Source organism: Myotis myotis, unplaced genomic scaffold (genome assembly GCF_014108235.1).
Source record: "Myotis myotis isolate mMyoMyo1 unplaced genomic scaffold, mMyoMyo1.p scaffold_m19_p_1, whole genome shotgun sequence".
NCBI classification, from domain to species: domain Eukaryota; kingdom Metazoa; phylum Chordata; class Mammalia; order Chiroptera; family Vespertilionidae; genus Myotis; species Myotis myotis.
In genome coordinates, this window is record NW_023416313.1 from 58,644,899 (window position 1) to 58,789,077 (window position 144,179).

General features: G+C 41.2%; 3 protein-coding genes, 1 long non-coding RNA gene and 1 other non-coding gene across 9 annotated transcripts; 1 reads left to right on the top strand and 4 right to left on the bottom strand.

Annotated features, from left to right (window-relative positions):
• Nucleotides 1-11,187: 11,187 nt before the first annotated feature.
• Nucleotides 11,188-15,066, bottom strand: LOC118662191. Its single transcript, XR_004969637.1, has 4 exons — nucleotides 14,994-15,066; nucleotides 13,568-13,600; nucleotides 13,196-13,273; nucleotides 11,188-11,227 (listed from the first exon to the last, which is right to left on the bottom strand). It is a non-coding gene; the product is annotated as an uncharacterized LOC118662191 (long non-coding RNA).
• On the bottom strand, nucleotides 11,554-11,688 carry LOC118662001. Its single transcript, XR_004969566.1, has one exon. It is a non-coding gene; the product is annotated as a small nucleolar RNA SNORA29 (small nucleolar RNA).
• A 3,530-nt stretch (nucleotides 15,067-18,596) lies between the features above and the next one.
• SPARCL1 (SPARC like 1) lies at nucleotides 18,597-77,817 on the bottom strand. Of its 5 annotated transcripts, XM_036339229.1 has the most exons (13): nucleotides 68,894-69,252; nucleotides 49,386-49,625; nucleotides 44,797-44,858; nucleotides 37,019-37,083; nucleotides 32,372-32,548; nucleotides 31,054-31,992; nucleotides 29,639-29,711; nucleotides 28,274-28,392; nucleotides 27,688-27,808; nucleotides 26,012-26,148; nucleotides 24,061-24,209; nucleotides 23,321-23,469; nucleotides 18,597-19,018 (listed from the first exon to the last, which is right to left on the bottom strand). In XM_036339229.1, the coding sequence occupies exons 2-13, from the start codon at nucleotides 49,430-49,432 to the stop codon at nucleotides 18,990-18,992; spliced, it is 2,067 nt and encodes a 688-aa protein (XP_036195122.1). In that variant the 5' UTR covers nucleotides 49,433-49,625; nucleotides 68,894-69,252; the 3' UTR covers nucleotides 18,597-18,989. The 5 variants fall into 5 exon arrangements, with proteins under 5 accessions (XP_036195122.1, XP_036195143.1, XP_036195161.1 ...); XM_036339250.1 differs by lacking the exon at nucleotides 49,386-49,625; XM_036339268.1 differs by lacking the exon at nucleotides 44,797-44,858.
• A 39,078-nt stretch (nucleotides 77,818-116,895) lies between these two features.
• On the top strand, nucleotides 116,896-121,691 carry LOC118657361 (dentin sialophosphoprotein). Its single transcript, XM_036311283.1, has 4 exons — nucleotides 116,896-116,946; nucleotides 117,963-118,049; nucleotides 118,173-119,144; nucleotides 119,847-121,691. Exons 1-4 carry the CDS (start codon nucleotides 116,896-116,898, stop codon nucleotides 121,689-121,691), a joined length of 2,955 nt encoding a protein of 984 aa, XP_036167176.1.
• A 12,088-nt stretch (nucleotides 121,692-133,779) lies between these two features.
• LOC118650637 (F-box only protein 31-like) lies at nucleotides 133,780-135,183 on the bottom strand. The gene is given in 2 exon segments (XM_036299342.1): nucleotides 133,780-134,618; nucleotides 134,826-135,183. Coding segments are annotated over 2 exon segments (1,197 nt in total).
• Nucleotides 135,184-144,179: the final 8,996 nt, after the last annotated feature.

Genomic DNA, 144,179 nt, shown 5'->3' on the forward strand with positions numbered 1-144,179 from the left:
CAGATGGGCATTTGACGAAAAGGAGGTTTGGGGGTAGAGACATGGTTGTTGTCTTTTCTTTAGACCATCATTTGCTTAATCTAGTTCCCTTAATATAAATTTATGTTGCTATGGAAAAAGCTCCTAGATTTATTGAATTTCAAGTCCCGCCTGCGGTTGCCTTGGCAGGGCCAGACCAAACGATTTTTGCAGGCCTTATGTGGCCTGTGGGCCTGATCCCCTCCGTCCCCCGCCCCCCTCCCTGCACACCCTCCTGCTGCTTAAGACATTTGAAAACAGTATTAGGCTTACTCTGTAGCTAGAGGACAGAACTAGGGCTCAGGTAAATCACACAGTTTGGGATTCTCTCCCCCCACCCCCCTGCCCAATTTAGTGTAAAAACTCCTTTGGTGGTAAAACTGGACTGATCTGACTGGCAGGAAGCTTTTTCTCCTCGAGTGTGACTGTCAGTTTTGCTGAGAAACATTAGAATGTTTGGTTTCCAGATGCTTGCCTTGAACCCCCCTGGAAGAGTTACAAGGTTTATGTACAGTATTAACTTTCTAAAATCTGTAAAATTTGGGGTCAGTACTTTTGTTAGGTTAGGCATATTAAGGCTTGAAATAGGCTTTTGAGGGACTCACTGTTAATATAATTCCCAGAGAAAAGGAGAAGAGATGGTGTTTGGGATGCTCTTGTGCCTGAAAAGGATGACATTCTTATTGATGAGGGATAGGATGACCTGCTCCCAGCATGAAAGAGTCTGATCTACTTTTACTGTTTGGCAGGAAGGAATTGCTTCTTTCTGGCACCATATAGAATTCTCTAAAATTGAAATGGCTTACAAAAGCTTTTGAGAAGGTTTGAGCAATTTTCTCAAGAATGGCATTTACTTATGTTTAATAGTGTTTTTTTAGATTTTTTTTTTTTTTTTTTTTTTAGAGAAGAGAGGAAGGTAGAGAGAAATATTGATGTGAGAGCAAAACATCAATCAGCAGCCTCCTGCATGTCTCCCACTGGGGATAGAGCCTGCAACCCGCCCTGAACCCTGACCGGAATCGAACTGGCAACTTTTTAGTGCACCGGATGTCACCCACCCAACTGAGCCAAACCAGCCAGGCTGTTAAACAGTTTTGATACATTTAAACTGACATTAGTAAAGATACTAGTTTATATTAATACTTTATTTAAAGAATTACTAAAGCACATGGTCTACAGATAAATTTTTTGTGGCACTTCGGAGTTTTCACTGGAAAATTTCAAAGTTTGCGAAAAGATTAAACTGCTATTATAAATTATAGATTGGATCTAAGTAGATAATCTTCTGATAACTGAGTATCCAGCACCATCTATAGTAGAGAAAGACAGGATTAAAATTTTAGTTTAAGACATTTCTGAAGGAGTATCTACTACTATATCACTAGGCAATATTGGTTGTGTATTTTTCTTTTTTAAATTTTAGATATAAGGAATATTTTTGTTTTTTAGAGACATTTAAATACATAGTAATAATAGATGCCATTGATTGAATCTACACTATATCACTTAATCCTCATAGCAGTACTGTGAAGTTAGGTAGTAGTATTCCCATTTCACAGATGAAAATGGTATTTAAAAAGAGTGCCCTAGGTTTATTCACTAAGGAATAGAACTAGGTTTGAATCCTGGTCTGCCTAGTTCAAAACTTACTCTCCGTCTACCACATTCCCAACTAAGGTTAGGAAGCTTTTATGATTTGTTTAAGTATACAGTTTGGACTTCATCTATTACTTAGCAGTAATGTTACCCATATGTAATACAGTATGGTTTGTGACTTAAAATTAAAGGCCATATCTGATTTGACTAGCATTGTTGAAATGGTTTGTGTAATTTGGCCCAAAGGCAATTTATTTAATAATATCTTAATCTAAGGATTGTTAGTGTTTGTCTTGCCAGCAGGTATTTTTGAGATTAGAAAGCATTTTAAATTCAAATGGAAGCATATGCTAAACTTACATAAGAGCATAACTATCTAAAAATCTAAATATTTGGTAGCTAAAGAGGGCACTTGAAAATTCGAACCATGTTTAGAGGCTAAATGCTACTTTGTCTTACTGTATAAGGGCTTAAGTGATTGGTATCTGTGAAGTTTAACAAACTGATTTTAAAATACATACTTTGAAGAAATCATTAGTATTAATTTGATTTTGTTTACATCTACTTCTATTATACTAGAGGCCGGTGCACGAAATTTATGCAAGGAGGTGGGTTCCCTCAGCCCAGCCTGCACCCTCTCCAATTGGGGACCCCTTGGGGGATGGCCGACTGCTGGTTTAGGCCCGATCCTTGTGGCCCGATCCTTAAACCAGCAGTCGGACATCCCTCTCGCAGTCTAGGACCACTGGCTCCTAACCGCTCACCTGCCTGCCTGCCTGATTGTCCCTAAACCCTCTAAACCCTCTGCCTGCCTGCCTGATCACCCCTAACTGCCCCCCTGCCTGCCTGATTGCCCCTAAACCCTCTGCCTGCCTGCCTGATCACCCCGAACTGCTCCCATGCTGACCTGATTGCCCCTAACTTATCTCCCTGCCAGCCTAGTTGCCGCTAACTGCCCTCCCTGCTGGCCTGGTCGCCCCCAACAGCCCTCCCCTGCCAGTCTGATCTTGCCCCCAATGGCCCTCCCCTGCTGGCTTGGTTGCCCCCAACAGCCCTCCCCTGCTGGCCTGGTCACCCCCAACGGCCCTCCCCTGCCGGCCTGGTCACCCCCAACGGCCCTCCCCTGCCGACCCAATCGCCCCTAACTGCCCTCCCCTACTGGTCTGATGGCCCCTAACTACCTCTGCCTCGGCCCCCACCACCATGACTTTGTCCGGAAGGAAGTTGGACATCTGGAAGATGGCCAGTTGACCCAGTCTAATTAGCATATTACCCTTTTATTAATATAGATTATATAGGATAGGATTGCAAAAATGCCAGGGTGGGGGGCCTTTTTCATCAGGAGGAGATGCTGTTGGCAGACAAAAATACATAATCCCTATATCTGGACTGATAGCCAACCATATGCACTATACTGCCAAACCGGTCATTAAAAAATTGAACCGCTTTCTTACACCTTACACCAAACAGCTGTTGCCCTTAAAACCCCTCCTCAGCCCCCACCTTATGGTCTTCTTTCACAGTTCACCCAGATTAGGTTCTGATTGGTCAGTTTCTATGCCAGTCAGCATCAAAATCTCTGCCTCCTAGGCAGCCTTTGGCTCTTCTGGGAAAGCCAGAGTGGCCCTGCTGACAGCTGTCTCTCTCTCCAGGCCTCTCTCTGGGCCTGATCCACAGCCTCTGCAGCACCTGCTGATCAGGCCCTGCCTCTCTCTCTCTCTGGGCCTCGCCAGCAGCTGTAGCGGTTGGTGATCAGGACTTGCCTCTCTCTGGGCCTGATCCGCAGCTGCCACACCTGCCTCACCCCGCCCACCCTTTCCCTCCTCTTCCCTCGCCCCCCCATCACCCCACCTGCCTGCCTGCCACCAGCCTTGTGGGCCACAGAGGAGGGACTGAGAAGTGCTCCATGCACTTCCTGGTGACCCGTCATCTGTCTGGTTGTTTAGGTTGTGACAGCCCTAGGCTATTATTAGTATAGATCAGTGGTTGGCAAACCACAGCTCTCGAGCCACATGCGGCTCTTTGGCCCCTTGAGTGTGGCTCTTCCACAAAATACCATGTGCGGGCGCGCACGTATAGTGCGATTGAAACTTCGTGGCCCATGCGCAGAAGTCGGTTTTCGGCCTGGGCGAGCCTGTTTTGAAGAAGTGGCGTTAGAAGAAGTGGGGGTACGTTCGCTGAGGTCGACCCCTCAGATTGAGGACGTTTTTAGCAAAGGCCAGTTTAGGAGTACCCTAATCTAATATAAAAAAAGAGAAACATGCAAATTGACCACACCTCCGCTATGCCCCAAGCCATGCCCACCAGCCAATCAGAGCGACTATATGCAAATAAACCCAACCAAGATGGTGGCCAGCAACCATGGAGCTGGAGCAAGCAGGAGGCTTGGTTGCCCCGGCAATGGAGGAAGTCAAGCTTCCCGATTGCCCCGGCCGGCTGTAGCCTCCAAAAAAGGCAACAAAGTTTCAATTATAGAAGATAAATAAATCTCAGATACCTGCTTCCAGCCAGCCTCCACTGGGAGCTTGGGTGGCTGGGGGCCATGGCCAGCCTTCAAACAGCCATCAGCCCCTCACCCAGGATGGCCACACCCTCATGGGGTGAGGGTCTCTGCTGGGGGGCTTGGCCAGCCTGCAAACAGCCATCAGCCCCTCACTCAGACTGGCCAGGCACCCCAGCAGGACCCCCCCACCCTGAAAGGGGTGTGGCCAGTTTGAAAACGGCCCTCAGCCCCTCACCCAGGCTGACCAGGCACCCCAGTGGGGACCCCCACCTGAAGGGGCTGTGGCCAGCCTGAAAACAGCCATCAGCCCCTCACCCAGGCTGGCCAGGCACCCCAGGGGGGTCCCCACCCTGAAGGGGCTGTGGCCAGCCTGAAAACAGCCATTAGCCCTCACCCAGGCTGGCCAGGCACCCCAGGGGGGCCCCCATCCTGAACGGGCTGTGGCCAGCCTGCAAACAGCCATCAGCCCCTCACTCAGACTGGCCAGGCACCCCAGCAGGACCCCCCACCCTGAAAGGGGTGTGGCCAGTTTGAAAACGGTCCTCAGCCCCTCACTCAGACTGGCCAGGCACCCCAGCAGGGACCCCCACCCTGAAGGAGGTGTGGCCAGTCTGAAAATGGCCCTCAGCCCCTCACCCAGGCTGGCCAGGAACCCTAGTGGGACCCCCCACCCTGATCCTGGACACCCTTCAGGGCAAACCAGTTGGCCCCCACCCATGCACCAGTCCTCTATCCTATATAATAACAGGGTAATATGCAAATTGACCCTAACAGCAGAATGACTGGGAATGACTGGTCATTATGACACACACTGACCAGGGGGCAGACGCTCGATGCAGGAGCTGCCCTCTGGTGGTCAGTGTGCTCCCACAGGGGGAGCTCTGCTCAGCCACAAGCCAGGCTGGCAGTTGCCAGTACAGTGGTGGTGGTTGGAGCCTCTCCCGCCTCCTCAGCAGTGCTAAGGATGTCCAACTGCAGCTTAGGCCTGCACCCCGCTGGCAAGTGGACATCCCCCAAGGGCTCCTGGGCTGCCAAAGGGATGTCTGACTGACAGCTTAGGCCCACTCCCCCAGAGAGTGGGCCTAAGCCAGCAGGTGGGCATCCCCTGAGGGGTCCCAGACTGCGAGAGGGCACAGGCTGGGCTGAGGGACCCACCGAGTGCACAAATTTTTGTGCATCAGGCCTTCAGTTAAGTTAATAACAATGTAACCTACCTATATAGTTTAAGTTTAAGAAATTTGGCCCTCAAAAGAAATTTCAATCATTGTACTGTTGATATTTGGCTCTGTTGACTAATGAGTTTGCCGACCACTGGTATAGATTATTAACTTACCAATACATACACAATCTGAAGCTATTAAACTCTTAAAATAAAAATACTGAAAATGTATAATAATGCTAGAAAGGAGATTCACTAACCTTACAGAACTTGTGGCATAGTAGTGAGAGAATTATTACTGAAAAAATAAATGATACAGATTATAGTTATTATATGAAGGTAGTTTTTGCCATAATTTCTTCTCCTCTACCCACATCTCCCATATTAGGGTTATTTATTGCTGATGGATTAGCATTGGTATAATCTTGTATATTAGGAGGTAGAGAATAATGTGATTCTGTTATACTGATACATTGAATCCTCAATTGTCTTTTTTGCAACACAGACTTAATTCCTCCCACTCGGCTCCTGATGGCCTGATAAGAATATTAAAAGTGGTAGGAACCTTAGCCAGTTTGGCTCAGGGAATAGAATGTTAAAAGTGGTAGGAGCCTTAGCCAGTTTGGCTCAGGGGGTAGTACGTCGGCCTGCTCAAGGACACGGACCTTGGTTGCATTGATCTCCAGTCCTGGTTAGGCCCATGAAGGAGGCAACCAATCCATGTGTCTCTCTCACATTGATGTTTCTCTCTCTCTGTCTCTCCCCCTGCCTTCCACTCTCTTTAAAAATCAATAGAAAAATATCCTCAGGTGAGGATTAACAACACCAAAAAAGTGGTAGGAAACACTAAATAAGCACTCTAGGGCAGTGAAACTTGTTAGAAGTAAAACGGGTGAAATCCAATTCCTTTCTTAAGATTGGAATTGAGAGTATTTTGATTTGTAGGATTCTCTCTAGGTAGCTTAAAATAAGCATACTGTATATAATTTTAATTGACATTAATTCAGATATTTAAAAAAGGGATACACCTTTTTGGTCTATGTTTTTTGTATATATTTTAAATGAAAGCAAACTTGGGTGAGACTCAAAGTAGAGTCTCAAGGTTTGCAGCCTTTCCACCAAGCGAGCTGATGCTTGTGTGTTAAGGAGAGGTGCTGCCTTGCCATCAGGCATTCTGAGGTTTGGTAATTTCACAGCAGGCTTTGCTTACTGCTGACATGATTGTCCACAAGACAACAATAAGCTTGAGGTAAAATTTACTGATTGAAATTTCTTAACCTAATATTGCATATATTTCTGTAAAAGGAAGTTTTGTTAAGTACCATGGGCATTATGAAAAGAATACCTTTTAGTCCTGCAGAAATTATGATCTAAAGATCTTGGAGAAATTGAATTTATAATTCATGAGCTCCAATTTGAGTAAATCAGTTGTGTGTTTCTGCCATATGTTTTTACGGTTCTTAAGAATATGCTTACCTTTTCTGAGGTTAAATGTCACTTACTTTTATCAGTATAATCATAGAAATGAAGCCTTACCCCAAGTAACCCCTAAAAATAAAAAAAATTTAAAAATATTATCTTAAATGTATTAAGTAGATTTTTAGTTTATAAAAGCTTAAAAATTAATATGAACTTACCAGGAGTTGGTTCAAAATAGAACTGATTAACTGTGAGAGAAGAAAAATCAATGATCAGTGCTATCATGGATTTATTTTAACTTAGTACATACATAAGTTAAAATATTTTCTACATGAAAATGTTTTTAATGAAAAATTAATTCCTTTTTACTGCTTAGTTTTTTATTTGCATGATGTAAGATTTTTAAATGAGAATGCAATATCTAGATTCAAATTATCTTAATTCTGTCAATTATAATAAAAAAGTGGAGAAATTGGTAAAAAAAAAAAAAGTCACTTGTAATACCAGCAATAGTTTAACATCTTGGCTATTTAGTGACTTGCTTGTTTCACTTAATACTGTTGGTATTAAGAGATGATAATAAACAGAAAAAAAAAACCCGAACAAAAATAAATTCCCTTACTTCACAGAACTATTTTCCTATAACTGCCTTGTAACTGTATTCACTATATCTAAAAGATAGAAAATTGATGTGAATGGTTAATAAACTCACTGTGTACACTTCCATACAAGTGCTTACTTATATTACGCAAATTCCCCATGTGAATGATACTGGAACTGACATTTTAGGACAACTATGAGTACTTTGCACTGAGGGTTTGCTTACACAACCAGTTTCACTGGAAAAGTATTGCTTTGTAGCGTCCACGTGGTCGCTCTGTTTTAGCAGTCTGGCAGCTTGCTCAAAGACCGTTGACCTTTTGACCAGCAAGGCAAAGCTCTCTATTTGTAGAGCTGCCAGGTTCAGCACTGTCTTGACTTGTTCGTGACCTGAGTATCGTTTGTTCTTTTAGGATGCTTTTTCCTGCTCCCTGACTTAAGTAGGATCACTGGGAGAAGAAAAAAGTATGACCATGAAGATACAGCAGTTTCTATAAATTATTCTGTCAGGATTCTTTCCAGGATGGGTTGTGGCCAACAGTGCTTTTAAAAAAATTCAGCCGAAACCGGTTTGGCTTGGTGGATAGAGTGTCGGCCTGCGGACTAAGGGGTCCCAGGTTCGATTCCGGTCAAGGGCATGTACCTGGGTTGTGGGCACATCCCCATAGGGAGATGTGCAGGAGGCGGCTGATCGATGTTTCTCTCTCATCGATGTTTCTAACTATCTCTCTCCCTTCCTCTCTGTAAAAAAATCAATAAAATATATTTTTAAAAAAAGGTCAGAAAAACAAAATATAAGTAGATGTTAAGAGTTCAGATCTACTAGTAGGTAAACTGAATGAGTCATGTGTCTGAGGAGTCAATATTTTCACTGGAGGGGACCTTGGAGCCAAATATATACATTTACCTAAGGTCATGTAGATAATTTAATTGTAACAATGAGATTAAAATTTAGACTTTCAAATCACAGGCCAGTGCTCTTTTAGCCATGTTTTGATAGAAAGATGAACTTGCTAATTTTTGTAATTACCAATAATTAGTCACTGAAGGTAGTTTCTTAAAACATTTTTAGTTAGAGATATTTTCCTTTTGGAGTTAGACAATAATGCTGCTTAAACAGAATGGATTATGGGAAGAGCACTTAGGTATTTGAACTCAAAAGACTTAGGTTCTTTTTTAGTTGGGCTCAGAGCTACCTGCTTGACCTTAACATTTCTGGGACACTTCAATGTTCTTCAAGATGGTAGACTTTAAATAGTCTATATTGAAGGATCCTGAAAATTTTATCTTGTAATTTTGGCCTAACTTTCTGACATTATTACAAAATACTGCATGTCCCTGATTCTATGGTACCATGATTATAAAATGCACCATTTAGTTAATGAGAGCATTTTGAAGAAAAAGGAGATTCTAGATGAAATCTAGTATCTGCTGTGGTATGTGCCTTGATTTCAGAAAATGTTTAAGTGTGAAAAGTATTTTTTAGACCAGGACATAGAATTTTTAAATATCTTTTGTAACTCCACGTATTTATCCTGTGTTTCTGTAAACCAAGATTCTGAATAACTTATTGTATCAATAAAAGGCCTCCTTAAAAAAGTTGAATGATGTGCAATTCAGTAAAAAATTATCTGTTGGGAGTTAGACTTGATAATCTTTAATGTATTAATGTTTATGCTAATGCTTTGTTAGGAGAAATAATCAAGTCTGTTTCACCTCCTCTAAAGCAACTTATTCTGTAACTATTTAGTCTCATGACTCTTCACTTTCACCCTCATCAATAAGAGGTGAGGTTGTTTTGTTGATTTATAGTTTGGATTAATTGAGTAAATGAATGTAGAACTGTTTGCAGGCATTGAGATTTTTTTTTTGTTTTTGAATTTAATAGCCATGCTTTATTTAGTTTCCAAATGAATTGGAATAATAAAGATAGTAATATTCATGATGAAGTGGCTCATCATATGTAGGGTATTGAATGTATAAAACCTATACATTCTATATATATAATGTGTGTGTGTGTGTGTGTGTGTGTGTGTGTGTGTGTGTGTGTATATATAAAACCCTAATATGCAAATAGACCGAATGGCGGGACAACCAAACAACTGGTCGCTATGACGTGCGCTGACCACCAGGGGGTGCACACGGAACATGGCGGGCGTCAGCCACGGTAGGATGGTGGAGCAGGTGAGTGGGGAACCAGACCACGGTGGGGTCTGGTTGCTGTCATTGGGGTGAGCCTCTGGTGGTTACTGAAAATTCTTTGCCCCCACACACCACGGTCCCGCTGGGCGCTAGCACCTGCTGCCAGCCGGGCCCCGCTCGCACCCACTGCTGGCGCCAGAACCGCTGCTCGCATCCATTGTGAGCACACTGAGGGCTTATCCACCTCCCCCTGCTCCTGAGGGGCTATCGGGGCAGCAGCCACCGCTTGCACCTGCTGATGGTGCTGGCCCCAATTGCTTCGTGCCATCAGTGGGTGTGAGTGCTGCCGGTGCTGTCAGCGCATGGGAGTGGCAATGGGAGCAGGGCTGCCTGCAGACAGGGGACCAGGGGCTGCAGTGGGAGAGGCTGGGCGGGGGCGTGGAGGATGGGCCAAGACCCACCCCTGTGCCCACTGCAGCCTCATGGCTCACAGTTCCTTGCAAGGTGCATGAATTCGTGCACTGGACCCCTAGTATTTTTATAAACTTTATGGATTAACAGGCTAGAGTATATTTACCGCTATTATGTCATTAGGTGTCAGGACCTAAAATAAAGAAAACAATCAAATAATCAAGGAGGTGTAATTCAGCATTTTATCTATCTTTTTTATGTTACACATTTTATATTAGCTTGATTAAATGGAAACATGCTTTTTAGAATTCTTAGCATTACTAAAATTATGGCATTGAAATTTATTATTTGCTAATATTTTAAGTAAATCCCTACAGCCAACTCCCCCATTTTCTTTTGTGAGCTCCAGATGTAGTAGGGACTTTTAGGGAAGATCATTAAACTTATGCTTACTGGGTTGGAAAAAGGCTATATTTTGGGATTACTTCTTTATGAGAAAAAACTTTAATGTCATTTCCTATAATTTTAGGAAAGATTATTGTTATGTACATAACTTACTTTTTGGTTTGTGACTGAGTCAATCTTGTCATTTGTAATTATTCCTCATTCAATACAATCCCTTCAGAAGTAAAATTTAAATCAGCAGTTCTCAACTTGTGGGTCACGACCCCTTTGGGGGTTGAACAACCTTTTCATAGGGGTCGCCTAAGACCATTGGAAAACACATATATAATTACATAGTGTTTTTGTGATTAATCACTATGCTTTAATTATGTTCAATTTGTAACAATGAAATTGGGGGTCACCACAACATGAGGAACTGTATTAAAGGGTTGCAACATTAGGAAGGTTGAGAACCACTGCTCTATATAATCAAGAAAATTTCATAGCCAAAACCGGTTTGGCTCAGTGGATAGAGCGTCGGCCTGCGGACTGAAAGGTCCCAGGTTCGATTCCGGTCAAGGGCATGTACCTGGGTTGTGGGCACATCCCCAGTAGGAGATGTGCAGGAGGCAGCTGATCGATGTTTCTCTCTCATCGATGTTTCTAACTCTCTATTTCTCTCTCCTTTCCTCTCTGTAAAAAATCAATAAAATATATTTAAAAAAAAAAAAAAAAAAGAAAATTTCAGGTCTTAGGTAGTTCAGTTTTCAAAAGTATGCGAGATTTGTACATTAAAGGACTCGAGTCAAACAAAGTATCAATAACTAATGAACCCTGTAAGAGAATAATAACCATTAATTCTTATGTCAAATTCTCTGATTAAATTGAAATAATTTTCAAGTTTTGTTTTGTATTCATTTAAATACTTTTTAAAAGGGAACTTTAAGTATAATTACCTGATTTGGATTATATGGAAAAGGAAGAGGAATTGGAATCTACCAAAAAAATAAAAAAAATAAATGAGTTGCGAATAGAATAAAATGTGAACGTTTTGCTTTGGCTTTTTTTCTCACTTATGCATTCATTTTCTCATCCATCCAGTCATCCATCCATCCAGTAATTATGGAGCAGTTATGTGCTGTCAGAGAGCCCACCTTCTAATTCGTGGAGGTTAGATTCCAAACCTTCATAATTTTTTTCTTTCAGGAGGTATGCTTATTTTGCTTAATTAGTCAAACCTAAAGCCCAGGAATCTGTTCTACATGTTGATAATTCTTGCAAATCTATCAGTTTCTCTACATTCATTCTTTGCCTGATATTTTTTTTCCTGTTCAGCCATTTCATATAGGAAGAGGACACAAATAAATCTTCCCTCTTCAGATCATGGCAATTTTAATTACCCCATAAGCACAGCCACTAAGATCTATTATTAGGAGAAAACGTGGCAAAGGGGAAACTTTGCCTGATAGTTAATACTACTCTGCCACCTAGTGGAAGGAAGAGTTTCCATTTCAAATACCAGTGATTTTTTTCCATATAGATTTACACTTAATTTTATAATAGAGATGATATAGACATATCTCTATAATTTTATATAGAGATTCCTATATTCTAATTATAAACCAAGACTTTAGAATTTTGTATTAATTTAAAACAAATCTTACTGAATGTCAGACCAGAAAGGGGAACAATGCACCTAGATTTGACTAGAATAAAAATAATTAGCAATTAATTAAAATGTAAGTACTTAGAAATTTAGTGGCTAAGATTCAGTTAGGACATGTGAAAATGTTTAAAAAGAATGTTCCAGTGCGGACTGTAACTTTGGTGACAAATTTCCAAAAGCCTACTTGAAGTTGAGAAGTAAACCATTTGAAATTAAATACCAGCAAAGGGAAGGTGTTTGTTATATTTAGATATAAAAACAAATTTACACAGAATCGTATTTATGTTTTAAGCACATTTTTAGGTGATAAACAAGACGTTAAGCAAGATGCTATCTTAAAATGTGTGTGAACTTCCCAAAACATCACTGCTTAAATACTGTCCGAATTTAACGTTTCCAACCTGTGCTGCAGCCCCACTGTACTGGTCATTCTTCCCCCAAATTGCAAGGTCCTTCTTAGGTCTGTCCCAAGCACTGTGGTTCCCTCTCCCTCACCCGCTTCTCGTCCTGGCTCAGATGCCATCTCCCTGTGAGTGAAGTCTTTGATCCACAGCCGAAGTCAGCTTTGCATTTGCATCTAGACGCACTTATCAAATCACAGTGTCTTGTTTTTCATTTATGAATTTCTCTTCCTCATCAGACTGTGAACTTATACTCTTCTGTATTTCCAGCCCTCACTATAGACCCCATTAGATAATAGACACTCAGTAAATATTAACCGAATGAATGCTGTTGGCGTCAATAAAAGTATTACATAGAGAATAAAGGCAGTTATATTATGTATTTAGCATTGTTCCGACCTTTATTAAAAAGTGTTATAAGAACTCAGATATTAAAAAGATGAGAGGGGGTCCAATAAGAAGAACAAACCAATTATATTGTTTGACCTGTGAGAAAAACTTAGGAAGAGCTGGGGGGGCGGGGGGGGGGGGCAGGGAAATTTGTAGAGAAAAGAAAGCAACAAGGTGATTAAGAAAAAAAAAAAAAAAGAATGGGTCTTATAGAAAGAGGGTAGTATTCTCTTCATGGAGAGTAACTAGCCTCATCATAGTTTAAGTAACTCAGTATAAATACTTTCTTGATGGCAAGAGGAGGAGACACTGAAGATTTAGGGGGAAGTTTGCTAGTCCCTTGTCACACTCCACCACAAGCTATGTGGGGAGGGGAGTGTGAGTAGCTGATGCCTGGCAACCTTGTAAAGCTTCACATTTCTCTATTAAAATTTGGAAATTTTTATCATCATCATCCAACTAATAAGTATTCTTCACAATTTGAGATTTCCCAAACCCATACTTACTGGGGGAAGTTGGGGAGGTGGGAAAAATGGGATCTGAGGAAAAAATGGTAGTCCTGGGGGTGGGTAAAAGCTAAATCTCTGTAAGAAGAAACACGATGTCAGTGATTGCAGACAATTGCAAACTTATTTTATTTTTTTAAACTTTTTTTTTATTGTTTAAAATATTACAACGAGTAGTACGTTTGTCTCCTTTTTTCCCCCCTTGACCTTCCCCCAGCCTCCCCTACCCCGCGGTGTCTTGTGTCCATTGGTTATGCTTATATGCATGCATACAAGTCCTTTGGTTGATCTCCTACCCCCACACCCCCCACCCCCAATTGCAAACTTTTAAAATGATGAACATGCCCTTTGAAAATACAACTAGAAGTTTACCTGATCACTGGAACTGCCTCCAGATTGTTCGAGCTTGTAAAACAATAACAGCAACGAGGTGAAACAACATATGTGGCAAAACATTACTCATTACAAAGAGGTTTTATTCTAGCTGAGGGCAGGTAACAAGCTGCTACTGAGCATGATGCTCATCAGTAATGTAGCTTCACCTCTGAAATAAAACACGGCTGAGTGTCTAATAAGGAAAAGTTGAATTAATTCTGCCCAGCGATCAGAATGGAAATAAGTTTCTTCAGATTAATTAATACTACATGCCTCTTTTTCTTTGAATCAACAATGTTCTCAGCATCTGGAAGTTAAAAGTGAAGGAAGTATGGAAGTAGAAGTTCAGATTTGGTATCCCCAAAAACAAATTTTGAAAGCTCCCTCACTTCTCCGAAAACCCCTCTGTTAAAAAAAATGTGCAGGGAAGAGGGTTTCTTGCCTACTTGGTGTCCTACGTATTCAGACTATAACAGACACAGGTTAGACTCATAGATCTCACTTGGATAGATGTAGAAAGCACGGCTATAGTCAACCTGAGACAGTTTAGGGTAAGGGTATCCTACACAATACAAGCGTGGTATGCGAATTGTCCCCTGGACAGGGAGGTCGTCAGGGGTTTGACCAGGGGGCGGGGCCAGCCGGGGAAGGGAGGGAGGCCCCAGCTGGCAGCGGACAGCCACTAGGGACACTACCAGTGCATGAATTTTGTGCACTGGGCCTTTTGTTATAAATGAAACTCAATTCAAACTGTGTAATTAAGACCTAGGTCACGCCCTAGCCAGTTTGGCTCAGTGGATAGAGTGTCAGCCTGTGGACCAAAGAGTCCCGCATTCGATTCCAGTCAAGGTCATGTACTTCGGTTGCAGGCTCCTCCCTGGCCCAGGCCCTGGTCAGGGCTTGTGCAGGAGGCAACCAATCGATGTATGCCTCTCACATCGCTATTTCTCTCTCCGTCTTTTCCTCTCTCTTCCACTTTCTCTAAAAATCAATGGAAAGATATCCTCGAGTGAGGATTAAAAAAAAAAAAAAAAAAGACCTAGGTCACTGCAGAATATTTGTTCTGTCTTGCTAAGTTTATTTAAGAGTTTCCTGTGCTCCAATTAGGACTCTTCAGTGCTCCTGCATTTTTATCATTCTCTGCAGGTCCTGAGGTCGCTCTTATAACTCACTTTACAGACTGGGAAGCCACGGGTTTCTTCCTCGCTCAAGGTCATGCACTTAGCAAATGGCACCATGCAGCTGGGATTCGTATTGGGAAGACCCTTGCGCTGAGGGAAAAACGGGACGTGTCTGGGTCTACAGCATTGCTGGACTCCACGATCCTCTTTTGTGAAATGAGAACATTTAGGAAATGCTTTCTAGCCCAGAAATACTGTCTCTAGAACGGAAGTGGAGTGGACAACCGGCGGGGAGTACTCACAGGGATGGGCAGAGCAGTGGCAGTGCTCAAAAGGCCAGCCAGGATAAGAAATTCCATTCTGAGGGAGGAGTCTGGAATGAAAGGGTTAGGACAGTGGTCGGCAAACCTCAGCTCGCGAGCCACATGCGGCTCTGTGGCCCCTTGAGTGTGGCTCTTCCACAAAATACCACGTGCGGGCGATTGAAACTTCATGGCCCATGTGCAGAAGTCGGTTTTCAGCCTGGGCGAGTCTATTTTGAAGAAGTGGCGTTAGAAGAAGTGGGGGTACTTCGCTGAGGTCGACCCCTCAGATTGAGGACGTTTTTAGCAAAGGCCAGCTTAGGAGTACCCTAATTAAGTTAATAAGAATGTACCTACCTATATAGTTTAAGTTTAAAAAATTTGGCTCTCAAAAGAAATTTCAATCGTTGTACTGTTGATATTTGGCTCTGTTGACTAATGAGTTTGCCGACCATTGGTTTAGGAGATCATTATCAGGCTTTTCTTTTTTCTTTTGCCTACCTCCTATTCCCATTGTAATAGACTGTTTAGTGAGAGGAGTTGAAATCGTGGTCAGGCTAACTTCTGTCTCTAGATTCAGGCTCTGTAAGCCTAGACTGTGCTTTAAAATGCATTGAATGCCTTTAGATGAGACACACATTCTCTGGTTCATAGCATTGCATTCCTACTCTTCCTCATAATCTATTCCAGTGGTTCTTAACCTTCTGGCGCTTTAAATACAGTTCCTCATGTTGTGACCCAACCATAAAATTATTTTCGTTGCTACTTCATAACTGTAATGTTGCTACTGTTATGAATTGTAATGTAAATATCTGATATGCAGGAAGGGTCTTAGGCGACCCCTGTGAAAGCGTCGTTCTACCGCCAAAGGGGTCACGACCCACAGGTTGAGAACCACTGATCTATTCTGTTCGGTCCCTGAAGTTATTTGAATTTGTTATCTCTATCCACAGATCTTCAAACACCAGTTTTATATCATGCTTAGTATTGGGGATGTACCATTACTGGCTCAAATGAGATTCCTTATGTAATATACAAATAAATCCACCTTGAGCTTCTACGAACCCTGTGAGACTTACCATGGTCTGGATGCTGTTACTGACAACTTTAATTTCTCAAGAAGGAAAGGATCTGGAAAAAATCTTGTAAGGCATAATGGGTTGGCAGACAAAAAGCATAATATGAGTAGATTACATAAAGCAAATCAATATCGTCTTTACTGGCTAGTTGATTCAGAAAGCAAACCTTTTTATGGTCCTCAATCACACTTAATTTAAGTGAACTTACCTTGTGAGTTTCCAGCCAAATAACTGAACTCTAGAACTGAATTTTGGAAGAAAAAGAAACTTCATCATGTTCTTATTAAGACTTGTCCCCAGGATCTGAAGCAAGATGTACCTCTTTATATATAAGTCACTCTTCAACTATTTCATATGTATCGGAAACTGAAATCTGATTTAAATTTGTGCCATTTTATTTTGCCTGAATTTAAGCAACTTATCCCCCTCTCCCTCCTTTCCCCACATCTCTCCTTTGTAGTTTTCTTTCTTAGATTCAAACCCTTGAATTTCTTTTTTCCTTTGTCAACTGAAGCTATTAGAAATCATTAAATTCTCCAACACAAGAATATCTTACATTCTTTTACCTAGTGCAATAGAATAAACCCAAATGACACTGTATGTCCTTTTAAAAAATTACCTTTGCTTCAAATGGCCCTCGGAGCAAGAATTCAAGGAGCAGTGTGATCTCCTAGTACCTCTATGCCCATCTAGTATTTAAGCTGTATTACTAATGCCTTCATGGATATGGGCAATATGAGTCATAAAATTCAAAGCTAAAGTGAATAATTGTTTCCAGACTAGAAACTCCAACTCATAAAGTCTCTCAATTGCACAGAGATAGGATTAAAGACTGATTACTGAGAAAATAACTTCATCCCCTTGGTTGGGATTAGGGTAATGTCTTTATCACAACCCACAATTAAACACTGTGATCACCAAGAATATTAAAGTGCTTCTACAATATGTCATTTAGGGCAGTGATACACATGGGAGCCTGAACAGATAGAAAATGTTAAGCTTCTAAAATTTTCTATTTTTAGATAATATTTTTTATTTCAAAATAAAACATTTTTAGTAAATATTTAGGTAGTGTCTTCAGCATTAAAAATCACTTTTCACTATTCCAAAACATGCAAAACATTTAAAATGATAATTTAAGTCTAATTAATACCACTAAGTACAATTTCACTGTTCCCAGCAAACTCATGAATAGAAACTTGTTTTGTAATTAGTTAAGACCTCTCATGACATTTCTTTAGAGCTACATACAAAAACATTCTAAATTTTTTTAAAAAAATATATTTTATTGATTTTTTACAGAGAGGAAGAGAGAGAGATAGAGAGTTAGAAACACCGATGAGAGAGAAACATTGATCAGCTGCCTCCTGCACATCCCCCACTGGGGAAGTGCCCGCCACCCAGGTACATGCCCTTGACCGGAATTGAACCCGGGACCTTTCAGTCCGCAGGCCGACGCTCTATCCACTGAGCCAAACCAGTTTCGGCAGACATTCTAAATTTGAGATAATTTCTAAACTTATTTCCCTCATTGGAAAAATCTAATAAATAATAATTAGATTTTGACTAATCAAATTGAACTTAATTACTTAGACATGACATGGTGTGATGTGCTCTGGTTAAGAACAAGTGACTCATTGAGCTAAGAAGAGAGAGAAATAAAATTTTGAAGTTAATCAGGGAAGATTATCCTGATAAAAACAAACTCTGCCAGAAGTATCCTACAGATAAAGTTCTTAGGGGCACATTCTCTCAGTGACTATCAGAGATAAAGCTCTTACCAACAACAAATTTCTGATTGTTGAAAGAAATAATCAGAGATAATTGCATTGATATCTTTTCTTTCATGTAAGAAAATATGTAAAAAACCATTTTATTTTCTTTCAAATATTTAAAGTAGAGTAAGGATGATAAGGTCTTTCAGATCCTACAAACTCTATTATGGTGGCTTTTATATTTTTGCAATCTAGCTTTTACTGTAATAATAGTTACCAAAAATGAGCTCAAATGAGAACACACTTTCTCTTAAGATAAATGTTCTTGCTTCAATTTACAGTAGTGATGTTTACCTCTGATTCTATTGGGCATCAAAGCAACTCAGGAATCTCCACTGTCCGTGTTATCTTTACACTATTTTGAGGACATGAAATGTGTAGAATTTTTACAGGGCCACCCTCTCTCCCAAAAAACACATGGACACCTGCATAAAAGCTAAAGTTAGTTGTATCAAGCAGTGCACAATTGTCTACATTTTCAATTGAATCGATAAAGAACACTTGAATTCACTTGTTCCCTGTTTAAACTTACATTATGACAAAGGACATTCATGACAACTACCATTTAACAATTGAACATTAGTTTCCCATAGGAAACGTCTCTCCCAACCATGTTCACACTTGTATTTTTTTTATCTAACGGGGTCTAGGAAGCACAATTATAATTTGATATGAAGCCTGAGCCCTGGGCTGATCTTTCACATATAGTTCTTTAAATAAATGACTGGAAAAAAAACTTGAACAAGTACTTGGATTTCTATGGATTTTTATTAGGGTATTAATACATGGAAAATAATACACGTTCACAACAAAAGGGCATTGTTGCATTTTCTCGACATGCACATGGAATTACAGACAAAAGGACGTATCTCATAAATTGATACAGTGTGATGAGTTAAACTGTTTACAAACAGCATACAGCATTTTGCTCATATCAACTTCACTTAATGTTAAAGTCTTATTTCCAACATCAATGTTAAATGGCTGGTGCATAGACAGTTATCAAGCAATTACTCATTGTCTTCTCAGACATGCAAACATTCTGCTAAATATAAATCTACACATATCACAGCTGCATGGATTTCAGAAGTGGTCAGCATAGAGGAGGATGCTGGGAAGTTTGAGTTCTTTCAGATCTTAATTCAAAACAGGAGGTTTTCATCTATGTCTTCTGTAAAAAAGCGAAAACAAAACAAAGCACAGTTTTAGGAAGTAGCCAGAGTAGTACTAGAAACAAACACCATGGAGCTGCAGGATTAGAACAGGCAGCATGATGGTTCTCATCCTGGGGAGGGCATTGGTCACCTGTGAAGCTTAAAAAAATATATAACTTCAGGCTTCATGCCTGGCTTCCTGAATCAGAACCCCCAAGGGTGGGCCAGTGGCGTGTACATTTAGAAAGCTCTGCAGGTAGTTCTGATGGAGGGTTGAGAACCACTGATAGAGGATGTTGCAGGGAGGCCCAGCCAAGTAATGGCAAGTATACTAATCTGTAAGGGTTGTTAAGATATAATGGAAATAAGTGGAGGTCCAGTGACAAATCAAATTTCCAATAGATTAATTGGAAAAGAACTTGTTGCTGCACCTACAGAAGAAGACAGCATCCTCAGGGGGCTATAAGACTGCCCCTTACCAGTATGGCCCTCCTTCAGTAATTGTTGCAGACTAAGCTACTACCCTGTCTGGGGCACCAGGTAATTCTCCTGCCCAATATAAATCTTCCTCTCACTCCAAGAGTGGGAAAAATGATGAGTTTGGTATATTTCTTTGGAGCACTGGCTTCATTTGTAAAATTGAGATAATAGTTTCATTACTTATAAACTAATTTATATCCTAAAAATTTATATCCTATATAATAAAAGCCTAATATGCTAAGTGTCCAGTTGTCCGGTCGGCCGTTCAACCAATCAAAGCATAATATGCTAGTGACATGCAAAGGCAGCTCAACTGCTCACTATGACATGCACTGACCACCAGGGGGCAGACAGTCAACTGGTCGACCAGTTGCTATGATGTGCACTGACCACCAGGGGGCAGACACTCCAACCAGGAGGTTAGCTTGCTGCTGGGGTCCGGCCAATCGGGACTGAGTGAGACGGGGTTGAACATGCCTTGGAACCTTCCCACTGTCCCTTCCCGCTGGCCAATCTCCTGTGTCCCTCCCAGCCCTGATTGTGCACTGGTGGGTCCCTCAGACTGGCCTGTGCCCTCTTGTAATCCGGGACCCCTTGGGGGATGTTGGAGAGCCAATTTTGGCCCAATCCCACAGGCCAGGCCAAAGGACTCCACTGGTGCATGAATTCGTGTACTGGGCCTCTAGTTTATTTATATTCTTGAATATATCTTGAATAGGTTTCTAATATATAACTTGAATGTGTTTATTTTTCATTTCCCTAATGTAACTGCCCTAGTTCAAGCTCTCATCAACTCTTGCCTAAATCTACCACATCATCTTCTCAACTGTTTTTTGGCTTCTCCACAATGCAACCAAAAGAATCTTCCTTAAATATAAACCCAATGAAATCACTCCCTGTTTAAAACACGCTGGTGATCCTCCAGGACTCCTAGGGTGATGTCTTTAACTGGTTTAGTAGGACCTGCATGATCCAACATGTTTACCCTATTAGTCCCACTAGGAAGGCTTTCCTGAAGATTAGTGTGGATATATGTCAATAAGTATACATACACATGTTATGTCCTGGGCAGTAAATAAGTACGACTCCACCACCTCTTAAATGAACCCCTTTTTGGACATAGAAGGAAAATGAGACCTGCGGGGGACGAGTGGCATACCCTAATTCACAAAGCCAGTTAATGACAGAGCTGGAATATTTGAGCACATTTAGTTCACATCAAAGGCCATTAAAATTCAGGAAAAGTCTGGCTAAAATTATCATGTCTTTCTGTTGATTTCTCAGCCCAGAGGGAAGGAAGGATATACTTATAAACTGAGACATACCTGTTTTTGCTTTCCCTAAATGCATCCCAAAGCAGTAACTTGTTTACTGGTTCTGACTGAATGTTTCATATGTGCTTTATTGGCTTACTGTGTGATAATTCTTTCCCTTCTTCATAATAACGTAATCACAGCCAAACCACACTGAACAAACAAGACCATTAGGAGCTTTGCAGTCACTGGACTTTAAGCTCTTCCTGCTCCTCCCAGACAACCGCCCAGCCCAGAGCCTGAGGGAGCCTACGTGCTGAACAGTGGCCACAGTTTCCTTAAATAAACGGTCTCTGTTCATATTCGTCTTTTGCTTCCTCCTTTAAAATCAAGTGCCATCTAAAAGGGCATACACAAGTACGTCCTGCCCCAGCCACGCTATTCCCTCTCCAGAATGGTGGGTGGCAGGGGGACACACACACACACACACACACACACACACACACACACACACACATCTCAATGTGAGAGAGAAACAAGAGAAACATCAGTTGGCTGCCTTTCACACGTGCCCCAACCGGGAATCGAACCTGCAACCTTTCAGGGTACAGGACGATGTCAACTAGCTAAGCCACTCTGGCCAGGCTAACTAGAGGCCCGATGCAGGAAATTTGTGCATGGGGCGGGGGTTCCTCAGCCCGGCCTGAGCCCTCTCACAATCCAGGACCCCTCACTCCTAACTGCCCGCCTGCTCGCTCCTTACTACTTGGCTCACCGCTCCTTAGCGCTCCTGCACTCGCCAGACATGAGCCCGGCTTCTGGCTGAGTGGCGCTCCCGCTGTGGGAGTGCACTGACCACCAGGGGCCAGCTCCTGTGTTGAGCATCTACCCCCTGGTGGTCAGTGTGCGTCATAGCTACCAGTTGTTCTGGTCCTTTCGCTGTAAGGGTCGCTGGGCTTTTTTATATATAGATAACTAATTCATCATATTCTCAGCTCTTTCTAATTTCAAGGCATTATACATGTGCATAAAGACTACTTTAAAAGTGAAGTTCACACAAGTTACCTCTTTGGGGGAACTTCTTACCTTTGAGGAACTTAATTTACTGCTTGGTCATATGTTATTCTACATGTATGTCGTGAATGTATGTATAAAACTTCAGCCTTAAGGATTTGATCTTCACTGTTCATTTACATTGTAAGCAGTTTTGATTTCCTATTTTTAAAAACATCTTTCAGCCCTAGCCGGTTTTGCTCAGTGGATAGAGCCTCGGCCTGCAGACCGAAGGGTCCAGGGTTCGATTCTAGTCAAGGGCTCGGTTGTAGGATCCGCCCCGGCCTGGGCCCTGGTTGGGGCACGTGCAGGAGGCAACCCATCGATGTGTTTCTCTCACATCAATGTTTCACTCTGTTTTCCCTCTCTCTTCCACTCTCTCTAAAAAATCAATGGAAAAATATCCTCAGGTGAAGAGTAACAACAACAACAACAAAAAATCTTTCAAATTTTGATAATTGAAAACATGCTTGCTCATAAAAATCAACTCTAACTTAGGAAAAGAAAAGCAAGTAGATTAAGACATAACCTAGCAAAACAAATGTCTAAATTTAAATTCCTCCACTGTGGGAGTAAAGAAAAACACTCTTAATTTAATTTTTTATTTTTGTCACTGAAGATGAAGTAATGGGTCACTTTTGGGTTAAAGGAATACTATTGGGATACAACTTGTGATGTAAGACCCAGCTCTTGCTGGTGTGTTGGTAATGAATTCTGAGATTCTTCTGATGTCTCCCATCGGCAGAAGCAGGCTGGCTGTTTTACTCTTCACATATGATTTTGTAAAAGTTTGGTCCAGCCTGGCTGGTGTAGCTCAGTGATTGAGCGTCAGCATATGAGCCAGGAGGTCATGGTTTGATTCCCAGTCAGGGTACATGCCTGGGTGGTGGGCTTGATCCCCAGTGTGGGATGTGCAGGAGGCAGCTGATCAGTGCTTGTCTCTCATCATTGATGTTTCTCTCTCTCTCTCCCTCTCCCTTCCTCTCTGAAATCAATTATATATGCAATACCCAGGTTAAGGAAGGATATCAAATCCTTTTCTCAGAAGGGCAGCCTTCTGAGATTTGCCACCACTCTCTAGGACTAGGTTCACATCATTTTATTAGGCTTAACCAACTGCTGAGACCTCAATGCAGTTATCCTCTAAATATTCACACTTGCTACTCTTTGAGCATCATAAAGGGAGTCAAAGAAAACCTTGCCATGAGAGTACTTTCTCTGAAGGAGTCCTGCCTGGGATGCTGCCACCTTGCCGTTTCTAGGTTTCGATTGGAACACACAGCAGGCCGTCTCTATGAGGGCTACAGGGCTTAGGCTACAGTGGTTCTCAACCTGTGGGTCGCAAACCCTGAAAATACATCCTGCATATCAGATATTTACATTACGATTCATGACAGTAGCAAAATTACAGTTATGAAGTAGCAACGAAAATAATTTTATGGTTGGGGGTCACTACAACATGAGGAACTGTATTAAAGGGTGGCGGCATTAGGAAGGTTGAGAACCACTGGTAGAGAATGATGATGAATTTACCTTCTTTAATTCCAAAGCAGTGGCCCCACTCCTTCAGGGTGATGTGCTTATCCTTGTTGGGGTCACACTCATCAAAGAAGCGAGTGATGCAGTGTTCCATGGGCACCAGGGATGCTCGCAAAGGAGCGAGCTCCGAATGTGTCAAGACTCTGCAATGAAATTCATGGCAGCCTATTAGCTGAGTAGCTTGTGTGTGAAAGTTAACTCTTAGAATCACCAAGGGCGTCTTTCTTCCACAAGATTGCTGACTATGCCAAATGAATAGTACGCTCATAAAAAGTTGCAAATGAAATAAACTATCTTAGGGTAAGATAGACAGCTTTTGGGGTGTCAATTCTTAAGGTTTCCCTTTTCATTGAAAACTGCCCTCCCGCCATTCAAATTTGTAGGGGTGCACCCCAGAGATCATGTTTCTGCAAACTGGCCCTACCTGATTGTTCCAGATGTAGCACTTGACCCAAGTTGGGCCAATCAGATTATTTTGGGACTTTAGGATCAAGAATGAGAGAATTAGAAGAGTCTCAGTGGGAAACGTGTGAACTTGGGAGCTGGGGTGTGGCCAGACTCTATTATTTTCAAAGCAGTTTTGTGTTTAAACACCAAACCACCTTTATTTGGCATTTCAGTCTTCTAGACTAGAACCGGGAAATCCCCTAAATCTGTTAGAATTCCCTTTGTCGAGATAACTAGACATTATAACAGGAAAGTGACCTGGTCATGGGAAGGTAAAGAGTTCTTACCTGTCCATCGGATGTTGGTCAAGTTCACTGAACTGCCAGTGTACAGGATACACATACATGTGGTAGTTTTTCTTAAAGTCCCTTAAGAGAAGGTCAATGGAATGGTCCCCAGCCAAGAGTCGCTTTTCATCCAGGTAAATTTTCTTGACCTGGAATTAGGAAGGGAGAAAGAAATGTAATCAAATTATCCCTTGCTAAAGCTTACTTGAAGAGCAGTGTAATAACACGACGGAGGAAAACAAGCCCAGGCCATTATATGAGACCAAATGAAATGCCTTCTAATCAACAATAGCCTTTCTTTTTTCTACATAGAATAACAGCCAACAGTAAAACAACTTAAGTTTTCAGAAGAAATTTGTCCTTTTTGATTTTTTTCTTTTAACTACATCATGTTTATTGCAGTCCTTAAAACTATGAGGAGATTTTAACTGATTTAGGCAAAATTGTTGATCAGTGAGTGAAAAGCCCACTCTTCCCCCGTTGGCATACTCCATTCTTAATCCTCAGGGTATTGCCACCCACTGCCTGCTCAGGCGCAGTGTAGCCCTAGTGCGATACTGTTTGTCCACCCTACCTGAAAATTCTGTTTTGTTTCTAATGCTCTCATGGCTCTCTGTGATGAGGTATTAAAGAGAGAGGATAGAAATTATTTTTGGGGAAATGTGTGCAAAACTCCTAGCTTGTGGTGTTACCCGTTATATCACTGAGTAATTGGAAGCAAACAGAACAGAACTTCTAACCATTCCCATGACCATATCTACCAGCTTCCCTCCTGATCAGTGTGCATGAACTTCCTGTGCTCCTAATCTAAGCCCTCCCCTCACTGGTGCCCAGAGCCCACCCCTTCCCACCCCTCCTCATCTACTCAGGATAACCTATGGCAGTTGGGCACCTTTCCTTCTTCACTGGCTTATTTCCAGAAACACAGGAGATCCTCCACCATCTCCCATTGGGAGCTGGAACTCTTAAACTTACATCCCCCTCCAGCTTCCACCCTATTTCACTGTTTTCCTTTGCAGCAAAATCTCTTGAAAATATTGTTTATACTTGCTGCTTCCGTATCCTTCCTCTTATTCTATTTTGAACCCTGTCCACTAAAGCTTTTCTCCTCTCCATTCTGCGTTAACAGCTCTTGTCAAGGCCAACTATGATCATCACACGCCAGATCAATGGCCAACTCTTAGTCCTCCTCTTACAACCTATAAACAGCTTTGACACAGTTTAGGCGCACCCATCTTCTTGTTTTATTTTTTCTTCATAGCACATTCCATCTCACCTGGCATATTTTACACATTTGCATGTATGTTCATATTTGCATATGCGAATATATACATATGCATGCACAAATCATATATTTAAATACACATGCACATATACACTTATTTGTTAAGAGTCTGTCTTTTTGCTTAGAATGTAAGCTCATGAAGGCAGATATCTTTGTTTTGTTTATGTGCTGTATCTCCAGCACATAAATCAATTCCAGCTACTGGAATAAATTTTTTCTGGGACCTTCTGGAATCAATATTCTGCACATTTTAATATTAATATATTACTGACATTGTGAGTAATGAATTCTCTTATACCATAAATCTATGTCTGGCCTATGAGGGCAAAAAGACATTTAGGTTTAAATAATATGTCTGGGCATGAATATATAAATGCTGAATTGAGGTTCAGCTTGCTTAAACAGAGGTTGCTCTAGGTATGAGTTAGACAGCTCTCCCTCAGGCTACTGCCCTTTGCATCAGAATGGGGTGGTTTAGCATGTCCCATACCTTGTGGCATGAATGGTCACCGCTACTATTCCATATGTGCCAACCAGACTGGGGAGGCAAAGTGGGCTTTTGCTATACGCTTAGGGAGGTAACCCCCTCCCCACCTATGCCCTGACACCTTTTTTCCTCAGGCCTTCTGGGCAGACACATAGGGAGCTGACCTGTGCATAACTTACTTTATTTCTCTGCTTCTCATTTAAATATCCAGCATGTTCAGGGTTAGGCTCATAAAGTTGCATGAGGATATTCTTGAGCCAGTCTCTCATTCTTAGAGGGAACTGAGTCACTTCAAAGTCCGTACAAGTAGGAATAGCTGTTTCAAGCAGAAAGCAAATCGATGTTAACCTTTGGGTCTTACTCCTGTCCTATGGCAAGTCCTCAGAACAGGAAGCGTGGCGACTGACAACACCCTCCTGGCCCAACCACCACAACATGGCCCTTAACCCTGGCGGCACAGCAGCACGGCCCTGGGTGTTGAAGAAACCTATCAGATGCCAGCTTCCACTCAAAGAAATTCTGATTTGATTGCTCTGGGGTGGAGCCTGGCATCAGGATGTTTCACAGGCTCCAACAGTAGCTTAGATGTGCAGCCAGGGCTGAGATCTGCGTCTCCAGAACCGGAGAGCTGGGACTTAGAGGTGGAGGACACGGCTGTTTATCAGGGGAAAAGAGAAAAAGCTAGAAGTTAGCTCTTACTGTGGTCACCATGCGATACTTTGAAATCTCAGTGGCTTAAAGGAACCAAGATTTTTTTTTTCAGTTCTGCTGAGATATAATTGACATACAACACTGCACACATTTAAGGTGTGCAGAGGAACGACTTGTCATGCACCACATATTGTGAGATGATTCCACAGTAAGTTTAGTTAATATCCATCATGACCTCACATAGTTACAAAAAAACATTTTTTTTTTACTTGTGATGAGAACTTTCAGAATTTACTCTCTTAGCAAGTTTCAAATATGCCAGACAGCGGTATTAACTATATAGTCAACATTGCATCGACGGTTTCCTTCTTGAGACCACTGCAAGCCCGGCACAAGTTGGCAGGAGGGCTCTCTGCTCATGGCAGTCTCTCTGGGCCTCAGCGCGATGGAGAAGCCACCTCTCAACACAGGGAAAAGGGAGCGGGGAGAACCACACAGCAGTTCTGAAATGCTGCTGCCCAGAGCGCACACGGGTGATTTTTGCTCAGATTTCCTTGGACAAAACAACCGATATGGGTACATCTAAAAGCAAGGGGCCTGAGACATTTAGTCCTCTCCTGGGTCTAGGAGAGGAGAACCGGAAATATTAGTGAGCAATGCTGATGTGGAGAATCACTTAGCGGTGAGGAGATCCAAAGACAATTGAGAATATCCTGGGAAAGGAAGACGATTAAAAAAAAATACAAAAAACTTCTGGAAGAATATGTTGTCATAAAAGTTCTTGGCAGAGGCTTAACTTGACTAAGGAAAAGGACAAATAATTTAGCAAAATTCCAATGATTCATCTCAATTATTAAGTGGATAACATTGTATAGTGGTTCTGAACCCCAGCCACACATTAGAATTGTCTAGGTTACTTTAAAAAAAATGAAAAAAAAAAAAAAAAAAAAAAAGCCAAGGTTCCAAGCCAGCTCAATAAAATTGAAATCTCTCATGCTTAAAGCCTGGGCATTCTGCTTTTTCTTCTTCTTCTTCTTTTTTTTAAGTCTCCCAGGTTGGTTTTAATGTGCAGCCTGGGTTCAGGACTATAGTAGCTTTCTCCTGTTTGCATACGTATGAGCACATGTAAGTATGCTGTTTAGATATGCACAGATTCACCCAACCCTCTGAGCAATGGTGGCTGGTGGTAGTGACGGACTCTTACATTTGCAGGCTCCGAAATAATCCAGCTGCAGTTGGTGCCCCTTTTTGGTCCCCTCCAGTCTGCACTTAGTAGCAAACAGATGGCAGGAGCTGGCATAGGTCTGGTTGTCAGTGCCACAAACCTAGGAAAGACAAGCATGAGAAAAAACCCATGTCCCCGAATGCTCATTGGGAAAACGCTCAGCTCCTTAAAGCTCACTGCACTGTGCCCCGCAGGTGGCCAGGTAGGCGAGGCTATTAAAATGATAACTCTCCCATTGGGCACAAAAAAATTAACTAAATTATACCAATGGTGATGACCATTGAACTTCAGATAAGCTCAGTAGAATGAAACTGAAGATGTTCCAAGGATAGAGTGAATTTTAAAATGATTTCTATAGACCAGTGCCATTATTACCTTTCTAGGGCACAGTTGAAATTCTTTGATTTGGCTGCTATTTGTTCCTACTTAATATTAATTCAAATATTAGATTATAACCTGGGCTTTTACCTTCTTTTTTTTTTTTTTTTACAAAAAAATTTCAATAGCTTCTTTCATTTAAATCACTAGTTGGTGCGCCTTAGAGACCAGTTTGTAGAATACTTACCTGGTCAAGGAGTCTTGTAGGAGGACAAGTCATTGGATCTTGGCAAACACAGTGGGGTTTTCCCTGTTGGTCAGCCTTGCACATGTGTCCTCTTTTACACTGGAAGTTCATGCAAGAATCTAAGATAAAAGTTTGGACAGGGTAAGCTAAATTGAATATATAAACTCAAATTCATCCAGATAACTAGCTCCACTTTCATTAATAAGAGAAAATTTGGGAAAACTTCAGAAACCATTTTAATGTCAATTTTCAGGTCAGGTCCTCTGGCATAGATTATGTTACACAATAGTCTAGATTTTTCTATACACTTTGGCTCAAAGTGTATAGAAATTTAGGAAATTTAGGAAAAACAAACAGCTCTCTTGGCCTGCCTGCAATAGTCATAGTCTGAAGTCTACAGTGCAATTTGTTTAGAAGTTAAATAAGCCATGAGAATTTTGTTGTGTTGAAATTAAAAATATTTGTGATTGGGAATTAGGTTTTCATTAAATATGGGATCTAAATTTCCTAGTAAGTTATGGATTTAAGAATCAAGAAGGTAGAATTAATTTCTCTCAGAAGCAAAAGGATTTAGATAAAATGAATTCTAAATTCATTAATATTGCAATAGGACTTCCATTTGGTAAACACACATACTCATAGCTATATAGTAGTCCCCCTCATCTGCAGGGAATACTTTCCAAGACACTCAGTGGATGCCTGAAACCATGGATAGTACTAAACACTTTATACTATGTTTTTTTCCTATACATACATAACTATGGTAAAGTATAATTTATAAACTAAGCATCGTGAAGTAGCTTTAAGCTACTATTGACCTTCTGGCGATATGCCAGCCGGGGGGGAGATCATTGGTTTTGGGAGAGCCTGGATCATCATGATGATATTGATGGTTGGATGTCAGGAGCAGATGATGTTCATCATTGGAAAAATTTGATATTTTTGGACTGATGTTGACTGCAGATAGCTGAAACTGGAAAGCAAAACTGCGAATGGGGTAGACTACTGTATATGAAATGTGGGCAAGAGAATGTCTACAACAGGCCCTGACCAGGTAGCTCGGTTGGTTAGAGCATCGCCTGCCTGATATGCCAAGGTTTCAGGTTAGATCCCTGATATGTGCATACAAGAAGCAACCAATGAATGCATAAATAAGTGGAACAACAGATTGATGTTTCTCTCTCTCTTCATCTCTCTCTCTCAAATAAATTTTTAAAAAGAGAGAGAGAATGTCTATACTTTATGAGATCATTTCCTTAGGTAGAACTGGGGAGAGGAGAATTCTGTGAAATAAAGGGATAGGGGTAGCCCAATATAGCCGATTCCATCTCTTCCTTGATATAGTCACAAACAGCCCATACTCACCAACATCGTATACCCTAATGTTGCCTTCAGTTGAACTTTCATCTTCATTCAGTGAGCTCTCTGCTTTTTTGGCCTTTATAATAACAAGAGGAGAAGGTTAAGTCTATTGGCAAGCTGTTACCTATTTTATATTTCTGATGTGCATACATTCACTGAGCTTTTCATATCTAAATCACGTCAGATCTCAAAAAGAGACACCAGTCATAACTGTGGAAATAGACAGCAATCCTCTGAGAACAGGAGCTATTTCCATCTTCCTGCACTGGATTCAGGCTCTATCTCTGGGGATTACGCAATAAAAGTTGGAACTAACTAACATCAGGAGCAAAGTTGGAACGTCCCCGTGGGATTGGGAAAAAACAGTAGAAATATAATATCATCGTGCAATTCTGTGGGTAAGACATGTTACCTCAGTAATCTCTGTGAAGCTGCTGGTAAAGGTTCCTTACAGCTTCTAAAGTGTAAGAAAATTCCTCCCTTAGAATGGCAGCAGAGCTCTCAGAAATCGAGGCTGTTGACCTTGCCCACCAAAAGCTGTCAAGACTTCCTGGTGGGTGGCTGCCAAGGTTTTGCACAGAAGCTCCAAATGATTAAACAACCAAATAACAATATGTTTCCCCCTACCCGACTCTCACTCTGCTGTCTCCCCATTATCATTTTGTGCCTGTTTGCTTCATGAGGTTTGTAGCTGAAGTCTTTGTTCTTCATCTTTATAACTAAATCAACAGACATTGCTGGATCTCCTGTTATGTTAGAGGCATTTTGCCAGAAGTTGGTAATCCAACTTGATAGGACCTGATACCTACCTGCCCTCAAGGCATTGGAGCAGCAGTTGTCAGTGTCTCCCACCCCTCACATCTGTCAGAGTTTACCATTCTAGTTAGCTCCAGGGACTTCCAACAGCCAGCATCTGTGTCTTTGTGGCTTCAAAACTATGGAATTCTATTTAGCCTGCTCAAAGAACAGACTGCAAGTTGTAGGGAATTAACACGCCTCTAAGCCTGTATAAACCAGGTTCCTTTGATTAGCTTCCTTTCCTTTCCTGTGTCACTTCTCCACTCCTCTTTGTTCCCTGAACTTCTAAAAAAAACCAAAACAAAACAAGACAAAACAAAAACAACAACCCCTCCCCCTTCCTACCCCCTCCTTCTCTCCCCCCTCCCCCACCAGCACACACACACACACACACACAAACTGCACTAAGATTCAAGGTCTGCTTCTAGGGGAACCAAAATAAAATAGTCATTTTCAGCCTAATAATGGAGATGCAGAAGAAAATAAGGAACTGCAATATATTTAGTAATGTTCTGATAGAGGTAAGCATGGGAGACTGGGAAAGCACAGAGAAAGGTCATGGCTGCTTCTTGATGAAGCTAACTGCTTTATCAGGCAAGCATCACTGTAAATAATCTCACCCCTTGGGATTCTCCAGGTTCACTGGCATCTTCATTCTCATTCTCAGGAGCTCTTTCTCTTTGCTCCTCATTTGTGATGTGATAGCTATCGGAAGCAGCCCTTTCAGCCTCCTGGAAGGCCTCGCTTGGCAGGAAGTAGTCCTCACGTGCACTGTGCCTGGGGCCGTCATCACCACCAGCAGCAGCAGGCTCTGCGAGTAAAGCCTCAGAAACAGTCTTCTTCTCCATCTCCTCAGGGTCGCTGATAACTTCAAGGCCAGCTTTTCCCTCTTGGCTCTGCCATTCAGTATCTTGATTGTGCTTCTTGATTTCTGATGCAGTTTCCTCTTCCATTTCTTCACTGGAGTTATCCTCTTCTTGTTCTTGGGGACCCTCCTCAAATTCATCTTTCTGCATCTTGCTTCCTTGAGTTGGTTGACTGGACTCTTCCAAAATATCATCAGATCGGGTAGTGTCTTCTTCCTGCTTGCTGGTAGAATGCTCCTGGGGAAATTCTCCCTCCCTTTCTTGGTTATCATTGTGGGTACCAACTTCGCTTGGCTCCAGTCTCATCCCTTCCTCGTCTCCATTTGGAATGTTTGGATCCTGCTCTTGGTTTTCTTCATCACCCAGGTCTTCACCATGGTTGCTGCTCCTGTTTAAATGATGATGTGAATCAGGTATAAGCTGTTCTTGGTTTTCCTCTGTGTTTGTGATGCTTTCCTGTTGGTTAGAATCTACAGTGGGACTAACATCAGGAGCAAGGAAATCAATATTCTCTGGGAGTTTTTCCTTTTGAGGCTCACTCGTATCTTCTTTTAGGTCCAATGTACCTCCAGCGAGTGCGTCCTCTAAATTCTCACTTAAGTCACTTTCACGTTCCTCTTGATCCTGTAATCCCTGATCTGCTGACTGGTCATGATTTTTCTCCTTTAACTTTTGTACTGAAGATTTTTCAGCCTTAAAAGAAAAATGTTTATTTTGAAACAAATGATAATTTATTATATACCTCACATTTACAATTCATAAAGCCAACATTTAATATTTATTATTCTTTGTTAATATAATGACATGTAAACTTACATTTATAATGTTCTTCATATTCTATAGCTACAAGTTTTACCTGAATTTGAATTTTGTGAAATGAAACAATTATATAGCACCTCAATTGAAGGAGTAAAACTCATTAATTCTCACAATTCTTCTAGTGATCGAAGGCAATTAATATGATATAAAAAAATTAAACTGAGATGAGAATGAAATAATCCCTTTGGCCATGCTTTGAAATGGAAACCTTTGGAGAATTTGGAAATTATCTTAGCATAACTATATGACTTACCTTATTGTCGGGCTGCTCTTCTACAGATGCTATAGTTTCCTTTTCATCTTCTGTATCTTCAACCCCTAAAATGGGCACCGTAGTGTCGCCAGGTGTTACTAACAGTTCAGCCTGTTGGATGGAACTCAAGGACTCAGCAGTTGGTTGGGAATGGTCAGATAGGAACCTTGCATTTGTCTGAAAATTAAAAAATTGGTTTGTGTTATTCATGTATAGATGTTAACGTTTAAAATTTTTAGTTAGTTTGTTATTGTCATCACTAGAGGCCTGGTACACGGGATTCATGCACTGGGAGGGAGGGTGGGGGGCATGGAATGCGGGGATTGGCCTGCTGTGGGAGTGCCTCTCATCCCGGTCAGACGAGTGGCTGTGGACCCCCACTCTGAGCGGCTGCTCCCACTATGGGAGCACACTGACCACTAGGGGGCAGCTCTTGCGTTGAGCATCTGCTCTCTGGTGGTCAGTGTGCATCATAGCGACTGGTTGACTGGTCATTCTGGTTGTTCTGCCATTCAGTCTCTGGGCTTTTATTATATAGGATTATTAATAGCAATAGACTTCATTTCAAAAATAAATTAAAAGATATTCTCTAGAATTTATAAGGATACAAGCAAATGTCCAGAATATAATCTTAAGTGAAAACAGAATCCCAATCATGTTTAAGAAAAAGTTATACATGCAGAGACTGGGTGAAAATAAAGTTTCAATAATAATAAATTTTGAGTTTTGGAATTACTTTCTGTGTTTTTCAAAATTTTACAAAACAATTGTACTTTATAATTTTGAAAAATATTGTTTGTATAGCAGAAAGCTGAGGTTAAATTAAGTTAACCATAGGGTATAGCATTGTACATTTGCTTAAGTTAATTACTCACTGATAATTAGCAGAAAGGCTGTAAACCTTTTATTCAATATTTTTTTACTTCCTTAACATTATCAGCCTAAATCCATCAAGAAATCCTTTAATAAAAATAATTTAATGTCAACTAATTAAAACACTGTGGAACAGAACACCAAGTCTAGTAGGGAAGAGTAGCTAAGGCATATTATTTCCACTAGATGGATGGCTCTGTCTATTTCTAGCAAGATCAGAGGCATGCTCTGGCCAGTGTGCACAGTGGTTAGAGCACTGGCACATGCACTGAAGGATTTAGGTTCAATTCCTGGTCAAGGCCATGTACCTGGGCTGCAAGTTTTATCCCTGGCCCCAGTAGAAGTGCATGCAGGAGGCAGCCAATGGATGTGTCTCTTTCACATCAGTGTTTCCCTCTCTTTCTCTCTCTCTTTCTTTCTCTCTCCCTCCCTCCCTCTCTACCTTCCACTCTCTCTAAAAACCAATGGAAAAAATATCATTGGGTGAGAATCAACAACAATAACAAAAACAGATCAGAGATCAGAAGCCTGGTTGGAGAAGTTGACTCACCTATTTACTATCTATCTGTAGTTTTGTTCCTCTTTAACCTGTCATCTCTCAAGGTGAAGTAAGCAGAAATATCAGGATAAGGTCAAGTACCCATCAGTAGATGAATGGATAAAAAAAGCTGTGGGACATTTATTCTATGGAATACCATGCAGCTGTAAAAAAAAAGGGATCTCTTATCCTTTGGGACAGCATGAATGACCTAGAAAATATTACACTAGGTGAAATAAGCCAAACTGAGAAAGAAAAATATCACATGATCTCACTTATGTGTGGAATCTAATGAACAAAATGAATTGACCAACAAATAAGACCCGAAGCAGGGAGGCATGGAACAGACTGACATACCTCGATGTGAGGTTGAGAGGATGAGAAGAGATAAACCAAAGAGCTTACATACTTACTAGAGGCCCGGTGCACAAAATTCATCCACAGGATGGGGGTGGGGGAGAGTCCCTCAGCCCGGCCTGCACCCTCTCGCAATCCGGGACCGCTTGGGGGATGTCCGACTGCCGGTTTAGGCCTGATCCCCAGGGATCAGGCCAAAACCCGCAGTCGGACATCCCCCTTGCAATCCAGGACCACTGGCTCCTAACTGCTGGCCTGCCTGCCTGCCTGATCACCCCTAACTGTCTCTGCCTGCCTGTCATATCGCCCCTAACCACTCACATGCCTGCCTGATCATCCCTAACCACTTGCCTGCCCGCCTGATCAACCCTAACTACCTCTGCCTCAGCCCCCGCTGCCACAGCTTTGTCTGGAAAGATGTCCAGAATGACGTCGGGAAGGTCGTTCGGCTGTCCGGTCTAATTAGCATATTATGTTTTTATTATTATAGATATGCATAGCCCATAGACACGGGCAATAGGGTAGTGAAGACCTGAGGGAGGGATAGGGGCTGGGAAGAGGGGGGCAAGAAGGGGAAAATGGGAGATATATGTAATACTACCAACAATAAAAAATACATTAAAAAGATAAGGTCATGTATATTAAAATATGTTATAAATTTTAAGGAGTTACCTAAGTGAAAAATTACTATGGCTAGTAGCAATAGCATGCAGTGGTAATAATACAAAGTGTCTGGTATCTTAGGCAGGTAGTCTCCATGAGTCTTTATTAAAGAGATGCTGTGGACACTCAGATGTCAGATCAGGTGTAAGTACTAGTATAAGACTCAGATTCTATTTGGATGGACTAATCTTTATTCCATTAGCAGGTCCTGCAGTACTGATTGTGCAATATAAAGAAAGGCTGGGAGTACAGGATTTATTTTAGATTTGGTTTGCTCTCCTGCTTCTTATTACCAACTAAGAAGAAGGATAATATGTTTTAAAATTTCCAAAGAAGCTATTTGTAAGAGGGAAAAGGAGAAAGAATGACAGCCAGGTTGGTAAGTTGCTGGCAGGGGCATCAGGTAAGCCAAGGCTGGAGGAGATTTTGGGCTTATTAGTGGAGGACTGCTCCTCCTCTCTGCTCCCTTCCTCTCCAATTTCCCCTCCTCAAAATGGAAGAGATGCACAAGAACACAGCAGCTTCTTTTCTTTCAGAAGTTTCTTGAAAATGAAGTTGTTTTATCCTTAGGCTCACATCTATATTTTAAACAACGTACCCTCTGGATATCTGCATGGAATTTGTAACCACACAGAATCAGCCCACTGACTTCTGGAGAACTCAGCAGCAGGGGGAAATGACACAAGACTTCTAATAGATAGGGCTATGAGAAGGTATTTTGAGCATTTTCTAGGTCTGTGTGATAAACAAATTGTCCTAGAAAAGAAACATCTGGAATGTGTCTCTATGCAGGCAGGTCATTCAAACACTTCTTTCAAAGCCTACTTTTGATGCCCGTTTGCATAGCAGCAACAGCTTCGAAGGCAAAACACATTTTCAGGGGAAAACAATGGTTCTGTGGGAGCCCCTTTTTGTGCCGAACATAATTTATCCCTTGTTTGTAATTTCCAAGGACAATGTATAATTTCAGCTGGAGTAGCTCCACACTATTTACACATGACTCTTGGCAGTGGTCATAAATTCTGTTTCCTCAGAACTGCCTGGTCTGGTGGCACGGCGTTTGTCTTTGCTGACACATCTGTCAGCCAGAAGCTATTTACTAGCTGGGATCTCGTCTGAGAGGGAGGGACAGCAGGGACAACAGATAAACTTCTTTGTCTATTTAAAGGAGCCCTATTCCTCCATATGGTGAAAAAAAAAATACACAAATCCTTTCGTTTGGTTAAGGATAGATGATATGGCTCTTTGGGGGACATTCAAATGGTCACCAGCCATGGAGAAAAAAAAAAATATATATATATCTTTTATTTTCCACATTATTTTGAGGCTGCTGATATGTCTCAAAGGATTTGATTTGTACACCTGATTTATTGCTGTGTGAATGCTGGGGCCAGTATATGTGACTGAAAAAAAAAGATGTTTTAGTCCTGTCTATTTTCAGTGTGTTTATTTGAACAACTCCCTAAGGACGAATTAAGAACTGATTTGTGGTTACCGTACCATTTCCTGTCCCTAACCCCTTGGTTCCTGTTTTTATTACAGACTCAGCATTTCTCATCCAGGTTGTATTTGACCTTGAAGAAAATGCTGCTGGAGAACGTGGCTGTGCCCTCCACGATTTCTCATATGAATTTCTTAAATTTCTCATGCTAATGTGATGAGTTTCCTGAGGAGAATTTATTTCTCCCTGTGCTCTTTTGTATTTGGGCATATTTCCTGACTAATAAACTGATAATCAGCACTTTCAGCTACATATATAAGGCATCTTAGAGAATCTGTTAGTTCTGAAAGAAATATATATATATTTAAAGTACCATATCTCAATTTTCCTAAGCATCCATTCCTCACTTGGGCAAAAAATATGTAATGTGACTAAAACAAACAAAAAAGTTGTAAGCCACTATATAAGAACATTTTCTTTTTTAAAAATTGCCTTTATTTATTTATTTATTTATTTATTTATTTATTTAGAGAGAAATTGATGTGAAAAAGAAACATCAATCAGCTGCCTCCTGCCCCTTGCCAAGGATTGAGCCCAGCCCAAAACCCGGGCATATGCCCTGACCAGGAATTGAACTGGTGACCTCTCGGTGTGTGGGATGACCCTCAACCAACTGAGCCACATCAGCCAGGGAAAGAACATTTGCTTTTAAATGGAGGATTTCTAAACTAATATCAGGAGGGAGAGATGTAATAACAGAAAAAAATAAATTTACCGGGATTGCTGCTGCAGTTCCCAAAATGCACAGGAAAAAAAGCACAGTCTTCATGCTTCCAAGACCTGTGAACCAAGAAGATAATTAGTAGTAGTGGGTAAAGTTTCCTTACGTATGAATGGCTAAAAGATAATCTTAGCAAATATTGAGCGTGATACCGTCCTTTGTATTTACAGGTGATTGCTGTCTTTGTGGACTAACGTGTCTGCAAAGACAGATTAATGACAGTTTTGACCCAACGGTGTCCCTGTGAGGACTCCTTGATTTTTTGGCCCAGCTGTATTGGTGGAAACTGTCTGTGCTTATGACTGTGTGTCCTTGAATGAAAGCTCTACGCAAATCTCGGGTCTTAAGACTTGCGAGTATTCAACGTGCAGTTAGCAGTCACAAAGTGAAGAAATAGGGTGTGAAAAAAAGTCTCTTTGGTGGTAAAGAAACCCACACATTCAGGGAAGAGTTTTAGGCATGAGACATCGTACTGCACTGAAGGGGCCACCAACGTTCCCCTAATTTAGAGCTTTCACATTGGCAATCTGTGCGTTGGTGGTGGCCTGCAAATGGGTTTGGTTTGGTAGGCACTGTGCATTTTAAATTAACATTGAAAACTCTGGAGGTTTCATGTAAAAGATCCACATATGCAGTTTCTCTTGAACTATTGGCCCTCTCGGCAACAGCAGGCTCTCATGGCGACAGTTGGCTAGGTCTGAGTAGACTGTCCTGTGTAAGGGACGCTGACATTTGTATCTGGTTTGTTTCACTTTTGTTACTTGCTTGCATTTTTTGAGTTCAGTTAGTTCCAAACTAACTTTTTCAGTTTAGAGATGAGACAAGTGAAACAAACAGGCTAAGTAAATTGGCCTCTAGGTGAACTCTCTTAAAAGGAGTGGGCAGTTTACAATTTCTTACACAGTATCCTTAAGCCTGGTAATCTGAACGCTGAGATTCACGATACAGTTTTTAATCGCTAATAGAGATTTTCTATCTCTGAAACTCCCAGAAATAGTAGATAACTCTTTTAAATTACTTCTTGCAATCATAGTTTTATACCTACATGTATTACAGAGCTTTAAATGACATTAAATAAACCTTTAATGAGGTTTAAAAAGAAAGTGAGTAGTTTGATAGTTACCTCAATATTTTAAGCTAACATGCTTAAATGGATATTTAAAAGAAGGTCTGGGGGCTGGGAGTGCGGTGGAGGGGATCAATGGGGGAAAACAGAGGGACATCTGTAATACTTTCAACAATAAAGATAAGTTAAAAAATATATATGCGTATGTTTTGTCCCATTTAATCAACAGAGATTTTTGTTTCTTCATCTGATTTATATTTTTCTTATTATTCTTATTTATTTATTTTTTTTGGAAGCATAGGAATTACTACAGGTATTTGATTTTAACTTCATTAGCAAATAATGTTTAAAAAATGTATTTTTATTGCCCTACCTGGTTGGCTCAGTGGATAGAGTGTCAACCCACAGACTGAAGGGTCCTGGGTTTGATTCCGGTCAAGGGCACATATCTTGGTTGCAGGCTTGATCCCTGGCCCTGGTCAGGGCATGTGCAGGAGGCAACCAATTGATGTGTCTTTCCCACATCGATGTTTCTCTCTCTCTGTTTCCCTTCCTCCCTTCCGCTCTCTCTGAAAAATCAATGAAAAAATATCCTCAGATGCGGATTAACAACAACAAGAATATGTATTTTTTATTGATTTTTAGAGAGGAAGGGAGAGGAAGAGATAGAAACATCAATGATGAGAGAGAATCATTGATCGACTGCCTCTTGCATGCCCCCGACTGGGGATTGAGCCTGCAACCCAGGCATGTGCCCTGACCAGGAATTGAACCGTGACCTTCTGGTTCATAAGTTGATGCTCAACCATTGAGCCACACAAGCCGGGCAGCAAATAAAGTTCTTATTGAAGAAAAGGAGGTTATAGGTGTGAGCACAGAAACACGCCAGAAACAAATTAGAAGTCATTCTCACCTATCCCACTATTTGAACATCCCGAGGTAGACCTGGATTAGGGAACAGTGCTTTGAAAGGATGGAGAGAAAAGCTGCACATAGAAGGTAATTTGGGATGGAGTATGGAGGAAAAACTCAAATCGTGTATAACCTTAAATAATAATCCATTCTAGTTTTAATAAAAATAACAAGTACTCTGCTTGGAGAGTTTAATTCCCCTAAAGGCCGCCTCTGAAAATGACTATTCATTACTTAAGTAGAAATTCAGAGTACTAACAGTGAAATGTGTGTTACATCATTTATACCTTTAAATAAACATTATGTAGAACTAGTAATGGTGTATAACAGATACCAGATTATATTTTCAAAGTGCCTTGGGTTTATCAGATTTATAACTGGGATATTATCTTAGTTGATTATTTTAACAACTTCATTGATATGGTAGATGAACAGGTCTAGAAAGGTTATGATAGGTCACACTCAGGGTCAAAGAGCTGTTAAGAAGAGGAATTGGATTGGAACCCAGCTTTCCTGGCTCCTGTTCTGGTACTCTCCCAGCTCACTTGTAAATAAAGATCACCATTTACCTCTTACAGAAAGATGTTGGGAAGGAGAAAAACAACAAATAAATAACCCAAACCAGTATTGGAAGAAATTCAGAGTTCACTTTGAATTAAGGAGTTCCAAGCATTTTAAAGTTTAAGGTTTTTGCTTATGTGGCAAATAAATATTTTTCTGCATTGGGGGTAATAAAAGGCTGATCATAGAAGATTGGCTGGTTTATTTGATAGCAAAAGTCCCTTTCAATAATGCTTTTTAGTCCAAACAAGGTCTTTGCATAGAAATTAAAGTTCCCTTGAATGAAGAACCTGTCTAAATAAAAGCTTGTAGCATGTTAGAAATGGTCTTTGGGAAAGTTATGTATGTGGATAGACCAGTGAAAGACTTAATAGGAGGAAATAGCAATATTAAGGTGAGAGGTGGTCAGAGCATTGAATTTTGGCTGTGGCCTTGGAAATGGAGAAGTGAAAAATAGATTCAGTTTGTACTGGCCCCTGAGAGTCAATTTTAAATTTTCAGAAATTTAGTTGACTATTAAATAAAGCCATTATTAAAAATTAAATTATACACACATATACTTAAATTAATAATATCAAACAAAGGAAATAAATACTCAAAACTCATCACTTCACACGTATTATGCTACATTTTACTGTTACTTACTCTCTTATGGTTATTTATACCTGTTGTATCTGTATGTGGAAATACTATATAATGTGCTACTGCGCATCTGTTCCCAATTTTGTTCAGTGTTGTCATGCTAGTAGTTTGAAATTAGCCATAGTGGGAGGATTATACCGTGGAAATCATCAAGTGCTGCTCAATTTCTCTCCTTCCTTCCCCAAAGCTGATTGCTAAACATTCATCAGCATATTAAGTTGTACACTTGAAACCTGTATGGTTTTGTTAACTAAGGTCACCCAAATAATCTCAATTAAAAATATTTACCAGCATATCAATGGAAAATATTTAAAAGCAGAACAGATGAGATTTAAAAACCACTTGGATATTGTTGGAAGAAGAGAAGGAAGAGCCTTAGGCTATCACATTTCTAATTTGGGCAAATGGGTAAATGGTAGTATTAATCACTAAGATAAGGAATTAATAAGAGGAGGATTGGGTTTTAGGAGAAAGGTGATGAATTTATTTTGGACTTGTTGAATTTGAGCAGAGCTATACTTGAATAAGTGCGTCTGCAGGTAGGCATCGAGCGGGGGTTAAAGATATACCTTGGGTGCTGTGGGCATGAGAAGCTATATAATGAGTAGAGCAGAGGGCCGAGGCCAGAAGCCTGGTGAGTGAAGACCATTAGGTCCATTAGAGGATGGGAGGGGCTAACGATACAAAGGATGAGAGACAGGAGTTTCACATAAGAAAAAGAGTGTTAAATGTCCCAGAGAGGCCAAAGTAAACAAGGCCAGGAAATTACCCCCTGCCTTGGGAATTACAGAGGTACTGGAGAGTTGTGGGAGAGGAGTTGTGGGGCAGTAGTGTTGGTAGAGCCAATCTGTAGTGACTGAGGAGTAGGTAGACAGTGATGAAGTAAAGACAGCGGGTGTGACGATGGCTGTCTATGAAAGAAAGGAGAGTAAGGGGAAAGTGTGATCACAGGCAAATTTTATTTGTATTAAAATGTAGTCATCCAAGTGCTTTTTATGCTTACAGGAAAGCAAAAGAAACCCAAATGAGCCCAGCTGGCATGGCTCAGTGGCTGAACATTGACCTATGAACCAGGAGGTCAGGGTTCGATACCCATCAGGGCACATGCCCGGGTTGTGGGCTCCATCCCCAGTGTGGGGTGTGCAGGAGGCAGCCATTCAGTAATTCTCTCTCATCATTGATGTTTCTATCTCTCTCTCTCTCTCTCCCTCTTCCTTCCTCCCTGAAATCAATAAAAATATATTAAAAACAAGAAAAAAAGAAGCCTACATGAAAAGATAGAGGAGAAGAGAGGAAATGTGGTAAGCAATGATTGCCCCAGTGACCCACAACTCCTGGGCGGTATGCCCTGGACTTTGGCCTTGGCCTTGTGACTTGCTTTGGCCAATGGGACATTAGCAAGCACCTTGCCAGCAGAGGCTTGGCAAGCACTTGCACACTAGAATTTGTCCTCCTGTGAAAGCCATCCGCCATGCTATGAAAAAGTTTGGACTACTGACTAGCTCAATCGTTTAACGATAAGCAACCATGCAGAGAGAACCTTGGAGGATGAGAGACCATTTGGGATGGCTCAGCCGCAGCTGAGGTCCCAGCTTGCTGGAGCCACGTGAGTAATTCCAGACAAAATCAACAGAAGAACCACCCAGCTGAGTCCAGTACAGACTACAGAATCATGTGTAAATAAGGGAGCTGGTTTTAAGCCATTTAGCTTGGGAGTGGATGGTTATGCAGGAATAGATATCTGAAATAGGGGAAAACAGCGAAGTTGCCTGAATCATTGTGTAGCTAATATTGCACAGCAATTCATGACAGGACTTCCTAGACGTTAATACTGAATTTGCATAATCCTGAGTAAATTATTTAGTTTTTTTTAAGCCTCAGTTCTTTACCTGTACAGTGATGGTGAGGATAGAGTGAGGTGATAGAATCTCAGTAAGCCCTTGATAAATATTTGCTGGTCTAATGTTAAAGCACAGGCGGGAGGTTTAACTCTGAAGAGAAGGAGGGATTCTTACTTTCTTTTCTTTTCTTCTTCTTCTTTTTTTTTTTTTCCAGAATACACAGAGAAAAGCTTAACTGTAAGGATGTGTTGAGACAAGGCCCCAGGGATATCAATTCATTCAGTCAGACGTGGCTACTCCTGCCTTATATTTATATAGCATTTTATAGTTTATAAAATATTTTCTTATATGCTGTCTCATTTGATCCAATAAGAAAAGGAGAGTAGATAACATTTAACTATAAGAAACAGAAGTTTGGGAGAACCAAGATGGCGGCATAGGTTAACGCCGGAGTTTGCTGCTTTGAACAACTACTTCAAAAGTGAAACTAAAAGACGGAAGGGACATCACCCAGAACCACAGGAACGCTGGCTGAGTGGAAGTCCTACAACTAGGAGGAAAGAGAAACGCATACGGACACTCAGAGGAGGCGCAGTGCTGAAGTCAAATTCTGAGGTGCGGAGTGCGCGAGCGGGCTGGCGGCAGAGGGCGCGGTTGGCGTTTTCAATCGGGAGGGAGTCGCAGACTCTGAGCTCCAGGTACAGGCGAGTCTTTAGGGACCCAGACTCAAACGGGAGAAGCGGGACTGTCTGGCTTCGGTCAGAGCGAGTGCAGCTTTCTCTCCGAGGTTTGCAGCGGGTGCTGGGACTCAGAGAGGCAGAGCCCCTGGGGACAGGACTGAGAGCCGCCATAACTGCTCTCTCCGGCCCACCCTGTTGATCCTGTTCGACCCGCCCTGCCCAAGCCCTGCACAGAGGCATTTGCCGGATAGCCTCAGGCAAACGCTAGGTTAGCACCTCCCTAGAGGACAGAAGTTCTCTCACTGCTGACACAGCTGATTCTCATAGCCACCTGGCCTGGAGGTCAAACCCTCCCTGGTATTAGCTACAACAATCAAGGTTTAATTATAAGACTGTGCACAAAGACCACTAGGGGGTGCACCAAGGAAGCATAACAAAATGCGGAGACAAAGAAACAGGACAAAATTGTCAATGGAAGATATAGAGTTCAGAACCACACTTTTAAGGTCTCTCAAGAACTGTTTAGAAGCCGCCGATAAACTTAATGAGATCTACAAGAAAACTAATGAGACCCTCGATGTTATATTGGGGAACCAACTAGAAATTAAGCATACACGGACTGAAATAACGAATATTATACAGACTCCCGACAGCAGACCAGAGGAGCGCAAGAATCAAGTCAATGATTTGAAATGCGAGGAAGCAAAAAACACCCAACCGGAAAAGCAAAATGAAAAAAGAATCCAAAAATGCGAGGATAGTGTAAGGAGCCTCTGGGACAGCTTCAAGCGTACCAACATCAGAATTATAGGGGTGCCAGAAGATGAGAGAGCAAGATATTGAAAACCTATTTGAAGAAATAATGACAGAAAACTTCCCCCACCTGGTGAAAGAAATGGACTTACAGGTCCAAGAAGCGCGGAGAACCCCAAACGAAAGGAATCCAAAGAGGACCACACCAAGACACATCATAATTAAAATGCCAAGAGCAAAAGATAAAGAGAGAATCTTAAAAACAGCAAGAGAAAGAAACTCAGTTACCTACAAGGGAATACCCATACGACTGTCAGCTGATTTCTCAACAGAAACTTTGCAGGCCAGAAGGGAGTGGCAAGAAATATTCAAAGTGATGAATACCAAGAACCTACAACCAAGATTACTTTATCCAGCAAAGCTATCATTCAGAATTGAAGGTCAGATAAAGAGCTTCACAGATAAGGAAAAGCTAAAGGAGTTCATCACCACCAAACCAGGATTATATGAAATGCTGAAAGGTATCCTTTAAGAAGAGGAAGAGGAAGAAAAAGGTAAAGATACAAATTATGAACAACAAACATGCATCTATCAACAAGTGAATCTAAGAATCAAGTGAATAAATAATCTGATGAACAGAATGAACTGTTGATTATAATAGAATCAGGGACATAGAAAGGGAATGGACTGACTATTCTTGGGGGGGAAAGGGGTGTGGGAGATGCGGGAAGAGACTGGACAAAAATCGTGCACCTATGGTTGAGGACAGTGGGTGGGGAGTGAGGGCGGAGGGTGGGGTGGGAACTGGGAGGAGGGGAGTTATGGGGGGGAAAAAGAGGAACAAATGTAATAATCTGAACAATAAAGATTTAATTAAAAAAAATTAAAAAAAAAAAAAGAAACAGAAGTTTGGAGAAGGTAAATTTTTACTTGGCTCAATGTGCAAGGGTACGAGGTGAGCAAGAACTAGAAACCACACGTTGGACTCAGAACCCAGGGTTCTCACATGGTTCAGCAGAACAAGCTGCAGACTAGAAATCAGAGGCTTTGACTTTGGGCCCTGGCTTTACTAAGTACTACTTTGAGCAATTACTTAATGTCTCCAAACCTCATCTATAGAAAAGAAATGACAATTCCTTCCAGTGTCTAAGGGAGCCACTGAGGTGGGGGAGCTCTTTGTAAACTCTGAAGTAACACAAACATATAAGTGATGATTATTCCATTGCTCTGCCTGGTGCCTCTCATTAGTATTATCACTATTGTCATCTATGCTGTGTATTAAGTGATAAGGGAAATGAACCTTTAGTGTTCCCTTACTTTTTCTCCTGTCTCCTTTCATGTCTTCTTCCCTTTGCAGGATTTCAAGCTGCCCAGGCCTCCTAGGTACATAATATTTTCACATTTAATTCACTCATTAAACAAACTCACTTGTCTTATATTTTATACATTTAAATTCCATTTTAAAAAATATATTTTATTGACTTTTTACAGAGAGGAAGGGAGAGGGATAGAGAATTAGAAACATTGATGAGAGAGAAACATCAATCAGCTGCCTCCTGCACACTCCCCACTGGGGACGTGCCCGCAACCAAGGTACATGCCCTTGACCGGAATCAAACCTGGGGCCCTTGAGTCCGCAGGCTGATGCTCTATCCACTGAGCCAAACCGGTTAGGGCTAAATTCCATTTTTTAAATATGCATCTCATCTATACTTAGAATATAAGAATGTTCCTGAATTAATGTCTTTCTAGTCTCAGGTAAGAGGTATTTTCACCGTGGCTTTAGCCCAAAGGAGCTACTAGATAGAATGCTGAGAATCTTGGCATAGCTGTGGGAGAGACATATTAATACAAAAAGTATTGGGTTTGTCCCATGACCTTCAGTGGCCAGCTGTGCAGAGTTTTTTGAGAGTCAACCTCAACATTTCCTGCATGGTCCCTGATCATTTACTGTGTCCCAGGATGGAACTATTTTCAGGGGTCTCATGTTTATTTATATTTCCCTCTGGTGATTGAAAACAAGACTTACAGACAGAATATGGTTGTCACTTAGAATGATCCAAGTGGGAAACTACCTCAAGGTGTCAATTATAAAGCAGATGCCTGCGTTGTATTTTTGAAGATAAGACCTTGTGGAGCAACCCAATACCTAGAATGGAGAAGGCCTTGAGTTTCACATTGTCCTTCAAACCAGTCACTGGGCATTTCTGTCTCATGAGCTAATTGTATTTGCCACACACACTGATATAATTAATTTCCCGGCCTTTAGCTTCTTATTTTAAGAATTGAACAAATGTGCTGGGAAACAAGAGATATTTTGAAAACAACTGTCATACTGAAGTCTACAAGGAGGCTTAATTAGCTGATGCTTGCAAAGTACTCTGAAAATGAAATCCATGACGTTCTTGCTAAGTATGATGAATATAGTTTATTCTTGGATTAGTAAAAAGTCATATACAGCATGGCCCCCAAAATATATTTACACTTTAACATCTGATAGCTCAATTTTGAAAAAGAAATGTATTTTAATAAACACTGCATTTATATATTTCAAGACATTCAAATTTGGTGAGCACTTTCTACAAAAGCAGATTGTTATTTCTGCAGAAAGAGCAAATAAAATTCTAGGAGAAAAATGCAAAAATTAGACACATTTTATTTATTTATTTATTTATTTATTTTTGGTTAATCCTCACCTGAGGATATTTTTCCATTTATCTTTTAGAGAGAGTGGAAGAGAGGGAAAGACAGAGAGAAGCATCAATGTGAGAGGAACACATCAACTGGATGCCTCCTGCACACGCCCTAGCCAGGGCCCAGGCCGGAGAGGAGCCTGCGACCACAGTACATGCCCTTGATCAGAACTGAACCGATGACCCTTCAGTTTGTAGGCTGATGCTCTATCCACTGAGCAAAACCGGCCAGGGCAAAAATTAGATACATTTTAAAATGCAGGGTTATTATTCTTAAAGGTTTAAACACACAGTGTTTATGTGAAATTAGATAAATATTATTTTGCCCAAATGTATGAGCTTATTCAAAGGCAGCGGCATAGCTGAAAGAACATTTGGTATAGAACTGGAAGATCTAAGTTCCAGACCTGAGCTACCTTAAGCCAGCCAAGAGACTTTGGGCAAGTGACTGGTTTCTTTATCCACACAACAGGAAAATGATAGTACATTTTCTATTTATTTAGGGTTGTTTTGAGATCCAAATGTGATCATAGAGTCATTTGGTAATTTTACCAACTGTAAAAATGAATTGAAAGATATCATTTATTTGAGACACTCCTATGGCAAAAAATGGCATAATAACCCAAATAATTACTACTTTGCAGAGACTTGAATTGATTTCTTTATTTGGTAATTTAGTTATTTCTTTCTTTCCTCTGCACTACTTTTTCTTTTCATGGGTAGAGAGAGGTTAAAGGTGAGAGACGGGGGGGAGCTCTGAGGAGAGCCTTTTCCTTCTGTTAGGAGCAGAGTGCCAAACATCAAACTTTCAGAGAATCTCACCTGGAGTTCTGAAAGATGACAGCTAAACCGCCTTTCTTCAGTATGGCCTTCCTGGGGGAAGCCAGGATTTGGAATTTCAAATGCCGGGAGTTCTTCAATTGGCTGGAAACATATACCACCCAAACAAATGTCCAGATGGAACATTCGGCATGGCTGAAATAGTTTTCCCATTAAGAACCAAACGTCACGACCATCAACTCTATCCAAGTCATGTGGGTAGCTGTCTGGAGACACTTTCGAACATTTCCCCTTAAACAGGTATAAACTCTCTGGTACAGCAAAGATGGCTTTAAGTTCTTCACTGCTCTTGCGTGGAGGTGGAGTTGAATTTCCCTTCCCTTGAATCTGGACGGGTCTTAGTGACTTAGTCTGTCAAATTGTTGCGACAGAAGTGATTTCAAAGGTTGGTTCGTAAGAAGCCTTGAAGTTTTGACCTGGATCACTCGGAACCCTCATTTTGGGAGCCATAGGCCACTTTGTAAGAGACTGGAATGCCACAGAAGACACTGTTCAACAGTCCCACAGATCCCAGCTTTCCATCTGTCCTCACAAAGACACAGGACATGTGAGTGGAGCCACTTCAACTCTCTAGAGCAGCTCAGCACCTCTGGGTGACCTGCCCAAACTCCTGACCCACGAAATCCCGAGACATTATGAAACGGTTGCTGTTTTTAGTCACTAAGTTTGTAAGCAGCAATAAAGAATTGGAATAAGCATTAACTATCTTCAGTGAAATAGTACTTAAGTATATTCTTTAGTAGTAGAATCACTTATGTTCATCAAAGTCTTATTTGATTGAAAAAGTAGGTTTTTATCATTGACTGTTTAATATGGTAGCTAATGCGATGGCTTAGACTAGAGTGTTTGAGATTTTAGTATATGCCAGGTACAATGCTAAGCACTTCACCTGTGTACATACATGTATTCCCACCTGTCACCTGATCTCCACATCACGTCCATCCCGTGAGAGCTTCTTGAACATCCCTCTGTGCCACGGTGCCCAGTCATGAGTGACAGGATGTGAGAATTTCAAATGGGTGGCTTTCCAGGGACATTCTCAAACATCTCTTTCTCTAGCTCAGGAGAAGTTCTACATTCTCCTCTTTTATAACGTGTAATTGAAGGATTACTTTAATTATATTTAGAGGATCCCCATGACTTATCTTTGGCTAGATTGTGCAATAGCTGTGTTTCCACACTTCTTCATCATGCCTTTCCGAATTCCTCATCTTATTGTACTGCTCACCACTACTGACCTCGCTGGGTCCCATTTCACAACTCCGTATGGAATGTGTTCATGGAGGCATACTCTGATCTCTCCCTCAGGCATTTGCTAACCCTTCAGAAAGTCTCCATCACACCCTGCCCTGTGGTGTAGACGAAGAAATTATTTTGGTTATATTTATTTTTCTTTGCTCAAATTGTATTATGGTATCTGCCCTCTCATTTCCTCTTTATCTGTGAAGGCAGGATTTTCTCCCCCTCTCCTTTGTGTGTATTCTTTGGGGAACAGGCATTTGAGTATGGCCAGACATGGATGTACGACGAAACTAAAAAAGGTCTCACTTGGTACAAGCTCCTTACAAAGCCCTCTACTTGATTGATTTTTTCCTATTTTTTTTTTTTTTAAAAAAGAGAACCCCACACATTGTGTAAACATCCTGTTCATAAATTCTGAGTCCACTCCTGAGTAATGCTAACCTGAAGGCCTGTAGCATTTGCTGCAGGACTTAATAATATCTGAGTGATTTTCTGCATAGTATTAATAGCATGACAACTCACCGTTGGAAGCCTACCTTATCACTGAAATGACCAGAAACATTAATCTTATTCTTTTTCTGCCAGCTCTCCTCTCTACCCCCTAATTTATTTTATTCTCTACCTTCCCGGAATTTCTTTTCCCTGAATGCCAGGTTCTTAGCTTTCTCTTCTGACTGCTCTTATTCGAATGTCCCTTATTTGTTAAACTCTGCCAACATAAAATAAAACCTCTTTGGATTCGGTGGAAATTGTCTCTCTTCTTTTTTAAAAATATATTTTTATTGGTTTCAGAGAGGAAGGGAGAGGGAAAGAGCTAGAAACATCAATGATGAGAGAGAATCATTGATGGGCTGCCTCCTGCATGCCCCCCAGTGGGGATCAAACCCGCAACCCGGGCATATGCCCTTGACTAGAATCAAACCTGGGACCCTTCAGTCTGCAGGCTGACGCTCTATTCACTGAGCCAAACCAGCCAGGGTGTCTCTCTTCTTTTGTTAATAGAGCAAGTTGGTTGTTAAGTTCTGCTAAAGTTGGGAGAGGAATTTCAAGTGCTTTCAGCTCTTTGAATGCACGAAGAATTATTTACTGGGGTAGTTGTCTCCCAGGATTAAGAAAAACAGCAAATCATACCTAAAAACAGTTCCAAGTAGCCTCATTCTCATGGTGTTGGGACCCATGGGGAACAATGGTGGGCTTTGATGAGTAGTTCTTGTGTGAACCACTAATGAACGCACTCAGTCCAGGCAGCAGTCCCTCCAGGATTCAGCACGCGGTGGGCACTTCTCATTTGCATTGGTGAGGGGCAACACATTGCAGAGGAGAAGCAATCGGGTGCCCCAGTGGTGCAATGTTACTCATTACCTGCCTTTTCTGAAAGAAGCAGAAACAATAAACCCTAATGAATTTCACGGCTGGGGATTGAAGAATTCTTTGAAAATAGGTTGGAAAGGCTAAGCTTATTTATGCCTGACAGGGGTAATGCTAGAAAATTCATTAGAGCAAGGAGAGGAGACAGCTGGCCTGCAGCTGGGAATCCTGTCTCTCCCACATGGGGAAGGGAGTTTCTCTTTGAATATCTAGATATTTTTCATTTGTTCCCCCAGATTCACTCCACATCCACTCTCCAGCCTTATCCATCCTGAGCTGTCCCAGGGCCTGTGTGAATTGCATAATCAGGTTCTCATGCCTGAAGGTTTATGTTGGGTCTGGCCAATGGCGAGATATTTGAGGAAAGGAGATTAAATCAGAATATGTATTTCCCCAGCTCCTTCTCTGTGACTGAGTCCCTCTCCTGAAGGTCACAGCCCCTCTCAGTGACCTCCACACAACATTTTCTGTCTGGGTTCAGAAATTGCTCCCATCCCTGGATCCTACAAGCTTAACTCTTACTAGCCTGTTCCTATAGCCCCTTGTAGCTGTTCCATATCCTGCCTACACCTTGGTAAATAATCCTTTAATTACACTCTCCTCCAATCTTTAAATTTTTTTTTGCCCGGATCTATCATTTCCTTGCGGAGACCTGAACCAATACCACTCTTGATTCAAAGTTTAGGATTCAGGGTTTGAATATTTTCAGATCTCCCACCAACAAAGCTGCCTCCTGCTCCTCAGTGCTGCCATGTTTCAAGTCTTTCTATAGTTGCTGTGGGACCTACCTGGAACCCTAGAGATGGTATCAAAATTATTTTAAGACAAAGACATTTGAGATTCAACAGATGCAAAAGGAAGTTTTTTGGAGCTTCCCCTATTGCACTAAAAGTAGAAACTTCTGAGAATTGAGAACTGCCATAAATTTCCTTTGGAGTGGCATCTACTCCCAGGCACAAGAACACATGAGAAAACCTACTATGAATCCCTTTACAGGGGAAGTTTATGACTCACAACAAGACAGAAGGACCATCTATACATCTATGGAAAAACGTCACAAACTCTCTTATCTCCCATTGGGTCTAAACATCCATTTGTATTTCCTAAAGAAATATTCTTGTTCTTTCCACAGAAGCCGTTTCTCCTCCTTTTCTTCCCCTACTAAGTTAGATATATAAGCATCCAACTTTAACAGTTTAGGGAATTAGTGCTTTTGTTGGCTCCTATGGGCATATGAATAAGTCATTTTCTTCTGTTGACCTGTCTCTTGTCAGTTTAATTTGCAGGGCTCAATTACTGAGCATAAGAGGGTAGCGGAGAACATTTTTTCTTACCGACATTGCCTTAGTGGGTGCACATTTTTCTTTTTAAAAGGAGCATAACTGGCCTCATCTTGGGGAAAATCAAAAGCTATAAGGCATTAAAATGTGATCAGCACTCAGTGAAGATGCTTTCACTGATATAATCACAAGGTTTGAAGGTGCTTGGAATTAAAGAGATTTAGAAGGAGATATGGGCAACCAGCTCTGAGAGCATTTTGTGTTGGAAGAAGGCATGCTTCACTCTATGGTACTCCCATTTCTCCTTTCATGCAGTCCTCTGCAGTGTGAGGAAATGACTCAGCACAGAACGGTATGACACTGGATTAATCTGGAACCTTGGGAAGTAAATTAGTCTCTCTGTTCTTTTCTCTTCCCACCCCAGGGGGAACTCAATTCATTAGTGCAATTTGACTGAATATTTTAAACATTGTTCTAAAAGTACCTGGTTTGGGTGGTTAGTCTTAGAACATGTAGAAATCTGTCTAATCAAAAGTAGTCAACTAGCCAAATTGAAACAAAGCTGTATTTTGGGTAAATAATACTATGCAAGGCAATCTGTTGTTAATTCTTTTTGGACAATGACTAATTTTGTTTTCATGGCACTAAAATGTGCACACCACATTTAAAAACTAGGCTATGAATCCCTAGAGATATTAGCCCTCTTATCAAGATGCTGGGAAGCTTAAGGGGAGTCAGCCACCTCCAGCCATAACCACAACCTCAGACCTTACTGTGGCTGTCATCCACACACATGGGATTTGAGAAAAAGGAAACAACAAAGAACCAAACATAAGGTAAGCATGGGCTAGAAATTGTTTTCAGATCACAAGAAGACATTAATTAGATGTTTTTATCAGTGAGCTGCTGCTGGTACTCCACCCTCTACTTCTCCCTTGCATTTCTAAGAAACTACTAAATGCAAGATCACTAGGTGTACCAAGCTTTAATCCCAAACCTTCCCCAATTGAAACAAATCTTCTAGTATTCCTCTACCTATATTTTAAGAAATTACTGAAGGGGGATTCCAAAATGGCAGTAGAGTAAGTGGAAGCTACTCTGACACATTCCTAGGCCCAAACTGGAATTACAACTAAAATACAGAGAAAGCATCCTGAATAATCAATTGAAGACTAGCTGGAAAGAACCCTGATAACCAAGGAGGGAAAGTGGAGACCACATAGAAACTGGTAGGAAGGGCAGAGGCACGAAAGGGCTGGCTGGACTCCCACAGACAGCAGCTCAAGTTCTGTAGGGATATCTCAGCTGTGGGGGGTTCCCACTGAGAGCTCTGGGGTCTAAACCCCAAGCTGGGTTCCCAGTCCAGAGCACCAGAACTGAGAAAGGTGCCCACAGAACATCTGGCTGTGAAAAGCAGCAGAGTTGCTGTCTGCCAGAGAGAGATGGATGGAAATGCATGTACCCTCTTAAAGGGCCAAGACAGAAAATTTCATGTGCAGCCACTCACCTTGGGTCCAGTAGAGAGAGGACAGAGTAAACTGGAGCTGTGTGAGCAGAAGCCAGGGTTGCAGGCTCTGGGGTTAGAGCATGGAAGGTGGACACACTGGTTTACTGTGCCAAGTCATTTCCTCATACTGCAGAGGACATCTTTCTGACCTTTACCATCTAGTCAGCTTTTGCCTGGGGGTGAGGATGAAGCAATTGCCCACCTTATTGGAAAAACCCTTGCCCCACTCTGTGGAGTTTCTGAGGCCCATTAAGAGACTGGGAATAACAATCAGCCTGCAGGCAGAAGCAATGACCCTATCCTGTTGGGAAACCTCCCAGTCCATTCTGTTGTTGATAGCCTGAGGCTAATCAGGACTGAATAACAATCAGACTATAGGCAGAGGAAGGTCTCTGGAGGCTTTGACTATTTTCCTGATCTAATCTGGGGCCCAGGGCTAGGACAAGCTGACCTTGGTGTACATCTTGGTCCTTTTCAAAGGCAGCCAGCCCCAGCAGAGGGAGACAAAAGCTGTGGATTGCTGATTGCTCCAAACAGGGTACTCAGGAACAGTGTCGGACATTGGGAATCAGAGCAGATCTATCTAATACATAGACACAAACTCAAACAGGCAGCCAAAATGGGGAGACAAAAAACAATCCCAAAATGAAAGAACAAGAGAATTCTGCATAAGAAAAGCTAAAGGAAATGGAGGTAAGAACTTTAGCAGACATAGAGTTCAGAATAATGATGGCAAGGATGCTCAATAGCATGAGAAAATGTATAGTAACTATGAAGAATGACATAGTACTAATAAAAAACAGTGGAAGGAATACACAGAAGATTAGGGGAAGCTGAGGATTGGATCAATGAATTAAAAGACAGGATAGAAAAAAATCATTCAATCAGAGAACCAAAAAGAAAGTAACAATTAAAACCAGGACAACTTAAGGAAGCTGTGGGACAACATGAAATATAACAATATTTGCATCATAGGAGTACTAGAAGTAGAAGAAAGTGAACAAGGAATAGAGAATGTGTTTGAAGAAATAATGGCAGAAAACTTCCCTAACCTGGGAAAGAAAAAGTCACACAAGTTCAGGAGGCACAGAAAGTTCCAAGCAAGAAGAACTCAAACAGGCACACACCCAGACACATCATAATTAAAATGCCAAAAATTAAAGATAAAGAGAGAATCTGAAAGGCAGCAAGAGAAAGCAGTTTGTTACCTACAAAGGAGCTCCCATAGGCTGTCAGCTGATTTTTCATCAGAAACTCTTCAGGCCAAAAGGGAATGATATAAAGTATTCAAGGTAATGAAAAGCAAGAATTTGAAACCACTATTACTATATCCAGCAAGGCTATCATTCAAAATAGATGGCAAAATAAGAGCTTCCCAAGCAAAAAAGACTAAAATGAGTTTATCACCACCAAACTAGCACTGCAAGAAATGCTAAGGGACTGCTGTAATGAGAAGAAGAAGAAGAAGAAGAAGAAGAAGAAGAAGAAGAAGAAGAAGAAGAAGAAGAAGAAGAAGAAGAGAGATATAGAATTAAAATGGCAATAAATAAGTACCCATCAATAATAACCTTAAATGTAAATGGATTAAATACTCCAATCAAAAGACATAGAGTAGTTGAATGGATATAAAATCATGACCCAAATATCTATGCTGTCTACAAAAGAACCACCTCAGAACAAAAGACTCACACAGGATGAGAGTGAAGGGATGGAAAAAAGTTTTCCATGCAAATGGAAATGGAAAAAAAAAAAAGCTGGGGTAGCAATACTCATATCTGACAAAATAGACTTCAAAACGAAGGCCATCACAAGAGACAGTAAAGGTCACTACATACTACTAAAGGGATCCATCCAACAAGAGGATATAACCCTGGTGAATATATATGTGCCCAATATAGGAGCATCTAAATATATAAAAATACATCTGGAGGACATTAAGGGAGAGATAAACAGCAATACAGTCATAGTAGGGAACTTTAACACCCCACTGACTTCACTGGATAGACAAAAAATTAACAAGGAAACAGTGACTCTAAATGACACACTGGATCAGATGGATTTAATTGACATTTATAGAACATTTCACCCCAAAGCTGCAGAATATACATTCTTCTCAAGCATACATGGGTCATTCACAAAGATAGACCACATATTAGGACACAAAACAAGTCTCTATAAATTCAAGAAGACTGAAATTATATCAAGCATCTTTTTAGATCACAATGGAATGAAATTAGAAATCAACTACATTAAAAACACTCAAAAACATTCAGACACATGGAGGCTAAATAGCATGTTCTGAAACAATGAATGGGTTACCACTGAGATCAAGAAAAAAATAAAAAAAATTCCTGGAAACAAAGATGAACACACAACAACCGCAAATCTCTTGGATGCAGCAAAAGCAGTCCTGAGAGGGAAGTTCATAGCACTACAAGCCTACCTCAAAAACCAAGAAAAATTAATACTAAACTATTTAACCCTATAATTTAAAGACTTAGAAGAGAACAATAAAAAAAAAGCCCAGAGTGCCTGGCCAGTATGGCCCAGTAGTTGAGCATTGACCTATGAACTAGGAGGTCACTGTTCAATTCTCAGTCAGGGCACATGTCCAGGTTGTGGGCTCAATCCCCAATGTAGGGCAAGCAGGAGGCAGCCTATTCTCTCTCATCATTGATATTTCTCTCTCTCTCTCTCCCTCTTCCTTACTCTCTGAAATCAATAAAAAAATATATATTTAAAAAACAAAAGAAAGAAAAGCGTAAGTAGAAGAATGAAAATAATAAAGATTAGAGCAGAAATAAATGAGCTAGAGACTAAAAATCAATACAAAAGATCAATGAAACCAAAACCTGACTCTTTGAAAATATAAACAAGATTAATGAACTGGTAGCTAGACTCATCAAGAAATAATCAGAGAAGACCCAAATAAATAAAATGAGAATGAAAGCAGAGAGGTAACAACTGACACCACAGAAATACAAAGAATTGTAAGAAAATACTGTGAGTAACTATATGCCAACAAGCTGGACAATGTGGATGAAATAAACAAATTCCTAGAAAAATGCGATCTTCCTAAACTGAATCAGGAAGAATCAGAAAACCTGAATAGCCCAATAACAATAGGTAAAATTGAAGCAGTAATAAAAAAACTCCCAGCAAACAAAAACCCTAGTCTGGACAGCTTCACAGGGGAGTTTTACCAAACATTCAGTGAACTAACACCTATCCTCCTGAAACTATCCCAAAAAATCCAAGAGGAAGAAACACTTTCAACCTCTTTTTATGAGGCCAGTATTATCCAAATTCCAAAACCAGATAAACACACTACAAAGAAAGAGAATTCCGTACAAGCCAATATCCCTGATGAACATAGGTGCTAAAATCCTCAACAAAACATTAGCAAATAGGATCCAGCAATATATTAAAAAGATCATACACCATGACCAAGTGGGATTTATTCCAGGGATGCAAGGCTGGTACAATATTCGCAAATCAATAAATGTGATATAACACAGAAACAAACTGAAAGACAAAAATCACATGATCATATCAATAGATGCAGAAAAAGTAAACAAAAATCCAACAATCACTTTTGATAAAAACCATCAGCAAAGTGGAAATAGAAGGAACATATCTCAACATAATAAAGGCCATATATGACAAGCCTACAGTGAACATCATACTCAATGGGCAAAAACTAAAACCACTCCCCCTAAAGACAGGAACAAGGCAGGGATGTCCACTTTTAACCCTCTTATTCAACATAGCACTGGAAGTGCTAGCCATAGCGACCACACAGGAAAAATACATAAAAAGTATCCAAATTGACAAGGAGGAAGTAAAACTCTCATTATTCGCAGATGACATGATATTGTACATAGAAAACCCTAAAGAAGCTACCAAAAGACTAGGTTTAATAAATGAATTTGGCAATGTAGCAGGATACAAAATTAACACCCAGAAATCGATGGCATTTTTATACACCAATAATGAATTCTCAGAAAGAGAAATTAAACAAATAATCTCATTTATCATTGCAACAAAAAAGTTAAGATACTTAGGAATAAACTTAATCAAGGAGGCAAAAGACCTATACTCAGAAAACTATAAGACATTGAAAAAAGAGATAGAGGAAGATATAAACAAGTGGGAGAATATACCATATTCATGGATTGCTAGAATTAACATTATTAAAATGTCCATACTACTCAAAGCAATCTACAGATTCCATGCAACCCCTATTAAATTACCAAAACCATATTTCACAGATCTAAACTCCAAAAATTTATGTGGAACCAAAAAAAGACCCCAAATAGCCACAGCAATCTTGAGAAAGAAGAACAAAATTGGAGGGATCACAATACCAGATATCAAGTTATACTACAAAGCCACTGTAATCACAACAGCCTGGTACTAGCACAAGAACAGGCATTGAGATCAATCAAATAGAACATTGACCTAAGCCATTATGGACAATTAATATTTGACAAAGGAGGCAAGAGCATACAATGAAGTCAATACAGTCTCTTCAATAAATGGTGCTGGGACAGATACATGTAAAAAAAAATGAAACTAGACCACCAACTTACACCAAACACAAGAATAAACTAAAAATGGATGAAAGACTTAAATGTAAGATGTGAAACCATAAAAATCCTAGAAGAAACCATAGGCAGTAAAATCTCAGACATCTCTCATAGCAATATGTTTTCGGATACATCTCCTGGGGCCGTGGTCGGCAAACCATGGCTCGTGAGCCACATGCGGCTCTTTGGCCCCTTGAGTGTGGCTCTTCCACAAAATACCACGTGCGGGCATGCACGTACAGTGCAATTGAAACTTCGTGCTCATGTGCAGAAGTCGGTATTTTGTGGAAGAGCCACACTCAAGGGGCCAGAGAACCGCATGTGGTTCGCGAGCCGCGGTTTGCCGACCACTGTCCTAGGGCAAAGGAAACTAAGGAGAAAATAAACAAATGGGACTACCTGAAAATGCAAGGCTTCTGCACATCAAAAGAAACCATCAACAAAATGAAAAGGGGTCCATTGTATGGGAGAACATATTTGGCAACGTATTTGTCAAAACATATCTTATAAAGGGTTAATATTCCAAATATGTAAGGAACTCATACAACTTAACAAAAGGAAGACAAGCAATCCAATTAAAAAATGGGCAAAGGACCTATATAGGCACTTCTCCAAAGTGGACATACAGATAGCCAAGAGACTTGTGAAAAAATAATCAAAGTCACTGATCATCAGAGTGATGCAAATTAAAATGACAATGAGGTACATACCATCTCACACCTGTCAGAATGGCTATCATCAAGAAATCAACAGGAATGCAGACTGGTGCAGCCACTGTGGAGAACAGTATGGAGTTTCCACAAAAAACTAAAAATGGAACTCCCATTTGACCCAGTAATTCCACTTCTAGGAATATATCCCAAGAAATCAGAAACACCAGTCAAAAAGGATATATGCACCCCTATGTTCATAGCAGCACAATTTACAATAGCTAAGATTTGGAAACAGCCTAAGTGCCCATCAGCAGATGAGTGGATTAGAAAACTGTGGTACATCTACACAATGGAATACTATGCTGCTGTAAAAAGGAAGGAGCTCCTACTATTTGCAACAGCATGGATGGACCTGGAGAGCATTATGCTAAGTGAAATAAGTCAGTCAGAGAAAGATAAATATCACATGATCTCACTCGTTTGTGCAATTAATGAACAACATAAATTGGTGAACAAAAACAGATCCAGAGATAGAGAAGTATCAATCAGACCATCAAACCTCAGAGGGAAGGCAGGGGAGGGTGGGGAGAAGGGGGAGAGATTAACCAAAAGACTTGTATACATGCTATAAGCATAACCAATGGACACAGACACTACGGGGGTGAGGGCACTAGTAGGGATGGGGTGGGAGGGCAAAGGAGGGCTCAGGACACATAGTAGTTAATACCTTAATCAATAAAGAAGAAAAAATATATAAAAAAGAAAGAAACCAACAAATGACAAGTGCTGGTGAGGATGTGGAGAAAAGGGAACTCTAGTATACTGCTGGTAGGAATGCAGACTGGTGCAGCCACTATGCAAAACATTATGGAGTTCCCTCAAAAAATTAAAAATGGAACTGCCCTTTGACCCAGTTATCCCACTTCTAGGAATATATCGTAAGAAACCCAAAATACCAATGAGAAAGAATGTATGCACCCCTATGTTCATAGCAGCACAATTTACAACAGCTAAGATCTGGAAACAACCCAAGTGCTTATCAGTAGATGAGTGGCCAAAAAGTCTGTGGTACATTTACACCATGGGATACTATGCAGCTGTAAAAAAGAAGGATCTCTTACCCTTTGAGATAGCATGGGGGACCTGGAGAGTATTGTGCTAAGCAAAATAGGCCAGTCAGAGGAAGACAAGTATCATATGATCTCATTCATGTGTGGAATCTAATGAACAAAATAAACTGATGGAGAAAACAGATCCACAGATAGAAGCATGGAACAGACTGTCAAATCTCAGAGGAAAGGTGGGGATGAGTGGGCATGTAGAGATCAACCAAAGAACTTGTGTGCATATATGCATAACCCATGGACACAGACAATAGGGTGGTGAAGGCCTAAGGCAGGGGCTGGAGGTGGGTTAGAAGCAGAGGAGGTAAAGGGAGCATAGATCATATTTCTACAATAAAGCATTTTTTTAAAAAAGAAATGACTGACAAGTTTTCCTAGAAAGAGCTTACCTTGCACCCCACTATGAAGTCATCGTTGTGAGCTAGAATTGGGGATCAGGTAAGAAAAAAAAGGGGAAGAAGATGCCTGGGGTTTAGCCTTTGTGCTTTGTTTCTTCTGAATTCCAATAGAATGCGGTGTTGCTTTAGAGTTAGCTCAAAGTTGTTTGGTCTTTGTTTTGTTTTGTTTGTTTTTTTTAAAATATATTTTATTGATTTTTTACAGAGAGGAAGGGAGAGAGATAGAGACTTAGAAACATCGATGAGAGAGAAACATCGATCAGCTGCCTCCTGCACACCCCCCACTGGGGATGTGCCCGCAACCAAGGTACATGCCCTTGACCGGAATCGAACCTGGGACCCTTCAGTCTGCAGGCCGACGCTCTATCTGCTGAGCCAAACCAGTTAGGGCAGTTGTTTGGTCTTTGTAAAAGGTTGGGGAATTCTCTTGATTTAACTTGAGAGTTAAAAATGATTCCAATGTGCTAAGAGAGTGTGAAGATCTAACCACACCATGTCTTGAAAGCAGTCGCAGGTTTTCATTGACCCATACTCAAGATTCAATTTTTCTGACTTTTGTAGATCTCAGGCCACCTTCTTACTGGGTCCCTATTATTTTATTATGAATGATTAGGTAACTCAAGTGGAATCAAGTATTTAAAAATGCTTTGCTTTCAGAGCTATTTGAGAGTCACTCTCAATGGTAGATTTTTATCCCCCTTTATTTACTTTTATTAACAGTACAGGCATAGCACTTTTATTAAACCTAGGAGAAACTTCAACCTATTAAAACAACAACAATAAAATAAAACATTTACCACTTCTCACTTTACTCATAAATAATGTATTAGTTGACTGAATGCTCCTTCTAAAAATTTTGCCCATTTTTTTGGGGGGGGGATAAGCTGCAACTCTGGGTTTCATACCTATTCAGTGGATTACAATGACTGCATAGCCATGATAGAGATGTGATTAGTATGAGGTTACTAATTTTATTATTTCAGCAATTATAGACTTATGCTATGTCCTTGTAAAATATGTATTTCCATAAATGACTATTTTGATAACTGTCTCCATTTTTCTCAATTCAGTGTTAGAGATTTTGGGAGACACTTCTCCCAGCAGCACTGCATTTCTTCATTATCCTCAAGCAAGAAGATTGGCTGAAAGGGTGGCACAGAACATTAAAGATGTCAGAAATAGATTATAGGAGGCTTAAATAACTCACTACTTTTTTTTCTTGTCTAACACTACATTCCAAGTTCAGTAAGAGAAGTTATCTGACTGAATAAAAAATGGGTGTGCAGAGAGTGGTTCAGAATTTGTTTTGCCCATTAAATGAATCCTTGAAAAATCCTCAGAAAAATTCCGCATTAGATATGAAAGAATTCTTCCTTCTTATGGGAGTGGTGGTAGCAATAGATCATGACCACTGTTTCCAAGCCAAGCAAGCCAAGGTCACTGCAACCTTTCTGTCTAGTTGCCTCGGAGGGAAGGCAGAACACAGGCACATCCCCTGCTTGAAACCTCTTTGTTTTGCTTCCTTTTACATCAAAAGGATTGGCTCTGACCATGGGAGAGGTTGTAATAGGATTTTCACCCTGACAGGAGGTTGTAATTAGATTTCTCAGCAGGCCTACAAGTTTTGTCCCTGGAAAAATAAGGAAAGGGGCCTGAATATTTTTCCTGTAGCTGGAGAGGTAGCCCAGGCAAGCGTGCAGAGATTGGTCTGAAAGGCACAGGCAGAAAGGGCTACGCGTGTGTCCAGCACCTCCAAGACAGAGTGCATGGCCCTTCAGGTGGGGGTAGGAAAGCTGTGCATGTAAGAGCAAATATTCCTTGGACATTTCATTTGGTAAGGAACATAGGATCTTTCTGTGAATGAAACCCTCTGATTCCTGGTGTCCTAAAATTTCTATCTCCCAGAGAAAGGGAGGGCACTTAAAGTTTGGAACACCCTAGAACATCACTCTCCATCTAGATTTAGAAGTGAATTTGCACACAAAACCCCAAAATAGGCTTTGTGTAATCTGGTTTATTTTGAGTTCTTATTTGTAACTAGAGGCTCAGTGCACAATAATTTGTGCACTCGTGGGGGTCCCTCAGCCCGGCCTATGCCTTCTTGCAGTCTGGGACCCCTTGGAGGATGTCCACTTGCTGGCTTAGGCCCGCTCCCTGGAGGATTGGGCCCAAGCTGGCAGTCAGACATCCCTCTGGAAGCCCGGCAGCCCTCGGGGGATGTCCACTTACCAGCAGGGAGCAGACCTAAGCTGTAGTTGGACATCCTTAGCGCTGCTGAGGAGGCAGGAGACGCTCCCACCACCACCGCTGTACTGGCAGCCATCAGCCTGGCTTGTGGCTGAGCAGAGCTCCCCCTGTGGGAACACACTGACCACCAAGGGGCAGCTCCTGCATTGAGCGTCTGCCCCCTGGTGGTCAGTATGTGTCATAGTGACCAGTCATTCCCAGTCATTCTGCTGTTAGGGTCAGTTTGCAAATTACTCTTTTATTATATAGGATAGAGGCCTGGTGCATGGGTGGGGGCCGGCTGGTTTGCCCTGAAGGGTGTCCTGGATCAGGGTGGGGGTCCTACTGGGGTGCCTGGCCAGCTTGGGTGAGGGGATGATGGCTGTTTTCAGCTGGTCACACCCCCTTCAGGGTGGGGGTCCCCACTGGGGTGCCTGGCCAGCCTGGATGAGGGGCTGAGGGCTATTTTCAGGAGCTCCCAGCCTCTCCTTTTTTTCTTTTTATTCTGGGATTTATTTACCTTCTATAATTGAAACTTTGTAGCCTTGAGAGGAGCTCAGAGCCGGCCAGGGTGGGCAGGAGGGAAGCTTGGCTTCCTCCATTGCCAGGGGCAACCCAAGCCTCCTGCTCGCTCCAGCTCCGTGGCCACAGATACCTGCTGGCTGAAAGCAGGTATCTGGGGTTTATTTACCTTCTATAATTGAAACTTTGTTGCTTTGAGTGGAGCTCAGAGCCAGCCATGGCAGGCGGGAAGCTTGGCTTCCTCCATTATTGGGGAAACCAAGTCTCCTGCTAGCTCCAGCTCCATGGCTGCCAGCCTCCATCTTGGTTGGGTTAATTTGCATATAGTTGCTCTGATTGGCTGGTGGGCGTGGCTTAAGGCATAGTGAAGGTATGGTCAATTTGCATGTTTGTCTTTTATTAGTGTAGATTGGTTCCATTTTAGTTTCTATAATAATTTCTACAAGTTTAAGTTAGAATAAGATTAGGTCAGAGTAGATTTTTGTATATGATTTCTAGTCAGTTTCTATAGCTTTTAAAGAACATGAATATAATTAATTTAGACCATTAATTTAAATTTACATTTAATATGGTAAATGTTATTTTTGAAGTTCTGCATGTTGCCTTGCCACTTAAATCTACTTACCCTAACAATCTGTCTCCACTGAGCACTTCGTGTCTCACTATAACTCTTCTCTCTCTTTACTTTCCTTCTCTTTCTTTTTCTCTTAAGCATTTAAAAAGTTGTCTGACCACTGAACTTGAGTGGCCACCCATGCCTCCAAAGGGAGGAACAGGCTTGGGGGCTATTGTTTTCCCTCTCTGTATTAGCCATATCAATGACTCCTAGGACATTTCAATGCTGGGGGTTATTGCTCCAAGTCCTTCTAATTGAATTTTCCTCATTTTGCCTGAGTTCCTCTCCAGTCATTGGCTCCTTGGTTGGCAACCTCAGCCAAACTTGCAAGTCCTTCTCCTTTCCTTCTGGACCAAGGTAACTTGCTTCAGCATGTTTGGTTTTCAAGGCAGATGGGTAGTACTTAATTGTTCATACTATCTGGTCTCAAGGTGAAAGACATACCACATACCCTAGAAGAAGGAGAGGTTTCCCCCATTATTTTATTTTTCTTCCCACTATTGGCATATCACTTCCTGGAGTATGTACATTCACACTTCCAAATAAGGACAGGTATCTTCTGTTGAATTCGTTTATATCAGAGGAAGCCTGTAGGCTGCTATTTTTAGTAATTACTCTAACTATGAAAAAATTTTCTTTCAGGGAAATGTAGTAAACAAAATGATTATTGTAAGTGCTTCATAGTCATCCTTAAACAGACCATTCTCCTTCACCCTATCTTTATATGATAGCCAAAGCCTTCGGTATCAGAGAGAAAATCCTTTAGTCTTATTTTGGCTAACTTATACCTGTTATTACCTGATCTGGAGTTAACACTGATGCTTTAGGGCTTTTAGAATATTAATGAGTCTCTAGGGAGAGCTTTACAGCTTGGGGTTAAAGTCATCTGAAGGATTAAAAAAGATGCTCTTCTATTTCGAGTTCTCGGTTGAGTCACCACTATCTGACATCAAGATGTCCAGCCCTGTGCGTGTATATAATACGCTCAGTCTCAAAGTACAGACTTTTCTGGAGTTCTGACCTTCATTCTTCCTAGCTGAACCTTTCACCATGGGGGTCTGAGCTAGTGTTAAACATGGGTCATGCCTATAGGAACTTTAACTCTAACAAGAATTCAACAAAAATGGTAAAGATACACATTAAATCAAGGAGAGGATAAATATCTATAGTGCTCAGGTAAGAGGACATTATGGGGAGTTGCTTGGGGCCTGCATTTCTCACTACTTTGCCCTTTGTGCAGAGGAGCTGACCTTCTCTTTGTTCCTGGAATAGGCCATGACCCCTCCTGCTGCAGGGTCTTTGTGCAAAGTGTTTACCCTCTCGGAATCCTCCTGTCAGCATCCACTCACCCCAACTACCACCACCCAACATATACCCACCCCCACACCACAGAGTTAACCTTGTTTAACCTTTGGATCAAGGAAAGCCATCACTGACCTTGAGCAGAGAGGTCAGGCTCTTCACATACTTAGAACAAAAGTGCTTTGCCTTCTTAGCACTTACCTCAGTGTATAATTATGTAAAATGCACATTAGATATAATTTGAAAATTTTCACCCCCTAAAATCACGCTATAAAAAAGAGGGACTTGTTTTTATATTCCAGTCATTCTAAGGTCTCTCACATTAAAGGCCATTTTCTCAAGTACTTCATTTTGAACAACAAAGTACCATTTCAAGAAAACAGCCTAAGATGATCTCTAATAATGCTTATTTATGTTCTTAAGATCGTCACCATGACAATAAAAAAGGAGATAAAGATATTGAAAGCAGATTAGTAATTATTCTTGAGGTATGACTTCATTGCAAATGTTGGAACTGAACAATTTTAGAAAGCCACACTTTACAGACTACAGTGGATTCAAATAAGCCCTTTTTAAAGAGCCCTGGTAAAAGCGACCGAGTAAGCAATTACATGGAGAGATCCTTGCCAGGGAGTGAGAATGCCTGCATGGGGATCCAATGTGCAGCGTCAGCAGCTTTCCAAGATGTGCACTACAAACAACATCCAGAGGATTGATGACATACTTGCGTGAAGTAAGTACAGAGTGGATCCAGTGAGCAAGGCACTGATGTTAGAGTTGCATATAGAAAGCTTTAACGAAATTATTTCATGAAATATGAGAATGTTAATCAGGATGAGAAGCATCTTTTTTACTCTTTATAAATGTGGAAATAAAACCCCATTTCTTTTTTTTCTCTTTGGGAATTCAGTGGTTCACATTTATACAATAATGCTTATGAGGCCTTCGTTTACAACTGGGAGAGTCCAACTTGGAAAAAGCCATTCTTATTAGAGTTAGAGCTCATGATGAAAAATAGTAAGAGAACTACTACACTCTGAGCAGTTAAAGTCACTATTATTTCAGTTAATCCTACAATCTTAAGAATTTCCTGTTATCTCCATTTAACAATTAGGGGGAAGTGAAGCTTGTCAAGCTTAACAGCCAACCATTACCACTGTTCAGATACTGTTATAAGAGCCTCACATACACTATCTCATTCAATTCCCAAGATGACTTTATGACTATTGTTATCATCGCTATTTTACATATTAGAAAACAGAGGCAAAAACTCGAAAGTATGAGGGCCAGGATTAGAGTCCAGGCCGCCTGCCCCAGAATCCCTCTAGATAACCACCAGACCATCACACATCCTGAAGTTGGGAGGAGGCGGTGGGAACTGGGAAAATGGATTTATTCCGGGTGTGAAGTATGTGCTATGAAGTGAGGTCATTTTTCTTTCTCTTTCATTGTCTTCCCAGTTGTTTTTCCCTTGCACGCCACAGTAAACTGGTCGCTGTTTTAGTAGTTTCCTTGTTCATTTTCTTAACATCTATTCATTGAATCTTTAAAGGAAACATTTAACTGCTGCAATTGGTATACATAACATGGTTGCATAATAGGAAGGAAACAAGCCAGGACTAGAGACTACATTTCTAAAGAAGGATTTTAAAGCAGGCTAAGAGTTATTTCACAGAGTGGTCACGAAACTCGAGTCTCTCCATACCCTTTCATTGCTATGACGACAGGCGGCTCCTGCTACATGTAGCCAGAAAAAGCAGCTGACATTTCAATGATAGGAACATGGGGGGAGAGGTTTACAAAAACAAAAACCAAACCCTCTGGTTTGAATTTCAGTTAGAGAGGAAAACTACCCCCTAGAGCAAGTCAAAACCCCTATTATTGCCTTTAGAAAAGATAAGAAAGGAGAAATGCTGGGGCCGTCTCCCCTGTCCAAGTAGGCCAATAAAAGAGAATTAACTGCAAAGCAGCATTTCTTCTCACTCTCCCTAATGGCAATCCGAAACAGAAAACTCTCTTTGGTTTCATTTGACTTGGCCATTAAGAATCAACTAATTGATGAAGCATAAAGACTCACAGTTATACATGCTTCATGTTGAGGCCCCCAGGGGAATACAGTAGTGTCAGATTTTTTTTTTTTTCATTTCTTTGGGTAAAAAAAGATAATTCATTTAAAGAATATTTCTTTCTTGGTCCCCAGTTTTACTACCAGAAAAATGACTCCAAGTGCATAACCAAACACTGTGTGTTCAGTACTCTGTCAGGAGCTATATTTAGCATTAAAAAAATTCATTTAATTCCTACAAAAACCCAAGTTGTGGGTTGTATTATCACTATTTGCTTCATAAATGGGCAAGCTGAGTCTTGGAGGTGTGAGGTGAACGTGATAACCACTACACTACGGAAACAACTGCCTAGGAGGTGTGATGTGACTGCCAAGCTCACATCACAACCTGTAAGGGGCAGAGTCAGGATTCATATCCAAGAGTGTTAGACTCTGAGCCCATGCTCTATCCATGCTGCTGTGCTGACTCTGAGGCAGAGACTTGGCATTGACATTTTATTACACAGCAAAGCTTGTACATATAAGGAAGAAACCCCAAGGGAAAACCTGGCGCTAACTCCCTTTCCACAGGGTTCCATTCAGGACATGTAGGTAGGCTAGTGCTTTAATATTAGCTATGATCAATTGATCACTTCATATGTACCAGGAGTAGCTGTTTTCTTCACTAAATTATTACAACGTGTTTCTAATGTTATGATCCCCACTTCCACAAATGAGGGAACTGAGGCGCAAAGAGTCCTTTGTCCAGAGCCTGGTAAAGCCCAGATGTGAACCAGGTCGGGATGCTCCCAGAGTCTTATTCACTTTATTATACGACCTACCCACAGTCGCTCTGTTCTCCAGAATTCTACCTTTTTAAATATATATATATATATATATATATATATATATATATATATATATATATATATTGATTTCAGAGAGGAAAGGAGAGGGAAAGAGAGATAGAAACATCAATAACATCAGTGATGAGAGGGAATCATTGATTGGCTGCCTCCTGCATGCCTCCTACTGGGGATCAATCCCGTAACCCGGGCCTGTGCACTTGACGGGAATCAAACCCGGGACCCTTCCATCTGCAGGCCGATGCTCTATCTACTGAGCCAAACCGCCTAGGGCTGTCTACCTTTTGATGCCCAGGACAAAAACCAGGCTAGCCCCAGGTGGACCACCATTGCAGACTCAGCTTTTGGGGGAAGATGCCCTGTGGGCCCTGCATAAATGAGACTCTGGCCTAGTTGGGCATCTCTTGGGCAGCTAGGTCTACTGGGGAAATTCTCCTGGATATATGGGGTCCCCTTCTCCTTCGCTAAGGGTTGTTACAGAATGATATGTGAGGTTAAAGGGCACCTGAAGTCTTTTAACAACAGTTTTTTATGTTCTTGGTGAAAAAAGATTCCCAACATGTTTGGAACATTGTGCTAAACTTCACTAAAATAACAGTGTTTGCATAGTCTTACAAATCAACTGAATAAAAATAACACCCAGGCAAGAGGAAAAGAAAATGAATAGTTTTTTGGAGTCATCCAGATACATCACTATTTATTTTATTTTTGTCATTGCTATGTATTATTTTTACTTAGTTGATAACTGAAACTGCTCACGAGAAACTATTGGGGATTATATCCCAAAGGACCTGGAAAGGAAATCCAACACTCTAATTGCTAAATGGCTGTACAGAAAGTTCCTGAAAGAAAAAAGGCAAGATTTATTAATAACATGTACATATTCTTTTCCAAAATGTGGAAAGCAGCATTAGTTGATTGGATGATAAGTAGATGAAACCCATGGCTTGGCTTTGCTAGATCTTGTCGAATGAAGAGAAATATGTACTTAAATCTTCCCAAGATGGGCGTCCCCCCCCCCCTTTTTTTTTTAATAGTCCTCGTTAACAATGTTCATAACCATCAAGGTTTAGCGGAGAACTGAAAAAGCTGGAATCCATGAAAAGGTGCAATTAAAAAAAAAAGATTTCTGCTGCGTTGGACCAAGGGAGCATCTCTATTCGGTGCACTTTGGCCCTGGGCCAGAGGACAGCTCGGCTACAAGGCCAAGGTGACATATTTAACCTCTTTGCAGATTAAAGGCTGTACAAGAGAGATACTCTTTCTGCAGTCCCTCTTGGTTATACTATCAACAGTATCGATCGGCAGCTGAGAGCATGGTTTCCTCCTGCAGGGTGACCTCTAATACCGGGAGGAATGAGTGAGCATGACTTGCATTTTAATTTTTATTTTAGAAGATAGAGCAAGAAATGATAGTGCCTGACAATATAAGAGCTGTCATAACCTCTTTAGCTCTTTGAGTCCCCTCCCTCTTTCCCCCTTCTTAAATAAGACATCATTGGGAATTAGAGAAATTTTATGTAAAAATGAGAGAAGGAAACAAGAGACAATTTGTCATAAAACTATAAGAGTGAATCAGGAAAGGAAAAATAGTCACAATAACTAAAAAATAATCAAGGATGAATACAGTATTAGGGATTTGTCTACCTTTTGGAAAAGCAAAATGGTCCATTTCTACATTGCTGTTAAGTACAGACTGGGGCAATGGTGGTGATGAATAACTTCACATGATTTAGATATGAAAAATGCACAAATTGCTTTGATTTGAAAGTTTTTAAAAAGACTTTCATTATGATTTATTTAGTATAATTAGTAAAGTATTTCTACAAAACACAGCTCAGGGTTCAGACTTAACCAAGATCTGAATGAAATTCTAGCTGACAATAATTCTACATTTCTATTCTTGCTCTATACTAAAACCATCATTTATTAGTACTTGCTATTTAATCTTAGAGAAGAAAAGGAAACATGAATACAAGAGTTAAAATTCCCTATTAAGTAGCTTTTCTATAAATCATACAAAAGTTTAAAAAAAATAAATGAATGGCTTTGTATTAGGCAAAAATCTTAGATATTTTTATCAGATCATGCAAATCAGTTAAGCACATGCAATTAGATGATCGAGTAAACTTGTTAAAATTTACCTTCAGGTAGGCGGCTGGACCCAGAGCCTTAGCAGAAAATGGAAGTTGAATCCCCTCTTTGCACACAGCCAGTGAATGAAAGTTTGACAAATTCCCAATACTCTTTAAATCTCTTCCCTCATTAGCTTTGCTTCTTTGCACAGAAACACATTTGAGCCTACTGGAGTTGCAATTCTGCCGCTCTGTCAACTAGTCAGGGTCTGAGGTGACGGACCAGTTAGGAGGTGGCACCGGGTGTATTTCAGACTGTCATCGCTTTTGTTGCAGATTCCTGCAGTTCTCTGGCAGGCTGGCCTCTCGCGAGGGAGCGATGAGCTTTATGAGCAGTGCAAACCAACAGGGAGAGAGTTAACAGTCTTCCCCTCAAGCTCTTGTTCTCAGAAGCTCATAACTTGGCCAGAATATAAGCGCTTGGCTCTTTATGCATTTTTTCCCCTCCAAACAACTCTAAAAGGTTTTATAAGCAGGATGCCTTTTTAGGGGATTTTTATTTTAAGACTTTGAAAAGAAACTCCATGCTGTTCTTTCTTCCTAAAGGAAATTAGAGGTGGGGGTTAAGAAAGGAGAGAAGAATTGTAGCAGATGCATTTCCACATTGCTTAATTGGAAATTATTCTCAGGAAAACAGTCTGAATTTTAATAATAGCAGGGTACTTGAGATACTTTAACCTTTCTGTAAATGACCTTCAGAAATTTATGTATGTACAGAGCACCACTCCTTCATATTACAGATCACTTGTATGCTGATTCACAAATGTTGCAGGTCATAAACTATTCTTCCCCAACACAACTCCTTACTGAAACCCCTTGTATAATGACTGGTTTATAAGAAGGATTTTTCCCATAAGTAGGCATGCATTTAGTTTTGATTTGACATTCTTGTTATTTATATATGAGTCTGATCTCCTCTACTGCTACTTCTACATTTATTGCACATTTATAATGCTCCAGACACTGTGCTAACATATTGGTTATTGTTAATCTTCACTGGAGGATATTTCCCGTTGATTTTTAGTAAGAATGGAATGAAAGGGGAGAGACAGAGAGAAACATTGGTGTGAGAGACACATTGATTGGTTGTCTCATGCACACACCCATCCAGGGCCAGGGATGGAGCCTGCAACTGAGGAATGTGCTCTTGAATGAAATTGAACCCGGGACCCTTTGGTCTGTGGGTCAACACTCTATCCATTGAGCCAAACCGGCTAGGGCTGTGCTAACATTTTTTTAAAAAAATATTTTTATTGAGTTCAGAGAGAAAGGGAGAGGGAGAGAGAAAGACACATCAATGATGAGAGAAAATCATTGATTGACTGCCTCCTGCATGCCCCCTACTGGGGATTGAGCACTAAGCCTGGCGTATGTCCTTGACCTGGGACTCGGCTGGGGCTGCTCACATTTTTTAATGCATTATTTTAGTTGGTCCTCACAATCTATATGAAGTGAGTATTAGTAAGTTCCCACTTGAGGGAAGTGTGTATAGTGGTAAAGTATGCATGCTTTGAGGCCACGCATCCTGGGTTTGCATCCTGGGTCATACACTTCCTAAATGTATGACCTCAGAAAAGGTATATAACCTTCCTAAGCTTCAGCAGCCATATCTATAGCATGGGGCTGTGTTGAGTTAGTCAACCTCTAGGCTATAATACCTCCTGAGTGAGCTATGAGCTAGTTGAGGGTAGAAATGTGCCCCCTCTCTATTCTCCATGTGCCTAGCACAGTGCTTTGCATACTGTAAGTGCTTCATCAACATGGGGTGAATGATTGTAATGTAATTTAATTTAGATTTCCTACATTTATGCCCAATTCAGGCCAAAAGCAAACCAACAACAAAAATAAATAAAAACCCACCTCTAGTTCTAGGTAAATCTGCCTTCAACAGTTGCCTCCAAGCACTTTAGAAACCTTTGCCCTGTTTAATTTTCAGAACACCACAAGAGAAAGGTAACGAGAATTATCTCTCTTTTGCAGTTGGGGAAATTTGGGAGCAGAGGAAACTGGGCAATTTGCCCAGGAACTGAAAACAAGTCATGGCGCAGCTGGGAAGAGTCTCACGCCTCTAGAATCAGGATGACTTGTTTCAAGCTGCCTTTCCAGGCACAGGATGAAATGACGTGATGTCCTTTTGCCTCAGACAATGGGATGTTTTTCCTCAGCCAAGGTCTGGGGTGTGGACAGTCTCCTTGGAGAACAGATCAAAGGGGTAGGCTGTATTTGACTTTGTTTCTCTGCCTCTGTGCACATCTGGGTCTGAGAAGTGCGGGAGACACAGACACCATTTCCCCAACACTCCTGAGGGCCACCGGTGTGGCGGGACTATTGCAGGGTATGCAGGACAAGTATTTCTCAAGATTTTGCCCAGTTTAGCTAAGGGAAATTTTTCTTGGACCCACAATGTCAACTCCTTATTCTACTACCATTCCCCACTTATTTGAGATAATTCTACGAGATTTATTTTAGGTGATTTATTTTAGGTCAATGAGAATATAGAGAAAGTTTTAGCTAGAGGGCAATGGAAAAAAAGATTTGACTGACGAACATATTTTTTCTAATACAAAAATTGGTATTTTATGTTTCTATGAAGTGACTGAAATGAAATTTCTTATAGAAATTTATGTTAAGATAAAAAATAATTTGGTTAGAGAAAACTGGATTTATCTCTTACTAGTAAATGTAAGTATGTACCTAGGGGGTTCATTTGTAGATGGCAAAGCTTGAGAATTTCAACTCTGTTATGCTGAATGTTTTCTCTAGGTCTTATTAACTTACAACACTGTATTTCTTTTTTTCACTGTATTGCTTACAAATAGAAAATATAAATTTTTTTAAAATCCTAACCCCAGGATATGTTTTCCATCATTTATAGAGAGAGAAGGAGGAAGAAGAGAGAGAGAGGGGGGGGGGGAGAGAGAGAGAGAGAGAGAGAGACATAGATGTGAGAGAAGCAGTGATCATAATCAAACCCACAACCTTTTGTTGTATGGGACGATGCTCCAACAAACTGAGCCACCTGGCAAGGGCACAACAATTTTGAAACAATAAAAGGACCTTGAATCCATAATGTCTTTTAAGTATGGTTTTATTTTGGGAATGTTCATGGGCAAATATCCAAACTCTTATTGTTTCTTGCAGCTGTCCTTTATAAAATACAGTTCATGAAGCTGAGGACAGTAAACCTACAACAATACTCATTTAACAAATAAAGTTGTAGCTCAGATTTAGAAGCTTATCCAGTGTCTAAATGTGATGGGAGAACTTTGAGTAATAAAGAACTTGTCACATTACTGCATGGGAACTGACCTCTATAACATCAGTATTGGGGAGAAGGGTTTAATAAAGTCAACAACAAAGCGTACATATTTTTTAACCTTCTAGTGCTATGAGTCCCTTTGAGAGTTTGTTGAAAGCTGTGGGTAAGCTCCTAAAGCCTAGCTATGAGCTCCTGCACTCAGGGGTTCCATGAAGCTAAGATCTTCTGATTCAAGTGAAGGACTAGAGAACCCAAGAGTCAATCCTCAAGCACTGAATGAGGCTTTTTGTTATACGTAGCACAAGTTTCTGGGTGACATGAGAGAATATCATTATTCCTGCCTATTAAGGGTGTAAGAGGCAAGGCATGTACTCCTTGTCAGAAGAGGCATGGCTCCCTGGGAGTAGTGGAAATTCCCAGGAGGTAGTGAGTATAGATGAAGGAAAGTTGCAATGAAAATAGTGTGGATAATTACCTTGGCCAGGAGCCAGCATGTAGGACCCTCCTTGCTTATACCATGTACTAGTTTTCTAGGGATACCATAACAAAATACTGCACAGTGGGTGGCTTACATAACAGAAATTATTTTCTCACAGTTCTAGAGGCTAGAAGTCCAAGATCAAGATGCTAACTGGGTTGGTTTCTCCCCAGACTTCTTTCCTCTGCTTGTAGGTGGCTGTCTTCTCACATGGCCTTTTCTCTGTGCTCATGCATCCCTGGTGTCTCTTCCTCTTATTATAAGAACACAAGTCTTATTAGATTAGAGCTCCAACTTATGACCTAATGTAATCTTAATTAACTCTTTAAAGGCTCTATCTCCAAATTCAGCAACATTGGGGGTTAAGGTTTTAACATATAGGATTTTGGGATGGTGGTGGGGGACACACAATTTAGTTCATAACACCTATAGGAAGGACCCTCCTCCTTGCTTACACCATGGGCTAGTTTGCTAGGGCTACTATAACAAAATACCACTCACTGGTAACTTAGATAACAGAATTTTTCACATGGTCTTTATTCTGTGGTGCCTGTAGCCTAAGTTCTTCTAAGGACATCAGTCATATTTGTTGACCTAATTTAAAGGTCCTATCTCCAAATATCGACAATTTCTGAGATACCGGGGATTAGGACTTTAAAATATGAATTTTTGGGGAACACAATTCAGTCCATAACAGGAATCATTCTTCCTTTTCCTTGAAGAATAACACATGTTTGTAGCCATAATAAATGTTGGAAGTCTGACAGCCTTTATTTCATTCTGTCCCTCTTCCTGCTGGTACAACATTCTCAAGAAATTGTTGGTCTCCTGTGCACTCTATAGGGGTCCAAACCATCAGAAAAGAGGGTTCTTTCTAGATAAGTCCATCTGTATTTCTGGCTTCTGCTGAGAAGGTTGACCAGATCCATGGGTCACATTCACAAGCCTTGCTAGCAGAAGGTTGTCCAGCTATACCCTTGATGTTCTTTCGCTATCTGAAGGCTGAGAATTTTCAAAATCATTAAGTTCTGGTTCATTTTTGCTAAGTAGCTTCTTCCTCCACTTATCTCTTCCCTCTCACATCTACACTAATAAAAGAGAAACATGGTAATTGGTGTACGACCGCTACCCTTCCCATTGGCTAATCCCCTGTCACTCACAGAGTAGGGCCGAGATATGCAAATTAACTGGCAGCCAAGATGGCGGCCGGCAGCCAGGCAGCTGATGCGAACAGGGAGGCTTGCTTGCTTCAGTGACGGAGAACTCCAACGTTCCCCGCCTGACTTGCCGGACTCTCAGCTGCAACTCTCAGCAGCTATGCTGTGAATAAAGAATCTAAAAAACCCCCAGAAAGCTGCTTTACTCAGCGGGGCTTCAGCCAGCCGGACCGCAACATTGTATCAAATACAGACGGTAAACAAAGGCCAGAAACCTGTTTTCAGCAGCCGAGGCCTCAGAGCTAAAGCTGGCCCATAATAAAAAAAAAAAAAGAAAAAAAGGAGCAGTTGGGAGTTTCAGTCCCAGCCTGAAAACAGCCCTCAGCCCCTCAACCAGGCTGGCCAGGCACCCCAGTGGGGACCCCCACCCTGAAGGGTGTGTGACCAGCTGCAAACAGCCATCATCCCCTCACCCAGGCTGGCCAGGCACCCCAGTGGGGACCCCCACCCTGATCCAGGACACCCTTCAGGGCAAACCAGCCAGCCCCCACCCGTGCATCAGGCCTCTATCCTATATAGTAAAAGGGTAATATGCCTCCCGGCACTGGGATCAGCGTGACAGGGGGCAGCGCCCAAACCCCCTGATCGCCCTGCAGCTCTGTGTGTGACAGGGGGCTGGGCCCCAACCTCCCCGCCCCCCACGGGCCCTGCTCTGTGTGTGATGGGGTAGAGCCATAACCTCCCCATCGGCCCTGCCCTGAGTGTGACAGTGGAGGCGCCCCAACCCCCTGATTGGCCCTGCTCTGTGGGTGATAGAGGGCAGGGCCCCAACCCCCTGATCGGCCCTGCTCTGTGGGTGATAGAGGGCAGCGCCCCAACCCCCTGATGGGCCCTGCTCTGCGTGACAGGGTATGGAGCCCCAACCCCCTGATGGGCCCTGCTCTGTGCGTGACAGGGGGTGGTGCCACAACCTCCCCAACGACCCTGCCTTGAGTGTGACAGGGGGTGGTGCCCCAACCCCCCAATTGGCCCTACCCTGAGCGTGACTGAGGGTGGCATCGCAACCTCCCAATCTGCCCTGCTCTGTGCATGACGGGGTGGCGCCCCAACATCCCAATCGTCCCTGCTCTGAGCCCAACCAGGGACTGCACCTAGGGATTAGGCCTTCCCTCTGCCACCCGGGAGCAGGCCTAAGCCAGCAGGTCGTTATCTCCTGAGGGGTCTCAGACTGCGAGAGGGCACAGGCCGGTCTGAGGAACCCCCCCTTCCCCCGAGTGCACAAATTTTTGTGCACCGGGCCTCTAGTTTTACTATAAACAGCAAGGAAAAACAGGCTCTGCCTCCCATATGTTGGAAATCTCCTTAGCTCAATACTCAGGTTCATCACAAGTTTTGCTTTCCACCCAACAGAAGATAATTAAGCAAAGTTCCCGCTGATTTATAACAAGGGTTGCTTTTTCTCTAGTGTCCAGTAACATGTTCATCATTCCCTCTGAGACCTCACCAGTATTACCGTTAACATTTATATTTCTACCAACATTTTGTTCATGATAATATATGCATTCTCTAAGATAGAAGATTTCTCTGTGGTTCTCAATTCTTATGTTACAGTTAAGCCCCTCTTGTACTGGGGAAATGGAACCAACTGTGGTCGAGGGTAGCCTAGGGTACGGGGCAAGTTTATATTAGTAGTTGGGGCAATGGGGCAAATTGATATTAGTAGCTAGAGAAACGGGGCAAGTTGATATTAGTAGCTAGAGAAATGGGGCAAGTTGGTATTAGTAGCTAGAGCAACTGGGCAAGTTGATTAATGAATACCTTGGTAACGGGGCAGTGTTGATTAATGTATCCCAGGTAACTTTGTGTGTGTTTAGCCAACCGTTGTATGGTTTTTGGGAATAAAAGGCTGGCATGGAACCAGGGTCGGGGCTGTCGTAGGAGAACACGCCTACGGCAGCCGCTGGCCAGCTTTCAATAAATCCTCACTTGCTGCTTAAGAACTAATTGGAGTTGGTGGTCTTACTCTTGCGAACACTTTCTAAGCCCTCACCAGAATCTCCTTTAATGTTCACATTTCTATCAACAACCTCTTTAAGGAAATCTAGACTTTTTCTATCATATGCCTCAAAATTCTTCCAACCACTAACCATTATCTAATTCCAAAGTCACTTCCACATTTTTGGGAATTTGGTATAACAGTGCCATTTATCAGTACAAAAACTTCTATTAGTTCCTAACAGTTGCCAGAACAAATAACCAAAAGTTGAATGGCTTAAAACAATAGGAATTTATTTTTTTCAAAGTGCTAGGGGCTAGGAATCTGAAATCAGCAGGCACAGGCTCCTTAAGAATGCTTTAGGGAATAATCCTTCCTTACCTCTTCCTGGCTTCTGGTGGCTTCCAACAATCTCCGGCATTCCTTGGTTTGTAGCTGTATCATTCTAATCTCTATCTCTGTCTTCACATGGCTTTCTTCCCGCATGTGTCACCTCTGAATCTCTCTGTCCTATTTTCCTAGAAGGACACCAGTAATTGGATCTATGGCCCATCCTCATCCAGTATGACTTTATCTTAATTACATCTGCAAAGACCCTATATCCAAATAAGGTTCCATTCACAGGTACCAGGGTTTTGAAACTTGAACATACCTTTCTGAGGGACACATTTCAACCCACTACAAGGTTAAGTTGCAGATTTGACTCTAAATTTCTAGTTGACCAAAAGAATGTGGTAAATATGATTAGTGGTAGAATTCATAATGTAAAAAATTTCAGAAAATACATGCAAGACACTAGGTAAAAAAGCAAATGGTACCCTTACAGCATCCTTGCAATATCATGTTTCTTTTAGATGTTTCCTATAGCATCCCTTGGTGGATAGGTAATGGAAAAGGGCTGAAGTGCAATTAAGTAAAGACATTTTGTGAGACAGTGACACATGATCTGTGATATTTGTTCTTCAATATTGACATATGCAAAACTCGAAACTCAAGAAAACAAGCAAAAAACACACAACAACACACTACACTAAAAATAACAACAACAAACCCCAAAAAACTAACTGCTATTTTTAATAATTCTTACCTTTGGTCTGTGGAGTCAGTTTGAACCTAGTTGTCCCAGCTAATATATATATATATGGCTTTAATTCAGAATTGATAAATTCTAAATTGAAGGACAATAGGAGTTGAAGTTCAATGTCTGCCATTTTCTTGTACCTCCAATCTTTTGTGCTTACCTCCCTATCAGGTGCTAGATTAACAAAGTATATTCAGCAGGCCTAATAGGGTCGTGCTAATCACTGATGCCATTGAATACTACCAGAAATAAATTCTACTACCTGGCAATCTAAATTACACCAATCAAACCCTTGGAAGATAAAGCCCATGTTCAAAATCCTTCTTTTCTCTGGAAAAGAAGGATTGATTCAGAGAGAAATTCCCAGCTCTGAGACTTTCTAGCTGTGTGACCTTAGGCAAATTACCTAACCTCTCTGTCTCCATGTCTTATCTGTCAAATGAGGGTGATAGTAATACCTACTTCATAGGGTCATTTTGAGGAAAAGAGGTGCTTTGTCCAGCTGTGACTGGACTAGGGTTTAATAAATAATGATGATGATGATGAAGGCCATCAATATGGAAGCCGAATGTTGCTGGAGATTGTCATGGAGCCTTCTGTAACAGACATTAGAACGCCTCCTCTTTTCACATATACTCTGTGAAGGATGACGACGTTCATGCAGCGGGATGAAACACATCCTTTTAGTCAAGCTCTGTAAACATAGCAGCTGCTCACATCAATCCCTGGAGTCCTATGTCCCTGTCTTTTTTCAGACAGAACTCTCATTGGGTTTGGGAAAACAGGGGTGGACTACACACTAGCAATGTGAACTGTGATGCCGCTCTCTTGTTCCGACCTTACCTTGGGAGAGACTTTGAGCCCAATCCATCAAATTGCCTGGTGTGCCGGTCTCTTGTCCAAGGGAGCTGCAGCTGGATCTCTTCATATTTCTGTGCATTTGACCTGCAGGATGTGTCTCGTTTACCAAGACTGGAGTTTATATTCAGGCCTTCTCACGGGTGAGGTCACTTTGCAGTTGCTAGCCAAAAGCTGCCCCCCTCCAAATCTGTCTGATGTTTTTCTGGCTCCCGTGTTAAGTTCCCAGAGCAAGATGTTTTAGACTAAGAAGGACTGTTTGTGTGATGAAGCAATCCTACTCCGGAGATTTGTTCCAGTGGCTGTGCTTTCTTCTAGGTTTTGAGCAACAGCATTTGTATTTTTGTAAATGTTTCAGTTGTGAAAGAGACCTGAGCTGTTATAGAGATTTCGTGTGATTTGGATGTACAGGTGGGAGCTGGTGATACCATGCTGAAGCTCTAGCTGTAGCAAATGGTAGGGGAACCAGGCTAGGACTGGTCGGAGTTTTCACTGGCATTAATGGGCTGGCCACTCAAATGGAGACAATGTGAACAATTTGTACCATGTCTGTTCTCTCTAGTATTTCTCAAAAATTTCTTTCATTATCACTTTCCCAAGGGGTTTTTTGAATATTTTTTTCCGGTCTCCACCCTCCCCCCACTCCATGAAGTTGTAATACCACAGATATACTGTATATCCATTTATGTACTATATCTATAACTGTAGCACATATATACTTTAAAAATAATAGGATTTTTCACCCCTCCCAAGAACCAATTTTGTCCCCTTGACTAATGAGCCTCACCAATTGATTGAAACACAACTCACACATAAAAATGTGTAGATTACTGTGGTGTAATCAATTACTGTGGGTGGAGAAACTTAGTCATAAATGTTTCCCTATTGAACTCTATAAAATACTTATAATAGTATTCATTACTCCAAAAAGTTTATGAAGGAACCAGTTGGAATAACTTTTTGAAAACATTATAGTTGCTTTTCTGAGGAAATGCAATATTTTAATGATTACAATTTTTTCATCTTGTTAGCACTTCTCATGTTGTGTGTTAATAGTTGAGATTCAGCAAAAATAGCAAGACAAATATCTCTTGCACATGCTTGCAATAGCTTCTCACTGCCTACCAAGTCAATTCTAAACTCACGAGCCAGGCATTCAAGGCCATGTGCCCCTGTGTGCATTATCTTCCCTTCACTCTTTCCTTGCTTTGTAATTTTCTGCCTTGATGCTTTTGCTTGGTAGTTCCTTCTGCCTGTAACCTTCATCCTTAATTCCTATCAATTTTTCAAGGTCCAACATAGATGTGTCCTTTCCAAGAAGCCTTCTCTGTTACCTCTGATAAGAAGTTATTCTTTCTCTGGATGTCAATAGTCTCTCTCTCTCTCTCTCTCTCTCTCTCTCTCTCTCTATATATATATATATATATATATATATATAATATCCTATATAATAAAGAGGTAATATGCAAATTAACCCTCACACCCTCACAAAGACAGCTGCCTATGGCCAGGCCGGCAGGGGGGTTAGTGAGGGACAACCAAACAACTGAACAGCACGCTGCGTGGGGCAACCATGTTGGCAGGGGGGCCATGAGGGGTGACCCAGTTGGCAGATGGGGGCAGTTGGGGGCAACCAGGCCAGTGTGTGGGGGGGGTGCAGTTGGGGGCAACCAGGCCGGCGGGGGGGGGGGCAGTTAGGGGTGACCAAGTAGGCAGGGAGGTGAGCCATTAGGAGCCAGTGGTCCAGGATTGTGAGAGTGATGTCTGGATTGGAGAGGGTGTAGTGTGGACTAGGGGACCCCCCCTCCCCTCCAGTGCATGAATTTCATGCACTGGGCCTCTAGTATATATATAATTTATCTTTATTGTTGAGAGTATTACAGATGTCTCCCACTGACCCCTTCCATCCAGTTCCTGCCCCACCCCAGGCCTTCACCACACTATTGTCTGTTTCCATGGGTTAGGCATATAATTAGTATATATTTTTAAATGTTAAAATGTAATTGGCTTTATTGACCAATTTATGAATTGGGCAGCATTCCACTGAGCAAGTAGAAAGGAGCTTCAAGGAGCTACAGAAAAGGAAAGGTGTTTAAGGTGAGACAAGGAAGTAAAAAAACTTAAAAAAGGATTGTTTCTGGAGAGGTCACCTCATTTGGGAGGGACAATGGGATCTATTAGGCAGATTACCTCATTGATGCAGATGAGAACATTCCAGATTAACCACTTAAGATGACGTTCCTGGGAGAGGCTGAAACTGAAATCAGGTTAGGTATTAGCATTAGATCTTGGTTTCAATAGCTTATTTGAAAAAGGATTTTTTATTGTAGTAAAATACATATAAGATGAAATGTACCACCATAAGCATTTTAAGTGTACAGTTCAGTGATATTAAATATACAAATACATTAAATATACAAATAAAAAATACATTCATGACAGTGTCCAACCATCAGCCAGAACTACCTAGCTCCATAACTCTCCATCTTGTAAAACTGGAACTCTGTACCCATTAGACAATAACCCCCATTTCCTCCCTCCCCTCAAAGCTGGCAACAAGGTTTCTATTTCTGTCCCTATGATTTTGACTACTCTAAGTATCTCATATGAGTGCAACCATACAGTATTTATCTTTTTGTGACTGGCTTATTTTACTTAGCACAATGTCATCCATGTTGTAGCATGCATCAGAATTCCTTTCCTTTTTAAGGCTGAATAACGTCCCATTGTACGCATATACCACATTTAGCTTATTCACAGTGACAGGTAGCATCTGTCAATAGACATAGTATTGCTTCTACATTTTAGCTATTGTAAGTAATTGCTATGAACATGATGTACAAATGTTTCTTTGAGACCCTGTTTTCAATTCTCTTGGGTATATACCCTGGAAGGGTATTGCTGGGCCATATGGTAATTCTATTTTAAGTGTTTTTGGGAATAGTTATATTGTTTTCCACAGAGGCTGTAGCATTTATATTCTCTGCAACAGTGCATTAGGGTTTCAATTTCTCCTTATCCTTGCCAACATTTGCTATTTTTTGGATTTTTTTTTTTTATGATAACCATTCTAATGGATGCTACAGGAGCTGAGCAGGCTTTTGAGTGTGGAACATTGTGGACCTCACTCATTCATAGGGTCACCAGGAGTTGAGCCGACTCAATGGCACAGAACGCACACACACACTCTATGGGTCTGAGGTGAATAGCATATTTTTTTATGAAGTGCTCAGAGCACCTGACACAGAGTAAGTGCTATGTGCATATTAGTCCTGCACTAGAATGTACTGACTCAGAAAAAGCAGCACATCATCTGTGGCCCTTCACATCCTATCTCTGGCTTTGTCCTGTGTCATAGGGAAACAACATATTAATTCAATTTGGGGGGTATTTATCACTTTCATCCTGTAATAGAGTTATATTATACAGCTTACCGCTCCCCTATTAGATAGTATTTTAAAACTGAGATTATTTCTTATATGACCTTGCTTTCCTTCAGTGGTAATTAAACTCAATAAATATATGTAAAATGAGCATTTTGTGACTGTTGATTGCTTCACCCACCAGATCATTCCTTCCCACACTCCAAAAGTTTCGATCTACTGGTGTGCCAATTGAAGGGCACAGATTGAGAAAAGGCCAATTGAGTTAAGGAAGGGTAATGAGCAAGGGAGGGTCAGGCCTCCCATGTGTGTGCATCAAACCTTCCACCAGCTTTAGGTCAAATGCTGAGCTTTTTACACAGTGACAATTGCAAATTTAATACCACACCGATTGACCCTTGTTTTAAGGGAATGCTACTGCCCCACCCTGTTAAATATCATGCCAGTTTTCTAAAAAAAAAGAAAAAAAAAAAAAAAGAAAAAAATTGGTCTCACCTTCTAGAGAACTAAGGAATAAATGATTCCCAGGTTACCCAACTTGAAAGACAAAACCTGCTCATTTGCCTGTTTGTGTGTGCAAGCCGGAAAACTGTAAAGTGGCCACAGGAGGGCAGTGTGAACCAAGGTCTTTCTTTCACAAATGAATGGAACCCATGAGTCATTTTCTCTCCAGCTGAATGCATGTTCTACTCTGAACAAGTCAATTGAATAATCATCCTTCTTCCAGCTAATTGTCAAAGGATGAATGTGGGTTTGCCCTTTATGTGTTCGCAGAGAATATAATCTTCAACTCTCCGCTGTCCAATCATACCATAAACCCGACTGGAAGAAATATTTATGCAGGAGGGCCTGGAGGACATGCAGTCCCTCTCCCTCAATTTTGCTAACATTATTTTACTTTTGCATCGGAATCCAGAGAAAACTGAGTTCTCTGATCACCTTGTTTTGCTCCATTTAGAATTGTTTATATTGAACGGCAATTTGGCATCTTGTCATAGGCCTCTGTTGAGGGATGGTGTAAAAAACAGCTGTTTGAAATGTAGTATATCAATAAATATACTACATGTCATCTACAAATTCAGTGTTATGCTTTTGAGAAGCCAATTTTGCTCAAAACTCAGAATGAAGGAAAAGCTGTTTGCTTTTACTTACGACTTTGTAAATATTTTAACTTTTCATGCTCATCTCTTTTCTTTGACTGCTGGGAGGCTTTTGTTATTCAACTGATATTCATGGAGTGGCCATCACATGTCAGGCGCTGCCGGAGATACGATGGGGCACACAAAGGGGGGATTACTGTCTTCACGAAACCTCCATTTCCGTGGGAGAGACAGATCGATATTCATTAGTCACTCAGATGAATGTGTAAACTACAAACTGAAAAGTGCTATTGAAGAAAGGAAGCTTCATACCAGGAGAGTGCAAAACAGCAGGTCTGGCCTTAATTGGAAAAAGTGCCCTTTGAACCCAAGGATGAGTAGGAGTTACCTGAGAGACAGGGTGGGGCACTAGCAGTCCTGACCAGAAGGGGACAGCAGTGTTGTGCATTCTGGCACCTGACAGAAGAATTCGGGGAGGGGGGGGGGCGCGGCCGGGGGGGGGGGGGGTGCTGGAGTGCAGGGGAAGGTGGGGCAGGTTTGGGGCAAGGCTGAGAGGACGGCGAGGTGTTGGCGGTTGTACTAGCGCATGTGTTTCTGCTTGTAGTCTCACCCAGCTTTTGTTTTACCCTCTGTCTCTCGTCTGTGTTATCCTTTCATAATAACTCTACTTTTGTGGAGCAGATGGACACAGGTGGACACCACTCCGGGTGAGCCCACGCACTGGAGAACGCAGGTCGGCTTTGCTCTGCGGGCGGCTGTTATTCTTCCTCTGCAGCACATCAGGGTCCAGAGGCAGAGAATTCTTCTTAGAAGTCAGATTTGTTGACAATTTCGAAATAGCCATTTTGAATAGCCTCCCGTTCTGTAAAAACAGTATCGCCAGCTGCCTCTTCACTTCAGGAACAAAAAAGCCTGGTGAATAAAAAGGCAGTATTTTAAAGTTGCTTTTCTGATTATAAATCTCCATTCTGCCAACTTTGCTGAGGATTAGAACGTGTTGGTTAAAGATTCCTAGAGGAAACCTGGGTCGTTAGCTGTTCTTCCCTTCATCTATGGCCCCTGCTCTTGATATAGAGGTAAACCAAAGCTTTAATGGGAACAAAACACAACATATCAATGTTGCTTACCTTTCCTAATCAGGAAAAGGTCTATTTCTGAGCCTTTACTCGGAGTGGTAAAACATGTTTCATTTAACAGAAGGCGGGGAAAGGAAGAAAGAAAAACTGAATTGGAGATACCAATTGAAGCGGTTACAAGTAGGATTACCCACATTCTCTCTTAGCTGGACTGAGCCACTTCCTAAGCCTCAAGGCACACCAGACACATTGCTGCCACAGGACTGGAGCACCGGCTGCTCCCTCTATCTGGAAGTCTCTTCCTCTGTATAACCGCAAGTTAAGTTGCTCACCTACTTCTAGTATTTGATTGAATGTTACCTTCTCAATGAGACTCACTTTGATCATCTTATTTAAAAGTGATGACATACTTGAGCTTCTGATTCCTTTTACCCTATTCCAGAACTTGACAATTTATGACCCTTTGTGCAAATAAAGTTTTATTGGAACACAACCATATCCATTTGATAATGTTTTGACTGTAGCTGGTTTTGCCCTACAACAGCAGAGCTGAGAGACGGTGTGGCCTGCAAAGTACGTGGTGGGTCTTCAATAAGTATTTGCTGAATGAATGAATGCATGGGTGGATGGATGGGTGAATATAAAGTGTTCTGCAGAGATTAGACAGTTACAGTTCATTATTATTTCAATATATCTACAACGTTTCAAAAGGGGAGGTTATGCATCCTACCAGCATATATTCTCAACCTAACATGTGGGAAGTTGTGAATATCACAAGACTTTCTCCACTACTGCAGGAGCATGCTCTTGTAAGTTTGCCTCTGAGCCTTATATACCTGCTTGCCTCTCCTAGAACACCCACATGATTCTAAAATAAACACTAGAGGAAAAGGCTTTTTTTATTTTTTTGAAAGTAAACATCTTTTGCAGCTCTAAGACATTGCTTTTGTTGGGAAGTGCTATTTTCATGTGCAGACAGAGGAATGGCTATTTTTACATTATAGCCAGACAAGACTTAACTTTCGAGCTAAATGGGTAGGTGTGTTTTCAAACGATGTCTTTATTTTATCTAAAGAAGAGGGGAAATGGATAGGCTCACCTTTTGACCAAGGAAATAAAAGCTTCAGCCTTCCAGTTCCTCAGCAATTGAGAACATTTTTTTTTTCATATGGGTTACGTCTTGATCTCATCAACAAACACTAATTTATATAAAGTAGTCTCGTTGATTTATGCAAAATATCCACATAGTCACTGCAAAAGCATTAAGGTTGGATTGTATCTAAGCAGAATTCTGCAATTTATTTTTCATGTCTGCTGACTTTAATTCCCACTTCTGTGGTAGCTTTAAAAGCACAGCGATATCAACCTCCTTATTGTTTTTAGGCAGTTTGTGAGGGTGAGCATGAGCCAAGAGCTATGTATAGCACAGCAGGGCCAACCCATGACAGCCAGCCTCAACTGGGTGACTGCGCATTTCACAAATTCTGGAGACATTTAGATGGGCATGACTGGGAAGGTGCTACTGGCATCTTCATGGTACTTAGTATCAGTGGCAATGCTGCTAAGCACCCTACAATGCCTAGGATAGGGCCTCCCTTCCCCCTTACATGCCACAAAGATTTTATCTTGTCTAAAATGTTAGTAGTGCCAAGGTTGAAACACTTTGCCCTAAATATAGTTCCCCTTTACTTTTAAAGCCATTTGCTTTCTTGTTGCCTTGGCGATGTCATCACATGCAATCTAGGGTTAATAGTAAGTGCTCATTTCTTTCTCCAGTGGGAGGGGATAATGACTATAGGGCACCTTAAAGCATTCAAAGTCCCAAAGGGAAACAACTGTCACTATTTACCTAAGAGAGAATGGTATATCTCTGGATTTCATAGCTGTATTGTCTCAGGGCTGCTTTTTAAAAGTTTAAATAATTTAGGAAAGCTAAAAACCTACATGTTAGCTGTCCCTTTGTGAGGTCAGAGAGGCCACAGAACACAGGATGCAGAAATCCATGTAAACGAATCTGCAGCTGACAAGCTTGCTCTTCTTCGTCTTTTTGTGGCTGTCCCATTTCAGTGTTTCTTCTATCTGTCCTCATCCCCGGCCTCCCTGGCTTCTTTCTCCCCTCAAAGGATGGCTTTGCTCAACCCTCTCATTCCTTCTCCCTTAATTCTCTGGTATTTCATGAACTTTCGTTTGTTACTCAAGCATTCCCTTGGAGTCTCACCCTTCACCCAATAGCTTATCAGCATTTTTTTTTTCTGAATAAATACAGTGCTCTTACAGGGTGAATAAACTGTTCTTCATATAAATATAAATATAAATATAAATATAAATATAAATATAAATATAAATATAAATATAAATATAAATATAAATATAAATTAAATATAAATATAAATATAAATATAAATATAAATATAAATATAAATAATATAAATATAAATATAAATATAAACATAAACATAAATATAAATATAAATATAAATATAAATAACTATAACTATAACTATAACTATAACTATAACTATAAATATAAATATTTTCCCCTTGAATGTTTAATAATTTTATGCCACCTAGCCCATCTCAGTTCAGTAATGGCTAAATAGTAATTAGTACAAAATGAAAACCAGAGAAAAAAAATCACTTCATGGAATTATTTATTTGGGGCAGAAAAGAGAACATTCTGACTTTAAACCAGGTTCCTAATGTCTAAGACAACTAAGTCCTCAAACTATATATATATATATATATTTTTTTTTGGGGGGAAACCTGTGTTAGTTTGCTTTTGAATTTTATATAAGTTTTGGGTTATGGGGCATAAGGCTGGCATGATGGTTGTGACTGCTACATAAAAGGAAGACCCAAATGATAAGCCTTAGGGATGGACCCTCCTATCTTATACCTATCATCTCTCACAAGAGTTTATGCAAACTAAAAGCATATATCTTAAGATGGGATTGTGTGCATGTCCACATAGGTGTCTGATGGATTTTAGAGGAGGTTAGTGATTAGGATGTAGCACAGAGCTCTTCTACTGAGCAAGCTGGAAACACTTTAGATGTAGAAGATTGAGTTGGTCATTGGTCCTTCCCATTAGGTTATTTCTTAGGTTTTTATATATTTTCTTTAAAAAGGAGAGATAGCCTATCTGTATCAATTAAATTCAAGAGAAAGTGTAATTTACTTTCCATCTGCACTCACATTAACATCCAAAGTCTTTGTCTTGGCCTATAAGGTCTAGAAGCTATGGCTGCTACTATCTCGCCGACCCATTTCCGGCTACTCTTCAGTCGCTCACTCACTCTTTCTGTTCCACTCTCTGGCCTCCTTGTTGCTCCTCAAACCCTTCTGACACCTTCTGGCCTGGGACCTTTATTCTTGCTTTTTCTTTTGCCTCAAATGTTCTTTTCTAGTTTATCCATTTGGCTCACTATCTCCCACCCTCAAGTCTTTGTTCTAATTTCTCCTCAGTGAGACCGCTTTTAACCATGCCATTTAATATTGCAAACCACAGCTTTCCTTTTTCCCCTTAGCTCTCTTGATTCTTCTTTCTGGCTCAACATTTCTTCTTCTTCTTTAAAATATAATAATAATAATAATAATAATAATAATAACAGTAACGATAATAATTTAACAACCTAAGTAATTTACTTGTTTATAATTCATTGTGTTTATTTTCTGCCTTCTCCTGCTAGGATGTAAGCTTCTGAATGGTAGGAAATTGATCTGTTTTGCTTACTAACATTGCTCAAGAGCCCAGAACAGTGCCTGGCTCACAGTAGCCATTCCAGACATATTTGCTGAATAAGTGAAGGGTTGGTTAAGCACAGGCAGGGACAGAGCACTATAGTTAGGGCAGGAGCTTTTATGAGGAATTTACAACTGTCAAGAGGTCAGCTTGAAGATACCATTAACAAAGAAAGAAAAGAAGACAAACAGCCTTGCTGGAGGCTACCTGAAAATGCTTGGTTATGGTCACTCATAAACAGCTGTCTCCAGGGTATTTTAGGAGTGTGTGTGTGAGAGAGAGAGCGGGGGAGGGGAGGGGAGAGAGAGAGAGAGAGAAAGAGAGAGAGAAGGGAGACGAGAAGGCATTGCAATGGTATTGCTAAGAAACTTCCCATCACTCACTTGACCTCTCAGACCTTATACTCACTTTCGTGCTCATACCTGTAGCACACCATCTGGTTTTATTTTTATAGCCAGACAAAGATGACAAACTCAAGATATCTCTGGATATAACCAGGGCCACAATGAGACAAAACAACTTCATTTTTACCAGACACAAGACAAAGATGAGTCATCAGACAAAACAAATGTACTTTTCCAAACCCACCTGTTCCCCCTTGGGAAGTTGTTTTAACTCGATATTCCAGTAGCGCTGGCTGAATTAGGAGACCGAATGGAAATGTTATCGGAAGAAGATAACGTCGCATTAGTTTATGCTCTTCCCCAGCATGAGGACGCTCCCCGTGAGCACAGCTCTGTATTAATTTGGAAGGTAGGAATCAGACTGCCTGGGCGCTATTCGTTCACAGCTGTGGGACTTAAGCAGTATTATCTAATCCTTTTAACCCTCTGTTTCCCCATCTGTAAATAGTTCCATGAGATCATTGTGAGGATAAAATGAATGAATATAGATGTAAATCACAGTGCATTCATAAAGAGTATCTCTTGGTCCTACTGTAATATAGGTAGTCAGACTGCCGATATTAAAATTCTGGCTTTACTACTTAACGTGCCATGCAACTTGGGGCAAGATGCTATACCTCACTTTCCTTCAGCTTCATTTTCAAGAGGCAAATTATTTGTCTCAAAAGATTGTTATGAGGATCCAAAAAAATAGTTTTGGCAAACAACTTAGGAGAGACCTGACACATAACAAGTGAGGAAAAAAAGGCACTTATATATTATACATACTTGCCAATACAATTACTACTACTATTACTATTATTATGGGAAGGCTGGGAAAAACAACAACAACCCCTAAACTTTATTCTCAAGAAGACGTCTGTTTACAGTTTTTAAAAACACTTTCCCTCACCTTCTTATCTATATTCCTTTGTTTAGCACTCAGGTATAGTCACTTATCAGTAGAAATTGGTCAATGCTATTGAGATACTGAAGTATGGGGATACCCTTCAGATTCTTGACTCTAAAAGCACTCATGGAGTTTCTTGGATTGTCATTTGAACAGCATATTTGAGGGCAAAATACTTTGTTTTCCAGTTTATTTCATTTCTACTTAGGCTTGGTGACCCACTGAAAATAATGGAAGAGATAAGATCTGGATATAATTGAAGAATAATTAACTGGTTACTGTGGGAGAGATTATGAGTTGACTACCAATATCTATTTTGTCCTTCGTTCTGCAATATTAAAACTGCTGGGTCATAGCTGGGCACTCTCTGCTTTTTAGCTCAAGACTCTATTTCCCAGATTCACATGCAGCTAGCTATTCCTTTGTTTCCCAGATTTTACTGAATCTTGTGGCTAGCTATTCCTTTATGACTAAGTTCTTGACAACAGAAGTGATATGTGTCTCTTCCAGGTTACACCCTTAAAGAAGTGGATAATGCATAGTTCTTTTCTTTTCTTTTCTTTTCTTTTCTTTTCTTTCTTTTCTTTTCTTTTCTTTTCTCTTCTCTTCTCTTCTCTTCTCTTCTCTTCTCTTCTCTTCTCTTCTCTTCTCTTCTCTTCTCTCCCTTCTTTTCCTTCCCTTCCCTCCCCTTCCCTCCCCTCCCCTCCCCTCCCCTCCCCTCCCCTCCCCTCTCCTCTCCTCTCCTCTCCTCTCCTCTCCTCTCCTCTCCTCTGCTCTCCTCTCCTCTCCTCTCCTCTCCTCTCCTCTCCTCTCCTCTTCTTTTCTTTTTTTTTCTTCCTTCTGACTACTTGGGATGTAGATATGATGGAGGGCACAGAGCAGCCGTTTTAGACCCAGAGGTAGAAGGTTCTTAAAGAGAATGACAGAGATCATCATCTCTGGATCTTTATGTATGAGACAGCAATACACTTTTCTCTTGCATTAGCCACTAGATTTTGGGATCTCTTAGCCTGCAACAAATACAGTCAAATTAACTCAATAAAAATGACATTCTAACTCAACTATAATCATAAAGGAAGACAATTTCAAACAGTCTGAATAGAATAAAGACAGGTTCAGAAAGGAAATACATCAGTCTTTGAGGGAGATAAATTTAAATTCAAGAGATCAAATAAAAATGTGAACTTTAAAGCAGTTTCCAAGTCTCCCCCCCCCCCCCCCCCCACACACACATTTTGTACCATAATGAAAGCCCTGCTCTAGGGATCAGAATAACTCAGTCATATTTTCAATGTTATCAATTACCAGATGTCTTTTGGATTTGTGGTTAGATACCATTTCATATGTCTAGAATTCAAACAAGTATCAATATGATTATCTAACTAATTTATGTTCAGTCCATAGATAGAGTGAGATAGACCCTAACATTTAGGATAAAAGATAAGTAGATTACAGTGTCAGCAAGAGGTCAATATAAACACAGCAGGGAATGAGGTGCTCAAGACTTGCAAGTTTGAATTATTTATTGTGAGCATGTACTGCTTTTATATTTAAAATAACATATATATTTACATAAATATACATAAAATTACATGGTAAGGCTGCAACTGATTTTCCACAACTTTAGAATTAGCCTGCAATTTAGAGATAGTTTACTGCTCCATAAGAGTAAGCCCACACACCCTCAGGAAGTTAGCATGTTAAAATATAATACATGAAAACTAGTCAGTACATCGGGGAATTCTCATGATAACCGAAGTTGAAAGAAGCAGGCTCATGGTGCAATGTTAAATCCAATGGAGGTAAGTGAGCCTGCTGTAGAAAGGGATTAAAAGTGGATCTTTTTGCCAAAACCAGTTTGGCTCAGTGGATAGAGCATCGGCCTGCGGACTGGAGGGTCCCAGGTTCGATTCCGGTCAAGGGCTGTACCTGGGTTGCAGGCACATCCCCAGTAGGAGATGTGCAGGAGGCAGCTGATTGATGTTTCTCTCTCATCGATGTTTCTAACTCTCTGTCTCTCTCCCTTCCTCTTTGTGAAAAATCAATAAAATATATTAAAAAAAAAAAAGTGGGTCTTTTCTTTAGCATGGTCATGGCCAAAGCATGATTTCATGGTACAGGCCGTGATTGTGATTCACTGGGGAGGATCTAACGAGAAGGGAGCCTCTATCAGGCTAGCATGGTGTCACAACAATGCCTGCAAGAATGTCCTGTGCTTTCCTTCTGTAAACCTTTGCACTGAGAGTTGGGCTCTTGGGTAGACCCACCATGTCAGAGGAAATAATGCCATCTCTGTAGGCCAGGTTTGTCTGATATTGTTATGCCTGACATTCTAGCCTGTACATAAGTCTCTCAGGAGTTTGTTTGGTATGGTTCCAATACTTGTAAATCCTTTTATCTCTAGGTCAATGAATTAAATAAAGGTTTGAAACCGTTAGAGCTGAGTCCAGGTCACTCAGTAAGAGCCATCCATTGAGATTTCATCTGAAATAGCTATCCTTGGGTTCATATAACCACTTGTGATTTTATATTTCGGAAACATGGTTTTATATTATTTTAGCAGTTCTCAATTTCAATTGGGCATATAAAGAAAGGAAAGGTTATATTGATCTTGAAAATAGATGATTACCGCACTACATACCAATTAACCTGGGGGGAAATACTTATAATACTGAATGCTGTCAAGAATGCAGAGAAATTGAATCACTCAAATATTCCTGGTTAAAACGCAAAATGGGGCAAGTACTCTGAAAAACGGTTTGACAGTTTCTTGTATAATTAAGCATATACTCATCATACAGCCTAGCAGTTGCCCCAATGGGCATTTATCCTGGAAAAATGAAAACATGTTCACACAAAAACCTGTACACAAATGTTCTCAAAGCTTTATTTATAATCGACCTAACTGGAAACAACATAAATGTCCTTAAAAAGGCGAATGGATAAACAAACTGAGGTAAATCTATACAATGGAAAGTTACTCTGAAATACAAAGAAATCAACTACTGATTGTTGGATCAACTATTGTTGATGGGTTCTTTCTAGAAGTCATTTAAAACTAGCAGTTAACTAGTAACACAGTGATTTTTAAAATCTGAGATCCAGTTAGGCAAGACCAGACATTAGCTTGGATGGATCTCAGGGCATTATGCTAAGTAAAAAAAGGTACTCAAAAGATTACACATTGTTTGATTTCATGGATATAATATTATTGAAATAGCAAAATTATAAGAATCAGATTAGCAGAGAACAGATCAATGGTTACTAAGAGTTAGAAATGGGGATGGAAGGAAGGTGTGGCTATAAAGGATATCATGAGGGTGTTCCTTTGTGGACACAGAATGTATTTGTGATAAGATTTCATAGAACTATATGAAACAATGAGGATATGTGAAAGCTAGTGGATTTTGAGTAAAGTCTGTAGTCTACTTCAGTGATTTTCAACTGGTGTGCCGCAAGAATTTTTAAAACATACAATACCTGGCTTTTTAGTCAGGGGCACTGATCTCTTTTCCTTTAGATTGTGAAGTAAAAAAATGACAACAGCCAACACAACAATAGTTGTCCAGTGTGAATGAATCGAGATTATATCTTTTTTTTTTTGTCAGATTGGCAAAAAATATAACATACTTTTTGGTGTCCCACAGGATTTTAGTAATTAGTTTATGTGTGCCATGAGATGAAAAAGATTGAAGTCGCTGGTGTACTTAATAGTATTTCTGGTTTTGATAATGCATGATAGTTCTGTAAGGTGCTTCTTTTGGGGCAAAGTGTTCATAAGACCTCTCTACTATTTTTGTAACTTCTTGTGAATCTATAATTACTTTAAAATAACAAATTAAAAATAGTGATTACATTAGCTCACCAACTATAACAGTTTATTTTTAATCTACTTACTTTATTTTATTTTATTTTATTTTATTTTATTTTATTTTATGAGGAGAAGGAGCAGGTCAAACTGTTTTAATCAGAACAGTTCTGCTTTTATCTGTCTATCCCTCTGGGAAGATTTATTCTGAATAGAGAATTTCTGAGATAAAGTTTGTAAACCACTTCTAAAAGGTTGTGGAAATTTTTTGAGACAATCAAAATCAAATCATGTGCAATAGTTTAGTTTTTAATCAAGAAAAGGAGGCGTGGTGTGCTTTAGAAGGCATTTTGGTTATTATAACAGGGGGTTACAGATTTCAAGGGAAATGATTACAAGTGACCACATATTTTAGACATGGTGTCAGAACTGGTTTGTTATAAAATTGCAGCTGCTAATGTTAACCATAGCTTATATAGCGCTTGCTGCAGTGCAGGGAAAAGAAATTATTGATGGATTCTTCCTAGAAGTCTTTAAAAAAAAGCAGTTAGCTAGTAGCGCAGTGATTTTTAAAATCTGAGATCTGATTAAGCAAGACCAGACAGCTATAAAACTCCTTAGCTTAGCACAGAATTTGTTGCCAACATAAACTGTATCTCTACACATTCAAAAAAATCTTTATTTGCTGTCACGAGATTTTGTCCTCAGTCAGAGGACAATCTGAGGTGGCCGTCAACCACTCCATGTAGAAGTGTTTCTTGCAGCATCTGTGGAGGCAACGCTTTCCTGGTAGGATCTGACCAGAGGTGGCTGGACCCTTCGCTCTCCAGGCCCCACATATCTACCCAGAGCCCCAGTAAGTCTCTCCTTCCGGTGACCGAGGCCTGATGACTGGTACTTAGACGGGGCCTCTGAGTAATTGCAGGGTTGGCCTTGTGGTTGTCTTCCAGGAAATGGCAAGTACCACTTGGCCTAGTGTGTCCCCGCAGACTACACTCGGGGACAGCAGGAAGCAAATGCCATGTAAGGACATCCTGTAGCAGCTGTGGACAACTGGAAGGCGGACATGTTCTCTGGCACCATCGCCGTTCCCCTTCCTCAGTCAATCTGAGGCTTATCATGAAGTGAAACTTGTGCTTCTACAGTGACCTTCCAAAGGACCTACGTGAACGTTCACACTAGAATTGGGAAGACTTGGTTTTGACCTTCCTCTACTTACAGTGACTCTGAGAATGTTTTTTTCAGCTTTTTCAACACTATTATCTTACTGCCAAGTCTCCTGGAAAGTTCTTCAAAGAGTTTCCCTGCTTTCATCATTTATTTGAGAGAACAGTAGCTTTATTAGCTTGTGGCCAAAAACAAATTTTAAAAATATAACCAGGGTTATTCTCAGGGTTAAACTTATCAGTTGCAGAAATCCAACTTCTCTCTGAACTGTTAAATTTGGATGTGTCGTGTGAAATTGGAGCAGGAGAGCAGGAAGTCTGTTGTTTGTGGGGAGACAAGTCAGACAGGATCTTCTCAGGTGGCCTCACCGTCTATTGCTCTTGGCTACTTGTCCTGTTTTCCTATCACAGGAGGAAACTTGAGGGAGTTATAATGTGAAAAGAGGCCATAGCAGGAAAAGCTTTGGAATGCCCTGGAATACTACGGGCCATTAACACCGAATTAGAGTTAATCCAAATGATTTTCAGGAATTTCCACAAATTATTGTTGAGTACAGAAAACAAGATGCAGGGGAATGTGATGCTTTATGGAGCACTCAGCATTGTTCTCTTGTTTGCAGGTTGAACATTAGGCAGGGGTAGTGGCTAAATCAGCATTGGTGAATAGGAGCATAGGCTGGGCACATGCATAGCCTCTCTCCCTGACACAAAGCCACTTCCTCCATTTTCCCATTGTGCTAGCAGTGGGTGGCTGATGACAGAGGATGGCTAATGTCCACTGGCCAAGTCATTTTTGTCTGCCTGGTTGTTTGGTACCCCTTCCATGTTGGTGCTCTTGGGTGTTTACATGTATTACATGTGTTATGAAGCTCCTCGAGCCTTGTGCTCAATCTCTAATGTTCAGTATATGCCTGTTTCCCAGACTTCCTTTTTCCTGATATTCTAATTTTTCTCCTTTTAGAATGAGTTGAACAATGTCTCTCCAAAATTCATGCCTACCTAGAACCTCAAAATGTAGCTTTATTTGGGAAGATTGTCTTTGTAGATGTAATTACTTAGAAACCCTGAGATAAAATTATCACAGATTTAGAGTGGGCCCTAAGGCAAGTCTGGTGCTCTTACAGAAGAGGAGAGGACACTGAGAGATACAGAGGGAAGAAGACAGTGTGATAATAGAGGCAGAGACTGGAGCGATGAATCTATAAACCTCCAGGAGATATAGCCGCTCAACCTAATAGATAGAAACAAGCACAGGGGAAGCAGCCAAAACGCAGAGACAAACATGTCACAAATGAAAGAAATGGAAGCAAGCAAACTACTGGATACAGAGTTCCAAACAATGGTTATGAGGTTGCTCAAGGATCTTAATGAGAGCTCCAATGGACTTAATGAGAGTTTCAAGGGACTTAGTGAAATTTTCAAGAATCTTAGTGCGAATTTCAAGTACATAAAAAAGGACCAGTTAGAAATTAAGTATGCACTAACTGAAATAAAGAATAATTTAGCCCAGCTGGCCCAGCTGAGCATCAATCTATGAAGCAAGAGGTCATGGGTTTGATTACTGGTCAGGGCACATACCCAGGTTGCAGCTTGATCCCCAGTAGGGGGTGTGCAGGAGGCAGCCAATCAATGACTTTCTCGTCATTGATGTTTCTATCCTTCTCTCCCTCTCACTTCTTCTCTGAAATCAATAAAAATATATTTTTTAAAAAGGATAATTTATAGGGATTCAACAGTAGAGTAGAGGGTTCTGAGAATCAAATCAATGATTTGGAATATGAGGAAGCACTCAACCAGAAAAGCAAAAAGAATAAGAAATATGAAGATAGTATAAGGAGCCTCTGGGAGAAATTCAAGTATACCAACTTTCACATTATGGAAGTGCCAGAAGGAGAAGAGAGAGCAAGATATTGAAAACCTCCTTGAAGAAATAATAACAGAAAACTTCCCCTACCCAGTGAAAGAAATAGATTTACAAATCCAGGAAGCACAGAAAGTCCCAAACAAGAAGAGTCCAAAGAGGCCCACACCAAGACATATCATAATTAAAATGCCAAGGGTTAAAGACAAAGAGGGAATCTTAAAAGCAGCAAGTAAAAAGCAGTTAGTTACCTGCAAGGGAGCACCCATATGACTGTCAGCTGATTTCTCAACAGAATCTTTGCAGGCCAGAAGGAAGTGGCAAGAAATATTCAAAGTGATGAGTAATAAGGATCTAAAACCAAGATTACTCTGCCCAGCAAAGCTCTCATTTAGAATTGAAGGTCAGATAAAGAGCTTCACAGACAAGAAAAAGCTAAAGGAGTTCATCATAACCAAACCAGCATTACATGAAATGTTCTGTATTCTTGAAGAAGGAGGAGGAGGAGGAGGAGAAGAAGAAGAAGAGAATAAAAATACAAACAACAATATGGCAATAAATACACATCTATCCACAATTGAATCTAAAAATAAAAATAAATAAATAAGGAATCTAATGAACACAATAAACTGGTGAATAAAATACATTAAGAGGCATGGAAAAATGGAATAGACTGACGAATCTCAGAGGGAAGAGAGGAGGGAGGATGGGAAGAGTTTAACCAAAGGTCTATCTAATATGCATATATGCATTACCTGTGGACACAGATAGGAGGGTGGTAAAGGCCTGGGGTGAGGTGGGAACCATGTGGAGAGAGGCAAAGAGGGGAAAATGGGGGACATCTGCAATACTCTAACAATAAAGATTAAAAAAAATAGTAGTATTACTCAATGAAGTGCCAAGGATCCTCAATGCCTCAATTTAAGAATCATTGTATTAGAGTCTGTTATAAATATCATTATTTGACCCTTTTTAATAATAGTTCCATTTTGCTAACATTGTTTGTTTCCAATATATTGAAATTGAAACTGGACAAAAATAGTTAGAAAAATGTTTAATTAGCATAAAAATATCTTCTTTGATCTTTATGTGTGTATTTTTAAAAATTTTATTGAATTTTCAATAGTTTTTCAATTTATTTAATGCTTTCTACGTGCCAGGAACTGTTTTAAGCATGTTGTTTGTATTATTCATTTAATGTTCACAGAATCCCCATGACATATTCATTAGTATTTCCACTTACAAATGGGGAAACTAAGGCATAGGTTCCTGCAACTAATAAGTACAGTGCTGGATTGTCACTAAAGTTGTCTAACTCCTGAGCTCCTGGTTTACTTCACTTGCAATACTGTCTTCAGTAAATATCAACACAATTAATAGAATAATTTCCTAATATTGCCCTACACTAATGAAACAAGAACACAGAAAACACCTTTTCCTCACAGAAAATTGCAGAAGTTCTTATTGACCCATATTTTAAAGTTTCTTGTTAAAATACTTTGGAAAAACTTGCTGCCTTGAATATTCAAGGTCTTCCAAGTTCATGATTATCTGCTCATAAATTCGAGGAGAAAAGATGATTCATTCCTGCTTAAATTAAAGTGCAGCAACTTCTTAGCAAAAACAGCCCTGGGTTAGCTGATGACTAAATCTAAATGCCACATAGAATATGACTTTTTATTTTTAGGGGCTCCAGGAAGCAACGATATCCAGGTACAAACACATTGCCAGCTCTCAGTGGGATTTGCCAGACAGCATAACTTACGCACTTTATTTTGAGTATAAAGAACTTGGTCTTTTTGCCCTACAAATGTCACACCATTTGCTTTCATACCATGTCCTTTTGTCTGTGGTTATTACTTTCTTCTAAAGTACATGGATAGAAACTTTTGCTTGTACGAAGGAAGCTTTTCCAAACTCCTACTTCCTTTCCTTACCACATTCCATAGTAAAACAATAATTTTTTAAAAAAAATCTCAAGTTGCCTTTCCTCTTTCTACAGCTATTTTAGCATTTCCAGGACTTGAACACACACACACACACACACACACACACACACACACACACACACACTCACCCCGCCCACAATCACCATCTCTTAAAAAACAGTCTTGTGAGCTTATAATTTCTCTATTCTGCAGTTTTCCCCTCAAGTGCTGTAACAAAGTTACCTGTCAGGGCATAAGCAAGACAGGCTGCTTACCATTAGTTAAACTCTAGGTCATTCTTTTTTGACTTAAAACAATATGCTAGCATATAGGCCTAACCAATGGACACAGACAACAGGGGGATGAAGGCATGAGTTGGGGGCATAGGGGGTAATGTGGGGATAAGGACACATATGCAATAACTTAATCAATAAAAAAATTAAAAAAAATACAAACAAAAACAAAACAAAACAATGGTGCTGTGAAACTTGCAACGCCCAACATTGAGAAGTGGGTCCCCAGGGCAATGTGGATATTGCAGATTTTGTTTAGAAACAACAGTTTGACAAAAACCACTAATCTTGTGACACATGGTAACCTATTCCATCTCGTTAAAACAATGCTGGGGACCCTGTAAATTGATTTCCCAACCGATAGTTAGCGATGACCCACCCACGTTTTGTCAGGTCATATGGCATCCCTAGCATCTCAGGATGGGGCTTTCCACTGGGCGCAACATCGGAACTACTCGTGGAACTTTTCAAAAGTACAAATGCTGGGTCTCATGTAGGTCCAACTAAGTCAGAATATCCAGGGAGTCATGAGGCAAGTTTCAGGAACTTTTCGCTTGACAGCTATGGGAGCGCAGTTGGACTGGGGGAGTGGCTAGAATGGGTTCATTTGTCACTGAGAAGTGAGATAAGTGAAGTGCAGGGGTGGATCCAGATTTTGGGAAGCCTGAAGCCTGTATAATTTTGGAATTCTTTTAAAGAAAAATAATACAAAATTAGGTAAGAAAAATAAATGTTTTTGTAGAATGAGAAAATAAAGCACAACAAATTACAAAATTTAAAAAGCTTACAAATTTCACAAACATAGAAAATTCCTCAAAATATTTTTATTAATTAATGCCTTACATGGCTCTTGGATTCTTTTTATTTTACATTCATTCAATTCATAGTCTGACTTATGATTAGAAAGAAAAACTATTTGGTCTTTCCTTTGGCATAGTTGATTGAAGTTTATTATTTATTGATGATAGTTGAGAAAACTTCCTTCTAGCTTCCCAACTTGCTACTGAAATATCATGTAAAATTTTTAGGTTGCTGTCTGTATTAGTTTTCCAGGGCTGCCCTAACAAAATAGCATAGACTGTGTGGCTTAAACAACAAACATTTATTTTCTCACAGTTCTGGAGGTTGAAAGCCCAAGATCAAGATGCAAGCAGGTTTGGTTTCTCCCGAGGCTTCTTCTCTTAGCTCACAGATGCTCACTTTCTTGCTATGACCATATGTGGCTGCACCTCTGTCTTTGTTGTCTGTGTCCTAGTATCCTTTTCTTATTGACACACCAGTCAGGCTGGATTAGGGCCCATTCCAAGGACCCCATTTTAACTCAATTACTTCTTTAAAGGCCATATCTCCAACACAGTCACATTCTGTGGTACTGAGGGTTAGGGTTTCAACATATGAATTTTGAAGGGTCTCAAATCAGCCCATAACATTGTCAAATTTGGAAAAAAGATCAGATCTCTCAAATTTCTTTCATTTATGAGTATAAAGATGTCAGTATATTAAACTTTTCTAGGAAGAGAACCAAGATGGCGGCATAGGTTAACGCCGGAGTTTGCTGCTTTGAACAACTACTTCAAAAGTGAAACCAAAAAACGGAAGGGACATCACCCAGAACCACAGGAACGCTGGCTGAGTGGAAGTCCTACAACTAGGAGGAAAGAGAAACGCATACGGACACTCAGAGGAGGCGCAGTGCTGAAGTCAAATTCTGAGGTGCGGAGTGCGCAGAGCGGGCTGGCGGCGGAGGGCGCGGTTGGCGTTTTCAATCGGGAGGGAGTCGCAGACTCTGAGCTCCAGATACAGGCGAGTCTTTAGCGACCCAGACTCAACCGGGAGAAGCGGGACTGTCTGGCTTCGGTCAGAGCGAGTGCAGCTTTCTCTCTGAGCTTTGCAGCGGGTGCTGGGACTCAGAGAGGCAGAGCCCCTGGGGACAGGACTGAGAGCCGCCATAACTGCTCTCTCCGGCCCACCCTGTTGATCCTGTGCGACCCGCCCCGCCCAAGCCCTGCACACAGGCATTTGCCGGATAGCCTCAGGCAAAGGCTAGATTAGCACCTCCCTAGAGGACAGAAGTTCTCTCACTGCAGACACAGCTGATTCTCATAGCCACTTGGCCTGGAGGTCAAACCCTCCCTGGAATTAGCTACAACAATCAAGATTTAACTATAAGACTGTGCACAAAGACCACTAGGGGGTGCACCAAGGAAGCATAACAAAATGCGGAGACAAAGAAACAGGACAAAATTGTCAATGGAAGATATAGAGTTCAGAACCACACTTTTAAGGTCTCTCAAGAACTGTTTAGAAGCCGCCGATAAACTTAATGAGATCTACAAGAAAACTAATGAGACCCTCGATGTTATATTGGGGAACCAACTAGAAATTAAGCATACACGGACTGAAATAACGAATATTATACAGACTCCCGACAGCAGACCAGAGGAGCGCAAGAATCAAGTCAATGATTTGAAATGCGAGGAAGCAAAAAACACCCAACCGGAAAAGCAAAATGAAAAAAGAATCCAAAAATGCGAGGATAGTGTAAGGAGCCTCTGGGACAGCTTCAAGCGTACCAACATCAGAATTATAGGGGTGCCAGAAGATGAGAGAGAACAAGATATTGAAAACCTATTTGAAGAAATAATGACAGAAAACTTCCCCCACCTGGTGAAAGAAATGGACTTACAGGTCCAAGAATCGCGGAGAACCCCAAACAAAAGGAATCCAAAGAGGACCACACCAAGACACATCATAATTAAAATGCCAAGAGCAAAAGATAAAGAGAGAATCTTAAAAACAGCAAGAGAAAGAAACTCAGTTACCTACAAGGGAATACCCATACGACTGTCAGCTGATTTCTCAACAGAAACTTTGCAGGCCAGAAGGGAGTGGCAAGAAATATTCAAAGTGATGAATATCAAGAACCTACAACCAAGATTACTTTATCCAGCAAAGCTATCATTCAGAATTGAAGGTCAAATAAAGAGCTTCACAGATAAGGAAAAGCTAAAGGAGTTCATCACCACCAAACCAGTATTATATGAAATGCTGAAAGGTATCCTTTAAGAAGAGGAAGAGGAAGAAAAAGGTAAAGATACAAATTATGAACAACAAATATGCATCTATCAACAAGTGAATCTAAGAATCAAGTGAATAAATAATCTGATGAACAGAACTGTTGATTATAATAGAATCAGGGACATAGAAAGGGAATGGACTGACTATTCCTGGGGGGGAAAGGGGTGTGGGAGATGCGGGAAGAGACTGGACAAAAATCGTGCACCTATAGATGAGGACAGTGGGTGGGGAGTGAGGGCGGAGGGTGGGGCGGGAACTGGGAGGAGGGGAGTTACGAGGGGAAAAAAAAGAGGAACAAATGTAATAATCTGAGCAATAAAGATTTAATTAAAAAAAAAAAACTTTTCCCTGTGTAATGATTAATTGTAAATACACTGAGTTGGTGACACATTAAACTAGTTGGTGTCTATGCCCTAATTATACTGATTTATTGTTATATCTTTGTAGATGTCAAGTCAGCAAAGAGAAAATTGAAAACATTTTTCAATGATTTACTTTGCCTTATTATTTAGATTTTCAGGCCAAATAAGTGTCTACTAGTTACTTATATTTGAAATTTATCGCTTTCTCTTAATTAATTTTTGCTTTTGCTATAATCTGAAAAGGATATTACAGTTCTCTTCTCAACATTGGATTTATTTTAATGTATTTCATTCTCGTCTTTACTGCTTTTGTGTTATAGTCAATTAATTTTTATTTTATACTTTTCTTTAGTTATAGATCAAATGAATTTAAATTATAAAAGAAGTTATGCCTTATATAAAAACCAAATTAGAAGATTGTAATTTCTCACTGTTTTTTTTTAAAAAAAAAACAAGCTAAATTTCTTGCCACTTTCATTAAAAAAAAAAAATGACGTATGGCCCCGCCTGGGTGGCTCAGCTTGTTGGTGCATTGTCCCGCGCACCAAAAGGTTGTGAGTTTGATTCCTTGTTAGGGCACATACCTAGGCTGCAGGTTCAGTCCCGGGTCAGGGTGTCTTTGGGAGGCAACTGATCTGTTTCTCACTCGCATAGATGTGTTTCTCTCTCTCTCTCTCTTCTCTCTCTCTCTTCTCTCTCTCTCTCTCTCTCTCTCTCTCTCTCTCTCTCTCTCTCTCTCTCTCTCTCTCTCTTTCTTCCTCCCTCTCTCTAAAAATCAATAAAAACATATCCTTCAGTGAGGATTTGACATAAATAATGTATGGTGTTTTTTAAAATTGTATATGCTTCATTGAGTATATAATCTTGACAAGAAGAACTTCTGCTTTGAGAAGATATAGATGACACCTGAATCCCCCACTACCGTTTTGCCTGTCTGATGTTAGAAGCCCTTTTACAGACTAATTTCTGTCTTCTTGCATTTCACCCCTTGCTTCTCAATGGCGACCCACATGCCTCTGGGGCCGTCTCTTGAACTGGCTCTGACCCTGCCGCTTGGTGAGAACAGGTGAGCTGGCTCCGCGGTGTTAGCGGTATTTCCGGGGCCATTTCTCCACGGGGACAGCTAACAATAACTCCGCTCTGCACAGAAACCAGCGTGAACCACATAAATATCCCACTCGGCTCAAAATGAGTGTATCCCCATCTCACCTTTTATTTTAACTAGACTCCAAAAGTGCCTGCGGCCATGCAGCATCGGTGGACATCAGGGAAGTCAGAGTGGAAAGAAAAAACGACGTCTCCGCTGATTGTGGTTAAAATCTGTCACTTTTGCATATTTCAGAAAATCACATGACCACGTGAACAAATTGTTAGGGCCCCTCCCAGGGCTCTGAACTTTAAGCTTTATTGTCTTCATGGAAATCAATGGCATTTGAAATTTCCATCTAGTACCATGGTTCCCAAGCACTTGTCTTTGAGTTAGTGCCAGTCCATGTCAAAGATTTATAAAATGAATACTATAAAATGAAATGAAAAGGATAGAGACAGTGATATATATGTATCACTAGGGTTGTCAACTGTGCTCTCTTGAGAAAGACTGTAATTTTTAAATGAGAGTATATTCTTCCTATTTGTTTGGTGTTAAAATATGCCTCCTTATTTGAAATATGTGGTGACAATAGAAAGCAAAAGGTAAAATTTGTAAACTTATGTCAGTCCTTTTACCTTCTGGCTAGATGTCTTCACTGTCTGCATGTATGCACAGGGGGAGGGAGAGAAATGGAAGACTCCATGGGACAATTTAGGGGCAAACTTAGACGTGCATTTGTCTCTTTTGCCGACATTCTTTTAACCACAGCTCAGTCCCATGGATCCACTCCAGATGCACGAACAACTGGGAACCGTGTGTCCGGAGCGAATGCTTTGGTGAAGGTAGCATTTTCTCTATCACACCATCTTTTCTCGGATTCTGATAAACTTTTAAGCAGAAGTAAGAAGTGATCATGTTTTTAGGCCTCTTGTCTGTTTCATTACCTTTTACCACATACAGCGACAACCTCAACACCTAGTGTATTTGTTTTCTACTGTGATCTACCAAATTATCATAAATTTAATGGCTTAACACAACACTAACTTATCTCTCTGCTCTATGGCATGGCTGGATTCTCTGCTCAGGGTACTACAAACCCAAATCAAATGTTGGCAGGAACGTGTGCTTGTCTGGAGGCTCTGAGGAAGAACTTACTTCTGAGCTCATTCAGGTTGCTGGCAGAATTCAGTTCCTGGCAGCTGTAGGACTGAGGTTCCCATTTTCTTGCGGCTTCCTCCCTCTGCAAGTCAGCAACGGTGCACTGATTGCTTCTTATGCTTTCAGTGTCTCTGCCCTGCCTCCTCTTTGACTCTTAAGGGCTTGTCTTTTAAGACACCTTCAATTTGGAACAGTTCCCACTCCTAAGTTGCCTTGGGCCCACCCAAATTATCTAAGATAATTTCCTTACTTTAAGGCCAACTGAGTCATAACCTTAATTATACATGCAAAGTCATTTTTTTTTTTTTTTTTTTGCCATGTAAGGTAACATATTCATGGATGTAACACTGGGGGTCAAAGGTCACAGGGGCCAATATTTTACCTGCTACACTTAGTATCCCCCAGGGAGAGCCTTCCTTCTTTTTTTACTCTTTTTCCAAGTACACTAGATTACAACCCCCGCCCTCCCCCCCCCCCCCCGCCGCCCCCACAGCACTTTGCCAGCCTTGCAGCTGGAGGTTCCGCATGTCACCATGTTTTCTCCTCTGGTCCAATTGCAGGTGCATGCAGAGGAGTGGGCTGGTGTGTCTCACCATGGGCCGGGTGGGGACTGAAGGGGTGGGGAGGAGTCTGGTGCTGTACATGGTGGTGGGACACTGCTGAGCTTGATTCTTCCCTATTTAAAAAAACAAACAGGCCTTGTTATGGAGTGGGGTACATTTTCAATTTCACTCTCATTCTTATCCTAACCCATGGGACCATGAAATTAAATAAAAAGAAAAGATCCCAAGATAAAAACGATTTTTCTAATACTAGAAAAGACTATTTCTGGAATTCTTTAAAAAATAATAAACTCGCCGAAACCGGTTTGGCTCAGTGGATAGAGCATTGGCCTGCGGACTGAAAGGTCCCAGGTTCGCTTCTGGTCAGGGGCATGTACCTGGGTTGCGGGCATATCTCCATTAGGAGATGTGCAGGAGGCAGCTGATCGATGTTTCTCTCTCATCGATGTTTCTAACTATCTCTCTCCCTTCCTCTCTGTAAAAAATCAATAAAATATATTAAAAAAAATAATAAACTCATGTTTCATGTACTAGTACATTCATATCCAAGGAGGTCTCCAGAAACCTGCAAACCTCAGCCCAAGGTATAGCATAGCACTGGTTTTTCTCCTCTGCCCAAATGCAGGTGTATGCGTAAGTACATTAGGTACACATTTCTGGCATACCTCAAAGCAAGCTGATTGCCAATATACAGGGCTTGTAGGCAAGAACAACTTGTTACATGCTCCTTTGTAACCCTCAGGGAGCTTTTCAAGTTGCTATGAACATATTTAAATTTGATAAGGTGTAGTGTTACCGTTGCAATTTATAAGCAAATAAAATTGAAAAAACAAAATCATAAAATGAGGCCAGTGTGTGTTAGAAAAGCTATAAAGATCAGAAAAATAGCAGATTCATGCCATGTATTTGGATAGTAGTTTTACTTGTTATGTCTACACTCCAGCATGACTTGTTGTAAAAAGGTCTTTTCTGTGTTCTGTGCCACTAGTTTATATGTTTTAAGATAGCATCACATAAACTGCTTCCCATAAAAATAGCATTTTCATAGAAAAACAGTGTTTTATAGACAGATAATTACAATTTCTGCGTTGTCTTTCAAAACTAGACACACCATTTGACTCAAAGTTGGAGATTGATCTCGAGGTAAATACACAGAACTCTAGCAGGAGTAAGGGTCTGAGTGCCACTGATCACCTCGGTAGAGAAATATTTGTTACAGTCGTGTCGAGTGGCAATGTAACTCTCTGAGATTTTTGCTTTTCATTAAATTGTCTTAAGGTTCTATCAATATAATGAAGATGCTTATTTTTAATTTTTTAAACAATTTATTGTGAAATAGTCCCAAACTTATAGGACAGTTGCCAGAACAGATAAAAGAATCGCTATATCCCTTTCACCCAGATTCCTCGAATGTTATTATTTTACTTCATGTGCTGCGTCACCCACACTCATTATCATTAGCCTGTTTCTGAACCTTTGGAGATTAACTGCAGAAATGATGTCCATCACCCCTAGATACTCCCATGTGTATTTCCTAAAAGTAATGACACCCTCATATAAAAACAACCCACAGTTCTCCAAATAATCATGTCAACGTTGGTAAAATACAACTGTCTAACCCTAAGACCCCATTCAAATTCTGCCAAATGGTTCTTTTCCTTTTTGATTCAGGATCCTATCCAGGAAAAGGAGCTGCACTCAGCTGTCTTGTCTTTTTTTTTTTTTTTTTAAATATATTTTATTGATTTTTCACAGAGAGGAAGGGAGAGAGATAGAAAGTTAGAAACATCGATGAGAGAGAAACATCGATCAGCTGCCTCCTGCACATCTCCCACTGGGGATGTGCCCGCAACCCAGGTACATGCCCTTGACCGGAATCGAACCCAGGACCTTTCAGTCCGCAGGCCGACGCTCTATCCACTGAGCCAAACCGGTTTCGGCAGCTGTCTTGTCTTTTAAGACACCTTCAATTTGGAACAGTTCCCACTCCTTTTATAAAAATTTTTTAAAAAATTGATTTCAGAGAGAGGAAGGGAGAGGATGAGGGAGATAGAGATAGAAACACCAAAGATGAGAGAGAATAATTGATTGGCTGCTTCCTGCACATCCCCTACTGGGGGTCAAGCCTGCAACCGGGCATGTGCCAAGACCAGAAATCGAACTGTGATCCCCTGGTTTATGGGTTGATGCTCACCACTGAGCAACACCAGCCAGGTAGTTCCCACCCCGTACCTGCCTGTCACATGCTGGACAGTTTTAAAAAGCTGAAGCCTTACATTCCATAGGATGATCTTCAATGGGGTCCATTTCTCTGTTCTTATAACCAGATGACCAGACTCAGGCCACCTGTTGTTGGCAAGTGTACCACTGGAATGACACTGTGCTCTTCTCAGTGCCTCACATCAAGGGGGCACGTGATGCTAACCCATCCTACTGCTGCTGGTGTTGACCTCGATCACTTGGCATGTTGCTCTCCACCAGATTTCTCCACCTTAAAGTCCTCACTTCCGGTTTGCAGTTAATTAATATTTGGGGTATATATAAGGGGGGTTATTTGGACATTTTGCTAATATCCTGTACCTCGTCCAATATATGCCCACATCTTCAACAACCATTGATGATTTCTGTCTCAATCAACTTCCTTTACAATGGTTGCAAGATGGATATTCTCTGTTTTCTACTTTTCACAGCAAAATGGAAGAGATGCGTTCATTGGGCAAGGTATGGGGAGGTGGGTAAGGGAATGAAGCCTCCATGCCCACTCTGGGTGCACCACCCTCCCAGCACTTGGGATTTGCAAGACATTTCAATGAAAATCCCTCTCATTGGATAATAGAATGACCATTCAATTAAGTCAGGTAATTGTAGAGCAGGCACCTCATTCATCTAGTTCAGCTCTTCTCTTTCAAAATAAGAAAACTGAGGCCAAGGGAAATGAAATGACTGTTGCTGTGGTACCTGCATTAATTCATGTAGATGAGACCTTAAGTGGAAAGGAGAAGAAAACTGACATTTAAGTGGCTGTTTGGGAACAGACACCATGCCGAAAGAGTTTATATTCACCATCCTGTTTTACTTCCTAAGAATTTTTTTTAAAAAATATATGTTTTATTGATTTTTTACAGAGAGGAAGGGAGAGGGATAGAGAGTCAGAAACATTGATGAGAGACAAACATCGATCAGCTGCCTCCTGCACACTCCACCGGGGATGTGTCCGCAACCAAGGTACATGCCCTTGACCGGAATTGAACCCGGGACCCTTCAGTCCCCAGGCCGACGCTCTATCCACTGAGCCAAACCAGTCAGGGTGTTCCTAAGAATTCTTGCAGGTGTTATCTCCATTTCACATCCGAGCAAATTACAGCTTGTCACAAGCCATAAAATTAGTAAGTAATAGAGCCTGGATCAAACTCCTGTGATGCCAGCAACAATTAGCTTTTTACGATCCACTATAAACAATAAATATTACATTGTAACCCAAATACATATGCAAAGTGAAAGAAACCTTTAAAAAACATATTTACCATGTGTGGTGTCCTATTCTATTCTTTCATCACAAAAACGCTGAAATTGATTTTATGATCTATTAATGGGCTGTGACCTAAAATTCAAAAACACAGCATGGTATTTTCCCTGTCCTATTAATTGTATTAATATTTTGGAAGACCCTTTCTGTTCGAAGCTTCATCAGATCTTACATACCAAAAGTAAAAGGGATATTATCTTAGCTAGTCTTTGCTTATTTAAATTCATAGTAGCTCATGTAAAACATTGTAGCTTAATTATTCCTGTGGCCTTAGATATTTTAGCTTCTTTCTCTCTCGTTCCCTTCCTTCTTTCTTCCCTCCCGCCCTCATCCCCCTTTACCACATCCCTGTGATGGGGAAGATACAACATTAAAATTGAACCCTGTTATTTTCTGAACTGAAGGGTGGTTTGTTATTTGAGGAGAGTCTAAGCCCATGTCTATAATAGGCAATCGTAGGCAAGCTATCCACTGATTTACATTTGGCTTAAAATCCTCTCCGAGTGGGTGTTTTGGGTGGTGGTAGTGGTGGAGTTGGGCTGTGTATCACTTACCCTGGCAATACTCCATGGGACAGAGTGTGCTTGGGTGGTCTGGCATTCCTAACCCATTTCCTGGTGGGTGCCATGATGTGCCCATTGGAGTCTCATCCATTCACAACTCTTCCTTGAGTGACGGGAATTAGGGACTTCAATTTCTTGGCCCGCTGTCGGATTGCTTTTAGAACCCAGTAACGCCATGGGTCTGTCAGTGATTATGCCGGATTTTAATTATTATTGGCATCGATAGTCATCTGGGTTTCAGGAACTGCATCAAACACGTCACACCCGTCATCATTATTGAATCCTCATAGCAGCCTTGTGATGGGGTAATTATATGATTGCATATTAGCAAAAGACTAGGTTGGCAGGTGACTTTTGTTCAGTAGGCACTTAGAAGGGTAGGGGAGGGTTGAATCAGAGAATGTAATGAGGAAGGAAGTGGTAGAGATGAAGTTTACACACACACACACACACACACACACACACACACACACACACACCAAAAATAAAAGTTTTGCTGTCCAAGTTAAGTCTGTCCTGCTTTCTTCTTTTCCTGACCTTGTTTGTCTGCAAGAGGATAAAGTATTACATTGTATAAATCTTTATTTGTGGAGAAATGATTTTCAGTGTTGCCAAATAAACGATTTAAGCACCAATTACTGTGGTAGAAAACTAGCATAAATTGCCAGCTTTTTGTGATGATTGAGAAGAGCTGAGTACAGGACATTTAAGTCATCCTCACAAAGTCAATACGGAAAGCAGAAAAGAATCCTTAAAACCCAGGACATGCCCTCGGTATTCAGGACATCTGGCAACCTGATCCCCGCCATGTCTTTGGCCCTGCTTCTCTGTGACCTTCCCCGTCATGCTCAGGGTCTCGGGGTTTTCAAAGGGGAGTGGCCCAAGGTGAGGCTGGAGTGTAAGAAGTTCCAAGCCAGATGAAAGAGTCACTCTTCAATAAAGGGAAATTTTTTTTTTTTTTAAAGAGTCACTCAAAGGTTTGCATCTAGCCCCAGCTGGGTGGCTCTGCTGGCTGGAGCATCATCCTACACACCAAAAAGGTTGTGAGTTTGATCTCAGGTCAGGGTGTGTATGGAGGCAACCATCAATGTTTCCCTCTCTCTCTCTCTCTCTCTCTCTCTCTCTCTCTCTCTCTCTCTTTCTCCCCAGTAAAAACATATCCTTGGGTGAGGATTTAAAAAACAGTTTGAATGTAAGTAGTGGCATGATTAGATGTGCATTTTAGAAAGATCACTCAGGCATCGGCGTGAGAGGTTTAGGAGCAGGGCCCAGAGACTGGAAGCAGGTAAGTCTGTTAGGAGTCATAACATTCAGTCGGAGAGAAAGAATGAGAGCCATTATACTTTTGTTTTCACTAAAGAGTAGTAAGTTACTTATCGTATTGAATAAAATACCTGTCACAGTTTGGGGGGTCTTATTTAAAAGGCATCACTTTGCCAATAATCCTAGGACAATTTGGTCAGTGGCAAAGGACTCGGACTTAGTGAAAAACCATGAAATTCATAATAGCTCCCCCTATAAAGTGTTAGGTGTGTGTGCTGGGCACTGAGCAGTGTTCCATGTGTTACCATCACAGTGTCATTAAGAAATAAGCAGTTAATTCAGCCAGTGGCTAGAAGTCAGGTTCTAAGGTCAGAATTCTGGGTTTCAAATCTGGGTTCTGTCACTTAATGGTGTGACACTTTAGGATGTAGTTTCTTTATCTCTATGATGTAGATAACTGTGTTATCATGTGTGATCATTTTAAGGATGATGAGATAATAAGCTTAGATTGTTGTGTATATATAAGTGCTCAATAAGTTAGCTATTATAACACAATTATACAGATGAGGAACTGAATCTTAGATGAGGTTACACAGTAAGTGACAGGTAGAGGTTGACCCAGATATATCTGACTTCAAAGCCTCTAATCTTAATTATTGCTCTCTAATAGCTCTCAATATCTAAAACACAGTTTTTTTTTAAAAAGGGGGAGAAAATATATGCAAATGAAAAGAGAACAGTTAAAGTATTCCTTTTTTCATAGGAAGAAAAAGTTATGTGGTCTAGTAACTGTTGTATTTGCAGTCATAATAAGACAATGGAGCCCTGACCGGTTTGGCTCAGTGGATAGAGCCCTGTGAATTGAAGGGTCCCAGGTTCGATTCCAGTCAAGGGCATGTACCTTGTTTGCGGGCACATCCCCAGTGGGGAGTGTGCAGGAGGCAGCTGATCAATGTTTCTCTCTCATCGATGTTTCTAACTCTCTATCCCTCTCCCTTTCCATTTCTCTCTGTAAAAAAAGACAAAAAAAAAAAAAAAAAGACAATGGAAGCTAAGACTGCCCCAAAGACATGTCTGTTACTTGAGGTCAGTTATAATGTCTTTTTAAAATAAAGATATTTCAAAGACATTATGCCAACTGTAGACCTGAGGGAAATGGAATAAGAAATTCTAGAAGAAATGGTTGCCACTTAAAAAAAGAAACAACTATGGTTGCTTTTCCTCAAAAATTATAATATAATATCTGTTTTCCCAATTGCACGGACATTAATTCAACAGTGGACAATGGAACTGAAGGTGTGTTTTTTCCTCATTTTTTCTTGTTAATCCTCACCAGAGGATACTTTTCCATTGATTTTTTTTTTTTTTTTTTGAGAGAGAGAATGGAAGGGAGAGTGAGAGACAGAGAGAGAAACATTGATGTGAGAGAGCCAAGCCGGCTAGGGCTGAATGGAAGGTTTTTGCCTTGAAAGCTTTCACCAATCAAAGATGCCGGGCTGGGCTGTTATACATCTGCCCCCACAGAGACGCACAACTCACCTGCCTTCTGCTGGTTTGTAAACCAGTTTGAGTCAACATGAAGCAATCTGAGTCGGGACATTCTCTCAGGCTCTGTACTGCTATTGTTATTCTTGCCTTAGTTTTGGCACTTGGCTCAGCTACTGTTTATCCAAATTTAAGAAAACAGGAAGAAGATGGTTCAAAGTCATGGTAATAGAGTAGCCACTAGGTTGAGTTTCATTCCAAAATTCTTTCCTTAGGGACAGAATAACAATCCTAATTGAGGGTTTTTTAGATAACTTGTTTAGTTACTAAATTGATATAGATATCTGAATACAGATCTTACATTTTGGTTTACATAATCAATTGAGGTCTATGTTTCCTTTTGGGGAGCCCTTATTAAAGCCATAGTTTTAACTTATCAATTTACAGGATTTGAAATTATTTAATTACTTTTTCTCTGTAACAGCTTTATTGAGGTGTAATGGACAATAAACTGTACAGATTTAAAGTGTACAATTTGATGTTTTGACATATATACACCTATGAAACCATCATCCTAATTAAGACAATGACAAGTAACCATAAAAATTTCCTCATAATACTTTATAGCCTCTTCCTTCCATGCCTCCCCCTCCCAGGCCCCATGAAGCCACTGACCTATTTTCTTTTACTATAGATTAAAATGTATAGCAGGCAGAATTTTCTTTTATCCTCACTTGAGGATATATTTTTATTTATTTCTTTTTCAGAGAGAGAAAGATGAGAGAGAGAGAGAGAGAGAGAGAGAGAGAGAGAGAGAGAGAGAGAAACATCGATCAGTTGCTTCCAGCACAAGCCCTGACTGGGATAAAACCCAAAACTTGGGTATGTGCCCTGACTGGGAATCGAACCCCCTTTTGGTTTATTGGATGATGCTCCAACCAACTAAGCCACCCAGCCAGGGTCCATTTCTTTTTGAGTGAGCTTTGGTGGTTTCACACAATCTATCCATTTCATGAGAGTTATTGAATTTATTGGCATAATGTTGTTCATAGTATTCTCTTTTTAATCTTTTAATGTCTATAAAACCTGTAGTATTTTCATCTCTTATTCTTTATATTAATAATTATGTCTTCTCTCTTATTTATCTGATTAACTAGGCCAGAGTCTTATAAATTTTATTGAGCTACTCAAAACAACAGCCACCAAAACAAAACAAAAACCCAGATTTCGCTTTCATTAATTTTCTTTCTTCTTTCTTTCTTTCTTTCTTCCTTTCTTTCTTTCTTTCTTTCTTTCTTTATTTTTTTACCAATTTCAGTTCTGATCTTTATTATTTCATTTCTTTTGCTTAATTTGAATTTAAGTTTTTTCTTATTTTTGTAGTGTCTTACTGTGGAAGGTGAAGTCATTGTCTTGAAACCCTTTTCTTTTCTAATACAGGAATTTAGTGCTATACATTTCTCCCTACAAACTGCTTTAGTGACGGTCTGCAATTTTTGATAAATTTTTGTGTTTTCCTTTAATTCAATACATTTTGAATTTCCCTTTGGTTTCTTCTTTCATGCATTGATTATTTAGAACTGTGCTCTTTAGCTATTACAGTACCTGCATCATAACACATGTCTGGAGCTCAAAACGATGCTGAGTTCAAGTACCAAAACTTTCCGCTAGAAATATGACCTGGTTTTCTATTTTGTCTTGCACAGCTGACAGAAAACAGGTCATTGAGAGCTCAGTCTTTTGCCTTTACATCCTTTTGCACATCTAAGTACCTCACAATAAATTTTGGTATTTTAAATAATCTATTTTAAAAACTTAGTTTGAATAATAAATTGCACATTTTAAAACTTCACGTCAGTGTCTGGGTCAGAGAGAATTTATGGAGTTACTATTTATAGATTGTTAAAGACACCTCTCAGAGCAATATCAAGGCTGTTGTATGTGGACATTTCTGGGATTATAGCACAGAAACTTTAATACCCACCTAAGGAATGACAGGGGTCTTAAATAGGCAGTCATATTTACTAAAGAAACCTAGAGTTTTCTTAGATTGCCAACCTTAGTAAGACAAGAAATGTCAGGGTGACAGAGTTTAAGTGGCTCTTTTTAGATATGTTACACTGATTCTCTATATTTAAAATGCAAAACAGCCTCCCACAGCTATTTAATTAAGTGAAAGTAAGTCTAGTCCCTTTGGAACCAAATGGTTCAGTGAGCAAACGCGTATCAGCAAGTGGAAGGAGAGGAGGAAGTTATTATGTGCTTCACAGACACGGTGACACGCTATAACCCTATATCAGGGATCCTAAACAGTGATTGGTGGAGAAAATTATCAAACTGAGTTTAAATTTCGGCAGGTACGAAATTACCATGCAAAAGTCTAGGACAGTGTGCCACTCAGTCTCCAAAGAAAAAGATAAGAAATCCTGGATTTTCAAAGTCCCTTTGAAGGCTTTTAAGGTAAGATGAAACATCCTCTTTACTCAGAACCAATAGATACCTTTAGAAAGAAATTTGAATTTCAGAGAAGCCAACTAGACTTTAAGAAGTGAATAACCCTGTATGATTAGATTTTTTTCCTCCTCTTTTGACTTGTCAAATCAAGAGTTTGTTTTAAAAGATCTCGAGAAATTATGTGGCAAGCAATACTGATTCCATGTAGCAAAATATTGTATTACTGAAGAGTAGGTTTTTTTTTTTTTTGAAAAAATAGCCAGAGTGTTAAAATACCAGTTGCTAATAGAAAGAATATATGTAAGATGAAGCAAATATTTTAAATCTAAAATCTTAAAAACAGAATGAGTGATTAAAATATTTCATGCATAACTCGCTAAAGTGCCATTACTGTTATTTTTATTCAGAAACCCAGTTTTGAGAACCTTGAGCCTAGTTAAATGAATTTTTTAGTCTCATCAATGCAATGTAAGACATGATGGGATTGAATGAAAAAGAAACAATCTCTTCCTTTTTTATTTATTATTATTTAAAAAATTATTATTATTGTTTTTAATTCTCACACAAGGATATGTTTTTATTGATTTTCAGAGAGAAAGGAAGGGAGAGAGTTAGAAACATTGATGCAAGAAGCATCTATTACTCATCTTCCACATGTGCCCTGATGGGATCAAACCTGCAACCTAGGAATGTGCCTTGACTGGGAATTGAACCCACAAACTTTTGGTGTATGGAACGATGCTCCAACCAACTGAGCCACCTGGCAAGGGCTCTTCCTCTTTTAAATAGTAACAATAGTAACATTTGAACACTGATTATGTTAAAAAATAAACATGAATTTGATTTAGCACATTAGGTTATATTTATTTCAAAGTTTGTCTAATCAACTTGGTGATAAGGCCCATGTCTGTCTTCTAGGGCTCTTTATCTGGCTCATATTAGATCTTCAAATGCTTGTTGAATTCATGAATGGATCTCAGTTTACATATAACTTCTTGGTCCCTAAAAAAACCCTAATGTTTGACCTAAAAAATTATTTTTTTGCCAGTTGACATTAGGGCTTTGAAAGCTGTACCAAAACACTTCTACTCAGAATAGCTAGAGATTCTGACTTCTGTCAGGCTTTTCCATTTTACAAGATGATAGCTTTGAAAAAAGAAAGATACATTACTAAAAAATTGGCAAACTGAGGTGGAAATTTGATCATTATCTGGTGCTTTGGTTAGTTTTGTTAAGAAATCAGGTAAGGCAGATTTAAAAACCCATCTTGGGCTTTCAAACAGGGCTTTAATTAGGCTTTGCTGTTCACTTAAAAAAATTGTCCAAAATAGGTAAAATTTCTAAATCTCATTTAATTTGTGACATGAAATAATCTGGAGGGGGTACACATAATCCTTAAGACTCTGTTTTCAGGCTGACAAAATTGAGGGCATTTCTTTTCCTTCTTTTAAAAAAATATATTTTTATTGATTTCAGAGGAGAAGGGAGAGGGGGAGAGATAGAAACATCAATGATGAGAGAGAATCATTGATCGGCTGCCTCCTGCATGTCCCCTACCGGGGATTGAGCCTGCAACCTGAGTATGTGCCCTCGACCGGAATCAAAACCAGGACCCTTCAGTCCACAGGCCGATGCTCTATCCACTGAGCCAAACTGGCTAGCGTGAGGTTATTTCTATAGGAATCTTTCAAGCCATTTATCTACCTCTGGAAACAGCTGAGCATCATCATGCATCATTCAATTGTTCTGGAGCCGATATGAAAGGGAGCTAACGTGGTCAGATTTCTGGATTGCAGTTCAGAAACGGGCTGCACATAACCCCGGCCTTCACTACAGGTACCTTTCCAGGACACCCTGGCTCCTCCAAATCACAGTGTACACTGGCCTTCTGCAGACTCTCTGTAATAATTAGGGTTGAGACTGCAAAGTACAGTATAATTCCTGCTTACTAAACAGCTGCCCTTCAACATCCATGCCAGAGCTCTGCGTTATGCTTGTCCTGAGGTCACCTCGGCCTCGCTTTTCACCTACAGCATTTTGGAAGGAGGTCTTGGCTTTCTGATGAGCGGCTACAGGAGTAAGCACTCCCCCGCCCCCTTTCTCAGTAGCCCTGAAACAGTGTCCTCTCTCCTCTGAAGAAATGCCAATGACTCTATGGCAGTTGATGTTCATGAAGGCTTTATTATGTTTCCACTAACAACATTAAGTCCACTAAAGGCTATTTTATTAGAAACTATAAACCCAGTGGGAGTTCATGAAATAGGAGTAAAACTCTCCTTTCCTTTCTACAGTAATGGAATCCTTACATCAAGCAATCCAATTTGCAATAAATGGGAATTTAAATTTTTGATTCACATGGACTATACCATGCCTATTCCAATATATCAGAATGTATATTCGACCATTTCTGAATGTAAATTCTAACAGGAATAAAGGGTCATATGTTTATAAGTCCCTCATAATAATTGCTATTATTTATTAAGAGATTGCTCCATACACAGGGCAGTGCCAGGTATTGCTTATATTAGTAAGTATTTATTCATCAACAATATTCAGAAAAGGTCTTTTTCTGTGCTCTGTATTGGACTACAGTGATTTCCAAGACATTTTCGTGGGTCTCGGGAGCGCTCAGTAGGGAAGAGGAACGTGCAGGTAGCCGGGCTATTTTAAAACAGTACAATAAACACTGAGAGGCTCTCTGTATACTTTTCTTAATTGTCTGGCTGAAGTGTTTTTTTATTCACCTCCAGTTTTGAAAATCTGACTATTTTTGTAATTATGTTCTCTGTGTATTTCATCCGAAACTCCTCATCTACAGAAATTGGATCTCTGTGATCATTTTCTGAATTCATTAACTGTTTTAACAAATTTAGGTTTTTAGCTTTGAAAAAAAAAACCCCACCAAAAACAGTACAATAGGCTACCAGTGAGGTGTGTAGAAGCTGCTGCACGTAAAAAAGAGACACTAAGCACCCTCAGAAATGGAGCCATAGAAGGCTTCTCCGAGAAGATTTTTCTGCTGAGATGGTTGGGGCAATCCTGCAGTGCAGGCATTACTATTATCCCAGATGGAGGAAACAAGGCCGAGTAAAGTGTTTAAATTTCTCAGACTCACACAAGTAGCAAAGTAGCAAAGGTAGAATTCGAGCCCAGGTCTCTAAATCCAAACTCTATGTTCTTTCCATGAGCCTAGGCCCCCTCACGCCTGTCCCTTACAGTAGCAGAACGCAAATGGATGAATTTAGAGAGGGGATGATAAGTGCTTCAGCTTTTAAACACAATCTTAGTACCATTAGTTAATACTTGATTAAAACTATTCGGAAGGGACAGATATTACTACCTTTAAGAACAGCAGAAGGACACAAATTATGGCTATGACTTTGTGGCTATATGACTGCTCCCCTTCACTGGCAGAGGCAAAAAAGTCTAGACCAGTGGTCCTCAACCTTCATAATGCCACGACCCTTTAATACAGTTCCTCATGTTGTGGTAACCCCCAACCATAAAATTATTTTCATTGCTACTTCATAACTGTAATTTTGCTACTGTTATGAATCATAATGTAAATATCTGATATGCAGGATGTATTTTCATTGTTACAAATTGAACAAAATTAAAGCATGGTGATTAATCACAAAAACAATATGTAATTATATATGTGTTTTCCGATGGTCTTAGGCGACCCCTGTGAAAGGGTCGTTCGACCCCCAAAGGGGCTGCGACCCATAGGTTAAGAACCACTGCTCTAGATGGTTCCATTGGTGCTGAACCTGATGATGCCTGTACATCTCCACGACCACTCCAGGGATGTTCTGGAACACAGAGTCCTGGCAGCTGCCTTCTTATGCTTGATAAATACTCCTTGACTGAGAAAAAGGCAAATGCTTACAAACCAAATGATACATTACTGTGGTTATTCTTTTTTGTTCTGTAAGCAATGTTTTGCTATTCTCTTTTTTAAACAGCCATTAACTAATATTTTTGAAGAAAATGAAGATAATCATCTGTTTTTGCATTTGGGCAGCAGCATGGGCCATTCCGGTGAGTATGCCATCTTCAGGAAACCTCCTTATTTGGCTATCCCTTTTAACCTAACATAAATATAGAAGCCTTTGCAGGTAAGCTGAGCCTAAACATTCAGATTTGCACGAAAGACTTGACAGGATATCTCTGGGGGTCTCGACAAAGCCAAACATGACTCCAAGTTCATGCCCCTATTTCTCCAATCAAAACTCATGCTGCTCAGAAGAATTCTTATTTAAAAATTCATTCAGATCAATTTACATTCAATCCCCAGAAATCATGAAGATTTTGTTCATCTTTGCTCATGTGCCCTGAACTGCACTCTAATATCAATGAAACCTGTATTGCTTAGAAAGTTTTCAAGAAAGAAAAGTAGCATTCTTTAACATAGAAGAAAACTAACATTTTACTCAGAGTTAATGTTTATATGCTCACGGTAGAAAATTTGGAAAATAAAAACAACACCAGCAAAGAAAAACTAAGAAAATTCAACCATTTGTAATTTTATTAGCCAGCTGCTATGGTTAACATTTTTTACATGTTTTCATAATCCCAAATGCTTTGGTATTAATGTAGTTGAGAATTTTCTCAACTATTTCAAATGTGCTCCTGAGGACACATCGTCTATAACTTGGTTTTTCTTATGCACTGGCTCTGGGCATACCAACTATCCTCCTGGGGGATTTGGCCAGGATTATACTTAGGGTAGGTCTTGTACTTTGCAAGAGGCTTATTGTAGAGAAACACCCAAGATCTACCCTCTTATCTTTAGAAAAGACTGTTCCTCTTCTGTAGTTGAGATGAATGGTCTGGTTAATTCTTCAATAAAATTGGCAACACCGTTGTGAAAACGATCTGTATGCCCATTTAAATTCCATATAAACCCTATAAAAAGTCATTTCTCTTTTCCACCTAATTAGAGCATATGTTGGCCTTTGTGTTATATCTCGCCCCCCCCCTCCTCATTTAGGGAAAAATGTGTGTGTCTGTGTATGTGAATGCACACAAAATAAGAATGTTTTTGATTTTCATAGGTTCCTCGAATCAAGTCATTGGAGAGACATGCTGTTGGCCAATCTGTGAATTTAAGTCTTCCAGCAAAATTAAAAGTGCCAGTACAGGTATAGGGTATAAGATGTGTTTCTAAGGTGTTTTTAGGTTTCATTACCTTCCAAAAAATTGATGCTCAGCTTTTCAGTTTCACGATGATATTCACTATTTGTTTTGAATTGTTTCTTTTTCAGGATGAGTTATATGCTAATGATACCACCAAAGAAAGTGGTGTCCCTATGCATGAAAATGAAATGGGAAGGCAACAGTATACCAAAGATGGTTACAAAGTAGAAGGAAATGGCCCTGAGTGGGCAGGAGTAGGAGGGGAAAGATCTGCTACACATTCCATGTCAGTAAATGAAGAGGGGAATCCTGGGGATCAGAATGGGGGCACAGAAAAATCAGAAACATATGGCCATGATGGAATACATGGTATTAGGGGACAAGTAAGCACTGTTGACATGACTGGCGCAGCAAATGGGAGCAATATTAATGGAAATACTGATGAGAATTTTAAAAATGGGGATGTTGGAGATGCAAGTCAGAGTGAGAATGCCACTGTGGTTGACGAAGATGAGCATCAAGTATCTGGAAGCGGTAATAGCACAGGCCGTGAGGATGACATAAATGGGAATTCCTGTACGAATGAGGGTGATACAAGTGCAGTAACACCTCAGAAAGAAGGTGAGAGAAATGGTCATGAAGGGGCAGGGGTAACACCAGGGGGAAACGGAGCTGGCAATAGAGAAGACCCTGGCCTCGATAATTCTGATGGGAGTCCTAGTGGGGATGGAACAGATGAGGGTGAAGACAAGGGCTCTGGTGATAATGAAGGTGAAGAAACGGGAAATGGAAAAGATGGCACTGATAATAGCCAGGGCCAGGAGGGCCAGGGTCATGGAAAAGAAGGCGGCAATGATAATAGCTTAGGTAAAAATTCAATTAGCAGTGAAGATGATGACCCTGAGGACAAAGAAGATCCCCACGACACGGATGGAGACCATGTCTCCGAGAGTGAGGAGGATTCCGATCAGATCCTAGAAGAAAATGACAGCCCAAGAATGGAGGCCATCCAAAACACCAATCACAGAGAAAACCATGGTGTGGATAATGGAATTACCAGAGAATCAGAGCCAAGTACGAATGGGAAGAGCCAAGATAAGGTTAGTTTGTGAAGTTGATTTTTTAAATAGCAGTTTAAATTCTCTCTTCCACCCAACTAATGGTAGCACAAAAAATAATCATGACAAGCATTCATGTATTTTCATACCTAAATTACTTGACTATCTGATGGGAAAGCCAGAGTTCTTACTAGATTTTGATATACAACATTTAAAAAAATATTTTAGCAATTTTTTTACAGAGAGGAAGGGAGAGGGATAGAGAGTTAGAAATACTGATGAGAGAGAAACATTGATCAGCTGCCTCCTGTACACCTCCCACTGGGGATGTGCCCGCAACCAAGGTACATGCCCTTGGCCGGAATCGAACCTGGGACCTTTCAGTCCACAGGTCCATGCGGTATCCACTGAGCAAAACTGGTTAGGCAATATACAACAATTTAAAAAAAATCAGATATTTCTGAAAATTTGGTTAAAATTCTAGAAAAGTCTTATGCTAAATAATGTCTGCACCATAAAAGCTCCTACTGGGTGAAATATGTGGCTGGGTTGTTATATAACCCAAACACTAGAGCACTTTCAAGTACTGAATCCAGCACATTTTCACAAACAGATGTTTCTGAAGTTCTGGAATCTGACCTTCTGTTTCACGGGTCAATTTTCTCAGTCAGTGTTCCTCAGACCAATGCAATTTTGCAGTATAACATTTACTAATTACCCATTCTTCTGTCCATTATTCCATAGGGAATAGAAATTGGAGGTCCCAGCAGTGGCAATAGAAACAATATTACCAAAGAAGCTGGGAAAATCATTGGCGATAAAGAGAGTAAAGGACAACATGGAGTGATTGTGGGCAATGGAAATGTCCAGACACAAGGGGAGATTGACAACATGCAAGAACCTGGCCAGAAGTCAGAACCTGGAAATAAGGTTGAACACAGCCAAACAGGTAGTGAGAGTAACAGTGATGGTTATGATAGTTATGAGTTTGATGATGAATCCATGCAGGGAGATGGTCCCAACAGCAGCGATGAGTCTAATGGCAGTGATGATGCCAATTCTGAAGGTGACAATGACAGCAGTAGCCGAGGAGATGCATCTTATAACTCAGATGAATCAAAAGATAATGACAATGACAGTGATTCAAAAGGAGAAGGAGATGAGGACAGTGACAACACATCAGATGCTAGTGATAGTGACAGTAACGGCAATGGTAACAATGGGAGTGATGATAGTGAATCAGACAGCAGCAAAGATAAATCAGACAGCAGTGACAGCAGTGACAGCAATGATAGTAGTGACAGCAGTGACAGCAAATCAGACAGCAGTGACAGTAGTGACAGCAGCGACAGTAGTGACAGCAGTGACAGTAGTGATAGTAGTGACAGTAAATCAGATAGCAGTGACAGCAGTGACAGTAGTGACAGCAGTGACAGCAGCGATAGTAGTGACAGTAGTAACAGCAGTGACAGCAGTGATAGTAGTGACAGCAGTGACAGCAAATCAGACAGCAGCGACAGTAGTGACAGCAGCGACAGTAGTGACAGCAGCGATAGTAGTGACAGCAGTGACAGTAGTGACAGCAGCGATAGTAGTGACAGCAGTGATAGTGACAGCAGCGATAGTAGTGACAGCAGTGATAGTGACAGCAGCGATAGTAGTGACAGCAGTGACAGTAGTGACAGCAGCGATAGTAGTAACAGCAGTGATAGTGACAGCAGCGATAGTAGTGACAGCAGCAATAGTAGTGACAGCAGTGACAGCAAATCAGACAGCAGTGACAGCAGTGACAGTAGTGACAGCAGTGACAGCAGCAATAGTAGTGACAGCAGTGACAGCAGCGATAGTAGTGACAGCAGTGACAGTAGTGACAGCAAATCAGACAGCAGTGATAGCAGTGACAGTAGTGACAGCAGTGACAGCAGTGACAGCAGTGACAGCAGTGACAGCAGCAATAGTAGTGACAGCAGTGACAGTAGTGACAGCAGTGACAGTAGTGACAGCAGTGACAGCAACGATAGTAGTGACAGCAGTGACAGTAGTGACAGCAAATCAGACAGCAGTGATAGCAGTGACAGTAGTGACAGCAGTGACAGCAGTGATAGTAGTGACAGCAGTGATAGTAGTGACAGCAGTGACAGAAAATCAGATAGCAGTGACAGTAGTGATAGTAGTGACAGCAAATCAGATAGCAGTGACAGCAGTGACAGCAGCGATAGTAGTGACAGCAGCGATAGTAGTGACAGCAGTGATAGCAAATCAGATAGCAGTGACAGCAGTGATAGTAGTGACAGCAAATCAGATAGCAGTGACAGCAGTGACAGTAGTGACAGCAGCGATAGTAGTGACAGCAGTGACAGTAGTGACAGCAGCGATAGTAGTGACAGCAGTGATAGCAAATCAGATAGCAGTGACAGCAGTGATAGTGACAGCAGTGACAGCAATGAAAGCAGCGACAGTGCATCTGACAGTAGTGATGAGAGTGACAGCAAGAGCAAGTCTCCTAATGGCAACAACAACGGAAGTGATAGTGACAGTGACAGTGACAGTGAAGGCAGTGACAGTAATCACTCAACCAGTGATGATTAGAATAAACAAAAACCTCACAAGATTTCTTGTGTGAAAAGTTTGGTGAGTGACAGGAAATAAAGATTTCCAAGAAAGTAAGGAGAAGGGAGAAGAAAACAGAAGGCATATAAACAACCACAGGATTAAGCCAAATGGATGGATTCAGTCCAACTCCCAACTCCCTCAGAGAGAATCTGAATGTGTGACCTTGGGTACATGCGTGTTAAAATATATCCTGAAAAGATTTTGCTAAAGTTGTACATCTAAACATAAGAGAACAATTAAAGTATTATTTAATACTTTATACAGACATCTCAAGTAATCACGTACTACAGGATAATCTCAATCCTAATGCCAAGTGCTTTAGAATGTGGCAAGTAAACACTTCTTATAAACGGCTTGTGACTTAGCCTTAATCTTTTGAGTAATTATATTTTCTGAATAGATGGTCTGCTCACTGCTGAGTAAAGGATGCTGTTACTATACCCACCTTGGCTACTAATTCATTTACTTATCCCAAGAAATGCACCTGTAACAAAAAAAAAAGCAGCAATATTTTAACCTTTTGGGAATAATCTTTGTAATTATTGAATAGAGCAATTCCAAGTTAGGGAAATTCTAGAGTGTTAGAGAGGAATCGAAACATTGATTTAAACAAAACCTGATACTTAGTATTACATTCCTGCAAACCACTGGAAGTCCCTAAAACTACTGACAAAACTGGTGCAGTGCTTAGAACAGTGTCTCGCCTCCAGGGGCCACTTTCCAAATAGTAATAAATAAATGAAGAAAAGACTGGACTTTGGGTGGGGAGGAGTGGGGAGGGATGGTGGTGTTCAATTTTGAACTCTGTTAAGTGAAATCAGTTGTCTTCTGCCTCAATCTCACAAAGTCAAACTTGGTTCACATTTCCCTTTTAAACCTCCACAAACCAAAACTTCCAGTTCAGACCTTGAGACTCTCTTCTCACTATTAATCTCTTTAATAAAGCCAACAGTTGCTGGTGAGTAGTGTTTGGAAACGACTTGCTTTTATTATTATTTGAGTCTTATACGTATGTAGCTAAAATCTGAGCATGGATCTTCAGCCTTTTCATGAATGAGGGTAATTTTTAGCTTTGGGATGAAGCCCAAATGCTAGAATGTGAGGATCTTAAAAATGTATGAACCTAGAGTCTACAGTGGTCGGCAAACTCATTCGTCACCAGAGCCAAATATCAACAGTACGATTGAAATTTCTTTTGAGAGCCAACTTTTTTAAACTTAAACTATACAGGTAGGTACATTGTTATTAACTTAATAAGGCTTAGGAAGAGCCACGCTCAAGGGGCCAAAGAACCCCACGTGGCTCGCGAGCCGCAGTTTGTTGACCATGGGCCTAGACTAGGCCCTAGCCTAGACTGTCATATTTCATAGGGTGGAGGTATACTTTATTACTCAAACTAGGACACTTTTGAGAGTAAAAGGGGTGCTATCAATAACTACTTGGGGACAGGAGGTGAAAATTGGACTGTCCGGGGACACTGGAGATACAATGAACATAGCCATAAAACTTTAGGGTATATTTTCAAGATTTAGTAGTGATGATTTTTCATTTCCCTCTTTTTCCATGTAGGCAATTATTTTAGGTTTGTTCTATTTCAAAGTTAAACATCTATATAGGGAGGTTTTGGATGCAACTTTTTATTTTTATTTATTTATTTATTTATTTTTAAATATATTTTATTGATTTTTTACAGAGAGGAAGGGAGAGAGATAGAGAGTCAGAAACATCGATGAGAGAGAAACATCGACCAGCCGCCTCCTGCTCATCCCCCACCGGGGATGTGCCCGCAACCCAGGTACATGCCCTTGACCGGAATCGAACCTGGGACCTTTCAGTCCGCAGGCCGACGCTCTATCCACTGAGCCAAACCGGTTTCGGCTGGATGCAACTTTTTAAATGTTAATTTTCAACCAGGCATTAGTTGACAATGTATGCTCTAAGATTAGGTGTATTTTACACAAAGTGTTTCAGTAGGTTGTTTTTTCTGCCTCCTTCCTCCCATATGCAAGAGTTTCTTCGTTAAGAGATCAATACTGCAAGGAATATCTCTGAAGGCTTTAAAACACTGCTATTCATAAACTACTTGATAGCTCAAAATACTGTGAAATTTCAGGTTTCAATATATGCAAATTATATCAATCACTTCAAACTTCTTTCGTGAAAGTATGCTCTAGATTTTGAACTCCTTTAAACTTTAGGTTATTTTTTAAAAAAAATGTATGAAGTGCTGCTTCTAGTATTTGTCCCACCTATTTCAAAAGGTTGTGATGAGCACTCAGTCAGGCAATGGATGTGGAACTCTTTGTAAGTTGTACAAGATATGTAAATGACAGGTAATGAATTTTGGTGTTATAATAAACATCTGTTTATATGATTGTCCTCAAAGAAATCTCCCTTTATCTTAATGGGTTTGCATAACATGTTGTAAAATTAACTTTAAAATAAATATATCTTTATTGATTTCAGAGAGGAAGGAAGAGGGAGAGAGAGAAAAACATCAATGATGAGAGAGAATTATTAACTGGGAATTGAACCGTGACCTCCTGGATTATCTGTCAACACTCAACCACTGAGCCACACTGGCCAGGCAAAAATGAACTATTTTTAATTGAAAAAGTAATATATGTATATACACAAAATAAAAAATTCAAACACTATGAAAAGTATAAAAATATTAAATCTCTGCAATCCTAGACTCCCAGTCCTCTATTTCTCTTCCCTAGAGGCAATCCCCATGACTAATATCCTGTTGAACTCTCCAAAAATATTTTATACACATATAAGCATATATGTCCCCTTTTTAAAACACATGGAAGTCTACTATACACAATGCACTTTTTAACCTAAGAATGTACCTTGAATAGAACACAGATTGATAATCTGTGTTGTATTTCATTTTGTGAACTGCCATAAGTATTTAATCTCTGCCTATTTTTCCATTACTTTCTGAGCCATTCATGGAGTGAACTCCTCAGGTGTCACCAGAGTCTAATGGTCCAAGCTGCATACATTTTCAGGCAGTTCTAATAAAGATTTCATCTTAAGAAGTGTTCCTGGGGGTGGAAGATGTTCAGAACTTAAAGCTGATGCCAGAAACAGCGAAGGAAGACTATGATCCTGATTTTCTTATGTAATGAAATTGGCATCAGCCTCTGGACCTTTGAGGCAAAAGTGGAGACACTTTAAAAGAATGTCTCAAGAGTAGACCCTTTGTACACAGGAAGCCTGCTGTTAGAAAACACAATTAGTTTGGGGTCATTTTCTGAAATAAAGATTAATAAGCTATCTGCTAATATTGTCCACAAGAGTAATTTTTTTTTTTTTTAGTAAATCTTTATTGTTCAGATTATTACATTTGTTCCTCTTTTTTTCCCCCCATAGCTCCCCTCCACCCAGTTCCCACCCCACCCTCTGCCCTTACCCGCCCCCCCCCCACTGTCCTCATCCCTACGTGCACAATTTTTGTACAGTCTCTTCCCGCATCTCCCACACCCCTTTCCCCACCAAGAATAGTGAGTCCAGTCCCTTTCTATGTCCCTGATTCTATTATAATCACCAGTTCATTCTGTTCATCAGATTATTTATTCACTTGATTCTTAGATTCACTTGTTGATAGATGCATATTTGTTGTTCATAATTTGTATCTTTACCTTTTTCTTCTTCCTCTTCTTAAAGGATACCTTTCAGCATTTCATATAATACTGGTTTGGTGGTGATGAACTCCTTTAGCTTTTCCTTATCTGTGAAGCTCTTTATCTGACCTTCAATTCTGAATGATAGCTTTGCTGGATAAGTAATCTTGGTTGTAGGTTCTTGGTATTCATCACTTTGAATATTTCTTGCCTCTCCCTTCTGGCCTGCAAAGTTTGTTGAGAAATCAGCTGACAGTCGTATGGGTACTCCCTTGTAGGTAACTGAGTTTCTTTCTCTTGCTGCTTTTAAGATTCTCTCTTTGTCTTTTGCTCTTGGCATTTTAATTATGATGTGTCTTGGTGTGGTCCTCTTTGGATTCCTTTTGTTTGGGGTTCTCTGAGCTTCCTGGACTTGTAAGTCTATTTCTTTCACCAGGTAGGGGAAGTTTTCTGTCATTATTTCTTCAGATAGGTTTTCAATATCTTGGTCTCTCTCATCTTCTGGCACCCCTATAATTCTGATGTTGGTACGCTTGAAGCTGTCCCCGAGGCTCCTTACACTATCTTCGTATTTTTGGATTCTTTTTTCATTTTGCTTTTCTGGTTGGGTGTTTTTTGCTTCTTCATATTTCAAATCTTTGCCTTGATTCTTGCGCTCCTCTGGTCTGCTGTTGGGAGTCTGTATCATATTCATTATTTCAGTCCGTGTATGATTAATTTCTAGTTGGTTCTTTATCACAACATCGAGGGTCTCATTAGATTTCTTGAGGATCTCAATAACTTTATCGGCGGCTTCTAGACAGTTCTTGAGAGACCTTAAAAGTGTGGTTCTGAACTCAATATCCTCCATTGACAGTTTTGTCCTGTTTCTTTGTCTCCGCATTTTTTATGCTTTCTTGGTGCACCCCCTAGTGGTCTTTGTGCGCAGTCTTGTTGTAGTTAAGCCTTGATTGTTGTAGTTAATACTAGGGGGATTTGACCTCCAGGCCAACTGGCTGTGAGAATCAGCTGTGTCTTCAGTGGGAAAACTTCTGTCCTCTAGGGAGGTGCTAATCTAGCCTTTGCCTGAGGCTATCTGGCAAATGGCTCTGCACAGGGCTTGGGCGGGGTGGGTCACACAGGATCAACAGAGCAGGTGAAGGGAGCAGTTATGGCTGCTCTCAGTCCTGTCCCCAGAGGCTCTGCCGCTCAGAGTCCCAGCAAGCGCTGCAAACCTCGGAGAGAAAGCTGCCCTCACGTTCCGACCGATGCCAGACAGTCCCGCTTCTCCCGTTTGAGTCTGGGTCCCTAGAGACTCGCCCAGAACTGGATTTCAGAATCTGAGACTCCCTCCCAATTGAAAATGACAACCGCGCCCTCAGCTACCAGCCTGCTCCGCGCGTACCTCCGCACCTTTGTATTTTCCGCACTGCGCCTTCTCTGAGTCTCAGTATGCTGTTCTCTTTCCTTCTAGTTGAAGAATTTCCCCTCAGCCAGTCTTCCTGTGGTTCTGGGCGATGTCCGTTCCGTCTTTTAGTTGTATTTGTGAAGTGGTTGTTTGAGGCAGCCAACTCCGGTGTTTACCTAAGCCGCCATCTTGATTTTTCCCTACAATGTTTCTTAAACTGCAGGCTCAGAGGCCAGCAAGGCAGGCAGGGAACCTTGGAGTCCTCTGTCACTGAAGCAAGCAAGCCTCATGTTAGTTTTCCCACAAGAGTAATTTTTTAAACTGCAGGTTGTCACTAATTTTTTAAAAATATATTTTTATTGATTTCAGAGAGGAAAGGAGAGGGAGAAAGAGATAGAAACATCAATGATGAGAGAGAATCATTGATCAGCTGCCTTCTGCACACCCCCTACTGGGGATTGAGCCCACAACCCAGCATGTGCCCTTGACCAGAATCGAACCTGGGACCCTCAGTCTGCAGGGCGATGCTCTACACACTGAACCAAACCAGCTAGGGCTTGTCACTCAGTAAGTACTGATATCAGTTTAGTGACTTATGATCAAAATTTTATAAAATGAAATAATAAAAAAGGAAAATCATAGTGCATCAGATGTAGTGTTTTGTGAAACTTGACATTTATCTCTATATACGTACTAGAGGCCTGGTGCATGAATTTATGTACCAGTGGGGTTCTTCAGCCCAGCCTGCAGGATTGGGCTGAAACTAGCTCTCCAACATCCCCAAAGGGGTCCCAGATTGCGAGAAGGCACAGGCCAGGCTGAGGGACCACAACAGTGCATAATTGGGGCCAGGGAGGGACACTGGAAGTTGGCCAGCCAGGAAGGGACTGTGGGCTCCAAGGCATGTCCAGCTCATCTCACTCAGTCCCAATCAGCCGTACCCCAGCAGCAAGCCAACCTACCAGGTGGAGCGTCTGCCCCTTGGTGGTCAGTGCATGTCATAGCGACTGGTTGACCCATGGACTATCTGCCCCCTGGTGGTTAGTGTACGTCATAGTGAGCGGTTGAGCAGCCTTAGCATATCATTAGAATATTATGCATTGATTGGTTGAATGGCCAAGCAGACGACTGGACACTTGGCATAATGGGCTTTTATTATATAAGATATACACACATATGTCTAAGTATGCTTATACCAGGACATGATGTAAAATGTCATTCTGGAAGGAGAATCCAAGATGCTGGCATAGGTAAGCACCAGAAATTGCTGCCTCGCACAACCACTTCAAAAATACAACTAAAAGACAAAATGGACATAATCCAGAACCACAGGAAGGCTGGCATAGTGGAAATTCTACAACTAGAAGGAAAGAGAAAAGCACACTGAGACTCAGAGGAGGTGCAGAAGTAAAGTGCATAGGTGCAGAGGTACAGAGGCGCACACGGAAAGGGCTGGAAACTGAGGACGTGGTTGTTTTTTTCAATAGGGAGGGAGTCTCAAGCTCCCAACTGCTCTGAACTCCAGTTCCGGGCGAGTCTCTGGGGACCCAGACTCATACAGAGAGAAACTTGACTTTCTGGCATCTGGCAGAACTCGAGAGAGGCTTTTCAGAGGTGCTTGCAGTGATTACCACGGGACACTGAGACCTGGGGCTACTCCCGGCAGGGCTGAGGACCAGCTATAGCTGTTTGCTCCGCCCTGTTGATTCCCTGAGACCCTGCCCCACCCAAGCTGGTCCCAGAGGCTTTTGCATAAGAAAGGGCCTGGCCCTTTGCAATCTAAAATTACCTAACAAACTGTGGCTTGCTAAGAGAGACCCAGAACAACCAAAAGAAGGCCCAAGGCCCCACAGCAGCTTGCATTGCTTCACAGCTGAGCCTCATCTGGGCATCTCCAAAATCCAAACAAAGATGAGGAATCTACAGATCTCTCCATGGCTCCTGCTGGGTAGCCTCAGGCAGAGGCTAAATTAGCACCTCCTTAGAGATCCAAGAGCCAGTGTACCCAGTGGTCATAGTGGGACCATCCAGATTATAGCTCCTCAGATCCATATGGGACACTCAGGAGACAGACTCAGTGAGCACCAAAGCCCCACTGAAGGAAGTCTTGTCCCATAAGTCTCCAGCACAAAAGTTCTCCTACCACAGACACAGCTGATTCTCACAGCCAATTGGCCTGAAGGTCAATTCCTCCCAGTGATACCTTGTTGGGGTCCAGCCCCAACAGGTCCAGGGGTTCCCAAAAGTGTGGACGGAGTCAGCGAAGAATGAATGACATGGAGACAGCATTCAGGTGATCAGCAGCCTAGCCAGGTTCTCTAGCCAGGTTGTGTTTTGATTCTTCTGTTACATCTGTATTTATACCATTTGATTTTAATCCTATCCATTCTATTCCAAAGGTCAGGGCGTTTGTTATCTCCATTCCAAGATCACTACTCTATTGCTCTGTTAAGCTACAAGGAAGTAACTGAAGGAGATTATCCTAAGTAAAGTTTATGTAGCTTAAGTGTGATTGTTTATAGTTAAAGTGATTAACTACCTGCCTGGCACTTAGTTAAGGGATTTTACTGATTTATTACCTTCCTTAGTCCTGTTGATCCCTAACTCCAGGGAAAAATCCCCACCTGGGGAAACAACCTTTCTCGGAGAGGTGACCTTGGTTAAAACACATACCACTAAGAAGGGGAGCAAAGATATTAAGAACAGTATGCCATATACGCCAGGTCCATTGAAACATATGCTGTGCAGATGTTTCTTCCCTGCAGCAACTGTGTCAAGCAGCAAGGATGGACCGGCTTCCGGAAATACCTACAACAATCAAGGCTTAACTACAATAAGACTGTGCAAACAGCCCACAAAGGGGTGCACCAAGGGTGTCCACCTCAGGTAATTGGGGAGGCTGAGCCACTGGGCCCTATAGGACACCTAGCACAGAAAGCCACCCTATGAACACAGGGAACCAGCCAAAATGCGGAGAGAAACAAACAGGTCACAAATGACAGAAATGGAGGAAAGCAAACTGCTGGATATAGAGTTCAAAACCACACTTTAAAGTTTTTCAAGAATTTTCTAGAAACCGCCAATATATCTAGTAAGACTCTCGAGGATATGAAAAAGAACCAACTAGAAATGAAGCATACACTGACTGAAATAAAGAATATTACACAGAGATCCAACAGCAGAATAGAGGATCACAAGAATCAAGTCAAAGATTTGAAATATGAAGAAGCAAAAAACACCCAACCGGAAAAACGAAAACAAAAAGAATCCAAAAATACGAAGATAGTGTAAGGAGCCTCTGGGACAACTTCAAGTGTATCAACATCTGAATTATGGGGGTGCCAGAAGAGAGAGAGCAAGATATTCAAAACCTATTTGAAGAGATAATGACAGAAAAATTCCTTTACCTGGTGAAAGAAATAGACTTACAAGTCCAGGAAGCTCAGAGAACCCCAAACAAAAGGAACCCAAAGAGGACCACACCAAGACACATCATAATTAAAATGCCAAGAGCAAAAGACAAAGAGAGAATCTTAAAAGCAGCAAGAGAAAGAAACTCAGTTACCTACAAGGGAGTACCCATACAACTGTCAGCTGATTTCTCAACAGAAACCATGCAGGCCAGAAGAGAATGGCAAGAAATATTCAAAGTGATGAATACCAAGAACCTACAACCAAGATTACTTTACCCAGCAAAGCTATCATTCAGAATCAAAGGTCAGATAAAGAGCTTCACAGATAAGAAAAAGCTAAAGGAGTTCATCACCACCAAACCAGTATTATATGAAATGCTGAAAGGTATCCTTTAAGAAGAGGAAGAAGAAGAAAAAGGTAAAGATACAAATTATGAACAACAAATATATATCTATCAACAAGTGAATCTAAAAATCAAATGAATAAATAATTTGATGAACAGAATAAACTGGTGATTATAATAGAATCAGGGGCATAAAAAGGGAGTGGACTGACTATTCTCAGGGTGGGGGAAAGGGGTGTGGGGGTGCAGGAAGAGACTGGGAAAAAATCGTACACCTATGGATGAGAACAGTGGGGGTGAGGGGCGTAAGGGCAGAGGATGGGGTGGGAACTGAGTGGAGGGGAGCTATAGGTGAAAAAGAGGAAAAAATGTAATAATCTGAACAATAAAAATTTAATTTAAAAAATTATATATATATATTAAAAAAAAATACCTGCTCAGCCCTAGCTGGTTTGACTCAGTGGATAGAACCTGGACCTGCAGATGGAAAGGTCTATGGCAGCGGTTCTCAACCTGTGGGTCACCACCCCTTTGCGGGTCAAATGACCCTTTCACAGGGGTCGCCTAAGACCATCGGAAAACACATATATAATTACATATTGTTTTTATGATTAATCACTATGATTTAATTATGTTCAATTTGTAACAATGAAATTGGGGGTCACTACAACATGGGGAACTGTATTAAAGGGTCACACCATTAGGAAGATTGAGACCACTGGTCTAAGGTTTATTTCTACCTCAGTTGCTGGCTCCTACCCAACCTGGCCCTGGTCCGACCTATGGCAGGAGGCAACCAACTGATGTGTTTCTCTCTCATCGATATTTCTGTCTTTCCCTCTCTCTCTAGACATCAATGGGAAAATATCCTCAGGTGAGGATTAAAAAAACAAACCAAGGTGGGTAACCTGGTCAGAAAGTCAAATCTGCAAGCTGCTCCTCCCAGGGGTTCAGGAATGAATGTCCTTGAGCATCTCCAGGAAGGCCTTCGGGGATGGTGCCTCCACATTCTGGAAGGTGTTCTGGACTCTGTCGAACAGGATGAAGTATTTCACCTCCAGACGAACTCGAAGTGGTTCTCATCGAACAGGATGAAGACTCCAGGGTAGCGTCTGGGGTAGGAAACCATAGAAAGACATCCTGCAGGCTCGGGGGTAGTTGTGGAGTCGTGAGCCCATGCCCACAGGCAGAACAAATGGGACAGGCTGCTCCTCCAAAGCTGCAGCCCTGGACTCTCCGACGCTGGGCTGGGCAGGGCTCTGCCAGCCATGGCCCTCTCTTTCCTCAGTCGCGTCTTCTTGCTGCTGCTGCTGCTGCTGCTGCTGCTCCGGGATCACCTGCAGGTCAATCTCCTGGACCACCCGGGAGAGCTCGTTGAAGTTGCGGAAGATCTCACCATCTCTCAGCTGGATGCGGCGCATGAGGTGGATCTCTCACATCTCCTTGGAGATTCCCGTGATCTTCGTGACCCTGGCATACTTCCCATGGAAGCTGAGCATGGCAATCTTTAGGCCGAAGACATTGTAGTTGCCTTGGAAGGGGCCTGGCTGGATGAGGTCGCCCGGGTGACTTGGCGGGAGGTAGAAGCGTTGGTAGATCAGGCAGTCATACTGATATCTGTCCTCCTGCGTCAGCACCAGCCACCATTCTCCCCTAAGTCTCGCTGTTAAAACCTTTTGGTGCTCTCTATTGTTGCACCGCAGGGTGAGCCTGTCCTTCTGAATCTGCATGTGGCGGCTGTGGGGCCTGCTGTGGCGGCCTTCCATGCACTCCACCTTGGCTGGTTTCCTCTCCGTCAGGCAAATTCTGAACGAGGGCTTGAATTGCAGTGGGCCATCCACATGGGTGTTAAGGGAAAGCCCGTAGGTCTAACCAGTAATGCATAAACCGTCCACCACGACATTCAGCAGTGTTCTATAGCCCTCAGTATCTAGCTGCCACAATCCCAAAATGTTTCTGTATGGGAACAGCTTCGCATAGACTTCTCAATAAGACATACCCATCATCTCCAGGTTCTGCAAGTTTTCACAAACGCCAAACTCCTCCCGGCAGCGCCATCTCCAGATGCTGTCGATGTGCAGGATGTGGCAGAATTTGGTGCAGGCCTGGGCCAGGCTGAGCAGGTCGGTGCCAGGAACCCAGGCGAAGATCTCCACCAGCATCTCCTGCAGCGAGCAGTGCGGGAGCGGCGGGGGCACCATGGGGCTCGCTATTCCTCCACTCCCTGCACAGCACAGCGCTGCCTTGTCCCCCTCGACGTGCTTTTCTGCCTGGATCGGCTTGCCATCAGCCACTGCCTTCTCAGCTGGGCCCTGGCACTCCTGACGACACCGACATCCCGGCGAAGAGCCCACGCTGCAGAGGCAAGCACACCCCTCCATGCCTCCACGCGTAACAGCCACCACACCATGGGCCACTATGCCTCAGCCAGGCTTTAAGCTGGCTTGGTCCGGCCCCAGAGTCCAGCCACGCCTCCCAGGGCCTAGCAATGCCCCCTCAGAGAGGAGCCAATTGTAGGACTTTAAACCCATACCCATTAACAGTCACCTCCCTTTCCCAGTGCCCCCTCCCTGTCCTCCCGCCTTAGGCCCAGGCTGTCACTAATCTGATTTCTGTATGGATATGCCATCAGGGATATGCCTATTGTGGGGGGGTGGGGGTGGGGTGAGGGGGTTGTGGGGGGGACGAGGACAGTTCACATAAAGGAAGTCATAATATCTGCTCTTTTGTGACTGGCTTCTTTCAGTTGGCATAACATTTTAAAGTTTTCTGTATGCTATATTCTAGTGTATGGCTATACCACCTTTTGTTTACCCATTCGTCTGTTGATGAGTATTGCTTCTGGTTTGTGGCTCTTATGAATAAGGCTGCTGTGAACATTGTGTGCAAGTTTTTTGAGTGAACACGTTTCCATTTCTTGTGGGTATGTATCTAGATGTGGAACTTCTGGGCCATCTGGTGACTCTCATTTTCGAACGTGGCCCTGCTATTTCACATTTCCACCAGCAACGAACTAGGGGTCCAATTTTTAAACATTCTCATGAATGTTTTTTTAATTTATTTTTATACAGTGATTTTTTAAAAAACATATTTCATTAAATTTTTACAGAGAGGAAGGGAGAGATATAGAGAGTTAGAAACATCGATGAGAGAGAAACATCGATCAGCTGCCTCCTGCACACCCCCCACTGGGGATGTGCCCCCAACCAAGGTACATGCCCCTGATCAGAATCTAAACTGGGACCCTTCGGGATGCAGGCTGAAGCTCTATCCACTGAGCCAAACCGGTTAGGGCATGGACTGAATGTTCTTGAGCATCTCTAGGAAAGTCTGCGGGGATGGTGCCTCAGCATTCTGGAAGGTGTTCTGGACTCTGCCCAACAGGATGAAGTATTTCACCTCCACAATAATGAACCCCAAGGGCTTCTCATCGAACAGGATGAAGACTCCAGGGATGCGACTGGGGTAGGCCAAGCCATAGAAACACATCCTTCAAGTTCGGGGGTAGTTGTGGAGTTTTGAGTGCATACCCACAGGCAGAACAAATGGGACAGGCTGCTCCTCCGAAGCTGTAGTGCTGGACTCCCCGACGCTGGGCTGGGCAGTGCTCTGCCAGCCATGGCCCTTGCTTTCCTCAGTCCCGTCTTCTTGCTGCTGCTGCTGCTGCTCCCGGATCACCTGCTCGTCAATCTCCTGGACCACATGGGAGAGCTGGTTGAAGTCGCTGAAGATCTGGCCATCTCGCAGCTGGATGCGGCGCATGAGGTGGATCTCTAACATCTCATTGGAGACTCCCGTGATCTTTGTGACCCTGGCATACTTCCCATGGAAGCTGAGCATGGCAATCTTTAGGCCGAAGGCATCATAGTAGTCTTGGAAGAGGCCTGGTTGGATGAGGTCGTCCGGGTGGCTCGGCGGGAGATAGAGGCGGTGGTAGGTCAGCCAGTCATACTGCTGTCTGTCCTCCAGCACCAGCCCCCCTTCTTCCTTAAGCCACGTTGGTAAATCAGTTCCATGGGCTGTCTTCTTGCACTGGGTGGTGAACCTGTCCTTATGAATCTGCATATGGCGGTTGTGGGGCCTGCTGAGGCGGCCTTCCATGCACTCCACCATGGCTGGTTTCCTCTCTGTTAGGAGAATTCTGAACGAGAGCTTGAAATGTATTGGGCCACCCACATGGGTGTGAAAGGAAGGCCTGTATTTCCAACCAGTAATGCATAAGCCGTCCACCACTACATTCACTAGTGTTCTATAGTGCTCAGTATCTAGCTGCCACAATCCCAAAATGTTTCTGTATGGGAACAGTTTCTCATAGACTTCTCAGTAAGACATACCCATCATCTCCAGATTCTGCAAGTTTTCACGAACACCAAACTCCTCCTGGCATTGCCATCTACAGATGCTGTCGATGTGCAGGATGTGGTGGAATTTGGTGCAGGCCTGGGCCAAGCTGGGCAGGTCGGTGCTGGGAACCCAGGCGAAGATCTTCACCAACATCTCCACTGGCAGGTCCTGCAGTGAGCAATGCGGGGGCTGCATCGGGCTCGCTATTCCTCCACTCCCCGCACAGCACCGCGCTGCAGCGTCCCCCTCAATGTGCTTTTCTGCCGGGGTCGGCTTGCCATTGGCTGCTGCCTTCTCAGCTGGGCACTGGCGCTTCTGAGGACACCACTTGCCCTCGGCCGCTGCCATCTCAGCTGGGCGCTGGCACTTATGAGGACACATACATCCCCCCCGAAGAGCCCACACCGCAGAAGCAAGCGCACCCCTCCATGCCTCCACAGGTAACAGCCACCACAGTGTGGGCTGCTGTGCCTCAGCTGGGCTTTTAGCTGGTTTGGTCAGGCCCCAGAGTCCAGCCACACCCACTAGGGCCTAGCCACGCCCCCTCAGAGAGGAGCCAATTGTAGGTCTTTAGCAATACTTTGAAAGAAACTCATACCCAATAAAAGTCGCCTCCTTTTCCCAGTGCCCCCTCCCTGTCCTCCTGCCCTAGCTCCAGGCAGTTACTAATCTGCATTCTGTATGGATATGCCTCCAGGGATATGCCTATGGTGTGGGGGTGGAGGGGGTGGGTGGGGGGGTGGGCATTTCACATAAATGCAGTCATAATATCTGATAAAAAATAAAATAAAATAAAAAGTAGAAAAATAATAAATTGTCATTCTGACTGTTGGTTGTCATAAAAAGATTTGACTGCCATTGGTTTGGAAAAGCATTATTATTGCTAGTAATCATTTCATATCTACTTTTCACATTCACATTTCTCCGTACTGCCAAACTTCTTTCCCTCTTTGAAGCAGTGTTTAAAGGAGTAGTTGTGTAGGTTTAGAGAGTGGGGCAGCAGTGGTTGTGGGGATGGGTTTTTGGACTGATTTGTGCTGCAGTAAAAGAGGCAAGGTAACAGTGTCATCTTTTGACCTGGCTCTCAGAGGTCCATCTTGATCCTGACCCTGGAATTCCTTCCACACCTGCTTAGACCACAAATAAGGAAAGGTAGTAGGGTGTGTGTTTTGTTTCGTTCGTATAAAATCTATTTCTTAAAAACGGATTATAAAAAGATAACCTTTAGAGAGTCATACCTCACCATATAAATACATTTAAAGTTATTAACTGGGATGGAATTTCCCAGAATTCAAACTTGCTTTATGGTTTGTAATGGAAGTTTTGAAAAACTTTAGACCAAAATAACCAGGAACAATTTTCCTCTCCCTAAAAGGAGCAGGAACAAAATGGAATAGTTCGGTCATAGATGAAAATATCATTGTGTTCTCACAGGGATCCATTCACTGCTGCTCGCAGGCAAATCCTCCAGAGAAAGAAACAAGTCAACAATACAATGTTCCCAAACTCTCCGTTCTGAATAGAGATCTTGGGTTCACATGCTAAAAAAGGGAGAGAAAAAAGGAAATAAAAAAGAAAATTCCTATGGGGCACTCATGTAGCTCAGGAAAATGGTGTAGTCTAAAGATCACTAACGCATTAGACTCCACGCGTTTTCCATTAGTTGGCAAGTCCACTCCAGCACGAAGCACTGCATTTACAGAGTGCTTTATCCCAGCTCCCTCCTTCACTTCCAAGGCCATTATTTTGGGCATTGCCATTGGGTATACCCCTCCTTTCTTTAGCTTTTCCCTCTTTTTCTCTCTAGTATTTTTTTCTCTTTGAAGAGATGAAGATATGTCTGGGGAGGAAATGCTTTGTCCTTTGCAGAATTTACTTCCCAGGCATCTATCTCCCTGGGTGAGGCCGCAGGCAGACCCCCCAGACAGAGTTTGCTGTGTTGAGCTTCCCTTTGCCAGCTCCTATATCAGCGGTTCTCAACCTGTGGGTCGCGACCCCTTTGGGGGTCAAACAACCCTTTCACAGGGGTCGCCTAAGACCATTGGAAAACACATATATAATTACATATTGTTTTTGTGATTAATTATTATGCTTTAATTATGTTCAATTTGTAACAATGAAATTGGGGGTCACCACAACATGAGGAACTGTTATTAAAGGGTTGCGGCATTAGGAAGGTTGAGAACCACTGTCCTATATTGTAGACAACCAGCTGGGCTCCAGCTCTTGCCTCCCTAGTACTTTCCTTAATTGAAACCACTGACTGTTTCCTTGCCACTCTAGTTTCACCTCCCTATCCTCAGACCAATCTGAACTGGAGGCAGATACTCAGGCTCTCACAGACTAACACTTAGCCTTGCACCAAAGCCCATTTACTTCTTGTCTTTTTCTAATAGCCTGATTCTGGAAGGTGGACTCTTACCTTGTCCCCACATGGCAATCCCCTTTGACCTTTCTCACTGGGCTTCCACATGGCTTCCTCATCGCTCTGTGGTATGCTGATTAGAATTTTCCCAGCCCAGTCAGCCTGCGATGACCAGAAGCAAGCTGTTGTCTGACACAGTCAGACTTATTGATCCAACCCAAGGAAGGAGATTGCGCATCAGAGCAACCTCGGCATCTCAGCGAACAAAGGAAAAGATAGAACTACTATAGGGTTTGGGGAAAGGGTGGAATTTAGATAATATTTAAAAGTGTTGGAGAGGCTCAAAGCAAAGCGAGCTGTGGCCAAAGGGGTCAACGTCAGGTTTGGACCATGAAGTAAATGCAGGTTCCCATGTCCTTGGAAAGTGCAAAGTTAAGATGGATGTGGACTGTTGTAGCCCGAGACCCCTTATTTGACTCTCTGCTCCTACGTTGTAAGTTGAGAATGGTTCTCTGTGTCAAAGTACCTTAGATTCTCCAAGCAAATGTGAGGTGTTTTATTTTTACTGACATTTTAAAAAGCAAAATATCTGATAATCTATGGTTCTAGAATAAAACTTCCAGTAATTTATAAATCAGGAATCATTTAAAGTAGGGGGTTGTTATGACACTGTACAGCCTCAGTGTCCTTGGGAGAGATGTCTTCTCTTAAGTTTGCAGCTGACTGTGAGTCCACTCTAATAAAGGGTGGGGAGATTTTTACTCTCTCAGCCCGAGCTCATTTATACTTTCTCAGGAAGTATGTTTCTGCTAAAACCAAGACTCTGCTTATCTTGCTAGTCTTTTCTCCCAATTCTGGCAGAATTCCCAGATGTCCACCTGCTCTTTGAATATTGCCCATTCCAGCATCTGTTGGACTTTGCATTACTCCCATAAATTGTGTTTCTGTCTTGCTGATTACTCTCTATACCCTGAAAACACATTGTCATTTCCTCTTAGTGCCAGTGTTCTGAACACAGATTTCCTCCTGTTTAAACCTGAGGATGGCATAACTTTCCCACTGCCGTTTCTCACCTGTCTCATGTAGACCAGAGGTCCATGTTCTATCTCCGTCCTGTCTATTTCATTCTGCTATTAGGAGCTCATCCCTAATTGGTCAAGTTCTGGTATTTAACAGTTCCCATCTCTAAACTGAACTCGAGTCTTCTTCTAAATTTCCAGGTTGTTGTGCACTGATTTCATAGATTTTTTTCCTCCCCCAGGAGCCTCTCTGACCCTGGGTTTCTGGTTTGTTGACATATTTCTCCTCACCTTTTGTGGTTTGTCTGAAGGACAGTTAAGAGCCTGATGTTATTAATGGGTTCTGGGCTTTATCTTTTGGTAAAACTCAAATATTCACCTGTCATTACCTGCCAATTGCTGGGACTGAATTTCATTTTGAAGAAGGTAAATGAGTAATGTAGCCAGTTTGTTCAACCAAAGAATCTTATCCCCATCTTCTTTTCCATTCTGACTAGACCTAAGACAAACAAGATAAGAGCTCCCCCCCCCCCCTCAATATGAACAATCAGAAACAGAAAAATAAATCCACAATAGTCTTCATGGCTCTCCAGTGGTTTTCAACCTTCTGGCCCTTTAAATACAGTTCCTCATGTTGTGACCTAACCATAACATTATTTTCCTTGCTACTTCATAACTGTAATGTTGCTATTGTTATGAATCATAATGTAAATATCTGATATGCAGGATGGTCTTAGGCAACCCCTGTGAAAGGGTCGTTCGACTGCCAAAGGGGTTGCGACCCACAGGTTGAGAACCGCTGTGACAGTGAAAGCCTGATATCTAGAATCAAAATGGTCATTGATAAGTAAGTTTATCTTAGACTTATCAGGTAGGTAAACAACAGCTCAATAATATTGGAGTTGTGTATAGATAAATTTGGTTACACGCTTTCTTCTTTGTTTTAATTACCTATCTTCAGAGCAGTGTTTGATGGAGAAATGTTCCCATCTAGAATGTCTGTGGCTAGAGCTTTGGCAACATGATTGCTAATTCTAACTTATTAGAGCTCTTGAAACGACTTTTTCAACCTACATTTGTTTATAATATTGGTATCAATGCTAATCAAAGTGTGACCAGTGGAATAATTACAGCCTATAAACAATTTGTTAGAGTTAAGAAATAGAGAAATTGAGAGTAAACATTTATAATCTTTATAGCAACTTGACACTGCATGAAATTCAAGTGTGATAAATTTTCTAGTAATTCATTTTCATGGTATTTCTATAGCATAAATTCAGGAAATGTGTGGGAATGGATACTTAGGGTGGGGAGTAATGGTAGAAGGAACATAAGGTTGGATTAGGCCAAAGTTATTGAGATGTGCTTGCTAAGTAGAGAATATGCATTTAATGTTGCAGCTTGGTGGTTAGAAAGGGCTCTAAGGGCTTGGTTGATTGGTTGACTGAAACATGGACCAAAGGTGGCTGTTAGTGAGTGAAATGGAAATGTTTGGCTCCCCTTGGTTTGATGTAGAGGAAGGGATTCAGAAACTTAGGGACATGGGGATACTGGAGTGGATTTGTCATTTAAGATGTATTTACCTACTCCGGGAGGGTCCAGCAAACACAGCTTTCATCAATACTCTGAGAAAGGAACTTGTTCTTCTCTGAAGGCCAGACCTTACATGGGATCCTTCAATTTGAAAACCTAAATGCAATAAGGGTAATGGATCTTGGAGGCAGGGTCCAAGCGACGGTCCTCAACTGCTAAAGACCAGTTGGTGTGGTTACGGTAACAGACAGCAGCATCAAAACAGTAATCAGAAGTCTGACTTGCACAGACTGGTGGCATTGAGTAGTTAATCATGGTGTTCCTAGAAGTGAAATAGATGGTGAGCTTACGAAATTCTTACTTTCTATGTATAAGCAGAAAAGTTCTACATCAAGTGAACAAAAGTCTAACTCAAATAAAAACAGAGATGGGTATACAGCCCCTCAATCAATTCCCAGGCTTGAGACACTGCGTGCAGATCCAGAACCCCTTGAGTGAAGGGGAGACCAGATTCCCTTGAGGAAAACCCCCAGTCTACTACCAAAAATTTACACCATTAATATTTCTCCCAAAGAGATCTATGACATTTCATGAGGGAAACCATACATCAATGCAGGAAAGGAAATAATTGGACCTGTGGGGACTACTGGACACTGGCTCCAAACTGACACTAATTTCAGGAGACCCAGAATGTCACTGTGGCCCATCAGACAGAGTAGGGGCTTATGGAGGTCAAACGATCAATGGACTGTTAGCTCAGTTCCATCTCATGGTGGGTCCACTGGGCCCTTAAACCCATCCTGTAGTCATTTCCTCAGTTGCAGAATGCATAATTGGAGTAGACATACTTCATAGTTGGCAGTATATACATACTGATTTCCTGACCTGTGGAGTAAGGGCTATTATGGTGAGAAAGGTCAAGTAGAAACACTAAAACTGACTCTACCTAGGAAAATACTAAATAAAAAATGAGGCTTCATTCCTGGAGGGTTTACAGAGATTAATGCCATCATCAGGGACTTGAAAGAGTCAAGGGTGATGATTTCCACCACATCCCCATTCAACTCTCCTATTTGTCCTGAGCAGAACACAGATGGATATTGAAGAATGACAGTGGATTGCTGTAAATTTAATGAGGTGGTGACTCCTAGTGCAGCTGCTATACCAGATGTGGTTTTAATGCTTAACCAAATTAACACATCCACTGGTATCTGGTATGCAGCATCGCTCTGACCATAAAGATGACCAGAAGCAGTTTCTTTGCAGCTGGTAAGGCCAGCAATACACCTTCACGGCCTACCTTCACTGTACCTATAAACTCTCCAGATCAATATTACAGTGTAGTTTGCAGGGATCTTGACTGCCTTTCCATTTCAGAAGGTATCATACTGGTCCATGGCATTGATACACGGATGACATTATGCTGACTGGGCAAGGTGAGCAAGAAGAAGCAACTGCTCTAGATTATTGGAAAGACATTTGTGTATCAGACGGGAAATAAAGCTTTCTAAAATTCAGGAGCCTTACAAAAATTCAAGATCTCAATGGAATTTCTAGGGGTTCTGTGGTGTGGGGCATGGCGAAATGTTCCTTCTATGATGAAAGATAAGCTGTTTCATCTGGCCCTTCTTATAATCAAGAAAGAGGCATAATGGCTAGTGGGCCTCTTTGGATTTTGGAGGAAATATATTCCTCATTTGAGTGTGTTCCTCTGGCCCATTTACTGAGTGACCCAAAAAGCTGCTAGTTTTGAGAGGGGCTGAGAAGAAGACAAACTCTTCAACAGGTCCATGTTATTTTGCAAGTTGTTCTCCCACTTGGACTATATGATCCAGCAGATCCAATGGAGATTAAAGTGTCAGTGGCAGATGGGGATGCTGCCTGGTGCCTTTTGCAGGCTACTACAGGAGAACTGCAGTACAGGCCTTTAGGACATCATCTGAAGATAACTACCTTCTTTTGACAAAGGGCTCTAGGCCTATTACTGAGCCTTTATAGAGACTGAAGACTTGACCATGAGTTACCAAGTACCCTGAGCTTCCCATCATGAACTGAATATTTTCTGAACCAGGAAACCATAAAGTTAGGTATGCATGGCAATACTCCATCATCAAATGGGAGTGGTGTATATGTGATTGGCCTGAGCTCTGAAGGAACAAGTAAGTTATTTAAAGGAGTGGTCCAAATTTCCATGATCCCCACTCCCACTACACTACCTTCTCTCTCCCAGCCTATACCTGTCCTCATGGGGCATTCCTTGTGATCAGTTGACAGAGGATGAGAAGATTCAGGGCTGGTTTACAATGGAACAATGGTTCCACTGAACTGGACATTCTACAGATTATGCAGGTACCACCCAAAAGTGGGCAGCTGCCTGTCTGTAATCTCTTACTGGGACATCCCTTAAGGAGAGCAGTGAAGATAAATCCTCCCAATGGGCAGGACTTTGGGAACCTTGTTCTCTTTGTTTGTAAAGAGAACATATGTATGGCTATATACCAATTCGTGGGCCATAGCAATGGTTTGGCTGGTTGGATGGAAGAGGTATGTGGATATATCTACCCGAGTGGCCCAAAATCGTGAAGATATTTGTGTCCCATGTGAATGCTTACCAAGGGTGATACCAGAGAGGAGGATTTTAACAATTAAATGCATGGAATTATCTATTCTGTGAATATCAGTCAGCCTCCCTCCCCAGCTACCCTTGTCATAGCCCAAATGGGCTCATGAGCAAAGTGAACATGGTGGCAGAGGTCATGCACGGGCTCAGCAACATGGACTCCCACTCAAGGGCTAACCTGGATTTGGCCACCACCGAGTGCCAGGAACAGAGACTAATACTGAGACTGCATATGGCCCCATCCCCTGAGTAATCAGCCAGCTCCTTCTATTATGGAAAGGGCAGTATTTTGTTCTGACTGGAATAGACACTTACTCTGGATATGGATTTGCTTTGTCTGCATGCAATACTTCTACCAAAACTACCACCCATGATTTACAGAATGCCTTATCCACAGTCATGGTATTCCACATAGCACTGCCTCTGAGCAAGGAATTCAACACACACACACACACACACACACACACACACACACGAAGTGCTACAATGGAATTCGCTGGTCTTACCATGTTCCCCACCACCCTGAAGTAGTTGGCTTGATAAGAGTTGTGTGGAATGGCCTTTGGAAGACTTAGTTACATACTTTCTAGGGCTGGGGCAGGTTTCTACAGAAAGCTGCATGTGCTTAGAATCAGTATCAATAATGGTGCTGTTTCTATGATAATCAGGATTCATGAGTCTAGGAAACAAGGAGGTGGAAATGGTAGCAGCATCACTCATCATTATCTCCAGTGACTCATCAGCAACATTTTTGCTTTCTATACCTGTGACTTTATGCATTGTTGGCCTAGAGGTCTTAGTTCCAGGGGAAGAATGACTCCATCAGGAGATACAACAATGGTTCCATTTAACTGGAAGTTAATTCTGCCACCTAGCCACTTGGACCTCTTCCTTAGGCTCCTGAAACAACAGGTAAAGAAGAGAGTTACAGTGTTGGCTGAGGTGACTGATCATGATTACTAGTAGGAAATTGAACTATTTACTCCATTATGGAGATAAGCAAGAGTATATCTGGAATTCAAGAGATCTATTAGGGTGTCAGTTTTACCATGCCCTGTGATAAAGGTCAATGAAAAACTACAGCCACCCAATCCAGGCAGGGCTACAGATGGTCCAAACACTTCAAGAATGAAGGTTTGAGAGACTCTACCAGGTAATGAACCACAACTAGCTTACTGAAGGCAAAGACATCACAGAATGGGTAGTAGAAGAAGGTAGTTATAAATACCAGCTGTGACCACATGACCAGTTATAGAAATGAGGATTGTAATTGCCATGAATATTTTCTCCTTGTTTTGTTATGAATATATTTATGTAATAACAAAGCAAATATCTTTGTTTTCTATCTTATTTCCTTATCATGTAACTTAAGATATATTGACTTTATATCAATATTTAAATATTTTAAATTTTGTATCATGGGACTTCTTGGCCTCTGTAATCATGTGAGACTACTCCTGTAACACAGCTCCTCTTATATATCTTTATATATCCTTTGGTTCTGTTTGTCTGGTGAACACTTACTAATACAACAGGAGGCAAGGAGGGAATTCTGAGTAAGATGAACCACTGATTAGAAACATAATGTATTAAGGGTTGGAATAAATAGATGAATATACCTAAAGTATAGAATTCATAGAAAAGTTATAAAAAAGATGAGATGGAGAGATAAAAAGGAAGTACTGTAGGGCAGTGCTGGTTGATTCATTTTGACTGTTTTCTGGTTTGTTTTTTAAACCTAAAACAGCAATTTCAAATGGTTCTACTTAAGTAATAATAAATATGAGGCTGGACAAACCTATTCATT

What these genes read in the sequence shown, in the direction of transcription:
- SPARCL1 (XM_036339229.1), bottom strand. Translation starts at nt 49,432, where the DNA reads ATGGGTCCCAACACCATGAGAATGAGGCTACTTGGAACTGTTTTTAG. An exon ending in GAAAGGAGACAGGAGAAAAA is followed by an intron (nt 37,084 to 44,796) that starts GTAAGGGAACAC and finishes CTTGGTTCACAG; the next exon opens with GTCTTGGAAGCATGAAGACT. An exon ending in TTATTTCGGAGCCTGCAAAT is followed by an intron (nt 26,149 to 27,687) that starts GTAAGAGTCCGT and finishes TGCTTGAAACAG; the next exon opens with CTATTCCTACTTGTACGGAC.
- LOC118657361 (XM_036311283.1), top strand. Translation starts at nt 116,896, where the DNA reads ATGAAGATAATCATCTGTTTTTGCATTTGGGCAGCAGCATGGGCCATT. An exon ending in AATTAAAAGTGCCAGTACAG is followed by an intron (nt 118,050 to 118,172) that starts GTATAGGGTATA and finishes TTTCTTTTTCAG; the next exon opens with GATGAGTTATATGCTAATGA. An exon ending in ATGGGAAGAGCCAAGATAAG is followed by an intron (nt 119,145 to 119,846) that starts GTTAGTTTGTGA and finishes ATTATTCCATAG; the next exon opens with GGAATAGAAATTGGAGGTCC.